At 39.8% G+C, this 132630-nt stretch overlaps 2 protein-coding genes across 2 annotated transcripts; one reads left to right on the top strand and one right to left on the bottom strand.

Moving 5' to 3' along the window:
• Window positions 1-5919: 5919 nt before the first annotated feature.
• Window positions 5920-38979, top strand: LOC128888498 (uncharacterized). The gene is made up of 9 exons (XM_054145394.1): window positions 5920-6281; window positions 33159-33395; window positions 33918-34030; window positions 34138-34247; window positions 34382-34460; window positions 34954-35093; window positions 35408-35554; window positions 36106-36328; window positions 37688-38979. Exons 1-9 carry the CDS (start codon window positions 6192-6194, stop codon window positions 37884-37886), a joined length of 1338 nt encoding a protein of 445 aa, XP_054001369.1. The 5' UTR covers window positions 5920-6191; the 3' UTR covers window positions 37887-38979.
• Window positions 38980-39129: 150 nt separating this feature from the next.
• LOC128888495 (uncharacterized) lies at window positions 39130-91188 on the bottom strand. Its single transcript, XM_054145388.1, has 10 exons — window positions 90812-91188; window positions 48496-48853; window positions 48079-48363; window positions 47643-47916; window positions 46595-46799; window positions 46288-46472; window positions 45805-46000; window positions 45399-45611; window positions 44939-45169; window positions 39130-43539 (listed from the first exon to the last, which is right to left on the bottom strand). The coding sequence occupies exons 1-10, from the start codon at window positions 90912-90914 to the stop codon at window positions 43367-43369; spliced, it is 2223 nt and encodes a 740-aa protein (XP_054001363.1). The 5' UTR covers window positions 90915-91188; the 3' UTR covers window positions 39130-43366.
• Window positions 91189-132630: the final 41442 nt, after the last annotated feature.

Below are 132630 nucleotides of genomic sequence, written 5' to 3' on the forward strand. Positions count from 1 at the left end.
ATTGTTCCACCTCTGATAAAACCATCTATCATAAAGTTGCGATTTCGAGACAATTTTCTTGGTATTTCTCGCAGTCTCCAGAAAATTCCTTAGCAGACGTTTTCGCTAGGAGAATATCATAGTTGCCACCGTCAGCCTCAGGTGCTCCTGGGAGGTTCCGGTTGAAACTGTAGCTACTGAAGCGTGGAGGGATGCGATCAGGAACGGTACCCGGACATACTATTTCTGTAATTCCTGCCAGAGGCTTCCTATTTCCCGATATCGTATTAATTATAAAGCGTCGGTGTTGATTTCGCGGTCCCGAGGCGGTGTGGCCACTCGACCGCGGCGTGTGCCGGCGGGGCGCATGAAAGAATTAATGCAGCGACCCAGATATTCGCGCTCGCACTTACCCGGGGCTTTTGTGCCCATGGAAATCGGGCTTTGAAATCTTTCGGGAGACAGAGTCCCCTATTGTCTAGAACGAAGTCGGTCTGTGCGAGCGCCGTGCGGGTTGGGAACCGCCGCGCAAAACGCTGAACGAGCCGAGTCGAGGAATCAGAGATGGCGCGTTCGAATAACTCCAGACTAGTTATTTATTCATCTGGTATATATGTGTATTGGCATTTACAAATTTATTGATTTTTACGGCGAGAAGTTCCGGGGAGATTCAATTGCTTCGTTGGCTTACTTTATTCTTGTAACATTTTTGAGAAATTTCTTGTTATTATTTCTCAAAATCTTTTATTATATTTTGATTTGTTTCAATTTTAGATTATGGCTCTTGTGTCGTTTCACGAAGGGATTTCAGATACTTTAAAATGAGTTATTTCTTGTACGAGAATCCCCTGGAGCCCACGTGTGGCTTCCATTTTCCAGTGCAGATCTCCTGTCGTATAGTCGCCCAATCTTTTAAATATTTCAGGTACAATTTGTCGGATTCGCTGGCAGACTTCTCGTATGTGTTGCTGAAGTATTTCATCACTGGAAATGCATGTTGAATTTACAAATGCTTTTAAGTTGTCGCGGAAAATAAAAATCCAGCAGATTCAAATCTGGAGAGCGAGCATAGCAGTTAATCCTTCGTTTTAACTCTATACATAGAGTTTCGTAACATCCTGCTCATTTCATTTGTAACTCTGAAACTACATACGACCAATACATAGATATTTATAAACACTAGAATATGAATATTTAAAATTAAAGGGTGGAAGGGCTCAAGGAACTTATCAATGCAATTAGTTCTCTATCTCAATGATTGTAATATAAAAACAAAAATTAAAATTAAAAACTTAAAAGTCCTTCTTCGCGAAATTTAATTACATTTTAATATATATTTCATTTTCACCGTTAAAAAGAATCGAGGGAAGTTCGCGTTCGAAACATGTTCTAGTAAGACAATTGGTCCTTTGCCTCCGAATCATTTAAACATTTCTAATCTATATAGTACTAGTTAATATTCCCTTAAATGTTAATAACAATTACGGTTCAGAGTAAGTATCCATTCGAGACATTAATCGTGAGAAATCCGTCAATATTTTAATATCTATTGATTAGACCAACTAAATGGTAATTTCTGACAATAGTTATATTAATTATTAACAAGGCTTATAACTTAAACAACGATAGGGAATATGATTTTGCTATGATATTAATGTAGGAGTCTAACCGAAAAATAAGGCACGGGGATTCGAACCCACGATCCTCGGATCCACAGTCGACCGCTTTACCTACACGACCAATCCCGTACCCTACGTTTCGTGTTCTTATTTGACTCCTTATTGTTGGGTATGGGAGGCGCGGACACTACATTAATGTTTCACGAATTATTTTCTCGATATATTCAACGAGCTTTCGAAGCGACCGACATGTCACACGGTTGTTGTTTGCCCTTCCCCTTCTCTACTTCGAAACGCACAAGCGAGCCGCGACCCTCGACCGACACAGGTATACGAGGGGCGAAAGCTCATTCTTTGACGATCCTTTGGTCAATATGGATCTCGCGATCGCGCGTCCGCGTCTCGCGTCCCTCCTAGTTTTGCGTAGCGTAGTTTCCTACTTGCTTGTGGTATTACTTGTGGGTACCTTAGTTTGGTTTGGTTAGTTTTAAGGCATGCGTGTACGAATGTCTGTCCTCTATCAAATAATTATTAATTATTTGTTCAATTCTTTTGTTTGTTCGTAGGTCAAACAAGGAATTTTGTTTTCCTTTGGTTTTCATCGTTTCATACTTAGTATTAAGCTCGTCGACTCTATGTAGAGTATGCATTTATCTATGTATACTCTATGTAGTGGGAGATCGAAGGAACTTTGATTCCTTCTATTTCCGAGTCTCCAGTCGCAGCAACCTCCACGTGCTGAGACCTGGACAGATTGTTCGTCGCGAGTAATAGCGAGCTAATGGCTGTGAAATAGAAATGAGATAATAGCAAGATAAAGTACATCATTTTTGAAATTTCGAAAAAACCTTTGAGATATGTTTAAGCATCACTAAGTATTGAAACAGTTTCGTTGTTTTCTAAAAATATCTTCAATCTTACACGAACGAAACTTTATACACGGAATACCGAGTACAATCTTCTTTTCTTTATGAAATAATTTATGTGCATTACGACCGTCATTAATATTTTTTTAGTATACGTTCGCTCATCCCTGTCTGGAATAAAGTCACTTACAATTAGTCTCGCGAGCGAGCGCTCCGTTTGCCGTCCGCCCCAACACAATGGTTTAGATATTCATAACAATTTCTGCCTTTGTGAGTTATTTTAAAGTGGCGATGGAATATTCAACGAGAAAGTGGTTTTTTTAACTGGGTACAATACCTCGGGGAACGGTTTTTTTTTATGGGGAAGTGGGTCGCAAATATTTTTCCTGGATGGAAACTCTCTGGTGAAGTACGGACGGCTGGATTTTCATTAGGACTGCGTTTCTCGAGTCTCGCGCTGGCCGTCTCGTCTCGTTACGTAAGAAAATGTGAGTCACGAGTGACTATTCTTCTTCACGAGTAAGTTTTATTTTCTCTGTGGCCTGTCGCACTCACTAGAGACCTATTAATTGACCGCGTTGCTTGAACATCTGAAACCGTGTTGACGAGAAACATGGTTCGAAAGAAACTTCAAATCGCGCCAGGATTTAAAAAATCGACAAAACGAATTGGTTTTAACAATAATTCGTTTACCTCTAGTTTGTTTCATATAGAGAAAGTTAGTAGTGAAACTCACTAAGTGAGTAGTTAATTATATATTTTAAAATGTAATTGTATTTTAGGAAAAAGAACTTTTAACGTTTCAAGCTTCATTACGGGGATCTAATCATTAAAGTGTAAATTATTCCTATGCAAAGATACGTCAGAGTTTCGAACGGCTTTCGTGTCATGCATGACTGATCTTGTAAGCTTCCTATTGTCTTCAGTTTTCGCCTTTATCCCCATTGTGACAATTTAAGAGGAAGTACAACAATACCTTTCCAAGTATCGGAGCTATCGACAGTCGACAGTCTCGTAATTCCGCAATCTTCGTTCAATCAATATCTGCTCAATCGTTGTCTACTGAAACTTTGTAAGTGTTATGGATGGGAGCAAACTTCCTCGGAGTTTTAAGTGGCAATCTTCCTTAGAAAATTGATCACTATATCCACGAAATACAAAATAAACCTCATCAGAGAAATGAGACACAAACGCTATGTACAAAATGTATCAAGAAATTAAAAAAATATATGAAAATACTTCCTCTGTCTAAATTTTTCTTAATTCTCAATAACTTGATAACAAAAATTTCCAAATAAACGTTTATCTAGTGATTAGTTAATTACAGCGGTGGCCTTGTTATTTCCGAAATTTTTATAACCAAGTTCAAGTATTTACAAATTGATGTACGTATCTCATTAATTGTTTGAGTTCTGGGAATTTAAAGCGTAAAGCGGATGAACCATCTACGCCATCAATATCTACACCAGTCTACCTAAAGCATCCCTCAAAGGATACATTATTCAGTTCAGAACTGAAATTACACTTTTCTCTTGAATCTCACGCCAGTATCGATTCTACTCAACGTACTTCGCCCGAATATTTATCAAAAATGTCTTCAAACGTGGTAAACCATGGTGGATTTTAATCACAAAGTGAAAAATAAACATAATTATCAAATTTTTATACGATGACTTCTACTTCCATCGTAAATAACACGTGTAAACTCAATTCTCTGTCTGCTCCCCTGAATGCAAGGCAGATCTTTAATGTGCGCTTCCTACAATAGTCTTCAGGATTAGTAAATTGGGGCAGGAAGTTCAAGAGAGCATCCCTCATTCAATTAGTTTTAGCTTAAACTGGTTAAACTTTGTTTTCCATTCAGTATATGTCTCCAATGTTTTATATCAACAAAGAAATTTTTCATGCGAGAATCATTGTTCCGTAAATCCGTTGCAGTCTGCGTCAATTTTTATATCTCGTTCTGGCAGGTCCACGCGTCATTCAATCGCCTTTTATAATTCGCAGTTTATTCGTATTGTACTTCCACAGGTGCTTTGATAAAGATATCCCAATACACAGAATATTTTCGATTAAAATATAGCAATAAACATTCTTAAGTTTTTAGTTATTTTTTGATTCTCAAATCCAACAAAGTGCACCGATGAGAATAATGTAGGCATAAGAATTAGTTGCATCAAAGTGCACATTTGACATCGTGACTTAACTCGTTGGCTATCTAGCTAAAACTCGTGAAAATTTCTATAAAGTTAAAATTTTGCTTCGAGAATATTAAAGATTCGATTATTTAACATCTGTGTTAGTATGTAATTTTTTAACGTCGTCAGATTTACCAACCTTGTCCAGATTTAATTTCATTATTGTCTCACCTTTGAAATTAATTTTTCTAGTTCCTTAAGGGGGTATCCTGAATTAGGAGGTCTAAAAAAAGCTGTTTTTCGTGAATTTTTTTAGGATGGAAAAAAAATAATTTATTCTATCGAACTTTTTATCCTATTTTCATACATATTTGAGTAGTCTGTACAAATTTTTTCAACAAGAAATATTCAAATTGAATCGACTGTGACGCACATTTGTAGAACAACTCACAATTAAAACCTCCTACTGGCGGGAAAGATGCAGGTCTAAAGAAATTTTCATTTTCATACATTTTTCTTCTATGTGAACTAAGAAAGTCATACAAAAAAAATGTTAAACAACTTTTTGATCAAGTTAAAGTGATTTTTTTCACCCAAAGAACTCGTTCTTTTTTTCAAACTTGCAGTAATTTCACATTTCACCATTTTTGCGGGCTTTTCTTAATTCACATAGAAGAAAAATGTATGAAGATGAAAATTTCTTTTGGTTTTTTTGTGTCAAACCAAAATTACGACCTGCATCTTTCCCGGCGATAGGAGGTTTTAATTATGAGATGCTCTACAAATGTGTGTCGTACTCGACTCAATTTGAATATTTCTTGTTGAAAAAATTTGTACAGACTACTCAAATATGTATGAAAATAGGATAAAAAGTTCGATAGAATGAATTATTTTTTCCCTTCCTAAAACAATTCACGAAAAACTGCTTTTTCTAGACCTCCTAATTCTGGATACCTCCTTAATGGGAACTCCTGTCACTCATTTCCGGGTGACGTGACGACCAACGTGTTAAATAATAAAGTCACAATGATCCAGATAAAACGTTGAATCCTTGTATCCATCGGTAAGGCGATTCCCTACATCGACGGCGAACGGTGTGCACGGTGCTGACCCCAGCCAGCAGCCGCCTGAAACCGAGGAGGCTCATCGTCGGATCCGGAGACTTGAATGCGTGGATCGCATACACATCGGATGAAAAGGGAATGGCCGCCGCGGCACGATCTATCCCCACCAAAAAGCTGAACACCTGAGCGTCCCTGGGGGCAGCTCAGGAGGAACAGTCATTATTGCGCCAGTATAACATTCGCTTCCAGTTCTCTTTCAACGAGCACGTCGTGTTTTTCGGAGCCACCGTCCACGAGGATCGACTAAACGAACGGGGTCTCCTTAGTTGCTCGCTGAACGTCGACCAAAGAAACCGCGTGGTAGCCTTACTCGTATACGCTGGCTTGCTTGTGGCTACGATACGATGCGACACATCTCGGGAAATAACGAAAATGTGACGTGAGACTGACCGTGAGACAGCCTTGGCAAGAACGTGACACGTTTCCCAGTCGACCGTTCGGTGTGACAACTCACTCGCGCCCAAAATGCCAGTGAGAAGGACCAATTTCCACGCGTTCTCCGGTGCGCTTGTGTCGGTACTGTGCTGGATCCTGGTGGCGCTTCGTGTCGGCGAGGTAAGTTTGCCAGTGAAATTCCGCCTTTCCGAGCACCGCTACGCCGCGGTTTTACGCGTAGATGAGTTCCGTAAGGATCCCACTCACACCAGCCAACGTGCTCGATTCACGAACGTTCCACGGGTTTTTCCGTATCGGGCACGTCGTTTGCACGTTGCTCGTCGACGGAATTATTCTGTCATTTAGCACGGAGGATACGTTACGTTAATCATTTGGCAATCTCAAGCGGAAGACTTCGGTATTTATCTTTACGTTAACGGTTAAATCGGTGCTTCAATGGGCAAGGTAAAAATTACTCGGGAGGTAGACGAGGAACGTATACCTGTCTGGAGTGCGTGATCTTCCGTTATTAAATATTGTTTAATGTTGAGGATTTCTTGCTTGGGGTTTCCAAAAGATTGGCAGCACGAATTTAATTATCTTTGATACGTACAGAGGCAACAAAAGGGAAGCTATCCGAGTATTTGAAATACTATTCTAGAAATAGGAGATGTTTATAGGTCTGATTTTAATATATATAATGCTGCTGATGCTCCACGAAGATATAGGAAAATTCTTATCCAAATAAAAATGTTTCATAACGAACAAAAGATTACCACCCATTACTCTTTCACTGAAAATTAAAATATGAGCCACAAAGAGAAGTATTTCAAATTGAACAATTGAACATGTATTATATTTAGCGGCTACTCGATCAATCACATTATACATATATAATATAAATTGCTGAATAAATTATACCTATTACATGAGTAAATTACCGAGATTATTGATTAGATTTAATTGTCAGTGGAGTGAATCGGTGCTGGCCTCATTCGACGTCTATTATTAGAATCAAATTTTTCCCATCGCTGCACCGGGGCAAGTAAGACGTTAATGCTCGATGACGTTGATCCAACGTATCGAAGTATTAATTAGATGCCCGGTGGTGTTCGACGTGCCCGCATCGCGGAGTAAGTAGATCATAGATACCACGCGATGGTATGCATCCTCGATGCGGTCTTACGGTTACTCGCGTTGCCGTTTATTCGTCACCGTATCGTTCGTCACGAGTTAAGGATCTGCGCTCATAAATACGTCGCTAAGCTGGTGAACAGCGAGCCCCGTGAAAGAAATCAAACAAAACCGCGACGAGTGTTTTCTGTCTGCCAGGAGATTACACGGGACTCGCGTAGACGCGCGTTCGCCAATAATAAATCGCCGAGATCGGGCCGTGCGTCTCCAGCTGACTCATTCATCTAGCGTGTAAATACACGCTCGTCGTTTCTAAAACGGTGCCCCCCCCCCCCCTGCCCGCGACTAGCTCCCTAGCTGGAAAATCCTGGCACGATATTACATAACAGTACAAGTTTCGATCGTATTTAATTTTGATGCTTTTAACACATTCACTGCCCGGCAAACTTTAATCGTTTTGCCTTGATCACCAAGATTTAATACAGGTATGTAATCTAGATTATTTTGATAATAAATAGTGATATTAAATTTGTTGTTTTAAAAAGGAAATTGACGATCTCGTTTTGGTATAATTCATGACTCAAGAGGCTGTAAACTTATCCCTTGAATAATTGGAAGTAATTTGAACTTCGAGATATCTCGTAGTTGACAGTGAATGGGTTAATAAAAGAATTAGTGAACGATCATTTTTATGGCGCGAGAGAAGAAGATAGCCTACTTCCTGACTCGGAAATGTATGAATGTGTGTATTCTCCGCTTTGTGCTTCGGTTTATGTGGATATCTCACTGCTCAGTCAATTTTGTTTCAAAAATTTGAAAGCGCGGATAAAAGCAGAATTTTGTAATAGAACATTTTTGTATTTGTAGATTCAGAGCAGGTTATATGGCCGATGGCAGTACTTCCTCTTTGTTTCATTGAACAACGGTTGAGAAAGTAGGAACGAAATGCGTGGGTCGCGGGGTAAATCGCTTCGCCTCAGTGTGGAAATTTTGTTGAGAACGCGTTATTACGTAAATTACGAGACTCGAGAAAGAAGATCGGCACCGAACGGTACACGAACGGTCGTGGTTTTACGAAATTACCTCTGGAAAAGAACGAATCGACGTGGAATGCACCTGATCCGTACGATATTACGGAGTAATTGTCCCAGTAATCGAACGTTCAAAATATAATATTACGTCCCTTCAGAAATGAACTAAAACAACTCTTTCTATCTCTGGCATAAAAAGTACCGATATCCATTTATCTGGAAATAAATTAGTTTTTAGGAAATAGCAAGATTAAATTTCTGAAAATCTTATATACTTTGTACTATATAATCCTACACACTCTATACCAGATACTTCAGAATCATTATCTATATCCTCAAACTAAGCATAGTAAATGGACATACAACGACACAGCTAATAGGTACCCGTATATATCGCAATTAAAATCCTGTAAATAGGCTCCCGTTAGATAAAAGTGTTAAAATGACTGCATTGTGCTTCCATCTCCGCTCGAGGCTTGGCATGTGGAAAATCTTATCTTCCCGATTTGGTCCAATGGCGAAAAGCGTTGCGCGCCAATATTATACAGTAATATCTGGAATGAGTTACGGTAACGGGTCGTAAACTCGCCTTTCCACATTGTTCGCGGTTCGCTAAAAGTGTTGGCTGGTTCGCAATAAAAATTCAGATAGACCAGCCGTTCCCGTGGCGAGCTGAGGCAGGAATGTCTCGCGTTCAGCGGGAGGACTGCGTTCAGCTCTGTCGTCTGAGCCAAATTGTATTGAGCGACGAAAAGCGGCAGGCCCTTGGGTCCGCTTATTACCACGAGGAATGCAGAGAGCCACAAAGGCGTGCACGCATATGCACGCCGCGAGCTTGTACGTGCTGCGAATGCGTGAATTGCACAACCACACGCTGACTCACGGATTTCGTCGGTGTAGTAACTAATTATACGAGCCACTGCGTCATCTCCGTTTTATTCCGACGCGGGATACCAAGGATTTGTCCTAACGCATTTGCGTATACTGGGCACTCCACTAGAAGAGGACTCTGAGAACATATAGTAGCTCTGAGAACACATTTAACGTCCAGCAGTAATAAAAATGAATGTACGCAGTGTTTCTCATATTCAAGTTGACCGAGGCTGCTCGAAAATATTTTTTTGGACTCCCTGGAGTGAAGGTACATTTCATTGGACTTGACTCAAACTTTTGAGGAACGGTTATTTAACTTAGCATGATCCTTTTTTCTCCAGGGAGCTGGTCGATCCTCACCAACAAGTAGAGTATTGACCTGAGATTCTGAGCGAAGCAGGTCAAGCAAACCTCACGTTGAACCTAGAAATAAAGGATTCCAGGTAACATTTCGTTGATGAACTCGTTTCGGTCCTCTGACACAAATTCGTGAGGGAATTTCTTGATGCCTTGGGTATAGAATATCGATCCTCTTGTTTTACATTTTCTTAGAGTTTCGGAAGTACACCGCTGTGAGGTAAAGCTACCTCGCTGGAAGCTATAAAATTGTCACCAACGGGTATTGTTGACTCGACGACAGTGGGCTGAAATGACTCACGCAATAGTATAATAACTATTTACAAATTGTTGACGAAGCCGTATGACACACATTCAACGATCAGTGTAAATGTTTGCATGGAATTATTTGCAATAGCTCAGTCTGCAACGAACATTGTTGAAACTTTTATCGCGCCTGCACGATAGTAACAAAGTCTGATACGACAAGTGTTTTAATAAGCGCTTTTTTTATTTTTCTGTACTGAATTTACATCTAAAATTATAGCTTTGCTTTGTGAATCACCATGAAGATTAGTCACATTTTTAAATTAAGCGAATTGTTAATTTCAAGAAAAATAGTTGAAACATACTCAGCTTGCTTTCAAAGAATTGTTAACGCATAAGCATATTTCAGGCTTAGAAACTTATTTTTCATAATTACATGCACAGTACAGCTAATGTGCATAAGTTCTTAAAACATCCTCAGAGTTTTTTATAAAATCAATTAGCTTCTAGTAGCATTTGATCTTTTAATGCCCAACCATAAGTTCTATTAATAACACGAGAGAATAGAATTACACAACTTGGATACCTGAGTAAATGCTTCAGCATTATTTGCACGAATCTGCCAGTCATTATACGCATTAACCAGGGAAGAAATGCAGGAAGATATAAAGAGCATTTTCAAGTACAACGTAAATATGGGCTAACATTGTTTGCAAAGAATGAAACTATGACGGAATACATGCATAAATAGCAAACGGGGGAACGCGAAGGCGTAGATGGGCGTGTATGATTCGAAGAAACGTACAGGGAATATGTAAATAACTCAACTAGGTACATGCGTCGCCTGAACAAGTAAGCTAAGAAATTGGCACATCCGTGCTGGTGAACCGAGAAAGAATATGCAGAAAAGAATTTACGCAAATAAAAATTACATTCCATACATTTTTCCATTAAACTCTACTTTATATATCAGGGCATCTCATGAGTTCGAGCTCCATATCGAGCCAATATTTAATAAAAAAATTTCAGAAAGGTGGAAAAATATTGTAAAACGGGAGGAATTACTTTCTTGAGTAGCAGAAGAATATGCGGCATGAATTCATGGAACGACCAATACTTCGTTTTTTATTACAGAGACGTTTCTTAGAAGTGTCTGCTTTAATCTAGTTCAGACATAACATGCCACAGCGTTTTTCCATTCTTCACAGTGAGATTGATAGAATTTTTAATTACGAGCGATCTAATGACAATGGATTGATCGCATCAAATTTAATTCCGAGTAATTTCGACCGAGTAGTGCATGAGCACCCGGTATGCAATAGTCGAATGCGAACCATTTACGTGGTCAACGAAACAATGATACTCACACAAGCGCGCAGGGCGCATGGTGTACCACTCCCCGCGGACCGAACTTTTACTTAATTAAAAAATCTATTTAACAGGAAGCTGGCCTTGCCTCATACGAGGCTATCGGGGACGTAAATCGTAGATACACCGATTCATTCGTATCCCCGCATTATAAATAGACTTGTGTGTCCTCTCCGCGGACCGATGGTAATTTTTCTGTAATTACGCGCGTCTGAGGCTGCAAAAGCGGCCTTTGCGTATACGGTACAGTTATCGAAACCGTCGATATGCTCTGGAAAGCCACGGTTTATATTTGAAAGCAGCTTGCGCAAGCTTGCCGAGAATTTTAATGGCATGCACAGAGGCGAGCTCCCTGGCGAATTAATTGCAAATACTTGTAGAGACTTGTCGAGAATTTTAAGTGTCTTCTTTCGCCCGATACCTATAATTGAGGGCATTACGGTGATCTCTAATAGTAGGTGGCCTTATTAAGTGCACGGCCTCGCGCCGATCTATTTAACCAACGTAACTTTATTAATATTTATGAGCCTCACCGCGTGTCACCGCTGGCAAACCCGCCTTGACACGCGAGAACGATAAGTTGGGGTCATTACATGATTATGCGAGGGGTCGTGGCACGGTTGGACGCTCAAAACTTAGGCGTCCCAAATATTTGGTCAGTCCAGTTACAACGTTTTTTTAAATTCTTTTAGGAAAGTAAATGCTATTAATAAGTATCGATAATTATTTAGTTACAGTCAGCAGTGCCTGGGGCAAGAAATTAAATAAATTTACGAAGAACGTATAACTAGCAAATGATGAAGTCTTTAATATCAAGAAAAATATACGCACAAAACCTTATTGATTTGTTTTTTCTAACTGTATCGCTGATCAATATCCTAACCACATTATTGACACCAATATCTGCATCCTTCTTTCTCAATATTTTCTTTTAAATCTTCTTTCCCAACCTAACCTGATTATATACTGTACTTTCCACTGGTGCAAAAAGACCTCACAAGAAAAGGAATCGTTCGACTTAAAGAAAATTGTGTAGTCAAGCCTACTTTTTTAAGTGCGTAACTGTTCATAGCCGTACAATTTCCATGCGAGAGAATGGATCCTTGAGAAGCAGAATGCTCGTAAAGACCGGTGAATGAGATTCGTTGGAATACGAACAGCGATTCTGCGTGCAGTTATTTAGTAACAGCTTCTTCGGCCGTGACGATTATTAGCTGAAATTATAATCCAAGAATTGTATACTGAAATTAATTGCCAGGCAGTTTCCAAGCGTCGTATACAACTTCGAGTAGCTTGGACGTTAAAGTCGATGAAGTTATTAGGCTTCTGGGGAATATTTATTTATTTATTAACTTAACGAGGAGAAGGAACGCTGTTTAGCACAACGTACAAAAAGATATACTTGAGAACATTATGGCTACTGGATAATTCGTACTAAAGAAACCTCTGGTAATTAAGAACAAAAAGAGCCTTTTTGGATACCACGTGTTTCCATTAAAAGAACGTCTCTTAAACCTTCTTACAAGACGTTTATGCAGTAAGTTAAATACCTGTTCTTTGGCAAATGAAAAGAAGAAGTATTTAATCTCAGAAGGTTCTCCTGAGGTGACAAGAGTACCATTAGTGTGTTTCTCGAATAAACTCATCCGACAAGATAGTACCTGACGTGAAAATATACGATTAAATAAAGAGGATCTGGTTATTCACGTATTCAGTTATGTTGAATCGATGCAAGCACGGGTGCTGAAGAAAAATCCGCTCCATCATACTTGCACGCATCTACGTGTACGACATACCATTCGGTATCCTCGAGAATGCCAGTCTTGCGCAGAAAATCCCGTGCTTTTCATATATCTCATTTCTCAACAAAACGGAGGAATTCACATTTTCCACGAGCATTCCAACGAATGCTCACTAAATATAATGGCGCATCCAAGAGGCAGAGGCCCCCAGGGAGCAATTTCATCCCTCTGCTACGAATCTTTCAATCTCTAGAGTTTAAAAAGAAATGTGTAAGTGTAAAAGCACGCTGATATTATCAAATCTGTCATATATGTCAGTTTTTAGATGTAACTTGAATTGGAGAGGGTGAATAAATTTCTTTGAAACTTTGTATTTAAGATTTTCACTTCCATATGAATATCATCTTACATTTCTAACGCAATTGGTTCATGCATAATGGTGGTCACTTCTTGTAGTCCGTTCAGTTTTCCAAGTATATGTTCGTTATTTGCAAAATTTTGAAAAATGTTTCAAACAAATCTCAGAGAAAATGAAATTCTCCGTAAAAAAGTTCCAAAAACTTTTACTCGATTTCGTCAAGTTTTAGTCGCCAGCCGTCCCAAAGTCCTTGGGTGCGCCGCTGGCGAGATCCAGGGCCGCGTCTACCCGCGAAGAAATCGACGGAATGTAAAACGTGAAGCATTCCTCGCGTACGCGTATTTATTCCATCTTTGTAATCCTCTTACATCGAATATTTTTCAAGGCCGACCCACCACAGGGCACCACGAACAGGTTACGAGCCCACGGACAGTGATCGAACGCCGCCGCGAAAAGCACCGCTTCTGCGCTTTAATGAAACTATTTCCAACGCAATCAATTTCGCGAATCTCGACCAACACGAATGTTTATATCCAGCACCATCGATTACAGCCCCGGTACGGCACTCCGAGCGAGCCGCAATATTTATTCCCTTGGCCCAGCGAAAGCGTAATGCGACGCGTAATTAATTCCTACACAGAATCTTACTTACGGTCGATCGCGAAGAATTTCGACTTTGGATCCCGTGGCGCAGGCTCGTCGTTCCAGAAATTCACTGGCAAAGTAATTGCATCACTTGCCGGTGCACCATAGAAAAATCCAAAAATTGCGATTACAGTGGAGCTTCACTTAGCATGGAGTTCATGAAGCTTGACCTTCGGTGCAGAAAGTGTCCTCAAGAATTTTATCTTTAGTTCCTATTTGAACTAGCATAAATTGTTCCACTGATCATAATAATTCAGTATTAAAGATTAACATCATTAAACGACAAATATTATTACGTATTATTATTATTATTATTATTATTATTATTATTATTATTATTTGTACATTATTTCATCGCAAACCTAAACTTTTTGTTTTATGGAGTTAATCGATTTGTGCAATGAACGGCTCAATCGGCACATAGCAATTTTATTTTCAAAGTAACCAAAATAATCGAGACTTTAGTTTTCGCAGATCGTTGTAACAAGATCCGTATTACAAAGACAGGCTGCGAAGAATTCAGTGCCAAATAAGGAAGTGGTACGAAGGCGCCTAGAGCAAGCATCAAGTTTAATTAGTTCGAGGACAGCTGGACAATTTATTTGTCCGACCCCTGGCCTAGCTTAACGGGGCGTAGAGGATGTCGAGAGAGCTTCACCGATCTCTCTGTCGCAAGTATTCGGCCGTATAAAGCGCCTCGGCGAGAAAGGTCGTACCCGTTGCATACTTTTCCTCTCATCGACGTGTCCATTTCGGGAGAACGACCACGGACCAGATAGTTCTGCCTACGCCACGGCGACTACCTACGTTCAGCCGCGATAATGCGTCTTTTCCTCGAGATTGCGAAACTCGCCGTCGAGGCTGCACGCTCGTGGAATATCGGCGATCCACCCTACACACTGCCATAAGCAATTGCGTCTGGTATGTCATACGTTGTGTTTGCGTCGCGAGAGTCAACAGCACCGCGTGCAAACCGCGACACGGAAGCATAACGCACCACGGTATTGTCCGATTTCAGTCCAACGTTAGTTGAATCGCGTCCCGCCGCGTCGTATAAAATCATTGGTTTATTATGATAAGAACAAGATACTCTACGCCTTGGATGGTTCGCGACGAGAGTATTTCCTGATGCATTCCATCGTGCCTTATCGAATTAGGATGTGGCAGTGGCGTCGCTAGGTCTTGTGTCGTCCAATGTGAACAGTCGCTTGGAGGATAAACTGATAAAATGTGCGAAATAAATTAGATAGTGATCTTGGGAGGATGAGAGTACACTCATAAAGTGGATTACCCTTGAGAATTGAGAATTATTCAGAAAGTGGAGTTAATGTAGTTCCCGAGAGACTCATCTACAACATTTTTCCAATTTTCTACTCTCTGAGGTATAAGTGATCAGTCTGGTGTCACTCCTCTAACGATGTCACCCAGTCCAATCGCTCTAGTGACGCCACTGGATGAGGCGATTCCTCAGTTGCGCTCGGAGTTGACGCTCGTTCGAATATCGTTGAACGAGTGGTCGAGAAGCAAGATTACGACAGGATTCATTTGTTTCTTGTCCTGTGTAGCGACGATTAACGAATTACTATTTTCGCTTTTTGTGTCGAAGAGGGAGAAGGAAATTAGAAGTGCTTCGTTCCGAGTCTAATGGGAGTCATCAGCAGGATTTATTCAGCTGACCTTGCCTTAGACATAGTATTACTGGATATTTTTATTTTCACGTAGGGAATGTACAATGGCATGTGTGGTCCACATTGTGCATTATGGGACGCAAAGGCGATGGAAACGATTCATATTAGCTCGGTTTCTGCAGATGTCTCTCGTCGATCGACATTTTCAATCCACTCTCCCATCAAGGAAAACAGGTTCGATTACATTGTAGCCAATTATCCCTGCCCATATATTTACACTGAATTGTTGGTAACCTGTTCGAAGAATAGCGCGTAGATTCTCTTCGGCCCCAATGATGAGAATTATGAAAATCGTCTATTCCATATCTGGTAAACACCAGCAGGCTACCATTTACTCGAAACACAGACATTTGGAGCAATTTCTATAAAGGTGGACAACTGCACTTTGCTGGAGAACTAAAATGGCTATATCATCAAAACAGAATCAAATGGGATGTATCATTATATTACATTAGAATGCACTGAAATTTTGTTGACTTGATCGAAATAATCAATTCAGATGAAGTATATAAACCTGTTTGTCAGGGAAGGTCAGGAGACAGGACTGGTCGAATTATTTATTAATTTTTTATTGGTTGATTCGATTCGTCTTTCCTCTTATCCTTGACTAGGTGACATTATAGGTGACATATACAACCTTCTTTGGCCAGGGATATTAATAATGAATGACCATGAAAGCAACTATGACGTTAATGTTGGCAGACTTTCTTTCCATCTACATATTTAAAAAAAATTTTTTAGATGAATTTTTAGAATGACAATTTAAATGTCATGAAAGATAATAAAATACATGTAGCTAATAATGAAGTATTTTACAGGAAGAACACCCCTATAAATTCATAGCTTTAATTTTTAAGGCCCAATTATAGCTATTATTTCATGACCATTCTTGTGGAATTTTAAATGGTACTAAAGATAATTAGCACTATGGCTAATGATCAAGTATTTCATAAGAATGACACCCTTGTAAATTCATAGTTTGAATTTTTAATGCCCAATTATAGCTATTATTTTATGACCATTTTTGTCGGATTTTAAATGATACATTCTCGAACGATCTGACTGCTGGGAATCACGCATCGTTTCAGCGTTACGTGTTGGCTGTGTATCAGAGCGAGCGGAAACGGCGCTAATGATGACGCGCTCCAATAGCGTGCATACTACGCACCGTACTACGTACAATACACGATTTCACCGCTATTCCCGCTTTCATTATTTCCCGGTTATCAAGATGTTACTAAACGTCAATGAAAGTGAATATATTTGAACAATATCAACGCGCCGCGAGAAATGCACCGCGGCCACGTGATACGCGTACCGAAATGAGCTCCCGTATCAGCGACTGCACTCGCTGGCTACGACGCTTTCTAATTTGGAAGATCGACGCATGGATCCCTCGTGATAACGTAATGTGCATCCGTCCTTTTGTAAATGATGAGATTTTCCAACGCCGCGTTCAGCACTAATCGATTAACTTCAGTTGAAATTGAAGAGACAAATCCCAGTTGCAATTAACTTCAAGTGTAATTAAAAAATTGTAAGACTTTGGTTGCATGAAGTGATGAATTCTTTGCAGCTGCAATAGTTAACTTAATTACAGTTTGCACAATACCAAATTAAAATCATTCTTCTTAGATCATGTAAATGTCGACCACTGGAGGAGATAAGGAGATTTAAGATAATATAAAGGGTTTTGTGTTCATTTTAAAACTGATAATTAAATGTAGATAGTGTAACGGGGGGCATGATTGGTATGGTGCGATGGAAAATACTTGTATAAAATCTATCTTCAATTATAAAAATCCACCCAGCGTTGGTGTTTAGTCCCACGTTCACAGATATTCCCTTCTGCAATTCTAATCCAGCAAGCTCCGGCTGAGACGCGATCGAATGCTAAGTCGTTTCCTATACGTGGAATCTTATTATATTATTACACGCAGATCCTTCCTACATTATTCATACGGGGCAATAGTTCAAATTGATCGAGATCGTATCTTGATTTATTGGGTACGATTCCCATCTATTATCCATTCCTCGTTAATTTTAAATATATCGTCAGCCCTGAGAATTCCACGATTGTCTTCTGAAACCAGTCGAACATTATGATGGGAAACAGTTGTTGAAATGCATTGTTTTCTTCGCGAGGTATACTTTACTAAAAAATATTGGTACAGAGGGTTGTGCAACACGTTTCTGGATAAGAATGTATTCAAATAGAAGAAAAAAGAGGAATGAAATTTTGATTTTTGAAAAGTCTTCCGGCTGGTGCCCTCCATCGATATCTCAACTGTCATCGAGTTATCGTGTTCCCGTTGGAGAACGCTTCTTCTTCCTTCCTGGCATGAACAACGCAGTCGCCGTTGCTCGAACCTCTTCCTCTGCGGTTCTACCAGCGCCTCGACTTCCAGATAGGATTCACGGACGCTTACATCTTTACGACAATGCCATTTCGTACGAATCGAGGTGTGCGCTGCGTGCAGACCAACGTACACGCTGGAACACAAAGGGGGCCCAGGTACTGCACACGAAGCGTGAAGAACGTACCTCTTCGCCGATTTCGTCCCGACGTCGCCTTCGGGAGAACCGCGGATATAAATCACGATCTCCACTGACACGGCTGATTTGCCAGCTGCCGTGGGCAAACCTATATGAGTTCTGCCATGGATCGACGCATCCTGAGTGTTCGAAACTTTCTGCCCCGATGGACGACCAAGATGGTTTGAAACAATTATTGCAAATTTCAGAGACACCGAGTTATGAGGCAGCATATGAACAACTGCCCCTACACCAAAGAGGAATGAAATAACTAGTTGCCTTGAAGGGGCTTCGGGATTATGCTTTTTCAAAAAAGGCAGGAGGAATATATTTACATAATTTATTTACGTATTAAATTCACATGTATTCATTATTCTCAAAGCAACACCTTACACTAAGATATTCTACATTAATATATTAGGAGCTTGTTTAGCATAGGTATTATAATATTCACCAGAAATACACTGACGAGTCATATTTTTGTTAATAAATGTCCTCAAGCCCTTTTCACCAATCCTTTTGTATCTATCACAACGATTTATGAATTTTATAGCATTGGACCACAGTTATCTGAAAATGCTGTTGGTTGTGGGAGATTGAAGGCATTCCAAGGAAAAGGACAATCCTGGAACCTTCGTAAGAAAGTCGTAAAATCAATTTTTAATTTGGCAGCAGACGTCTTGCGTGACGCTGTCTCATTGCAGTGGAGGTTTCAATGCGTAAATTTCGAATGGCTACTGTCCCATTCTGACTTCTCGACAGGTTCGTCGGTGGAGGTCTAACGAATTATCGATGGGTGTACCGCTACTCTTAAAGTACGTCTTTTGCATAACGGTACCCTATTATGCTCATTTCACGTTGGCCAACAATGCTCAAACAATACCTTTGACAGAAAATTGACTCATTATCTATTGGAGTCTTTGATAAATAATGAGACTTGTTACCCTAGATACTCGCGATTTAGTGCAACTTTGCAGGTTTGTAAGGTAATTACAAATTAAGGATATGTATCGTTTTAAGTAGAGTAATGTAAATATAAAAGGTGGAATTAACCTTTAGAGGTAACCTTTTTAGAAAATTATCCATTTTACTAGGACCTTCCTTGAATACAATTATTCACAACGCGTTAGCCTGATATCGAGCCTTCTTCGTGAATAATCAAGAAGCTTCTGCTACAATACATAAGGAAACAAAGATTAAGAACCCAACAATAACCTCCAAGGAGAAGTAAAATGCAGAAATTTGCACAGGGCTGTCAGGAAATAGAGAAATGTTCTCCATTTCATGTCGAACATTGCTTTCCTACCTTTGTCTGTAGAATTGCGTTCGCTTGTTCGCATCGGTTCTTGTCTTCCCCCCTTTACAAGCATTCCAGTAATCGAATCGTTGCCCGGTTACCGTAAAATATAACCCTGCGATGCGTACGGAATCGTCGCGATGCCGGAACAATAAACGTGCGCCATGTGTCGCTACTTGGGAGCGTAATGATGCCGTTTTAGAGGAGACAAACGGCACAGTTAAGAAAATGGCATCGGCCGGGATTTCGTTGCGTCGTCGTACATACTCATTATCCATCTGATGGGAACGTCCGTACGAAATTATTGAAATGTCCTTCCGTGGCTCTCGCTTCGCCACGTATGGCCAGGGGCCGTTATTGTACTTCCAGGTGTCAAACGTTACGTTCGCGTGGCATCAGTTGTTATTGCAAAGGTTCGGACTCGCACGAATTAGAAACGCTACCAGCGGTTAGCGGCGAGTTGGATACATGGATAATATCGTCAAGATACGCGTAGAAATAAAATATAACGCACGATGAACGTTTGACGACGCCACATTAATTTTCGATTACGCGCTATGCCGCGAGCGTATTAACACATTAACATACTTCGATTGCACTCGTGTTCGGCCAATGAAAAAAAAGCTCTGAGCTGATTTCGAAAAAGGACGTTCAGCGGTGTCACCAGTACCAGGTATACTGGATGATACATCGTGTCTAATTTCGTGTTAATTCATTTTAAATGTCCGCGCGATAAAATCTCAATTATTCCTGTCCTAAGAAAGTAAATTTATGAGGCACTGCCTTCATTAAGTATGTCGCGAGTTTAATGATATACTCTGGGATCATTTGCCTTCTGGTTTGTACACTTCTTAAAATAATGGATACGATTTTTGTTCTTCCTTCCAGTTTCAACTCGTATATGAACTGTTATCACCAGAATTTTATTTTATACTTAGTTAGTTAAAAGGATTTCCTTACCTAGAAAGATAAGTAAAATTCATAATTCAGCACCATTTTGGTTCCAACAATAAAATAGAAAAGCAAATGAATTACATTTCGATTTTCCCGCCGACCCGCTTCAAAGAATGTTAATTTAACCGTACAAGACACAACAAAGAGCTACCCATCACCAGCATGCTAGTCTACACACTCTTTCTTTACACCTTTCAACACGCATTTATAGATTCTATTTAAGCGTTCGTCATGCCAGAATCGAAACTTTCACTCGCAACTTTGCGGTATTAATTTGAAATTCTCAAAGAGGATCGACGAACTTGAAATATAATTATCATTTCCTTTCTTTTGCTTTCGTTGCGTCGCGTCGGAATAACATTTTATTTTAACTGCAATTTATCAAACTGGTTCCAGCAAATAAACGAACATGATCGATTCGCGCTATTTGTGGGGTAATTTATCTTGATGACATATTTCATGGGGACACTGTAGCAAAGAACGTACACGTACGCGCTGAACTTTTTTTTTACGTTTTTGGATGCAAGGCAGATCTTGGACGTGCGCTTTCTGTAACAGAACCTCGGTTTGGGTAACTGGCGCAGAAAATTCTGAAGGCATCTGTCATCGGCGTTGCCGCAGCCTAAACTGGTTCGAGTCTTCCTTCGGTCGGCAGATGCCTACAATGTTTTGCTTTATACTATGTAGACTTAATTGGTGGCAGGACAGGTGTGACATCTGAGCAAAGAACTCTCAGTCGAGTTGACTTATGTCCTCTCGCAGGCTTACATCGTGAATAACATCGAGCGTGTATACTCACTGATACATCGTTGCAAATGAACATCAATTGAGAATGATGAATGTACAAGTGTAATAAATCCCATAGAAAATCAAATTAGCAGCAATGAATTCAACAAGCAATGTATAAATATTCATGGAGCGAGTCGGTAATTTTCCCTTAAAATACCTAAACTTTCTCGATCGTGTGCAAATCAACACCGGACGCGGAGAGTATATTTTACCTATAATTGAATATGTCGTATGGTAACTAGTGATATTTTATTTCTACATAGAAATTGTCCAACTGGAAACGTTGCTGGAACAATTACCCTTAAATACAACCGAGTTGCAGCAGTCGTTGACGCTTCTTTGGTTTCAAGGAATTGCTCAACTATAGTCCAACTAGGCCATGACATGTCAGGCCAGTAGCCCATTGGGCAACGTAAAAAAGTTGGGAAACACTGGTGTAAGTCAAGGCTCACCGCTGAGACCACAGAAAGGTGGAGGATCTCGCCACGAGGACCACTGACCTCAGCCAGCAATAAAACCGAATGCAATTTCGCCTTTTTGCTTTTTAATTTCGCACTTTCACTTTTCGCCGCACTTTTCTCGTCTGGCCGCAGCCGACGTTCCACACGAGGAGCACTTTCTGATGTCTCTCCGTTCCCTCCCTCTGTTAAAACCAGAAACACTCGTCGCCCGATTATTAAGCCAAGATCTTATCTACTATATTTTTAAGCACAGAAATTCACATTTCGCATTTAAGTTCGACGCTATGTAATTGTTCTCAGGGAGCTCGAATCGTCAGAAGATGGATCTGGTAATTGTATCGATTGTACAATGTTCTAATGATTTAATTGACGAAAGATTAACGATGATAGGGCTTGCGTTCTCTATTTTCTCGTACCGATAGAGGAACTTGAACTGATGGAGATACGTACTAATTGCGGCTCTATTATTGCGCTTTGGAGTCTTCTATCAGTTCTAGGAGTAGTGAGCAACGGTGAATGGATGTTGTATATTATTTGCAATCATGTTATTTCATTAGAGTAATTTAACTAACCCTGACGAGTAATTAGTGTATCCGCTCCTGGGTTTCAATGGAAACCTAGATTAAATGATGAATATATTAATTGAACATTCGATAGTTTGATAGCAAAGTTGACTATATTTTATTCAAATAAGATATTACGAAAAGGATTTTCATTTTTGAAACTTAAATTGCGTTTTTTATTGAAGAAGCGATTAGAAAGTTGTCTATTTTCCATTGGATGGATAGAAATGCACTTTCCTCATATTCGGATTGCGACAAACGAGCTTCAGCTGGATGCACAAAAAAAAAGACCTGTTAATTATTACGATTTAATTACATAAATTCCAAGAAAGCGATGGCGGTGAAGAGTAAACCACACTTTCTTTTTCGTGGTTTGACAGAAGAATAACTCTAGTAATGAACCACTGTCGATACAACAAGTAATTAATAAGCACATCGTGCGAATATAAATGTGCGAATTTGCAACAGTTTCAGGAATTAATTAATACCATGCATAACAGGCTGCAAGGAAGCCTAAAAAAAAACCAGGAAGAGAAGCAACAAGTTCTGACGCTATACCATTTAGTATGTAATTTACTGATTTCTGATAACAGGATTTATTAAACAGTATTATCAATTTTTGCGCAATTAACTATGCGAACAGTCCTTCCAGATCAAACTATACCATGTTTTTCATATTTCAAATTTGATACAATATGAAATAATTTCGACAATTTGGTCGAAAGCGTTTGCATTATAAAGAATTCCCAATTTTTATTAAAATGCCACATCGCAGCAAGCAACTCCTATCCCTTTGTCTTTTTCGCGAGTGTTCGAACCCAGCCGATAGAATCGCGATAATTCCGCGGAGATAGTAACACCGTAGGAGATCTTGCATGGCAAACCATAATATCCATCTGTTCAAACAGTATGGCATTATTGAAACTTATCGCTCATCTATTTCCACGCAGGTGGTGAAGGTAATGAGTATCGGTATTTTCGCGCCACGCGCGTTTCGTATAATCGTAATAATTTAACGCAATTCACTTTCGCTATTCAATAACGTGCACGCAGAAGTGCTCGCCGCCCAATGGCGTACGCGAACCTACGCCCACGGTTATCAAGGGTATACTATACGGTGTGCGATCGTACGGGCGAAACGTATTCGCCGGGAAGCGCGTGTTTCTATTGGTCTGCAATTTATGCGACAGGCGAGAAACAAACTCGTTATGAAAATCATCGTCCCTTTCGCTTTGTTTGCTCAATGCGTCGACTGATAAATTTCTTAAGACGCGATGAGATCTTTTCGCTCGGATACGAGTCTCATTTTTAATGAATTGCGAGAGATAAAGTAGCGTGTGCAATTACGAGCAGATCAGTTTAGATACGAGAAGTTAATAAATACCATTCGCTGTCTTTTCGTTGAGGGCAGGTTCTATAATGACAAGTGGAAGGGTAGCTAGTGTAAAGTTATCCAGACTCATTTCGGCCTCAGGACGAGCTTTATTTTTTTCAATAAAGTAGATGCATGAAATAATGAGTAACAGGATTAAAGAGCATACAATGTTAAGTAATATAAGAACCGATTTAAAAATGTTTTTAAACGACGAAATTCCTCGTCGTCAGTAATTCACTTTAGGAGGTGCTGTAATCGTAAAGTATTTGAAGCTTCGCCAATTTCCCCTTTTTCATCGCGAAAGAACAGCGAAACTGCTAGCTTGTTCAACAGAACAAAAGTACATTGATTATAGCCTCCGTCCTACTGTACCGATGGAGGTCTTCGCGCAGAGAATTTATAGCGAAGGCTTGGAAAAATACTAAACGCGTGGAACAACACATGGTGCAGCAGAGTAATTGAAAAATACGAGGAAGTCACGTCTCCGTAGAACAATGCTGCTGTGTCACACTCGCGAGCTGCGCTATACTATAGGTATTTACATTGCCACTGGCCTTTCCGACGAAGCGAGTTTCGCGAAACAGCTTGTAGTAATTGTTTACGTGCTTTAGATCTTCTTTCGTGTCCAACGTTCCATTGTGTTCTTCAGAAAGTATTTCTCCTTTTACGCAACGCCCATCTAACCAACCGAGTCCGCACTCGAAAATATTAATAAATCCCAAACTCGACAAACAATTTTTATTTCCTCTTTACAATCACAATCCATTAACATTTGTATGTAATTTCGATTGTCAAGAACATATGAAGAAAAGTAGGAAAGTGACACCTTTCAAGTTCATAGTCTCACCAAAGCAAGTTTTAAAACACAATCCTCGATGGTAATCATATCATTCCAACTCCCCAAATCATGGATTCAATCCTCCTCATCGTCTTCCCACCAATCTCTTCAACATCTAAATGCACCGTATTTCCCAACACGTCAAGAATAAACCGACTCAAAAAATTTCTTGTGCACAGAAAGCCATCACTGAATGAATACTACGCCCCGTGAATTTCTAAATTCGCGCCACGTAAGTCGACGACCGCAGTAAATACAGAAGAGGACGCGCAGCTGGACACAAAGCGTACTGCATCGCGCACCTCTATCAAGACGACACTGGACACATGCATCGCGATACAGACGACACCGAACACGTACGTTACGATACAGACGACACGGCGATCATGGGAATCGATACTTGAGTCCCCAGACTTGTCGAACACAGAGCAACCAGTACCTGGACACGTGCGACACGATACAGGGACACTGGCTTGGTACACAGAGCCACGGATACACGGAGTCCAATACTGACAATCTTGTATACAGATGACACGTCATAGATAGCTATACTCTACACAAGCAAGATTACAGATTCGTAGGGCACTACTCAGACAACGATTGACTCGATACGTTCTGCGAGGAACCCTGGAGTAGAATATAGACGACCCTAGAGACTCGTCAGACAACAGACATAGGAACGTAGAACCGTGAAACTCGATATCGGACACGTGCGAGGCTATACGGATAAACCCAGATGCAAAATGTCGGACTGTGCAGCCGTGAAACCCGATACGGCCATCCTGGACACCTGGAGACATGGTACAGACAACCCCTGGCACGATACACGGGACCACAACCCAGGGGAACTGGATACAGACGTTACCCAGCACTGTACATGAAACCACGAACATGCCAGACCCGACTTGGCCGATCCTGGGATCCTACGACATCCGTTTCAGGTGTAGTGAAGCCTCAAGGTTGTCAAGGACTTCGCAAGTTACAGATAGTCCGGGGATCTTGGACTCTATACGCTGGGGAACTGGAGGTGGTGGCTCTGGATGGAAGTTGTAGAGGAAGCTGCTTCACTCTCAGAATATGAAGTGATGGTGGTACTTACATCCCAAAAATATCCGTATCATCTATGTCTATAAAAGAGGTTTGACTAAATTAAATAATAGTTTTGGTATTAACAAATGAATTTTTCATTCGTTAACAGACACTTGAAAACACCAGACCTATCATTTAATTTCAACAAATTTCTTCAATAGACATAGAGGGTACGAATATTTATGAGACTGAATATATATTAAATTGAAGAGTGCCTACATCATCCCTTGCATACCAGAAGTCATCAACCCTACTATCCACCAGTCTCCACCTCAATGTACCGATCTCGAGATTGTCTATATCTAATTTTATAAATGGATTGCTTCATATATCATCTAGGAGGATGTAAATAGCGACTCGTACCGATCCAAGCCTCTATCACTGGCTTTGTCGACTCCACGATTCAAATATAACCCGATCGTATCCATTATTGGATTTTAAATACTCGCGGTTCAGCATCTATCGTGTTAGAGGATGTCTATATCACGTTAGGTTACTTCAAATGTCTTCCACAAGTTTATACACTCAAGATTTACATGTCCACCGCGTCGTCTGATCTAGTTTCATAAATCCGTGTCCTCATCGATCGAGTTAGAGGTTATCTTTATCGAATCTTTATCAACCGGAGCCAGCTGTATCCTGGCATATTTTTACGGACGAGTTTTATAGATCCGTGGTCCTATTTAGCGAACCTATCTTTGCTTCGCACTGCGTCCTACGAGCTTCGTGTCATCCGTATCCTGTTTCATGGGTCTATATACGCAGTCGGAGGTTGTCTGTATTGAGTTTCATGACTCTGTGGCCATATAGATCGAGGCTGGAGGATGCGCGTAACGAGTATCATGGATTGCAAGGCTATGTAGCGATACCATTTTTGCTTGTACCGTGTCCTGCGAGCCTGACGTCACCTATATCCTCTCTCAGGGATCGGTAGTCCTATATGGCGACTCCATTTCGCCATTTTCTTTTGGATTCGTTTTGCAACTTAACAAGTCAAGTACCAGATTTATATTCGTTCCTCATACTTAGATTTATATCTATCGTGTCTCGTCATGTTATCATTTCAGTATAGTGCCTATGGGATTCCACAATGATAAGTGGATCTACATGGAGTTCCACAAGTTCCTCTCGTGGACTGTAGAGGTCAGTCTACAGCAAAGGGTGGGCACGAGGTGACTCGTTAAGCGTCTGATAGGGGTATTATAATTCAGAGCCGCGAAACCAATTGTTTCTACGAATGAAAACGCTCTGTTTTATTATCCGTGTTACGCCCCTGGCTTTAGGCATCACTGTTCAATGCTAAGTAGGTTTAGCAGACTCCGTTCGGCCCTGCTCGGGCATTTGTCAATGCGAAGTCCTCGCACGGACACAATACAGCCAACCGAAAGTGCATTCTTTGGCCAGAGGGCTCGAACCGGCTCTTGAATTATCTTGCAAGGAAAAAGAACGAAAGGGAGGAACCAAAACCTATGTTATTGACCCTGCCTTCTTCGGGCTCTTTCGTCTAACTTCTCCCGTCGTCGTCGGTTTACTTCTGTTCTTTTTTCTCCGATTCTTCTTCTTTTTTTTTTGCTCGCCAACAAATACCGAAGCCAGAGGCATTTTCGCCGAAAGAGGTTGTAGCGCACAGACCCTGGCGCAATTTGCGGTTCGATCGCTTCGTTGATTTTACGGTACGAAATTTAACGGGCCAACAACGTTGCTAAAAAAAAAAAAAAAAATGGCTGTTTACACGGAAGCCAGGGGAACGTTTACGTTGAACGGCGTGCGAGCTAATGTTCGTGCTTTTTCCAGGAAAGAAGGTCCTTGGAGAAATTTCCGAGTCGAGCGCCGCGGCTGGACTTCAATTTGTTCCTCGTCGTTGAGGAAGCAGCCACCGTACGCGCTCGTCGCACGCTGGAGAAGACACTTTCGCTTTTTCCTGTCGCTGGCCAATTTAACATTATATGACGAGGGCTGGACACCGGCTGTCTGGCCTGTGCAATTATTGTTCAATTACTTATACGCGAAAGGGACCGCGCAGAATTTCGTGCAGGTCCAACTCGCGTGACCAGTCGCTTCCGTTTACGTGATTGGTAGGCCTGAAGAGGCGCGTTCCAAACATTTTCGGGGGCTTCGTGGAAGGTGAGAATTTCTACACCAGGGATGTGCAGGCAGAGAATTGTTTATTGGTTTTGATTGGTGGTTATTTTTGGTGGGTGGTTGGGGAAAATTATATATAAATATATTTATTCACTGTCGCATCAGCTTGTTGATTGGTTTCGTATTTCTCGTATACTACATATTATGCATTAGACATTCTTCTAGCATATGTTTTACTGTGATTTTTTTTTTTACGTTTTGTGCAATATAAGAAAATTGTTTTATTATTGGTACTGAATATAGAAAGAGCAGGACAAATTTAGTCAATTTTCATATATGAAAAATTCTTACATTTTAAGAATATATTTCATTTATTACAGTAGAAATACAAACCAATTAGATTTCCACCGAGTCAAACAAACAGCTGACTTTCAGAAGATTGTATCGAGGGGAAATTTCATTGAAGAAACCTATCTTCCAATTTCATCCACAGTGTTTCACTGAGAACGTTCGGATAATTGTTATTAACGTTGACAGAGAGGGAGGGGCAGGGTGAAAGGTACATCTATCTAATAATTCGACGACGCTCTATCCGATCAGCTTGCGTCAGAAGTAATTATAAATTAGATTAGCGTTATCTGATCGGATGGTTCATCGTCTCCTCCCACTTTTATGCCAGTTACCTCTCGAAACCCGAAAGCGTGCAAGTGAAAGCAGACTGCACCGGTTCTGGCGGCCGCTCTGAAATTTGCGCACGGTTCGAAAGAAAAATTGAGACGTGAAAGTGTACGTTTCAAAAAGATCCATCGTGGAACTTCGCAGACGGCCCTCGCATTCAGTTCTATTATGTTTCAAGTCGTACACGGCATAATGTGCTCGAGTGGAGATAGCGTTTCTCCTACGCAACTCGAGATTTACTGCATGAAACGGCTAAGGAATCTCTGATTAAGGAAGACGTCGTAATACACGACTACTTTTACTGAATCATTTATCTATGTGGCACATCGCAGGTTTTCATCGTACTGTCTTTGTGTATCCCTTGAGAATCCTTCTTCTGCGCCTTGATCGTTACTTTATAATGTAAACCATAACGTGGTCCTTTTCGGATGCATTAAAAATAAAATTTTACAATTGGACACAGTTTTAGTAAAAAAAATAGTGAACCAGTGGCACAACTAAACATAAGAATCTGACTACCATTTTACTTTAAAAAATATTTTTTCCTTTTACATTTATCAAACGTAGACTAGTCCCATCACGATAGAAATAATAACAAATGGACGTCGGTAGGGTTAGCATAAAAAAAAAACTCATTGATAAATACATAAAAATACGAATTTTTTCCAACCCTTGAAATTTCCGCATGCATCGTGGGGTATCATTCGAATGCATCCGATAAAACAGACACGTAGTATTGGAATACGTCGAGCGTCACGATAGGTTTATATATTTCATATATAAACTATATGAAAATCGAGTATATTTATTATACATTTATATTTCATCGAGTCCCCAAAAATGTGAGCCGCTTCACAGTCGATACTGTTCCGCCCTCGTTCCTGCGGTTCGTATACTCTCCCGATGGGTGTGTACTATCGGAATGTGTTGAAACATTGCGGCCACGAGACGGTCGGATTAAATCTTGATACATTGCCGCTATCCACGCGTAAAATTCGCGCGCTCGCGCGTGCACTCGCCGTGCACGTACACGCTCACTCTCGCGGACGGTTTCGTCGCGAAAAATCGTGATTTATCGCCCGCCCCGCCGATTGCCGATAATGTACATTCTATCGTAGCGAATTACTAAGTGGCCACTTGTCCGCCACGGTCCCTTGTACATGAATTATTCTATTCCGTGACCGGGCGTGCGTCCGCGACCGCTAATTGTTGCTTTCTCCGTCGACGAGCAAAGTCACTCGTTAGTCGGTTACATCGCGAGCGATCCACTCCAGGGTTGCCTTCAAAGTCATCTAAGAGAACTCGTTGAATTTTCTGGGGTTTGAATATCTGACAGCTAGTTTCAATGTTTAGCGAATTTTGTTAGAGATGTGTGAGTAGCCCGGTATGTGTTTCTATTCTCAGAGCGTGTAAGTAGCCTGAGACCGCATAGAAGTGATGATATCCTGATCGTAATATCTAGGTACTTGTGGTATCCTGATAGTATCCTGATAGATGTTTGAGTATCTAAATCTTCAAAGTGTGATTTATAGCATAGATATCTACTATATACTTGAATATTGAATAACGTGAATAATCCTATCTCTAGTATCGATCCCACGCGAAATTCGTCGTCGAGGCTTCGAGTTATACAACCATGGTCCACGCTAACTTTCGTTTATATAAGCGCCGGTTCCGTGATGTCACCGTGCGCCTTATTTCCACTGTCGTCTATGTTCCTACATGCCTGGACGAGAATGATCATTACGTCACGCCGTTAATGTCGGGAGGGTGTGTTCCAGAGCCTCCTTTTACGTCTCGTCGAAGAAAGTCTACGTTAACGAAAGACCGCACCGGAACCGCGCTTCATTTAAGTCTCATTTGCATAGACCAGGATGCAGATTATTCCGTAGATTCAGATTTTCTTGTAAGCTGCTTTGAAAATCATTTGAAAGGACGTATGTACTTCGTCTTTTATAGAAAAATGATATATTCTGAAAGTTATAGATTCTGTATCATATGAAAATGTAAATTTAAGTGGATATACTAAACAATTATTGTTCAGATTAAAAAACCTGTTTATAAAGTTGCTATTCCATTCATGGCATGTTATTCGATAGGAATCTTGACTATCCCTGATTACCAGCACGCGAACGTCAAACAATTTCCCATCAATGGCAAGGAGTAACAGATTTCGTGAAGTATCAAATGTTGCGTGCCCGAGCAGCTCAGCGATTGTGAATCATACTAATTATACATCCTTGCCGTGACTCTCGTTCCAGTCGGAAATTAGAGACCGCGGTTATGGATACGATTATTGCGTTTCTTGCGATTCGTTCGGATTCCGGGACCTTCTTGCATAGAAACGGAAGGCCTCTGATTGGTTTCTTCATGTTTCATTTAACTATTTGTTAATCGAAACCGAGAGCATTGATTACGCAAAACCACCAGTCATGAGCCCGCGCTCTCAACGATGCTGTGAGAAATTCCAATTGACGCAGTCACGAGTCGTAAATGAATAAATAGCGATCACTGCGTCGTAATTACTGGGATTTATTTCGAAGCCGATTGTGAAATTAATACAAATTCACGACAGACTGCTAGTAAGATAACAGTCATAAGTGATCACGTAAACTAGAACATACTTTTAAATTATTTTAACACAAATAGTAATACAATAATAAATACACGCAATAATGATACGATAATCTTTAAAGTAGAAAAGTGTTTGAACTCCTCCAGTTGAAACTAGACGAAAATCAATGATCTACTCCAGATGCAGAGTTTTGTTAAAAAGAGCAACTCAAAACATTCAAACGATTATGTTTATTAAAACAGCCTTTCACGCTTGATATACCAAGGCATTATAGTTTAACGATCTACATCAGCGAAGGTCTTCCGACAAACGGTACGAAGCAATTCCAAAGAATCGCTAAGTACATATCGTCGTCCGCCATGTCACGGTGACAAAGAAAGTCAGCGTGTCCCGCGGATAGCAGAATAGACGGGACAAGGCATAGGGACTGCACGGAGAGCATTGAGACCAAAAAAGGAGCAGCTGGCAAAACGCAAGGACGCGCGTATACGTTACCATGTCGTGTTCTCATAATCGATTAGCCATCCACGAGAGAAGGAATCCTTTTCTGTAACCCAACACGATCGTTCTCTTCGCGGAGAGGCCACCGAAGCATTTAGGACTGGTGGCCTTGCGAACGCCTACGTCCAGACCTTTGTCTCGAGAGTGGCCATTGCTCGTCGCAGCATCTCCGCGAGAGCCAGGGCCGATTTTATTGTTGGCGTATCCGTCGGGGCTCCGCTGGACATTCCTCGTGCACACGTATATACCTTATCCGCGCCGCGAAGTGGTCCAGCCACATGAAATTGAAAGTTAGCGTGGGTCGATAGCTACCGCCCAGACCGGTCCCAAGTTTACTTGGGCATTAAGTTGCCGATTGGACCGAGGAAATATCGCCAGCTTTCGTTCCCCCGGGGTCCTCGACACCCTGGATCGCCGATAGGCACGCACGCTGACGCGAAAAGTGGAATTTTTGCGGTTATCTATCGCGATCTTCGCTTGAGAACCCTGCCCTAGGGTCTCGTGTCTATATGGTTAGGGTTTACGACTACCCTGACCACCGAGAACAAGGAAACTTTTGAGAATTTTTACCTCGGTCGACGACCGTCTGGGTCTACAATACCTGGAAATTAATTTGCTCCTATAGCAAACGTGATCTTCCTTCTGAAATTGAAATTTTTTAAAAATACATCGAAACTTAGAGTCTCGCAGTGGGTACCGGTTGCAAGTAATTAATTGAATAACTTGTAGTTGATCGAAGGATGAAGGCGCTTGGAATGCGCGTTTTTTTCGGGAACGCTGCAATTAACCGTGTACAATTAAACCTGGCAGACTAGTTAGCCCGAGTATGTTTAATATTAATTGCCACGCGATACATTCTTCTCCTTCGATCGAGATTCCCATGATCTCCTCGATGATGCATCGAACGTGCACCCGCTGGAAGTCGTTATGGAAAAAATATAGAGCGCAAGAAATTAATGTATCATCTTCATATTGATTGCCTCGCGGTAGGGATATTTCCTGTTCTCGGTTTTTTATCAAATTTCACTTAGCTATATTGGGTTCGTAACGTATGGAAAGTGCGCTTATATAAAGAGAAATGCGCAGAGTGGGGCTTGTATCTGCAACCTCTTCGGGGGCTTCATAAATATTGATTTTATCAAGAAACACTCTCGACGTCTATTGGATAGTTCAAAGTGGCCAGATTTTTAATGGAATAAAATTTTTGTTTATTGTTAGACTGTACTGGACAACATTCAATTTTATCTAGTATAATATTTTTGTAAGTGAACTTCCATATATGGACTTTCATTCCAATTTAGCGTGTATATAGGCACAGTCTCATGAGTTGTTGTAAAAATATTGGCTTCAATCAATTTAAGCCTCTTTGGACCAAATTGTTTTCTTCTGCAAACGATTTGTAAGGCATTTAGTTTAATATTTTAGGTTTTTCCATTAATATTGTTATTGGTTATCAGTATACAATTAAGACGTATACTTCATCTTGTGAAACATTTAAAAATATTTGGTACAATGTCGATATATTAGCATGTGACCTGAAGATACACGAGTCCATAGAGGGTTAATTTACAACAATTGCAATAAGTCACATAAAATGAAACAAACATGAAGGAAAAGTGTTTACTGTATGAAACATGTTCTACCTATTTTATCAAACACAATTTGCTTCAGAAAGTAATAATTGCGCCTGTTTAACGTTGAATAACTCAAATTTTTCATTAAGTTCAGCATCGAATATATCTGTTTAATCGTTATTCGCCACACATCCGATGTCATTACGAAATGATGCTCCCAGCATCCTTTGAATGACGACATCTCCTCGAAACGTGGTTATCGTTGAATTCCGTGGCATTCAATCTCGTTCTTGTTCGATCACAGGTCAGCGGGCAATTATTGGACACGGAGTTCCAGCCGACGGTCACAGCGACATGCAAAGGCGGCCACATGACGATACGGGTGAATCTAAATCAGAGTTTTGTAGGAGCTATACACGCCAGAGATTTTCGGACGCCGCAGTGCATGGCGCCCGGAAATGGCTCCACACACGCGACTCTCGCCATTAATCTCCTGGCGGCCAAAGGATCTCCGGATTACTGCGGCGTCTTGGTAAATAACGTAAGTGCATGATCTACGTTCACGATAAATATTCAAACGTCAGCATGTTTGTAACTTACTCCGCGCACTTACTACACGTTTAGGTGAAACATTACACAACTGTCCAAGTCACAGATCTTTTAATTTTGTCGAGGGGCTGCAAGGCATTCGAAAGGTGAAGACCAATACTTAATCATGTTTAGAGAACAATAAACTTGTAATAGAAATGTTCAAGAATGTTGAGTGGCTGTTAAGATTGTGACATAATAAAGGCAGGAAATTTAAGCTAGATGTACATGTACAATGAAAATTATATTTTATGATACTAATATTCAGCTAGTTTAGCAGTGGTATATATATAGTTATCTAAAAGGACGTGGATCTTGATAAGAGAATTGAAATAAATTATTTTTGCGTTTCGTTCACCACCCGCAACGTTGAAATTTGCATTTCGGATTATTAGCCATTCGAGTTCAATCACACATACATACGAAGACACGCGTTGGCAACAAATTCCCCTTAATCCCGTTGTAATTTTTGCAGGACAACGAGGAACGTTCCATCTCCATCGTGGTGCGGATACACAAGACCCTGGAGCTAGCTGACGATAAATTTTACGTTATTACGTGCGGAAAAGCCGGATTCAAAAATGCGAAGTACATATAACGTTTATTAATATTAGCTCGTATCTCTTAAAATCACGGGCGCTACGGCCTGGCAAGCGAGGGTATAATTTCGCACGGTGCGATAATTTTCTGCGCAGGAATGAAACTTCGTTAGTATCGTTGCGCCTTTTCGACGGAGGCCACAAAGTGCAAGAGGCTATTTATGGTCACAACTATACTTTGCGTGCGGAGATCTCGCGACCAGATGGTTCGTACCGCATCTCTCACTCCATTTTCACCCCTTACGTTTAATTGGAATTAACGAGCAAGCGCGTAAACGCGTTCGCCCGTGAACGTCCGGGCATGCCGGTGATGCACTTTCATCAATCTTTTCCTTTGCAGGAATGTACGGAATTAAAGTGAAATCGTGCTTCGCTTTCAACAAACGAAACAGCAGCGTCCAGCTGATCGACGACAAAGGGTACGTTTAACGTTCGTCTCATTTTAATCGGCGTCCTTTCAAATGCAATGCCACTATTATCTGAAATTCAGCTAGATGAGACTCAAACTCTACATACTACTCAGTTTGCAACAAAGACTATTTTAATTTATACTGGACCTCGGTCAATCCTATAAATATTCGGACCCTCTATGTCTATTGAGGAAATTTGATTAAATTTGGTTTGATGTTATCAAATAAATTTTCTATAATAAATATGTACACAAATAAATTTTATATGTGTCTATAATGAAAAGTTTATTTAGAGACATCAAACCTGCCATTTCATTTAAACAAACTTCTTTGATAAACACAGAGAGTACGAGTTCATTCTCTTCTCTCCTTCACTCTATATTGGTCGATGACCAATAAAATCAGCACTCACTGGTATTTTCCATCACAACTTCCACGACACCGAATCGATTCGTATCCACGATCATAACCAATTGCGTAACATTCCTGTTCCATGACAAAGGTGTCCCGTAAAGGCTTGGGTCGTGACGAAATTCATGTACGATCGGAACACGGGACTGGCGGATGCGACATTGTTCTCGATGTTCCGGTTTCCTGACAGCCCGCAAGTGCATTTTCAATGCGACATCGCTGTGTGCAGAGGTATGTAAACTGATTCGCCGAGTGATTCCCGATTACAGCTGCGTGCCGACATCTGGGTCACAGTGTGCCGTTCAACTCGACCTAGGAATTAACATATTCCCCTTCGGAAGTATCCCCTACCGATATCAGATACGTTCGACGTTCGAGCGAGCCCGCGTCACCTGAGGTTCGCTTGTGGAAGACTTTTCATTCTTTTTTTTTCTTCAAGACGATGGATTTTAATGTTTCGCCACGCTCGATCGAGTGTCGAACGGTAAATTACGGCACGCAGATAACAGGTGGAATACGCGAAACGTTAATCTTCTATCCTCCAGGAAGCTGCGGTATCCCTATTTGCGAAGGCGATAACGAGGAAGAAATAAAGGGAGCGTCTTTAATTAATGGCCAAAGCGTGAGCGGCGAGGAAGGAGTGCTTCTTGCCAGCACGAGCGTGTTCGTTCTTGACCCTGGTCAAACGCCATGTAAATATTCCATCCGTACTTTTCATACGCCGCTTCCTACGATAAACCGATACCGTAACGAAAATTGCGCTCGCATTTTTCCGCTTCATCGATTTATGCTGGAACTATCGTGGATGCGTAACTGTTATGGATGCTTCTGTATCTTTGAATTTATTGGAGGTAGAGCCGTATAATTTTATGGGTATAATTCATTCTGTGTTTTGATCATCATTATCAAATATCGTCAAATATCGTGGCAACAGCACTGTATTAATAATTGGGTGATTTTTAAAAGAATTTTGAAATGTGTTCGTTCTATTGACTGCCACGATAGTTCTAGTATAGTTTGAAAGGTGTCATTTGTTTTACAGGATTTTGCCACATATTTTGCATGATTTTGTTATACGATATATATATTTTTGCTATCACATATATTATTTTATGCATTTGTACGTTTTATTTCGAGCCTTCCATGTAAACGCAACCCCATTAATTAGCTCGTTCCTCGACGTGCCTCAATCTTCGACCAGGACGATTAATAGGTCTCAATATCGATGCTTCTTGTTTAATAGCCGCGCAAAATTTGTACGAGGACGGCACCATTCACCCATTATGGCTGCTGTGGCTGGCCGTGGCTCTTGGTATTCTGTTCCTCATCATGCTCATTATCAACATATTCCTCTGCTCCGCGATGACCTGCAGTTGCACCAGGACCGATATCATCGAGAAGGAACCATCGATCATCGAAGATTACGATCCGTATCGTAGCTGGCATGGTTCTCAATATGGCTCGAGGTTTGATTTTCATTCTTTCTGGGTTTCGTTTTACTTCTGCTGCACCTGCGGTTGAAATGTTTAAAAATGTGTACGTAAAAGAAATTTTCGAGTGATAAATGCAAATCATTGTCAGATAGACAAGGAATAAATATTGCCCCCTTGTTGCACGAATTTTACTTTATCTTTTGAAAAAGAAACTGTTTCTTGGATTTTTATTTATTCTATAATTTCTAAATGACTAAGCTTGCAAAGCTATTAGATTATTTACGATTCCTGTAGAAGTTTCATAATTAACTGGACAAAGTTTGAACGAATGATACCGAGTACGTTGATGCACAAACGAAACAAATAGTGGAATAATTTATTGAGCTATCCCTGGAGGATCGACATTTATTCATTATTCCATCAGAAAACATACAAAAGCAAACATCATTATCTTATTGTAACAGAGACTGTTTTTATTGCATCTTCAGTCGAGCACATTATGCAGAGGATTAATTAGGCTGTCAATCAGTATTACATGGATTACTGAAAAGATTACCACGTTTTACTCCCAGCATGAGACTTGCATCTCTGATGAGGTTATTTGTAAAACGAATGCAGTTGTCATAATAGTATCGGTTCTGCTTTCTCTCTTTATGCGTATTGAATTAATATTCACATTTTATCAAGATCTTTTTAATACGAGTCATGTTCTGGGATTTGAGGACATGGTTTCTTGTTCTCAGTTCTTCTTTCACGTATCTGATGCATAAAACCGACTCTGATAATTGGGGACTGTTTTATGAACGGGGAATCGACTGACACACATCAGTAGTACATAAAATATTTTTCATACAGAACAAAAAAATAGTAAATGCTACTTTAGTGCTACTTAGATGCTTATCTAATTTAAGATAGAGGTTATTTAACCTTTAGCTGCTAGAGTTAACCCTCTGCTGCATAATGCGCCCGATCAGAAACCCAATAAAGACGATCGCAGTAAAGTTCAGTAAGGCCATTTTACGGGATTAGCGGCACGATGCTTTCTTGTGGGGATATCTAATAGGCTAGCTGGCTCAGCCACTTACTGCTCGGATACAGTATTAATTAATTCACAGGCTCATAACTAATCAAGAAATAATTTCTTTCTTCGAACATTAAGTGCAATTCACTCAACAAAGGCCTCAGTGCCGCCCATTAGACTTGAAAGGATTAAGAGAATAATAAAATACAATAAAAGGGAGACGAAATACATTTCTCTATACAGGGTGATTTTAGCAACTGCGCGTGGCTATAATTATTACTAATATCATGAAATAGAAGGCTTAAAAGAAAGATTCAGATGAGATTTGAAAATTTTAATTAGATCCTGACCGTTTCGCTGTCTGTAACCAGGTACTCCTTAAACGGGAAGCAAGGATACGCTTCCGGAGGATCGACGATGAACTCCACGAGGTCGATATCGACGAACAGCGATCACTACGCCATAGTTCACTCCAGACCAGGAAGCAGATACTCTGGACCCGGCCAGAAGCACCACCATCATCACAGAGGGCCACCGTCGAACATCGGTTCCCATTATTCTGGAAAATAATACACCCCGGATTAGCTACTTAACGAAATGATAGAACGAACAATTACTTCCGTTTTAATGTCCTGATATTCGCGTTTCAAGCTCTGTTTTAACAATGCAATCACTTGCAACGAGTACATTCGGATTCGTCGGAATCGCCGCTCACACTGTTCGAAAACAAACTGTCGATCAATAACGAAATAACGTACGATACGAGTCGACCCTCGACTCGAAAACGCGCAACACGAGTAAGCTGCTATGATTGATAGGGTGACACGGTAAATGATGGATGTGCAACGAAAATGGAAAAGAATTTTAGCAGGACAGGATGTAAATGGAATTTATAATGAAAATGGATGCTCGTATCGTTTACTAATTCAATTGTTCAACTTGCGCTTCGAACGATGTTGAGAATCGATCTTCGTGACTTGATGTGTCCCTAATAGTTACTACTAATATATTACGTACACAGAAAGGTTAAACAATTCCTGCCTTACAGAGTATTTTTGTACTAATGTTCAAGCATCAATATAGTTGTCTTCTCCTTCTCTCAATGAGACGGGACGCCTGTACCAGGGATTTTGAAGAGCATTGACGATTATAATCGATCGCAAATTTTCTTGACACGCTGTCGATCGTGTTTCATACGCTGAAATATCGCAATCGTTGAGCTCGTTTTTAGCGTCTTAGTCCAGGAGAAGGTTCTTCCGCTAGATCGTATATGTATCATATTTTAGTCATAAATTTAGGTACTTAGCATTTATAACGTTGCGCAACATCGTACATAATTAAGAAGAATCAAACGGTAACGCTTTTGTACATAAATTCATTTGATCGGGAATCATCCTTCGTGACCAGCGACACGCGCATGCTCACGCGCTTGTATCGTCAAAATTAGCATAGTTTTATACCGTCCAGTTAGGTGTGTTATCGTCACGAGCGAAATTTATTGTACAAAAATTTGCGAAGCAGAGCGACAGTGACAGAGAATTAATCGGACATTGACATCGCTCGGTCGTTGATAGGATTAGTTACTCTAATGGCTCAATCAAACATTCCATGTCCAATGAGTTACGATTACATGATCCATAAATATATTACAAATTTTGGAAAATGTTGGGAACTGTTCATTGTACCTTCTACCTGACTGGAAAAATCACATTCTGCTCTCACTAGTTGTTAAAAGTACGTATTAAGGGGACCAGAAAGTAATGTCGTTTCTTTTACATTAAATTCAAACAAATAAATTAGTAACAAGTAATTACTTTTAATCAATTCTGTAATCGCCCTCGTTACCAACAACCTTTTGCTGTTTAGTGCACAAGTTTTTAATGCCAGATCGATAAAAATTAATTGCTAGAGAGTGAGCTGATAAATGATAAACTAGTATTGACATTCGCAAAGACGACATTACGTTCTGTTTGCTCTAATAGAAAAATTAGTTGGACTGTTATTGAATAATTAAATCTCCACTTGTTAGTGGGATCAAATTGTGAGTAAAAGTATGCGGCCCTGACGGTACGCAACATTCATGAATACGTTGTATCACGTAAGGAGACACGCGTATCGTTCGTCTCGTTGTGCTGAATACTTTACCAAGGCTGACTTATGTATGCAAGGCTGCAACGCGGCAAACTATAATTAAAAACACGAACTACGTTTCAAGATAACTCGTTCCAAGACGCTAAAACTTGACAATATTAAGAAGTAAATTTGTTTAAAAATTTTAAGATTCCTTCTCTGTTATTGAAATATAAATCAACTTATTAAATTTTTGGGATTCACTTCTGATACTAGTAGGATAAATGATGTGTGAAATAAATTAATAAATGTGATAATTTTTTATATATGTGGGATACATATAAATAATTTTACTAAGATACCGGGAAAGGCAGATCATTTTAATCAGAACTGAAAAGATAGTCGAGCTTCTAAAAACAAATTTATTATTAAATGTACATTTTTATCTGATAACGGAGTATACGCGAATTACTCGCTTAAATACTACCTGTACAAAAACACGAAAACTCATCCTCATGTGCACATAATAACTGTTGAAACTCTTAAGCGTTTCGTTACATAAATAAGTATACAAAAGATGTTCGAATTCCAACAACGAACAGTCGGATCGTGTACGAGCAAGTTTTCTCGTTGTACCGACGATAAAAACGTTCAAGAAACGGAACCAGTAGACGAATATCCGATAAAGTTCGACGAACGATCGCTCGTACAATGAATTTCTCGCGGTACGGGTATACTAAAAGGCACGTCTGTACATCTTTATCAAAGATAATTAAATAAATTAAGAAAAAACGAACGTAGATTTACAACCATGTTATGCATAATGAAGGGATGTTAAAGGACATCGGTTAAATCGAACGTTGGCGCAGTTGACGATTTAATGTTCGTCGTTCGAGCGAGCAAATTCTTAAAAATTAAATATCGATCGATTTTAGAGGAACGTCTGACTAACGACAGGTACGTTCTACTGCGACAGCTACTCCCAACGAGAACGTACCTCAACGTTCCAGATAACCCACCCTTCGAGCCTGTCCAATTAACATGCAGACTCTCAACAATCCTCGAAATCATCCACCAAAATCTCGCCTAACCGACAATTAAAGGTTCATCTTCGACGGCATAGGGGAGAACGTTCCTGGCTGTCGAACGGATTCCTGTCTCGCCTCGCAGGTTACGCGAAATAAATTGCGGAGCGGGTTTCGAAGCGAACCGTGCAACAATAGAAACGTTTCATTCCACGTGACGAATAGTGATGGAACTGAGACGTGTTCAAATCCGAGATGGGCAAAATTCTGATACGAATTAAACGTTTTGTATGTTGGCTTGATGACGGAGCTGATACACTCTGTGAAATTTAATTTAGTGTAAATTGTTTGATTTTTTAAAGTGATTACTATTAAAGTATGTACAAGAGTTAGTCAGGTGAGATTCTGGGGCGTTCATTCGTTCTGTAGTAGATTGAATCTGAATTAGAATGTTTTAGTCGCTATTGACTGAATAGAACCCAAAGATTCAATTATGGAAATGGTGTCTCACATTGAACGAACGAAAGCTTATCGTAGTACTTGATCGAATGAAATTTTGCCCAACTTCGGTGACAATTAAATGGTGAAACGTTTGCTCGTTAGTTCTTGTGCTCGATGGCTGCGCGGGTCGTCGCGATCGAGTATTTCGTGTTTTAATGGTTCCGTCGTGTGTATTCAGCGAAACGAACCAGAGGGCTTTATCTACAAAGTGCGGTTCGTGACGAGGCGCACGTGCACCCGTGCAATTGCACCTGCGCAGCGCCACGATCGACGAGCGGACGAGCACTAAAGCGTTAATTGTGAGTTGCGAGTAACTGTAAGATGTATTCTCTATCCGCGATAAAGGAAACGGAGGCACCATGAATAAACGTACAACTATACACGGCGCGACGCGACGCTCGACGACGCGACGCCCGCCCTTCGATTGGAAAAGGTTGCGCACGTAAGACGCGCGGAATGATCGTTCCAGCATCAATTCGACGCCTAGTTCGAGCAAATTATGATGATTAGGCTCATGTACGGTGTTAGAGGGTGAAGGACTTTTTTTGAATATTTTCCCAGCTTGGCGTATGGTAGAAAGTATTGGTTTGTCTGGAAAGTCCATGCCGATTTTAGGTAGGTCGTACAGGTCTGAATATATCGAAATGGTTGAAAACAAATAACAAGTGTACAAACTTGAAGCACGCAAAGAAATAATTCTGAAAGTTGAGCAACAAAGGAATTTAAATAAAATTCATGAATTTTGATGAAGTTACAAAAATAAATACCACGATAAATGTTTGATTATGTAGTCTCCAATAATCTAAATAATATTCAATTCTTGCAGAAATTGTCAAGAATATTTGTTTGGCAATCAAGGTGTTAAAAGGTGGAAAGGTTGTGTAATACAATAAATTTATATCAAAATTCAAACGTCTTTGAATTTTTCTTAAAAATTGGCACGAACTTTCTAGACAACCCAATATTTCGACAAATGAGAAGGTTAGTAGGGTGTGTGTTTCTAGATTGTTCATAGACTGTGTGGGTACTTTAAGACGTGTTAACGCGAGCCTAACATCATGACTTCGAACTCAAGGGGGTAAATAGCGAATGGATCGACAAACTGATTGTACAGCCTCGGTAAGAGCTCAGAATCGGAACATTTTTTACAGGCTGTAGCAATCTTTTTGACGCCTCGCAGTGACGCGATCAGAAATTTCAAATAGAGAAGACAGGGAGACACTTTTCCATGAATGTTAGATAACTATTACACAATAATTTTTAAATTCTGTAAGGAGCTCCTTTCCGGTCGCGCCACTGAGGCTTCTCCTGTCTTCCTTGACGCTAAATTCTACGGATATTTTTTGCATTTTTCCTCATTTTTTTATTCCACTTTACACTTATTAGGCAATGGCTACGGTTACCCTAATTGAACTACTTGAAAAAGGCTGACAAGGACAAGAACGAAAGCCGCGTGCACCAGTTACGGGCACGAATTTCCTCCCTAACTACGGCCACTTTAGGAACCTGGACGCGATCCAGCGAAGCTTCTTGCTTATATCGCGCTGTCTCGTTTCAGGGACCAGCCGCGATCATCTGGATCGAACGGATCGAGTTTCCTTAAACAGCGTTTCCCTAATGATCGCCGATCGACCAACTCACCAGTGAAAGGTCTCTTGGCGTGTATTGTCTCGCAGATTCCTCCTTGAGCGCTACTTTTACCCAGAGATGGACAGAATTCTCGTCTAGGTACATTGTTTCGGATAAAAATAAACAACTCGTGACTCGTTCACGTTACAATCTCGATTATACGATCAAACTGTACCCCACGCGTTAGACTTTAAAAACAACTTAATATTTATTTTGCGGGATCAAACAACCCCTAACAGCGATCGATTGCAATTCTTAAAAACAAATAGAAGGAATAAAATTCAAATGATTTTTGGATAACTAGTAGACTCAATGAATGAAATTTCCATGCTAGTCCCTGTTCGTCTATTAATCGAAGAAAATTCAGCCCATCTCTGCCTACACCCCAACAATGCTTCCACGTTATTGTCTCATTAAACGACTATTTCTACATTATGTACAGAGTTACAATGGTTAGTAACATTCGCGCGTCCAAACCCTCGTCAAGTCTCGCGGAGACTAGTCGAAGTCTTCTGATCGGAATAGAGTTGATCCAGGACATAATAAATATCGACTCTTGGCAATACGTGGTCGTCGCCGTCTGCGGAACGACCGTCGTTGCTACGCCAAAAAACGGCGTCTACTCTCCCAACTTCTTTTCGCCTGACTTGTTTACCTTTTCGTTTGCGCATTGCACATTTTGGGGACCACGGCTAGGTCTCATTTTCGTGTAAACGCTCTACGACGATTCGCTACACAGCATACTGACTAATTTACAGGAATACGCTAAAAACATCGTGTATGCTTTGGACTGCCTTCGATCGCTGAGCATCCATCTAGGAACGATCAGTGAAACGAGTCCAACGACAGCGACGGCGGCGTGATGGGGGGCAAGTGGTCCCCGCATCTGGGGAAGTTTGGTGGCACTGGTGGCAGATCCGCGTGCGTACCCACGTGCAGGATCAAGTTCATACCGACGAGTATGTGGAAGAGGAAGTGACAGTGGAACAGCCAGTATCCTGGAAAGAAAGAAATGATAATGATCAATATTTCTTGTTCGTGCAGCTCCAGTCTTGGATTTCACTTAATCTTAGATAATCTGCTGAACCTAATTAGGCAGTAATACAATATCGAGTTTTCGTGAACTGATTAACAAACGAGTAATAGCATCACGTCCGAGGCAGGATCCGTTAGATAAGCTATATCTGTGAGTTCGACTAAGGAGTCCTAGACATAACGCTGTAATATTCTTTATAAAATAAAAATTACATATCGTACAGAACGGAATATTTTTTTAATAAAAAAAGAAGGAAAGCATTTACAAAAATATGTTTATACTCTTTTTGAATAATACTGTTAGTAGAAAAAAGCTTAATATCATTCTTCTTTTTATCGATTCTGAACAAAATTCCTATAATGTGTGCTATTTTGCTAACGTCGCACCAGAAATATCCCTTATCGTTGAACCAACCAACGTTCGCGCAAAGATTATCAAAACCAGCTCTAACAATTCCTAACGCCCCCTTGTAAACTTTTCCTATAAATCAATTCATAAACATGAGAAATTTGCTACGTTTGAAATACACGGATAACGTAGACATGGGATATTAGTGAATGTGGTAAAGAAAAGCAACAATTGGTTTGCACTCGATTCGCCATACGTAGTCTCTGTTAGGCAACTAAGCAGGAAGCGGAGGACGAAAATGGACAACAGGATGGAGACACCACACTGGGAACATATTCATTTGGGAATGAGAATAGTACTTATGTAACAGCTTATTCTTCTGAAGAGGGCATCATTAAATTGAAAGGTTGAGAAAGTGAATTATTGTATTACATACTGTTTCTTCTTCGTTCCAGTAGTAATAGAATCTATTTCATTATTTCATTTTACTCATTTGTAAACAAAAAGTATACTTCAAAATTGTAGGAGTGGGAATGTGTGCATGTGCGTGAGAGAGCGTTAGTTATAGGATAGGTATAAGGATATTGTAACGTAGCTTTAGTTTAGTTTAATTTACGACCTGGCCACTTGGGCTGATGTTGTCCAGGCGCGCCTCGGCGAGGCTGCCTAGAACAATGTTCCCCTGCCTGGGAAAAACCCTGGCAGTGCTTGACTTTAAGGGGAGGTAAAGAAAGAAGCGTCGAGGGACAGATTCAGTTGAGCGGTCGAAGGGAAAAGACGGTGCGAATTAACGTAGAGCGGATAGTTGAGCGGACTCTATTCATTTTAGTTTTAGTTAATAGTTAAGTCAGTATTTTATAAATATACTAACATATAATAAATCCTACAAAATGAATTTTAATATAATTTTTTCAGTATATGGTACTCTGACCTCTGAGAATTTCAATTAAAGCTTTCCATGGACACTCTCGAAAGAAAGAGGGAAAACGTTTTTCTATGGGTTTTTCGCTTACCTGGATTGTCTGCGCGGAATCGGAAAATTACGTAGCCGTTGTTCGGAACGGCGATGGTGTCCTTGCCGGGTGGCAAATTGAACTGTCGATTGAGGAGACCCCTCTTATCCAGATCCAGCGCGTGCTTTAGATTAATCTTCTTCACGTTCTTGTCGGGCGAGCGACCGATACCGATCACGTTGAACGCGTAGCCGTGCAAATGGAAGGGATGTGACAAATTCGGTTGTTGTACTGCGGAAATTAAATGACAGAGTTGAATCATGTGAAAAACCGAGTGTCGAATTTTGTTTCTTCGAATTTTATTTAATTATAATGAGAAATTCATCTCATCTCAAAATCCGATTAAATTAATTATATACTCTGATAAAAATGCATTGTGAAAGCAATGCGTTGGAAAACACGATGACACTTGTGTTATTCATTTATAGAGATGCAGACTATTACAGAAGATGAGTCGTACCTTCGTCGACGAGGACCACTTCGACGACCGCGTTGTGCGGGATATCAACCTGGTGGGTGCACATGCAATTGGCACCGCAGTCGGCAGGCCTGTTGTCCCCGTTGCAGAACTGTTCAGGCGGGATGTCGTCGATTTGCGAAAGCGGAGGCGCCGGCGGAAACGTGAACGAGATTTCATCGACGAGAGAAATTACGTGATCTCCGGTCGGTGCCACTGGAATCACACGCGAAATGACAGACGTTTTCATAGGACTCCGTGGACCGTTGAATTCCGGATTTAGCAGATTCAACGGCGATCAACGGGACCTGGGTTGCGCCAGACGTTAGAAAAAGATGCTGCGCTCTGACAAAGCCGAGCGACGATTTCCGAGCGAAGTTGGCGAAATTTTGAAATCACCGTTTCTTACCCAAGAATCGATTATACGTCTGCGGCTGGAAGACTTCTTCTGGCCTGTAGAACAGGAAACGGAATGGCAGGAATATTTTCACGTCTGGACGCTGCTGGAGAAGTCCTTGGTCGACCTGGCGGGCATTCTTCAACTGGTTCACGCAAACGGCGTCCTCTCGAGGACGGCCGCATATGGCGTCCAGAGGATTCAAGACCTAAACGTGAAATTTTTGTGTTGAAAAAGTGTCATCGTTGGATTAGGTAAGGAAAAGTGTCGATAGGCTTCCGTGTTAGCTATTGCTGGCACTTAAAACCTGTAGATGGTGTTCAAGAAGGTAAAAAATTGTTCAGATACAAGGAATTTCTTTTCAGAGATACAATTTCTATAAATCATAAGAATTAGAAAACTCCACAACATCTCCGTCAACTCATACCAACTTTCATCTACTCGACTCAAAGCCTGCAAAGATCTCAAAACACTTCGCATGGCGTTAATACTCACGACGCCCTGGGGAAGTCCGAAGTCGTAAGTTGGCGGCGTGGTAGCCGGTTGGTACGGGCCGCGGGCGTAACGCACTATGGCTAACTGTTGCGCACGGGGAATACCGCACTCGCCGAGCGCGCGGACTTGAATCCAATACGCTCCGACCTGTTGATCCGCGTTTATAACGAAGTCGTATCGTTCGCCTGTAAATCACGGTGTTAGCGTTTCACTTTTACGACGAATAATTAAGTTCGCTTTTTATTTCGCGCTTTCCCTTCTGCTGAATGAGCAATAAAAATCACTAGGCGAGGAGGCGAAGATTTACCGGAGAACGAGATGATGGTGTCCACGTTGACTGGCTGCACCACCTCGCCGTCCGTGGCGATCAGGGTTAGAGTGTGACTTTCGATTGTAATCTGAGCTGGACAGACCGATCCGAAAGAATTGATCATTCGAAAACGATAACGACGACCGGGAGTTATGGTGAAGACCTCCAGAGGTGTGTTCGTCATGAAACCGGTGTTGGGATCCTACGGGCAACAGAAACACGATATTTGTCAACTCGTATTGTTTATTGGCGTTGCAATTCGAGAATAATTACTGGGGAAATTGGAACCTGAGGTATCGGAGGTAATTGGAAGTTAAGATGAGGCGCAGACTCTGGTTTATGATTGCTGAGGTAAAAGACAGAAATTGTAAATCATTAGGTGTAGGCACTCGAGAGTTAAGAAAGTAAGGGAAATTTTGTGACAGCTATATTGTCTTGAGCACGTATTCTAAAATAGGTATCTAAGATAGATACCCTTCTTCATCCTAACTAGGAAGTTATCGATCATTCTCTGATAGAACTTTGTCAACGTGAATATATACTCTATCACAAAATTATATGTTATGAAAGAAGTGCGCTACTCCAGGAAGAATTAAAATACAAGAAAATTGTTTAGATATTACACGAAAACAGTCAGGCGGTGCCTGTTGTTTGCTAATTATACTGACATGAATAGCAGCACTCGTGCTACGCACATGCTACATTGAAATTCTCGTGTGTTTTCTTTTTCATTCGGGAATGTACAATTTTCTCTTGCAACCAGAGGAGTACCATGCAGCGCACCGAATAATTACTAGGTTCTGCATCTGCATCTCTGGAATCTCGCTGGTGAGTTTTAACATCCACAACACGCGTATGCATGCATCTTGTAATTGCTAATGTCCCCAGAATTGTCGAGTACCTACATCTAATGTTCCACGTATTCCAACATATGACTCATCATTGTGTAAACAAAAAAAAAGAAACTTTCATGCGAGTGGGCTACAGAAATCCTCCTTATTAGAGAACTAAAAACAAACTAGAGGAACATCGTCGTATTTCATACCCTAAATTGTCCTTTTCCGTTGATCAAGACACTTTCAGGTGCCTGTCCGGTGTTAACAGCGAGACGACCAGGGAAACGTTCGGCCGCAACCTCGTGGAACCAATCGCTGAGCAGAACGACGTGAGTAGTCAAGTCGTAGTCGTAAAGATGGCTGTTAGGGTCCTTGCTAGGCGGTTGACGTACTACGATGCTACCATAAAGACCGTCTATTTTCTGCAGACCGGTGTGAGCGTGCCAGAAATGTGTGCCTTCGTTTGAAGCCATCCATTGATACCTGCACGACGAACGATTAACGATGAGTCTAGAATAATCTCGACGACGTCGTAAAGTATTCGTGCTCAGACCAAACGAGATCGCAGGTATGGAAAAACGATCGATCGATTTATTTCTATTATTTCAATTTGAATTTTAGGAGAATGTTATTGCGATTTATTACCTGAACGTGCTACCCTCTTGAATGGGACACTGCGTGACAAATGGCACACCGTCGTAGTACTGGCTTCCTCTTTGCCAGATACCGTGCCAGTGGAGGGTTACTTCCATTCCCTCGATGTGGTTCTCGACATCGATCACGACCTTGTCACCCTGGCAGACTTGAATGCTAGGTCCTGGAACCATTCTGTTCACTGTCAGGATACCTCTTTCCACACCGTCAGCCAAGACACACTGACAGTCGCTCCAGACGACGTTCGTTGCATTGGGGGTGCAGATTTGGCAGGCTCTGTGGGTCGAAGGAAACGATGGTCATGAATGTTGTCGAAAAGAACTGTAAGGACTGCGTTAATTGAGCCGTATGTTGCACGAATTAGATTTTGAGAATTAATAGATTGAAATGGTAAAAGGAAGTACTTACGCTCCGAGCACGGTGTAATATTCAAGAGTGAAGTGATAGTAGCATATCCTTGGAGGTTCGTTCTCGCGACAGGCCCTGGCGCACTCGTCTGGCGACGAAAGCGCAGGATTTCGTCGCAATTCGGCGGTGGCACGTTCGCTGTAATCCAGAGGTCTCATTCTCGGTGGTCTGACAGTCGCTCCTCTGCTGCCTAGGTTATCAATCCCACCGAAACCGCTTCGGAATACATTAGCATTCGGATGGGTTTGAACCAGGCCGTGGCTCGAGGGGAAAAAGTTCGTGTCGTCGGTGAACACGTTCCCCGTCTTGAGAGTGGGAGTCCAGAAAGAAGACGCTGGTGTCTGGTCGACTACTGCATCTGTAAACAACAACAGCAAACTGTTAAGCTGATATGAAATTTTCTATTTTAAGCAGTAATAAGTACTAAGTAGTAAGTTTTAAGTAGTAAGTAGTAGTAGTAGTCACTTGTAATAACGGTAATAATAAACAATAAGAACTGTAAATAAATATTTGGAAACGGTCATTTGACTGGTCGTGGTAGGTTTACTGTTAAAAGAGTAAAAAAAGTTAAAAAAGTACTACTGTCGTGTGGTACTTTTACGAGATCACACAGAAATGTCATAACTCCTGACAAAGCGCGCAACGTGAAAAGGAAATCATACATAACGGAGATGTTTATACACGTTCCTAGCACCATCGTAAACCAACAGACAAGAAGTAGCACGTCGGAGTGACTATAAAATATAGTGCAGCAAAATTGGGCAATTACATGCAGACAGAAGATATACTGCGCTTGTTTACCCCGCGAAAATGCATGATCTAGTATTGAAGAACTCGATGATCATAAATTATGCAACTACGATCATTCATCGAATGTTACACATACGATAGAAACGTTACGCATACAATGGAAGATTGATCGCCGCGGGTACGAGTGCTTCAACGCGTTGAAACGAGTATCCAAAGAAAGTAGAAACGAGCAAGAAATTCGAAATGTTTTCGACCGTTTTTCATAGGACGCATAAAACCCGCGATCCGTGTTTACTTCTCGGTTTAATAGGAAAAGTGTCCACGGTTGGAACGCGCTACCGAGTCGCGTAGCACGTTTGCCGAACTAAAAACGCTCACTTATCTCGAGCATGCTCGCCCGTTTTGCCATGAAAGTATGCGAAAGAATGCGATTCACCGACTGGAAGAAATTGGTCGAATTCACGTGATGCGATTGCTCGGATCAAGGTGGTAGTGCCGAGCAAAATATTACTCGATTTTTCATAACTTTTTATTTGGTATCGAATTATTTGCAGTACAGAGGGTTGTAGGAGTTCAGTGCAAGGGTCGAAAAATAATAATAAATAAAATTATTTATTGCAGTTTCATGGGAAGATGACAAAATGTGAGGTATTTGTCGTGCTGGAAATTGAGTTTTGTCTCTGTTATTACTCGCTGTAATTATTGGTATCATAAACACCGTTTAATTCATTAATTATCACGGCAGCCAGTTGCGTTTATAAATGTGCAGGGTAATGGAACTAACGCGCGAACAAAGTAATTTGATGGTCGTACCAGCACTCCGTACATTTCCTCCTGCAGTATTTTCCCCTTAATTACTGCGACGCTCGAGTTATTTCTGCGAGCAGTTTTCACTACGCGTCGATGCTTCGAAACCGTGGCCAGTTAAGCCAATTATGGAACTGGTCCGTATCGTTATTTATATATTTTTGTATTCCATCTTTTTTCGACGGATTTTCGAATTCGAGAAACTTTCTTCTTCATTTTACCTGTATTTAATACTAACAGTTATTTAAATTTCAATTTAATTTATCGTTTCCTAGATCGCTCTCGAAGTTCCAAATATTTTTTTGTTGTATCCCTGACTCTAGCATCTTCTAAAATCTTCGCTAACTTTGTTCGTGTACCTTTGAAAATCGTGTCCCGTTGCGGAGCCTTACGGTAGACCAGTGAAAAATGATTTCCTCTGATGCAAATAAACGAGCATGTGTCGATGAATTTTCCGCGCACGAATCGGTCACGAACCGGTTCTCGACGCGCAAAAATCGCAAGAGTACGGGTTCAGTAAAAAAATCAAGCACCCTGGAATTTCGGATTGCATAGCGTTCCGAACCAGAAATACGCTCGCGACTGCGCATACGACCGCTGAACGAGAATGTTGATCTGTGGTAACGTTCTCCCGATGAATTTCAGAAATCTTGTGGCACCTGTCTTGCCATATTCGTCGACTAAAACGTTGCAACGGTTACTTTTAATATTGATGAAAACTTCTTCGGATGCTGAGGCTCGATGACCTCGTTTGAGGAAAACGATACAAGGTTGGCAAGAAAGTGTAGGGATTCGTGCATTTTCTGAGGTGACATATTCATTTATTTGTAATAAAAATTAATTACAAATTATTTTATAATTATAGTGTGCTTGAAAGATATTTAATTATTGAGCAAATTCAAAGCACTGTGAGAGGGGAGATTTTTGGTTTAATTACGTAGAATATTTCTTCCTAATTCTTTGTTTTTTTTGTAGATTCGAAAGCATTTGAATGTTAAATGATAGCGTGAGAAAGGAAGGAGATACGGTCGTTCTTGGTCAGACGTTTTGGTCAGCCTTCACAGGTCCACTTTTCCTGCTTTACCAATTTGGTTGTCCTTTAGAATATTAGATAACGATGTGATTTTAAGAGACAATGGTCTCCTTTGGTCCACCCTGTACATTCTACAGTAAGTCTATCGCGTTTTCAATTACGCTGATTTTTGTGCCTAGGTGTGGGTGTCGGATGCCAGCAGGCTGATGCAAGAATTGCTTTTCAATATTTAACTACCCTGCACAACTATGGACAGTGTACATAAAGGGTTATAGTATTGTAATTCACCATTCTATCCGGTCGCACGCCAGGCGGTCGGCCTCGTCTGAGACTGGCATAGGCGTGCATTATTTACGATCCTGCACCGAACGTACATCGTGACGTAAAAATTTTCCTCGGATGAATTATGCCGCACGCTCGGTATGCGAATTCTTTTTCTATACAACCATACTTAGAGAGCTTTCCTGCCGCGAACATGCTTGAGAAGCTTTTACACTTTTCAATCATAACGTAACTTTTGTAACGAGCCTCCGACTCCGTGAGAGCGCGAGTAGCATGGATCGTTTTATCCACTGTTTATGTTTGTTTTAATACATAGGGGAAACAGTGGAACTAATATTTTCGCTGCTACGTAGAGTGGAAGATCAAACGTGAATAATACAACCAATTGATTCGTAGTGGCTGTAGCAATTTTATTTTTACATTGCAAATGGATCGTAGAGTATGCAACAGGTCCTTGATAAACCCTTATTAAGGGTGACATATTTGTCAAGATAACAGGCTTGGCAAGCTAGAATTAATTTTATTAAGCGATACCATCTGCTCCAAGAAAGTGCCACTAATATCCATAAGAAAATTAATTACAGGAGATTTCTCGATTCGATACATTGTTACAGATATTACTATTAAAACAGTGTGTAGCTATAATCAATAATCATATTCATATATTCTATTCATTCTGAAGAGAATATGTCACAAAAAAAATTTAATACTACCTTCAATACTAATTTACACAATACAGACTGATGTGCATCCAAAAATAGCATTCAAAGAATCAATATGCGGGCACGAAAAGGTTAAGCTCCACTAAGAAGAGTAATTTACACGCTCATTAACGTCACGCAATATCATGTGTATTAATAGAATAGAGACTAGTGAATGCGAATAAACTACAACTTACGAATCGGGGAGACAGTATATGGCTGGGGATCAGTTCCAAGACGTTGTAGTATTTTACAAATGTTATACTGCATCGTTCGTTACCCCTCTTGACGTAAAATTCGTTGGAATGACTAAAATTTCTCGAAAGTATATGCAAATGACGCCTGGAGACGAGGCGTTTTGCAACATTTCCGCGAAAAATACTAGCTGATCGTTGGATCGTTAAAGAAGTTTCTCTCGCGGATCGTGGGCTCTTCGATACGATCGGAACAGGCGATTCCAATGGCGGCGTGATTGTCCGCTCGGTTTCGCTGATTTTAAAGCCGCCTAAGGAAATCGAGCGGTTCTGGATCGCGAGAAACGCAGGCCATGGCTAACAAAGAACGTAACATTCAATGATTATCCTATATCGTGCGGTTTTCCACGATGTGTCTGCCCTGTTTGGAGCTAAAATAAAATAGATTTCTTCCACTTCAATAAAACAGTATCCATTTGAATTATTATTTAAAAAAGCTGGAATAAAAAGTGATCGTAGAAATCCTAAGTACTTAAATAACCATCTGTCTTTTTTTCTTTGTATCGCAATGTGATTTATTATTACAATTATTATATACCTGGGACGCCTTTCCGAGATAGACCTGCCAAAATGCTTGAAAAGTCCATTAGAGAATCGATCTAAGGATATTAATCATACACTTTCGCCTTCTACTCTCTGATATTATATTTCATTGCAACAAGTGTTGCTACTATTATCTAATAAGATAAAGAAAATGATACGAGCGCTTGTATCTCTATGTTCGCCGGTAGTTCCCAGAAACGTCAACCGCAGACAGAAAGTGTGTGTGACTAGAAGAAGGAAACGTTTTCAGACACACGATCTTGCGACCTTTTCCCACGGATTTTTGTTCCTTCAAAACTAACATTTATTACTGCTTGGTAAAAATTAGTTTTGGCGGTTGAATCTGTTATTTATTTTCAACAGAAATTTATTTAAACCTCAATTGGTATTTTCATTTACATATAGGAAGGGTAAAAGTAGAAAGAGTGAACAATCCGTGTAAAAAATATATGATCCTTGGATCCGGATTGGGACAGAGACAGGAATGCCAGAAGAAGTTGGCAAAATAGTCGGATAGGGCGTGAAGGAAACGTCGGATCGCGTGGTGCTCTTCCAGTTCTGCGTTTAATAACGCGCAGTTAGAAACGGTCGAACGACTTGTCACGGGAACGACGACTTTCACTGTATTTTTGCGCTTTACTTCCAACGACAGATCTCCAGTCGATGTGTCATCATCCGTCGTCCTATCGTATCGCGTTCCATTATGTAATTTTTCATAGTTTTACGTAACCCGCGACCACGGGGAAAATCTAGCTTTACATAACCCAAAGTCGAACCGACGTGGGCCAAGCTAGAGAGTCCACCTACGTCGCGAATGAAGACCGTCACGCGGATGCTCTTTATGATGACAGTACGGTGAGGCAATGTCGTGCCAACCCAGTTCTACGACATGGCCCGTGCAAACAATGCGGCCTGTGTAAGGAGACGAGCAATTTCATCGACCTGGTAGGGGGAGACGTCACCTTCGTTGACGCGAAGATATGATTTCATACGGGGTGACGGATGAACACACGGAAAGACGGAACTGTGTCCTGTCTTCGATGAGCTACGATTTGGATTCACGAAGAATTGTCAACAAGACTAACTATAGTTCTTACTAGCTAGATTTTCTTAGATCTTCTATTACATCGACTGTCATCTCTTCAAGAATGTCTGAAATGGGATGTAGACTGAGCACTTATGCGTTGCGTAGGACTTGAAGTAACCGAGAGAACTAATGATGGGTTACTTTACCGTCATTTCCCTGCTGTATAATTCTATAATAATTGCATGAGTTAGTAACAATCGTCTAACAAATGTCTTCACTTAGCGGACGATCCTCATTGTCACGAGTTGGCCTTGGAACACATTCCTACTTTTATAAAGAATTTTGTTGAGGTGTCGCAAAAACACGCCGAATCTTGAGCGAACACATTATTTAGTCTAGTAAATGTATCGAGTGTTTATTCGTCACTTTTTACTCGAATAAAATGCTGTCCCTTCTCATTTGCCAAACATGCCACTTACAACTTGCCGTTGTTAACCAATCTAAAGTGCCTTGCGCAAGAAGCAATTATGATGTCGGTAAAAAATCAGGCTTTCTTTTCATCCGTGAAAGGGGAAATATTTTATGTCCCAGGACGTATCGCTGACACAGAAAGCAAATAATTGCACGTTGATGTCTACTCAAAGTACTCGGACCACGAGAATGACGAATTATGGGATATTAATCAAGGAGGTGTGACGCTTTCTTTAACCTTCCGCTCTCATCTCTCTGCACGTCAGTCGTCCAATGTCACGCATAATGATGTGTACTTCGCTGAATGCAGCACGTCATTAAGTTTCCGGCAGGCGATTCAGCGAACATCAAACGCCTCGCACGCCACCTTGACGTCTCACTCTGTCAGCTTTTTGTCGCCTTTCGAGTCGCTTCCAGTCAATTCGAGGCAATTTCTCACACTGACGAGGATACCTTCTCGCCCATTCGTCACCTGTGGTTTGGGAGCACAATGTGTTATTCTGACTATTTCCTTAAATTTTATACTCAGTCAAAGCACTTGGTATAGTCACAACTTTTTATATTTCATGGCATTTCTCACCGTTTGTTTTACGGAGCTTTTAAAAAATGTTAAATTTAAGTGTCTCATATATTGTATCGCATATAATACTGCGAAGGAATCAAATTTTTTCTTCAAATTCAACGTAGAAGCCATATATGAATTTTTCTGTGTGAAATAAAACGAAGCTACATCGTGAAAATGGCACACCTTGCGCCAATCGAATCCTTCGAGCCTCGATTATTCGCGTTCGTCGTACTTGAACCATAGCCACATACGATTTGCTCTTTTGCTTTATTCGGTACGTTACCTCTGATCGATCAGTTTCGCACGCTGAGCGGAGGAGGATCCTTTGAAACGACAGAGACCGAACATCCGAACTGGGACGAAGAAAACGGGACCACTAAATGTCAGGCCTTCGACGTTGCTCGTGTCACGAGTCGAAGTTTGTCCTTTCATCGGAATGCAATTGAACTTTCGATTGCCACTTGAATGGAGACGAGAATACGGACGTGTGGAAAATGGTTGTTGCAACGCTGGAAATGGAAATCTATTTACCCTCAGAGAACTTGCATGCAAACTTTAGAGGAACGTCGCTTGACTGTCAATCTTTGATTTCGATTTAACTTGGCACACAGGTGAAACCCTAAGGAATATTAGAGACATATTTTTTTTCCATTGATGTTCGTGTTCAAGGGGTAGAAAATATTATCAATGTCATAGGTGGGAGTACATATGTATTTAATTAAATATTTCAAAAGGTAACGAAGATAAACGAAATGTTAAGCATAAAAACAGTTTCGTTTTGTTTTCCCTTAAATATTTCGTGCAATTTGTCTTCACGAAGCATTCCTGCACTCTATTACCAGGTGTTCATAGAAAGTGGAAGGCACAATTAAAATCCTACAAATCTTGCTCAAGGACTAACGATAATTCTTTCGACACCGAGTTGAGTTCTGTTATTTCAAATGTAGATGATTAATGCCCCCGATCACGCGATAGCACGTTTCGTAGTACGAAATCAATTACTTATCTACATCACAGTAATGATTCACTCGAAAATAGAAATATTAATTACCGACTTATCTGCATCGGTAGGTAAATAAAGGAATGATTGGCTGAAAACTGTTTTATAATTAAGACGATAATTCCACGCGTTGCAATGGCTTGGTCAACGATACATTTTTTCTGACTGTAATCACGAGTATACGAGGAAGTGAGAGCGGAATCCGACGTGTTGCGTGATAATATTACGATTTCGTTTCAATTTTACGCGGATAACGATCGCGAAAATTATTTCCCGCACAATTAGACGGTTAAATTAATTTATCCCGTGACGTAACTCGTTACGTTTTCGTTTCGTTCGTAAACGAGCGATCATGGAAGACACCGTCGAACAAAACACTGTTTACAGAATGCTTTTATAACGAGCGACGTGCAAGAACGATAATTGAAGAAGTCCCGGGCTAACGAAGCGCGGATCGGATTCGTTCTGCAGACACGTCGTTAAAGGTATTTGCGCCGTGGGAGTCGTGAGATTACGGATCGGGATTCGTCTTTCTAAAGTTCAAACAAAAGGTAAAGTTCAAATAAAAGTCCACTCGTAACAGGATGATGGCATCGGCTTCAGTCACGTTACTATGTTTGCGTCTTGATCGTGAGCCCGCGTCCTCGTTCATTCTGTCGGCAAACGAGGAATCGAAATGCCAAAGTGATTAAGAAGACGAGAAGTTATGATATTATATAAATTATGCAAATTAGCGTGGTAGCTGTTGTGCTGGGATTAACGAGGAATTTAAATACCCACTCGTGATGAGGAAATTAATAAGAAAGAGAAATGGTTATTTATGAAATTATTTTGTGATCTATTTCAGGAGAAAATAAAGATTGTATTCATAAAAAAAAGTCATTGGACTATTAATTCGATTAACAATAGCAATGATCATCCTACGCGCGGGTATGCTTGCAAGAACGATGATGCTGCGTGTTGCAGACAGTGCACGAGATAGAAAGTCCGATGATCCGCGAATGAACTTGGCCTTGTCCTTGTCCTCGTCTCATCTTACGGAACGCTCGAGCGTTTCTCGCTTGTGCAGAGGCAAGTATTGTGCAAACAGCGAGAAGAGCGTCTGATGCCAGAAGGTGAAGGGAAGGTGCAACGGGTGTTCGAGGCTTCACGGATAATGATGCCACATAACGCCGCTTCGATTGCGCTAATGAATGTAATAACGGTCCAGTCAAACGGGAGCTTTCTGGTCACTGAATTACGTTTAAATTACTATGCACGTTATTTCATAAAATTTGAATCTCAACTAAATTCTACTAAACTGCTAAGCTCTTCGTTTCTCTCTATTCGCATGAAACGATTCGCGTGATTTATACGCCGACATTCATCACGGCGTAGATCTGTTGGTTTAACCAATGGTGCCATTCGTCACCTTCGTTCAGTGTGCTTTAGTTTTTAGCGGTAAACGAGAAGTGATATTCATTTATCATCCACTATCCTACTTTCGTTTTTTCCATGGCACGATAATACCTCCCTTGCGTAGGCAGGTGCTCATAAAACTCTCTACAGCATGAGTTTTTATTTTATCCCCAGGAATAGAAATTATTTCATGAATATTTATGCGTAATTAATGTTCTGGTAAGTGGAAAATCTGTGGCTGAGTTTCCAGGTTTCCAGGGCTATTACAAGTTCATGCACGGAAACATTATCCACAAATCTCTAAAAATGTAATTAGCAGACTTCGCAGAAACTGCTTTTATTAGGGTTCCCTATAGCACTTTCAATTCCTTATTACATGCTAGGCCCTAACTTTGCCTAGAGTTGGTTACATTCCTCCAACTCTCGCGAATCCCATAAATTTTATTTTATCATACAGAAATGAAATTATATGGTGAATATTTATACCTTCGTGACTTAATTAGTACTCGAACTGAAAAATGTATAGTTGAACCTGCAGGGCTATTAGACTACGTCCATATAGGAAACCATCATTTGTGAAAAATCAAAATGAATAATGTACGAATATTTTACTTATCAAGAATTCCGAAAGGACAACCGTGCCACCAACATAATTCATTGTCTTGTTTCTTTTTTAACTGACTTTGAAGAATCCTCTGCCAGATTGTCTTCGGAGAAGACATTCTTTTCCAGCATTTCCACGCGACGTTTCGTTCCGTTAATGGGGCATCCTTCGCGGAACGGTACACGAGCCTAAACGGCCGACGTCCTCGTAATAAATCCAAGACTTAAATGAGGCAATCACACGCCGCTTAAATTAACGTCTCGCTGCGGCGGCTGATACAAGTGAAAGGCTTGTATTGGCCGATGCGACGCCGGAAATGCGCGCGTGCCCGTTTGCGGTGAATTTCACGGCCGATTATGTCGTTATAATCGTGCCACTAACGTTTGAGACCGCGCTTCCTTTGACCTATTAACTCCTTAAAGGTTCAAATCTGTATTTCAGTTTTGTAATTCTCATGCATGAAATAAAATGACAGCGTTGCAAGTCAGACAAATGAACGAAGGGGAATGCTTTTGTTAGCAATATCTCCATGAAATTACGACTCCACCTACGACTGGTTATCTTCTTTCTTTTATTTTCTCTTGCAATGCCCAGCATCGTTCCACCGACTACAAAGCGGTAAAAAAGTTTTCGACTTTCTCCGCGGCCTGAAATCGCTCTACACCCCGACAACACGTTTCGCTCGTTGAAATTAATTGACGAACATCCGACGGTGTCTCGCGTTTAGGCTAGACGAAACTGGTTCCTCTTGGAGAATATTGCTGCTGCTCGAAGCTATAAATGTTGTTATTAAATCTCCCAGCGTGGTCCAACGATTTCCCTTGTCGTCGTTCGGAGTACAGTGAAACTTAACGAATCCTGATGTAACCAACAAAATTCGATGGTTCTATGCCGGTAGTCTCGCTACGTGTGTTTATGCGTGTTCTCGAATATTTTATTTATCACCCGTGGCATGCTTCAAGTCAGTTTCACTCGATATTGTAATGTGTTAATGCTTACGAGTTCAGATTTAGAATTAGCAACCGCAAAAACCCCTGGATACCAAATTTCATCAAAATTGCTCGATAGGTACAATAAGTGCATCTCTTGTAAAAATCTTAGAGGGGTTTTCCTTCCAGGAATTACTACTACAGTGTTTACTATTATTTCTTGGAATTTACATATGGCTACTTGTAAGTCTTATATACTCTTATTTAAGTGTCTATTAACTAGGAAACATTGAAGTGACATAACTCGGCGTGGAATGGTGCAATTCGATTCTAATAAAAAGCAAATTGAATGGCGGAATTTCCATTATTTATTTGATAGCTATAATAATTGTTAAATATTCTTAAACATGTGTTTCATTTGTTTATTATTAATTATTCTAAATATCTCTAGGTTGATCCTTCATTTGTTTTATTATTGCAGTCAAGAGCGATTAATTTCAACTGTCGGTTGTAGATCGAAGTTAGAGATACTCTCGACTCTTTCGTTGAGAAAGCGTCAATTAAATTTTCATTCATGCGTAATTAAACTCTATCGTCACGCGTTATCTCTGGCACTCGTCTTTTTAAGTGCACGACCGATGTAATAAATATTTGTCATAATTTCACGCACGATTACTGCGATTAATTTGCCATCGTTTCGAGTAAACTTTTACATAGTACGTTTGAAAGTTGCGAGACACGGTTATAAATTTTAAAATAACACAGGATGCTGTTGTGGATTACATAGCAGTCTAATTTTACCACTTAATATATGTAGTAACAAGACACGGTAGAAAACGTCTTATTAACGCTACCAATGCAGTAAAGTGGCTAGATTTTCGGACACTATATTTTGCAGCAATGTACTTTTACAGCAACCTAACTTATTTGCAATATAATTACTTAATAGTGGACACTCACTATCAGTGATAGAAAATTTTCGAAAAAGTAGAAAGATGGTGAAACATGAAAATGATTCTTGTTATCCTAGCAGAATCCACGTTTGGCCAATAAAAAAATATTTGTCACGGAATGTTTCTATGTTTTAAGCACCTGATACGTTTGCGTGTCTGCTATCACAAAAATCATCCTATAATTTTATCAACGTTATTCGATCAAAAGATAAAAATACTTGCTCCGATTTCATAACAAACAGCCCATACAGGAATCATAAAGTGAACCAGAAATGATACAACTTTTACTCTTACAAACATCGATTGAACTTATGACATTTTCATTTCCATATCACCAAACAGTGCAATGTGTAACGTTACAGCCTACTCAAAATGTTTCTAAAGTTTACCCTAACCTTTTTACCAAATACCAATGGTTCAAGGACTGTCTAAAACTCGACTTAGACTATTCATGCGTTCGAACGTTCACTGCATTTAGATTTCCTGCAACAGCAACGTCTTAATGCGGAATCGCTTAAAACCCATTTATCTTTATCGAATAGAAAGTCAGGAATCCAGCGGAGAGAGTGTTGCGCGAGTAAATAATCATCCACCGAGATAAATGAAAAATCAGGGGAATTTAAAAAATACATATCACGCCCACGTAACGTTCCCTATTATTTCCACAGGAAAAGTGGTCGACGAGTGGACAAAGCTTTCTCAGTTATAATTGTGTGTCTGGTTTCCGTTTAGACGCGATTTCTCACGCGTCGCGGACCTTGATAATACACTGAAAAACGCAGGCATCGCCTACTACCGTTTGCTAAAGTGAAACTGGAAGGTAGAAGAAAGACACCGTTACATCACGGCCGCTGTTCCTTTTTATTAACTTTCAATTTGCTGGAAATTGTGCGCCAGTTGTACAATTCCATGTAGTACAGAAACTAGCGGAGTCACTGTTCAAATAATGTAATATTTATTATTGCCATTCGAACGTCATTATTCGGGTAGCAATATTATGTTAAGCAAGAATTTTAAAGGAACTACTATAAAAATAAATCCATCATTTTTTCTAAATTTATTTATAGTCACTTTTAGATTATTTTATGGAACTTCTTCTTCATACTTAGTTTCATTATTTTTAGAAGAGTTTTAGAGTTTTGGATGTAAAAATTAGGATTCAGACTTCACTTTTACATTATTTTGTGGAACATCTTCTTCATATATAATTTCATTTATTTTAGAAGAGGAAAATTAGAAAACCGAAGGTTTTGGATGTAAAAATTACATCTTTTGATAAGAGTTGAACCACCTTTGATTCCATACTCAATAGATAATAATTAAAATTATAATTGTAAAACTTGCTTGAAGTTTGACCACATTTAGGGGCAGCCTGTGCCTCGGCGCTCTGCATCGAACTCTCTCAATAGAAGCGGAAGGCCTGTACCATTATCACGATCGGTTTGCACGAGCAACGAATCAGGCTGGAATCGGTTTCGTTCGCGTCTGATTGGTTGCGTGCTGAACAAGTAGTGATGCAGAAAGCGTGACACAGTTTTAGACCACTGATCATGGAACAGCCTCGCTCTACGGAAATAGAGAGTGATCCAGTGTTGCTAAGATCGTGATGGATGCGATCCACCACAATGTACATGCGCCCACAATGTTTTCACCGTTACAATGACCTCCCACGTTCACTGGACGCATTAGGTTACCGAGGCGAGCAGACGGTATCCTGTTGATCCTGTCCAAGGATTCCAACGGAGTTCCTGTTACGATCTTACGTGTAATGATTTTTCCAAACTCTCCATTGTTTCTTACATATTACCTTCCTTATTATATGCAGATCTTAAAATTGCATGTAATTTATGACCTCGGAAGTTTCAAGTACTCATGTTATCCTTGTTTCAGTGTCATAGGTCCTTCCTTTATTATATTTCTATTTAAAAGAAACACATTGCATATGTTTTACGTTTTCTGTTTATTTGGGGATGATTTATGTTGAAACTAGAAGAATTTTTTTAATCCTGTATGGGCCTGTATAACTTTTAGGTCACATGCTAATTCATCAACATATTACTAAATAATTTTAGTTTTTCCACAAGATGATGTAAAAATCTTAATTATATAATATATCTGATAACAGCAGTACCTAAGATATCAAAGTAAATGACTTGCAAGCTATCTGCAGAAACAAAATTCGGCTCATAGAGGATTAATGACGCGTCGTTGCTTCTGCAGCACTTGTTTTACCACTATATACCTCAATTTACTCGGTGGTGTAGCACACAACATCGTGTTATGTCACACTTTCGAAACACGCGAAGAACGCGATTAATTCCCGAGGAGCCTCGATCTTCACGGTTGGCCTTGGGGAAACACGCCAGCGGACATTTGCCGATAAAAGATGGCATTCGACAGTCAACGACCGGCAGGAAAGCAGTCGAACTAGTTTCGTGCGTGCACGAACGATGGCCTACTGGTTTTACCAATGTCAAGTGCACAAGGACCACGACCGAAGACCAGCTGGCCTGTTGCTTAACACCCATTTAAAGAGATACCCTCGTACGCAACCGTCGAGAATCGATTTTCCCGTCGTACAGTTGAAATTAGCACATTTCGCATTATCGCATCAATGCATTAATTTGAACTTATAATGTAAACAAATACATTATTACGTCATTTACTTTACTACTTTCTCATTCTAACTACATATTTCCCTTCTGTCCTGTTTTTCAGGTAGTGTATCATGGGTAACAGAGCTTTCTGTTGTCGTTCGCTCGCTAAATTTCCATCGAACTATGCGAGAACGTTTCATGTGAACGCTGCCAGTTTAAGATATCCGAGAACAACGGAGAGTGGGCGATGGGAAGTAAATAATAAAAATAAATAAACAATGTAAATAGGACCACGCGGACCATTCCACGCGGTTTCCGCCGTGTCTGAACTAGGACAAAGAAATCAGGGGTCGGTAACCTTTTTATGGGGACACGTCCGAATACAGCGAATCTTTCAGCCACGGCAATTAAGCTAATTAAGCCCCATGTTTTGTATAGCTAATGAAACACCAAGGAGATTTAATTAAAATCCGGTCTAATCAGTCATTGGCCGAGCCCAAACTTTCGATGCTTTTGCTCCATTGGTGCTCCTCGATTTCCACAGGAATCTAAACTCTGCAATTAATGCAGGAAGCACATGCCACTAATGGGACAGTTGACATCGGCGATTTTGGTAATTTCCGCGCGAAGGAATACGAATAATTCAAGTGGAATTAATTGGACCTCCGCGGGGATTGCAAGTACCCATGAATTATTTATTTATCACATGCCAATAGCCCCGTTAGATGGTTCAGCAATCCTAGCCGCTGGACAAAGGGCGAGTCAGATGGTTTACCAATGAATTGGTAACCAATACACTATTAGGATTTTCTTTCTTTTACTTTTTCCATACTAAAGAAAAAATTCAGATCTGAAAGCCTAATAGTTCTCTGTTAGTAAAGAGTGATTTTAATAAATACCTGTGGGAAGAAATTTCTTTGGAAATTAGCTGTCGATTCGTCTATGATAGGTTTTCGTAACTTACCTGAAACAAAAAGAAAAATTAAGTTAGTGACAAGGGCTAACAGTAATAGTTTAATTTTTGATCATCGAAAGAGTCAGATACCAAGATTCCACAAACCATAGTTTCAGAACGACTGGTACAATTTATCTTAACATTAGAATAAATGACGAAGTTGCAAAATTAAAAAAAAACTGAATCTCGTAATAAATGGCTACTAGCTATCCTGAATAAATCCATTATGGATCACCTGCGGCGCTCAATGTATTAATCGATGCTAATGCGAAGACTTATAGCCAATGAAACCTTGTATCCGTCGATAGATAAATTTCATGGCCAGTAGCGGCGCCAGGAAAGCGCATACGCGCGATTTCATCTCTCATGGAACGCGTTTCGTGCGATCAAGGTGAGATAATCGTTCGCAAAAACAGAAGGAAGATACGCCGGACGTTTTGATCACCGAAAGGAACTTGTTTTCACTGGATGTTCTTCCTGGCGTGCAAAGATCGAGGCCACGTGAAAGGCGTCCGTGGGTTTTCAAAAGACAATTCACGATACAACGCACCACACGTACCGTTTAGATGGGCAAAAATCTTATCTACAATTTCGAACAACGAGGAAAGTATGACAAGAAATTTTCACGAAATTATTATTTAATAATTCTAATAGTTCGCACGGTTGAATTTGATAAAAATCCTTGAATATTCATGATCTATAGTTTAGCGATACAAATTTAAGGTACTTGGAACATCACATGAATGAACAATTTTTTTATAGAAAATACAGAGTCGATAAAATAAAAATTTGAAAATAGCAGGTCAACCTACAGCTGAGAGAATGTTCCTTATATGAACATAAAGCAATGTTCCCTGGTCCCCTTAACCTTTATAATCCAGTTGCAGTGGGTCCCCTTCATCTGGCAATGCTCAACCTTTAACGGTACCCTTATTATTAATAAATGCAGAAAATAGCTGCAGCAATTTGAAACGAACGCCGCATTCGTTCAGAGGAATTAATCATAGATAACCCACTCCTTCGAGCACTCTTTAGATGAAAGTGCAATGCATCACAATTTCAGAAATTGCAATCAATTTGCAACACTTCATCAAACTCTGGTCTGTCAGTTCGTAGGCTGGAGTTTGCTGGTCATTGGAGAAATTGGTAATCGCGAAGACTTCAATTTTTGTATAAAAATTAAATCTCTTTGAATAAAATAAAATAAAATAAATTATATATAACGATATAATTTTTCATATACTCTTTTAACTCTTTTACACTGATTGTACTTTTAGCGTTAGTTCATAGTATTGTCTGTTTTGATCTATTTTATAATAAAAATCCATCATTCTAAAAGAGTGCAAAGTTACATTCGTACAACACAATATAATGATTTTCAAAGACCAAGTAAATTTTGTCTCAGCACAACGCAACCTACCTAACTTTAAAGAGTCAAGGAACGTTGTGCATTCAGTATATTTCGAATACTCAAGATGTCCATATTAGCTTACGAACAATGACCAATAAAAATTCACCGCCCAAAATTCAAGCCGTTAATTTGATTTATACCTCGACTTCATACCCGGTTCATGCCTATCGTCCTCCACAAATTCGAACCGGTTTCGATCTGTACATCGAGGTCCTTCCGCTCACGTGGTCGGCGGTGATTCCGCTTAAAATATGGCACCGGTCACGCGAGTTCACGCGAATCTTTACGTACATCAGGGACGCGTGACCGAAAAGAAAATAAGACTTCCAACGGGCCTCGGTACTTTCCTCGCAAGAAGATGGCCACGCGCCCGGGAAGTTCACGCACGCTGCCCACGTAACGTCATTGACCAAAATATTCGTGCTGGCCGGTCATCAACGGAGCGTGCTGCTCGTCAAGCCTACCCTGAAAGGCATACTAATTCCCCGCTGAGCCAACGCTGTTCCGTTGACTCGTTACACGTCGGCATACAAAGAGAATCATGTTCCACGTCGTGTCGGAAACTTGACATTCAATCTGCGAGCGAAAGGCTAATCGCTTCAGGATCAAACGCGAGCACTAGTATCCTGCGAACCGACGCTCCTGGCTACGCTTTCGCATAACTTTCCTTTGTACCAAAAGGATGTGGTCGTGATACTTCTTTTTTTTTTTGTATATTCGAATGCGTAAATTAAAAATGTCGTGCCTCGATTGTCTTCTGCGGTTGCTCGAATATATCACGAGAAATTGGGTCTCTTCGAGTCTCTTCGAGTCCTACAGGACAACTCAGATCCTAGAAAAATTCAATCGAAAAGGATCAAACTTGAACTAATACACTTCTCTGTTCCATTCACCAGCAGCCGAGAAAGTAATGAGCCCGATAGGTGAATCTCAATATTGATCAAACAAACGGATGCAATTAACGAACAGGAAACTGTATATCGGTGCATCGAGAGGGCAATTACCTCGTACCGTACGCGCATACATCTGCATCGATGATCATTATCATCCAAACCTAGCATTATCACCTGGCATTCCATCCGCGGATGGTGATTTCCCTCTTGTTTCGTCTCAGCTTGTGAACGCGGAGCGTGGAATGTTCTTGTTCGGTGTATTCACGCGCAAGAGAAGAAAGTGGTGAGCCATGCACCGCGTAGCGATAAAAAAAAAAACACGAACGCGATATGCCTAGAGGGACTAGACGCGTAGTTGCGATAAAAGAAGTTTCACTCGTTGTCCTCCCACTCTGGTTAATCTTTTACGTTGTGGAAACCATCGTCGACGGGCTGTGATTGCCAAGTAAGAATTACCATGAGACTCATTGTTCACATTTATTAAATTTGTTTAAATTAAAGAAAAATTTCCTTCATTTTTTTCAAGTAAAAAGGACTGCTTTCATTCTTCTGTTCTTTAATTACAGAGGAATTTTTAAACTAAAGAAGTTTTGATAATTTTTTTTTTTGAAATAAAATATAAATTCTAAGCATCTGTATATTTCTCAGACCAGAAATACTTAGTTCTCCATGAAAAGAACCATAAAGTTGCTAATCAATCGTGTTAATAATATCCTCGGAACGTAAAGAGCTAGTATCAATCGTAATAAGACATACTTAGTTCCACCAGTTATTTCTAGAACGCATTCAATTCGAATCTTCGTCGAAGGTCTCGGCTTCGAGGCATAATTGACCAATCCCGTTTCGATTGCCACGCGACAGCTATTATCATTACTAGAGGAGCAATCCGCGGGAGTTGTTCGAGCATTCCATGAATAGCAAGAACGTGGCTACCGTCTTGCGCAATCCATCCATCCCATTGTCGGCTTATTACCCTGCCGCTTTCTTTTCGCGAGCGATATTGCCTCCGAGCCCCACTAGTCGTCCAGTTTCGTTGTTTAATCGACGGTAAAATTCTCCGCTCTATTGCCGACAGAATCGTAAAGCTGGATCACTCTATGAAGATTGGAAACATTATTAATCCTATAAAGACTCTGTCACTAGCCGTCAGATTCAAAACTTAGAAGGACTCCTGGAATCCAACTACGATATCCATAATTATCATTGGAAAATCATCTATTTAAAAACAAGTATCTTAAGAAGAAGAATTATTTCACATTTAAGAAAGAAATATTATTGAAAGATATTGTGTTAATTTTTTTTACGCAACTCGATCCAATCAAGGCATTACGCTTCATAGACAATGTGATAATGATGGTCCTTTATATTATTAAATGTAATTTAACGTTTCACTTCTTAATTATGCATTAAAAGAGAAATGGTCTCTAATATGGAATTATTTTTACTAAATTATGAGTCATCAGATTAATTTGGTCTTTAATCATATTTCTATGGTATTGTAACTAGTGGATTCAACGACACTCTCTTCTAGGTTTTACTGAGGTAAGAAGCTTTCAATATACAGAAGATTAACACGATTTGTATAGAGGACAAATGGGATAGTGTGGCTGAGACTTTGACTAATGATGGAAATTCTGAAGTTCACTGTACGCAAACTTTCGCCTCAAGAGCTTTTCACTTTTAACCTATTGGGTATCCCGCTACGCGATAGCCAAACGGAAATCTGTGGGATTAAATGACACCGGACGTGCGATTACAGATTAGCCTCAGTATCCCGTTCGCAATAGAAAATATCCCTCGATTTTAATTAAATTACATCGTGGTTTCAGTTTCACATCCTTGTTGGAGTTAAGCCCTTCTCATGCATATTGCATTATACATAGAAAAGTAAAACTCCTTGATGTCGTAATGTGTTAATGCTTAAAATGTCACATTTGATATCTAAAACGTGTTATGAATGTATTGTCTAGTGAATTTTAAACACTAGTCGTATAATTTATGCTTCACAATTATAATAAAGTGAAATTTTTATCACTTGAATCCAGTCACTTTTTGCATTTTGTGTTGCTATATTGCAGCCGCCATTTTGAATTTCTAAGTTCTGAATTCAGATTTGGAATTAGCGCCCCCAAAAACCCCTAGATACCAAGTGTCATCCAAATCGAATCACTTTTTGCATTTTGTGTCCCTGTATTGCGGCCGGCATTTTGAATTCGTAAATTGTGAGTTCAGATTTGGAATGAGCGCCCCAAAAAACCCTGGATATCAAATTTCATCAACATCGCTCGAAAGGAACAATAGATAAATTTGCATCTGTTTTAAGGCCTTAGAGGGGTTTTCCATTCGGGAAATATTTACTACTATGTTTACTACCATTTCTCGGAATTTGAGGGGGTGTTCCTTTCAGGAAATACTACCACAATGCTTACTACGATTTCTTGCAATGCATCGGCCTTGCAAGATCGCTGGTCAATATATATTACTACGTATTATATAGGCCTATTAAATGGGAAACTTTGAAGTCCTGTAACTCGGTGTAGAATTGTCCGATTTGATTCTACCAAAATGCAAATTAAAGGACGAAATTTCTACTATCTAATAGATAGCTATTATCATTACTAGGTATTCTAAAACAATTTATTTTTAATTACTTTCAATATTTCTTCAATACTTATTACTGATATATACAAATTTACAATCTGTGTTTGCTTGAAAAGGCCAAGTTGTCATTAGCCGATATTTTGTTATCGAAATACTACTATAAAAGCTAACCTCAGATCCAATCTGATCAATATCCATTAACTTATGTCACGGTATGGTAACGAATCGAAGAACTAGAAACAGCGACCAGTAATTTCACCCGTCAGCGTAACGATACGCAAATTATGAACTTGTTGCTAGGTCTTTGTACAAATTGCCTCCGATAGGAAAAGGACTGCACCGTTGCTGGACATTCCACTTCGTGAAAGCCTTTCAATTTGTTTCAGATTTGCGGTCTCCTCGAACGGCATGGCGTTATCGTGTTCAGAGCATGTCACGTTCCGGTGTATCGCGTCGAATCGAGGATAGGGCACATTAACCAGCATTGTCAAGTATCTAGTCACGAGTAGAACCATGAATGTAATTCAAGTCGCTGCGAAACTGAAAGTGCTTCCTTGAATTTCCGGTGATACCTTCTACCAACTACTTCCCAATGCTATGAAAAAATTCTTGGCACTCGAACTGTTGCTATGTCGTTTTCAAAAAATTAAATTAAAAAGGCAAGTATACATTGTCCACTAAAAATACTGAAATAACAGATAGATCAAGATTATCAAATTAATAGTAAGACTATCGCGTGTTAAAGTAACCACGGAGATACATACTGATAAAAATACAATTATGATACATATAAAACATGTGATACATGTTGATTAATACACCATGAAGATAATGAGTACGCGACTACAAAGTCATACCCAGCAGAGGGTTGTAACGATACCGAAACAACCGACTTCCTCCGAAGTCTCTCATTCGTGTAATCTTTACGCCGTTGCCTAAGATGATCATTGCCGTAATTACGATCGCATTCGTATCGTTGGAATAATTATGAAAAATTACACAAATGTAGTTAGAGTCCGTGTCGCAACCGATGGAGATGACTGCGTTAAGAGTAAAATCGTGCGAACGAAACAGCACGTGACGGAAGCACTCCTAATGAAGAAACTGCCGCTATATCGTTCCCACGTGTAAACGTTCGCCAGAAGTGCATCGTTTCTAATCTGAATAAACGAGAACAGCTGCTACTGGCAAACACGAAACGACACACGTTTTTGTCTCAGACAAATTTGTCTTCGTCTCCCGCGGAGTGTATTAATTAACGCGCTTAATTAATATGCGATTGTATCACACGAACAAGCTGCGCTGGTCTGCTTGTGGATGCAATAAAAATTCCCGCAATATCCGCAAAAACGGAATAAATATGTAATGTCGTTGGCATGAAGCTTGATTCACTTTCAGCCGATTTCATTATGGAGGCTGTCGAAACGATTGGGAAAGATGAAATAGGTTACAAAGTGTATGCAACTGCACGTCTCGGATGGAACCGTGTACTAGTTGTTATAGAGGTTCTCAAACTGGTCCCTTGGGATTCAGTGAGGTATTAGGAGAAAAAAGTATTGCACCATAGTGCGTAGAGCAATAATGACCATCATTCACGGAGTATTTTATTCAAGAAGAACATTAAAAAGTAATTTCAAGAAGTCCGAAAAAATCAACTACACAACTAAAAATTCAATTGAAAGTTTCAAAGGATAAACAAATTTTCTTTCGAAAGTAGTTTAGACCAGAATCACATTTTAATTTCAAGTTTAAACTACTATCTCTCGATTAGAGAGTAATGATAGAAAATCTGAAAACTAGTCTCTGAGTATACAACGTTGATAAAGTGCAGGTAATATTGTATATATCAACCTTAATGCCAAGTACGTCGACAAATCTATAAAGGAATTGCGATTGCACTCCGCGAGCAGATACACGTATGCTCATCCATGCATACTGGTGAGATTTAAATACAACACTGGAAACCATTAGGCGCTGCTCTAACACGTTCTCTCGAACCTCTAATTTACGGCTCCGTATTAACAAGAGCATGTATTTTACACAGTGCTCGATAGAGATTTTAATAAACCGCGGGAGTAAAGAGCATTAAATCGAGAAAGTTAAAAATCTTCTTACATTCTAGGAGAAAGTTAAAGCACGTGTACCTACATCTCCGTGACATCGAAGATTTTACACCTCCTCTGGGAATAAGAAGACGTAAAACAGAATATCTATGACAAAATCACTTTTCCTCCGTGGACACTCATTCCAGTGTTATAATAAAATTAAATCACAGCCTGAATCTTTCTTTGATACTATGTCATTCTTGGCGCTTTCCTTTCACCAGTAGCAAGGTTTACGAAATTAATAGTTACCTCCATTAATTAGTATTCCTCGATCAAGATCGCCTGTCCCTTTCTCGCGATGAATAATTTTATTGTAAACATCAGCTTAATCGGACGATCGAATTGACATCGAGTAATTCCGATTAGGATTTGCGGGGCATCGATCACGTTCGTGTCGGAATTTAGCTAGATACAGCGACAGGATAAGATGTAGTACTGCACGTTCTAAGAACTGTACCTTGAAACACACAATCCTACTATTCGAGCTGCTGTCATGCTTTTTCAAGTCATTAAATTAATCAAGATAAACGAATCGCGCAACCTGATACAAATACGAAGGCGAGTGCATTAATGTGTGCTATTGGCGCGTTAGGTTCACTTGCAAACTTTTCGCCGCCAAATAATCGATCCTTGTTATGCTGAACTATTTGAAAAATAAAATTCGTTCATTTCGGATTGTGTATAAGGAGGTTCAAAGGTTAGTTTACTCGAGTGTGAAAGATTTGTTTAAGTAATAAAATAGTATTGTGAATTTATTCTCACTATAAGATAATTGTTTACTATTTGAATCTATGAAGATTAAATGTCTACGAAACGATTCATTTTGGATCTTGAGCATGGAACCAGTGATGTTTAAATCTGTAATACTGAAATATTCAGTAAATTCTTTACGATCAAACATAATCTCTCCTTAAATCAGACATTCTCGCAGAGCAATAACGTTTTTAACGTTTCAATATCGTGAAACGTTCTACTTCGAGCTTATTGGACTCCGCAGCGCGCCCGAATACGCAATTTTCTCCTTTCGCAGTTGCAACAAAACTTAAACCACATTTCAAACAGTTCATTACACGTGTCAGTCATTAACGCTCTATTTACTGGCGCCATTAGGGAGTCAGGCATGCTCTTAACACACTTCACGTGTTGGTTATGCAAAAATATAGTTGTACATCAACGTGGAACAAAAGCCGCCATTCAAATTCTTCGTGTTTTCTGTCCAAAATTTATATATGAATATTTTGTAAAATCCTAGTAAAAAGGATCAGAACTAAGTACTTGCTCTGTCACAGTTGCTGGGTGCAGATATTAAAATGAAATCAAGATAAAATGAAATATGGCAGTAAGACGAGTGAAATGGCGGTTCTAATTTTGTTTTCAATGGTATCGAGTAATTTGGAAATGGAAAGGCGATTGGCCCTATAGCACTTTGACATATCGACGCGGGAACGTTTTCGTTGAAGGAATCGAAGGGTGTGGTGGAGGCCGCATAGGCCACAACAGGGATCGAGGACGTCAGGTCGCCACTTTCCCGACCTCGTCATGCAGTCTCTGCGGCTTACACGCTCTCGTGTACCGCCCATCATAGCCGTAAAGTTGGCTTCCCACTACGTCAGGTACGTGGGTGCTGCTGCGGACAATAGGCTCACCTGGTTCGCTCCTTTTCGCCTTTTTTTCCCTTCCGTTCCGTATAAGTTAAAGAAATGAAACAGGACGTGTGTCGAAAGCTGCACCCACCGACGTTGCATTTTTCACAATTCATCCAACTTTCGCGATTAATCGCGAGCGGTCGCAGGCATCGATCATTAATTGGTCGTAGGTTTCATCGTGTCAGTTGCAATTGGCGTTCTCGAGGAAATGTTATAATATCTTCACATTCCCATTTTTCATTTTCCATTTCTTGTTTCTCGGAGAGATTCAGTTCTGAAAAAATAGTGATGTAACCCTCTGTGCTTATGGTATCGAGATTTATCTGTCCAGAGGAATAACAAGGTATCCTAGTCTATTGTACAGTTTGAGCATGCTAGTCCAAGTCGCCAGTCGATCATACAAAAATTGCAGATCTGGTAAAGTATCTAACGTTAATTCACAATTATAGCGATGCATAACCAGATGTACCAATGCAGATAGTAAAGAGACAAATGAACCGTACCCGAAAATTGTGAAACCAGATGAATAAGAAGAAAATTAGATAAAAATGGATAAGATCTGAGAAATGGCTTCATGGAAGCAGAGTAATAATTTCGTCACTGTTATTTCAATTTCTGCAACAGTCAAACGGCAGAAAGTGAAGTCGATCTGTTTGGCTTCCAAGAAAGTTTCAAATATCTATCTCTACGTATGTGTATCGTCCAATACTTCCTCGTTTTTCAAGAATTAAGATTCCACCAACACAGGTAGCTTACGCACAAGCTCCGCGATATGGACACGATTGTAACGCGATAGTGTCAAGTAAAATTGCACCTAAGAGTTTCTATCTGCGGTCAACGATCGAGTGTAGGGTGGGCAATTGTAAGATTAGCCAGCAATGAAAGCAGCTAGCGAGCCGCTATTTGAATTCCACGACGCGTGGTTTTCCAATAGTGGTCGCAGCAGTGTCTCGAATGCTTCGTGTTCAGTTTCGGTTATTAAAATATTACCGAAGCATATCAAAGCAACGACTGAGACCTCGTGATTCCGCGACGTGTTTATGTAACAGCTGCGACTGCACAGACACGGGCGAGAGCGATCCGCGAAACGTGAAATTGCGGGTCTCGCTGCGTCCAGACGTTGTCTTTGTTCGCTGGCAATTAGTCAGAGTACTGGCTCTTTTTGTCAACGAAACGTTATCTAATATCGTCGCCGTAAAACGGCCGCGAAATGGCGTAATATTTCACTGTGACACGAAGCAACAGAACAAACAAAGGGAACACTTCATGGCCTCGGGAGGTTTTAATTCTCTACTGCCTGGGTTTCCTCCTTCTGGGAATTAGAGGGACCTTCTGCATTCGCATACTGTCTTAATTTTTTTCCAGAAAATTGCTAGTTAATAAACCGCTGCGATTTTTATGGTTTTTATTTCAGAGGATGATGGGACAGAGCAATTTAACCACTTGTTGACTTTGGTCACTAATTGGATCAAAGGAAGGAATACTTTTTTAATTTGCTTTTGGTCATATGCTTTCGAAAATTTGTTTGCTACTATAAAGATGTCCTGAAGGGTTGATAAATTGTTGCTGAACTCAATACCAACAACACTCGAAGAGCAAGAAAATCAGAGTCTGAACAAGTGTTCCGCCCATCTCTGTTTACGGTTAAACGTTACTATTCGCAGCGAGTCGCGTGGAGCGTAGTAAAATGACGCAACTAGGCGAAGCTAGGATGTGGGTTGTAAGTAAACTGAAGGCATGTCGCGACGCGTGACCCAGTGCACCACAACGGTCGTACGAACACGCACGAATTGCATGGTTATTTTATATTGTGGCTTAGTGGGGCAACTGACAATTGGTATCCCATTAAGTGCAGGAAGTGAAGCAAGTACCGAGGCTTATGGCAACGGATCATAGTATTCCCAGAGTTTTACCGCGGCCTGGTTGACTGCTAATTAACAGACGGACGGAATACCAACGAATCCGAGCGTTTCAGAAGGTACACCCCCAGGCGATGCAGGTGACGATGATGAAGCAGTCGAGCTAGGATTTGATCAATGAAACGGAAACTCGAAAGTACAATTGTGCTTTGGAGTGAACTTCGTAGATCTCTATTTTCGTTATCGCTCTCCAAGCCTGCATCCTTCCTCGATTTGCGCGAAATTGAATCTGGAGTCTACTAATGCTGGTAATGCGAACAATTACATTCCTGTGCTGGTTGGAACAGTGACTGTTACGTTCGTTCGTGAATGGTGATGGGGAATGGCCCAGATACACCGACGAGTATTAATTAAAATTCGAGATCAAAGTGAACTTGCCTAAAAAAAACCTTACACTGAACTTCGTCGATCCTTTTTCACCGACTAGTTCGTTAACGACGCATTTCGCTTTCGCGAGAGAATTATGTGCAACCTAATCCATAAACGGCCGAATGGAATCGGTATTTAGCACTTCCGACGTGCCATAAAAGCGAGTCTCTCGTGAACAATTATCGTCGAGCAACGCCAAATATGCCGGTATACAGAAAAACCGTAAAGTCAATTAATCTGAAAAAAGACTTAAAAAAAACTAAAGAGTTGAATCATTGGATACTCCTTAAAGGGATGCTTTGGAAGACCGCCTGAAAGACGAGTTCTCACGGTGAAGTTAATGGCAGTATAACTTTGTCGTGTTACGCGATACGAGGGTCAACAGTGACTTTCTTTACTGCTGATAGTGCACGATGCACCTTTCGCTTTTATTGGAACAGTGGTTCTTAACCTACCACAAATAAGAAAGAGTTGAAATAAGGCATTAAATATAAATTCGATATAACAATAATCTTAATATCTACTTTAATAAAAAATATGGAAGATACTATTATAACTTTATACTTCAAGTTACTTGTTCCCAAAAAGAAAATCATAAGAGAAATCTGATGCTCCAGAATAGCAGGAGTAACTTATTAAAAACTTCTAAAATATCCTTTAACTGTTTCTACATAGATAACATTTTTTCTCGAGACTGCTGAAAATTAGATAATTTAATATTTGTCGTAGTATTTAATATTTTCACGTCGTCAAATTCACGAATCCTATCCAGCTTTATTTTCATTATTACCCCTTCGGTAGAATTAAGTTTTTTAGTTCCTTAATGAAAAGTCCTGTCACCCATTTCTGGGTGACGTGACCAACGTGACCAGACCAACGTGTTAATAATGTAAACATTTTTTAAAACGAGAATTGGACGAATGGTTGCATCTGTTACCAAGTTTTTGCGACACAATTGGATGGATTTCTAGTTGGGGTGGTACAGTAGTTGGGAATCACTGTACTGGAGTCTAGCTGGCTTGAAGCTGAAACAAGGCGATCCTTTTCCGCCTCTGGCGGTGTGTCGCGGGTCAGCCCCGTCTGACTCAATACAGATTTATCAAGAAACGTTGACCGAAGTGTCTATGAGGACAGGACGATTCATACGGCACGATGTCTAGCGAGATAACCATATGGGGTTGCGTCCATCGATGATAAACCGAAGGCCGTGTTGCCCCCTACCGCGTGAAATACGTCGATTTTCCGTTTGAGGACTGACGAATATGGCGACCGGACGGTTTTGATATTTATGAAGGCGGAATCGATTCGAGATATGATCCTTTAAAAGCCTCTTAAGGTTCTTACAAGTTGCGGAAATACTATAATTAATTGGAACGATTGTGATGTCTGATTACCGCCTAAAGACTTCTTTAATTGTCTTCAAGTTTGATCATTTGAAGCTGAATGCGTTTCGAATACTTCTTCGTTATCCTTTTGAGTACTAGAGAAAATGTTCATACATATCCGAGAAATGCCAGATAATTTTAAGTAAAGATGGATGATTTTAAACAGAAATGTACATTTCGATCACTTTTATTTTAAGTTTCGTGAAATTTGTACGCAATAATAATTAATTATTCATACAGAACAAACATAAAGTTATTCCATCGCTCTAGAAACTGATATCGACCACTATTTCCCAGTAAACATCAAACGCAACCTTTCTCGGCTGATCAAGACATTCATATTCCACTTAAACGATAACCAAGCGTGACAACTAATTTATGAAAGTATTCCTATTGCGAAACCAGAAGTTACCACAATACGTGCCTGCAGAAGTTTTCACTTCATTCCACAAATCAAACTCTGCTTCAGCTATTATTCAAGCTTGACGCTATAAATTTCATCTGTATCCTTATGCAAATAAGCGTGAGCGTTCGAGTTCCAGATCTACGTCGTCGATTCTTCATCCACCTGTTGTGCCCGTCGACGGGAGCAACGCGAAGCGTTATAGCTCTGTTTCTCATGCTTCAATGTCGCATCTGCGCGAACACATATCCTTAAAAAAAAAGAGGGTCGATGGAAAGTGGAGAATCTTTCCGTATTTCGTGGCGCCGTGTACAGCGACGGAGTTATTTTGTTTACGCTTTGTCAGCAGTCATGCCTGTTTGGTAGACGCTCAGGAGTCACGTTTCGTTCTGCTCCACTTTTACATGGCGTCGTCTACGTTTCGTTCCTGTCTCGAACGGTTCTAATGTACCCTTTCGTTACGCTGCTTACGATAATCGACAGCTTTACGCTATACTCGAGAAGCCGGATGCATTAATGCAACGGGATACGTCCATTATCATCGGGCGCAGCAGACATTTTCTCTCGACACTCTCTTCTCATCCGAGAGAAACTTCAATTATTAATAAAATTAAATTACTATTGATGCTTGCGAGCCGGAGAACGAGATTGAATAGGCAGGTGGTCGGCTCCACCACTATCATTTAAAATAATGTAGGCTGGGACCCCCACTTCCGGTCTTCTTTAACACAGAAAATTATAATATGGAGCAGCACTTCATTTAACTAAACAATTATACGTACAAGAACATATTTTCTTCTGAAGAGATAGGAAAGTGTCTTAAACTATTAAATGACAAATGAAATACTTCACTGACTCACCATTGCCATACTCAGAAAGAAAGTTCTCATCAACATACTTTTACGAAAAGTAATAGACCTCTGATCCCATAGAAAATATAACTTTTTCCTGTACCAAACCATTGATTAATGATTCTCTTTGATATTCCAGACACTCTCTTGTGAAAATCGATTACCACAAGAGACTGAACCAAGTTTGATTTGACAATTCAATTGGACTCGGCAACATTGCAAAAATTTAGACACGATATTTGCGCAAAAACGCTTTCACGGATGTCTGTTGAAATGTCATAAGAGTTTAGAAGGAAAACTGCACGATTTTGTCACAAACGGAGATGATTGATGACTGTTGGATTCTCGAGTGCGAAGTTTGACGGTCTAGTTAAAGTCGTCGCAGCGAAAACACTCGTTAGACCGGATATGTGGTCATAGCGTGCACCTTAGCTGCCCATTGCATCGAATTCAGGCGGGAAGTGCCTTTTTCCTGCGTTTTTCCCCGAGGATACGAGTCATGTTAATGGAATTCGATACCGGTTTCGTATCCAGGTCCAAGAATTCAACGAGCGAGGCGTAACAAGTGCACAATTACTATAGCCGTTTCCCAAGTTTCATTCCGTTGATCGTGTTAATGAAACTGGCGATCGAAGAGTATTAAGTAAATAAGTGACTAGTGTTTACCTGTAACACTTCTTGACTTAACTTTCTACTGCGGTGGACCATCTTTAAAAAATTCCTCTACAGAATTAGAATTAGGATTGCGAAGTTTCCTTTGGTAATGAACGTTTTACGAGCCTCGCACATTCTTTTTGAAGTAGAAGCAAAGGTAAACCGTGGCTCGAAGTGTTCCTAACAATTTTCGCATATTTGCGTTTGCACTTGTTTCGATAGATAGGTAAACACTACTTGGAAACATGGAAACGGCCAGTACGTAAACGAGCAGTTACGAGACACGGAAGAGGAAAGTGAAGAAATGAAATGGCGTCGTTCGCAAATCGAACGATAACTCGAAAACGCGAGACAAGCAGACGCAAGAACCCCTGGATGGTTTATCGTGATCGGAGATTTCTCCTAGCCTCTAACGACAAGAAAGTGCGTGGTAGTAAGGTTTACGCATTATTACTCAGACCGTGACCAAAGGACGAAATATCAAAGACGAATCGAAGATCATACGATCCAGAAATTCATGCTTCCACCAGATACTTCAAAAGACCAGCTACATAACAATTAAAATTATGAATGAATACTTACGTTAGGTGTCACGTTCCGATATGAACATTTCTTATTTTTCTAATATTTAATTTAATGGAATTTGCATGATTGTAAAACAGTTACGACTAACTGAAACAAGAGTTACCAACTAAAGAAAGCTCAAGTAATTCAGTACTTATTTTAGTACTGTTTGAGTTAATTATAATTTAATTGATCCTATGCTTAGTAATAAACATATTGCTAATAACTCCGTGGGGAGTAAACTACAGAAGGATTCCTAAAGTTAGTCGTCTTGTATTTGTCAATTCCCTTCCGACCATAACAATAAGTCGAAACACCTAAGACAAATGATGAAATGATCGTTCGATCCACAGTAATTAGACCTGGTGGCAAACCAGTACCGTTGCTTCGATTTCTTATGAATAGATTGTCGAGCCTCTTGCGTCACCCTTATGAACGAGATACCACCACGCGCGCAATTAGCTAGCGGCGATTGAGAAAACGGGAGAAATTAGCGGTAAAAGTAGCAATTAACGAAAGACCGTGTTCAACGGAAGCGATCAACGTCCGTCAGTCGCGGGCTATTAATACAATTAATTAACTACGTACAAGGAATCGAAATCGCCACTGGGAGGAGAACTTTATACACTCCGACGGATCTGAAGTTCCGTAAAAATGAAGCACTTCTAATCACATTTCCTATTTCGTATTGGTTGTAAAAATGTTTGATGGTGAAACCACCGCTTCGAATAAATACTGAAATAAGATGATCTCGTACGAGATGTTAAAGTATATTAGAGTTTTTGGTGCTTGTTGTACTAAATAGTATACTGTATAAATATTATTGATTCGTTTGTTAAAAATCTTAGAATTCAAAGAAATGTCCATACACATTAATACTATGGACACAACCCTTAATATAAAATTATCGAACTCCTATACGCAAATCCAGCACTTGAATTTTCTTGTGCATTTTTATAGGTATACTTGGAATTTTGCTCGACGCTCGTGCGTCGACTGGCGTAAACGTGCCGCGTAGCATCCTGCCAACGGGGTGAAAACAACCATTCGCGCGGAACATCGGTCGCTGTGACGCTTCTCGTTGTGTAAGAAATTTTAGATCGATGCGAAACAGACGTCAGCCGTCCGTGACTTTCTCCCAAAAACCGTTACCTTATTCTTACCGACGGCAGAAAGCGGTCCACACAGTTTTTTTCCCCGGAATGGTCAATTTCTAGCAGCTCAATTGTTGCCCCTTCACTTTCGTGATCGGGGAACCGAAAACTGGGCCACGACTATACTGAATTTCCCGTTTCGGTGTCAATTAACCAAGACGAACAAACCGGAGACACAGATTTCCCTCTTGGGGTTTATGGAAGGACGTAAAGGATGATTTTATTTCCAGCTACATCGAGGAATTGGGTTTAATGTCTTCTTGGCGATTTATCGCGCCCATAATAGCTTAAGAATGCTGGGAAATTAAAGAAATTGCCTTCGTGTATTCTATTTCAGGCGGTTCTACTATGTTGATCGCTATCACAACATACTTCGTCCGAAATGAGACAAAATTAACATATATACAAAAATACTTTCTAAAAATCTGGAACCAGGAATTGATGAACATATACCGCCAACGAATCTACACTGTTACGAAATAATTAAATCAAAGCCACCATTATGCAACTTTTGTGACGAGCTCCTTACCGTAAAACATTCAATTGAAGAATGTCAGGGAATACAACACGGTCGACGAGAGTTTAAACTTTCAAATAGTACGCAGATCATCTTTAACAGGAACGAATTCCCCAAATTAGTCAAGATATTAATGACATACAACATTTTAAATAAATTATAATTGAATTGTAATCATTGACGTGGTCATTAATAACCTCGTAGTTGATGTGACCTTAAATAAAGTAATTAAAAAAAAATACTTTCTTTCCTCTATTTAGTTAAAACTGGTCACGTACCACCATCGATAAAATCGAAGTACCTCACTTTATAATTATCATATATGCATGAAAAACGTCAGTACGTTCAATCGTCGATCACATCCCTTCACTTTAACGATCGGGGAGTCGAAAACTAGGTCACGATTGTGAAGAATTTCCCGTTTCGGCGCTAATTAATTGGAACGAATCGACGAGAGCCTCGGATTTCCTTCTTCACGTGCGCTGCCGTGTTTTACGATTTCGTGAACGGTTTATGGAAGACAGGCGGTGGTTTTGCCTCCGGTTATCTTGCGGTAAATTCGAAAGAGCGTCGATCACGTGCGAACACGTACGTATTTTTGGCGCCGAGTGTGAACATATGTTGGATGAGGTTAATCAATTTACTGTTACCGTTACAAATAAGAGGAATCGGTGGAGGGGAACGTGGCTTCGAGGTGAGCAATGGCCGCGTAACCGAGGCAAGGTCGATGAAAAGGAAACGGCGATTTAATGATGCACGGGTAAAGATAATTCAAGTAGACGGTGAAACGGTGTTTTTACTTTGCCAGAAGTTGATCGTTATTGGCGATTGTTCGCGATGAAATTCTTTCAATGGAACCGACCGGACGACTCGAAGTATAATTTCTTGATTCGCGTGCCGCGGGACGCGGATCGAGGAATGAATGGATCCCCGGGGGAATCATAAAAATAAATTGCGGTGCCCGCGATGCGAATTGCTCGGTGGTAAACGGCCTATTGTTCCGTTGTCGTGGAAGTGATCGTTGATAGGACTTGACATGGTTTCGACATAGGAGTCATTAAAGAATTAGAGATGTGTCGCGATCGGCAGCTGCTAAGATTTGTTGAGAAAGTGGACAGAATGTTGACATTTAATGAGAAACAAAACTTTATTTTTTGCAACACATAATATTTACCTGTAAAAATACGGAACCACTTCGTATATAACACAAATTATCCACTGGTTTAAACGAAGTATGGCGCACAGAAGAAAACTTATACAAAATAATCCAGCTACTTAAAGATGCACATATTTGGACCAATATCTAACAATAAGAATAACCACATAAAAGACAGTCGTTAAATATGTAAGGAAACAAAAAAACTTTATTTTTATAAATTATTTTAAAACCCAGAAGAGTATCAACTTCAAACTATGATATCGATTGGCCATCTAGGCTTATATCAGAAACTGATTTCCAACGATTTTTAACCATCCCTTGACACCGTTCAATGAATACTCATTGTAATACTCAGAAGGAAAGACCTCGTCAATGTCCTGGATAGCTGAGCTAACACAGTCGTCCCGCAATACACTCAACCGATTCCTCTTCATCCTGCCTGTGCAACGAGCCAGTCCAATTAACAAGGAACAAATACTTAGCATAAATTATCCTGTCCATCGAACGATCAGTCGAAGACACCGCGATCAACCATAAAATCAATTGACCGCACAGGAAATAGGCGCAATTTCGAATCCATTAGAATCAATTTTCTTAGCGGAGCGGATAGTTGGAACGTCGCACGAAAACCACGCGTGACGTACCCGCGGCAGTTGATAGTTTCGCCGTGATTGCGATCCTAGACAAGCACGTGTCACGCAGACCGAGTCAAATCGTTCGCCAGCGCTGAGAACGGCGAGTTTAACCCAGATAAGCGGGATCGAGGAGGAAGAAACGATCGATGCCACGACAAACGTCGTTCTGTTCGACTAGCCGCGATTTCTACCTTTTTTCCTGTCCGTTGGCTTTTTCTGATTCGTTATTTCCGCTACGAGGGACAGAAACAAGGGGACCTCAAGTTCATCGATTCTCTTCGTGGTCCAGTGGACAATAATTTATACATATCGAGATAAAAATGAAGATAAAATTAGATTCAATCCTTTCGACCCTAAGCGACAATTCGATCTCAGCTTAATTTCAGAGCAACCTTCTGAACGCTATGATAGTCACTATAATAATTGTACTTGACTATCAGCTCAATTATGGTCCAAGGCCATCAAGTTTATGTAACTACTATCCAATCATGTGTGACATCGTTCGTTTCTGGTAGCTTCGAACAATTCCTGTAGTTCCAGATATTCTCATGTGTTCAGATTCCGAGGAAAGTTCGAGAACGCAATTCAGCGAATGGACCCGTCCGATTGTAGAAGGCTTATTAGTCGGTTACAACTTGGTTACAAGTAGAAAAGGAAACCTTAGTTATTGATATACTCGCGTCGAATGAGGTCGAAACATTTGTTCACTTTCAGTCTCATTTGAATATTCCTAACACGTTCGTGTTTGCCTGGTCACGAGTGATATTAATATGCGTTTCTGACAGAGTGTAATATTTTCTTCTATAATTTATTCACTTAGGAGTTGCTGGAAACTCGTGTGTTCTAGCAGTATTCAATTATTAGTGTTTATGTCATCGATATGTAATCTGGAATCGATATAATTCTGTTTACAGGCCATCTTCTTGAAGAAACTAATTCCTCCCATGAAGAGAACTGATGGAGGAATTTTATAAGTATCATAAATGTAAATTTCATATACAGTTTTTATGATATTTTTCTGAATTCAATAATAATTCATGTATCATATTAATCTCTGTTCTGTTTTGGGAACTGAATTGTTTATTAGACCAACAAACCACTTATCCCGAGAATTAATGATATGATAGGATCGCTCGTTAAAGCCACTCATTCATTAGACCAGTTAACAATGAACCTTCAACTCATCTACTCCCCTTGCACGCGCGATTCAAACTTTTTTTCACGTAAATGTGTTCGCATACCAAACCACCGGACGTGTTTCATTCAAGAGCACGTTTCTCGTTGAACCGTTAAGGACGCGGGACCCCAAGGAGATGGAAACAGAGAGGCGAGGAACGGGACAAAGATGGAAGGAGAAAGGCTGGTTCCTGATGGGTCCGATCAGACGGCAATCAACGTGATTCCTGTGCCCCGTAGGCCAATTTGCCAGCATCAGTTTCGAGAATGTTAACTGGGCATGTTCCACCAATTTTGATCTTCCTTGGGAGAATCGTATTTTACTGTTTTTTTTTTCATTTTTTTTTTTATTGGACTATTAAATTCCAAACGGAAGTATTAGCAACATGCTCATTATTGAGATACGGTATTACTTGAGTTTTTATTAATTAGTAACTCTTGCTTCAATTAAGTGTAACTGTTTTATAATCACGCAAATTTTGTTAAATTAAATATTAGAGAAATAAGAAATATGCATATTGAAACGTAGCACCTAATGTAAATATTCATTCGTAATTTTAATTGTCATTTAGTTGGTAACCATGAGATTTTAGAAACCTTAATATAATTAGCAACATTTGGATCATTGGTTTGCTGAGGAATACATCTACTGTATGATGCTGTATGTTGCTACATAAACAATAATGGGTATAAAAAATCAACAACTTCTTTTTATATATCAATAATATAAGACCACTAAATAATTATAACCGATTACTACAATATATATTCTAAAAAATGAAACTGCATGTATCTATAAATAAAAAATTATCAAGTTATTACACTGTCTTCGTATCAATAGCAGTAGCTTAACCTGTCATCCAGCAGAAATTAATTAAAATTGGAAGGGTGCGCTTCCTCCGCGAGCGGAAAACGATCGCCACCGTGCACAGAAGAGGCAGCGAACGTTGTTACATGTAGGTGAGCAATTTGCTCAACTAGTCCACGATGAACTGTTATATGCATTGGCAGCATGCCATCCGCTGGTTGAAAACCCATTTCAAGTGGCAATGCCGACTCATATGCCAGGGCTTCGGACAACTGGAAAAAAAACTAGCCACTGGTAACCTACCGTTCCTCAAACGCGATCTGGAAGCACCAGTATTCGCGGAAACGTTGTCGTGACAATTTGTCCGGTCGGCGTTCTAATGATTCGTCGAGCTCGTTACCTTAGTCACGATTTACATTAATTACGCGTACACGTATGGGTTAATTGCGCAAATTAATCAACGTTCAGCCTGTTTCGGACAATCATTTGAAATGGAAAACAGTGGGGCACTGGCGCCGATGTTTCCTAGGATTCTACATATACTAGCGTCCATCAAGTATCGATGCTTGTAAAATGTAAATTGGGATGGAGACCATTTTTTTCAGATGCTTCGTTCGATGCTTCATTTTGTTGTGTTCAGTTATTTTAATGTAAATGGAGTTATTCCTTATGGCGAGATAAAGCTTTCTTGGTAAGATAAACGAGTATTTGTTTCTTAAATGACCAAAATATTACGTATATATGTCATTCATAAGGATTTTAATATAAATAAATATTTCATCTATTAATAAAATTAATAAAATTTTTAAATCAATAAAATATACGTATACATGTCATTTACGAGGATTTTAATGTAATTATTTTATCTTCCTGTATACCTCGTTTTGTGGGTGTTTGAAATTACATAATTCCAGTTCAACGAAATATTTCCTAATACTCGTAATCGATTAAAGAGATAAAAGGATTAAGCATTTGGATCTTACGTAAATTGTGTAGTGTTCATACGCGTGAAACAAGTTGTACATCGTCAAGTAGAAAATGTAAAATAGAATAAAGTACAAATTCTTAATACAGTATAAGAATTTAAAGTACGTACATCGATGCTGATTTACTTCGTAATTTCAAGCATTTCAAATTTTCTACTTCGTTTTGTACAAGTATCTCAATTTTCTTCTTATAAATCATTTATAAGTACTTAATTTCTGTTTATTCACCTTTTGTAAAACATCTAGTGACTTAAGAGTACTGTAAAACACAATCGACCAGGGGATCGATGGTTTGTCGAAACACCTTCGCGTCGATTTATATTTTCAGGATTCGGTAACGATTCGTGTCGAATACGTGGGCGCATACTTGGGGAGAAAATCTCAGATCCAATTAACGAATTCGGGCGGAAAGTTTATCGAGAACAATTGCTTGTTGTATGCAAATATCGAACACGCCGCGAAAAGGGAAGATATCCTGAGGGGAATCGTAAAATCGTAACTTCCTCTGCTGAGTTAAGCAACGACACACGTATAAATTTTCAACGTACACGTATTGGTATAAAAGGTACTCGTACATTTCAGGAAAAAAGGAAGGCACATATAGGGACATTGAAAATCTGAGAGGGTGAATTGGTCATTTACGACCGCTTGAATTTTTGGCCGTTATTTTCTAGGATCTAATCAGAATACAAACTTTATGTTGTAATCAGTAGAGTTAAACTTATCGAACCTTGCTCCTTTCCTGATAAAATAAGGAAGTAAAAGTTTATTTCGTAAATGAAGCTACTTTTTCGCATTCCATGTTCCTTTACTTTACCTTTCACATGGGATGATGAAATTAACTGATCGTTGAGAAAGGTGTCCAGATTACTTAATTTCTTCAAATAAAAATCTCTTCTTCGATATTTGCGAAGATGACACACTACGCGCGCAAATGTACTCTACAGCGAAGGATCTCTAATATCCAGTGTAATTTCTCTCACTCTCAGAATAAATATCTGCTAAGTGAGATGAAGAGCACGTGTGCATTAACTCATAATTTTAAAGTTTCCTTTTTCTATTCTACGCACAGTGTAAACGTACGAGTTGATCGAATGGCTCGTGCTACTCGTAACTCGGCCATAAAATGTGGCCTGTGCACGTATTCTCGCACTTCATGATCGATAATCGCGTCTCATTAAGAGACTAACCTAATTTTCTCTCTTGAAACTCTTAGAAGAAGAAACGTAATTCTAATACAAATTAGAAACCGAATGTGTATTTTCAATTACCCCGCGAGATTTTCAATGAAATGGCTGAAAACGAATATGGATACGCGGTAGCGTTTCGCGGTTGGAAATCGCGACTAAAGACTATAATATTTTAACACAAACCCAACGATAACCATCTGGGTTAAATACTTTCATCTTTTATCCCGTAACTAGACGGCTAAGATTAAGATTAGACGGTTTGATTTATGTTCTGCTCCATCTATGAATTTTTCATAAACACACTAGCGAGTCGGCATCCAATTAATAGCCCTTGGTTCTGCGATTATGCAACGGTGTCGTCACGCTTTTCCAATCAGCTGGAAGTCGAAAAAGTTTCGATGAATTACGCCAAAAATGGTCGAAGTATTATTCGAACAAATCCAACGTGCAGCAATTCATAAAAGGCTGTTCTATTAAATGAAATTAATAGGTCACGCTAAACATTTTCTACTGAAATTTTAGTTTCAAACTGAACATTTTCAGGATTGCATTTTCCAGTGAATCCTTTAAGGAGAGTTAAAATGAAAGTAATGAGTAACATCATGTTAGGGAAATTAGTTTATCATTTAAAAATATAACACTGTTAGGGATAGAATAGATTCTATGTTTAATCACTCAAAAATTGTTACGTGTTCTCTCGAATTTGAGTTTCTTCGAACGACTTAATGGAGGTCGGCCGCCAGAGATCCTCGGTAAATTAGAGAAATAAGAGATATAATCGCTACGTGTACAACGATTAATCGCGCTTGCTATTACTACAGCAATTACTCCCATAGGCGGTGATCGTCTAACGTTTGCTGGGTTTTGCGATCGTGCTCACGTCTCCTCTGGGATGGATTAAGGAACTGGTCAACTTTTTAAACCTACTATACAGTTTTACAACGGTGATGGCTGTTGAAAGACTCGCAGCGCAAAGAAATCTCGCGGATATAGAAATCTGTCGCAGAGTTGTAAATCCCGATAGGCCGAGACTTGTTGTGTAAGTCGGTGTCTGCTTATTTAGTATTAGACACCTATCCTGCTAGTTGAGTGACGGAGACCGTCTTAATCGGAACTAACTTTGTCTGTTGGGGTGACAACCGAAGACAGTTCGTAGTGCCACTCCTCACCTCAGTTGCCATCCCTGTTAAATGGAACGCAGCTCAAGAGGCACGACGATGGGCATTGGTTTTGGAAATAAAGCCCAATCAGGGTGCCTCGGTCCCACACTCACCCTCGGCGCTATGCCTTCGCCAGCGGTCTTGGAACCTAGTAGTCGCCTAGTGTCTTACGAAAGGCCAGTGTCACTCGTGGCTTTTTATAAGTTTAGGACATATTCGACCGCCGAGGATCAGAAGCACGCGAAATTTTAAAGATCTCATAAACAGTCACGTCTAAATTAATATCGACGGCAATATCAGTTATAGACTCAAAAGCAGCCTAGATTCGCGAGCATGTCATAAATTATTGTTAACCTTTCGATTGGTTCTATGCGTCACTCGAGGAAACATTAAAGTCTCAAATGTATATAATTACAAAACAGCGACGCAACAATTGGAAATAAATTGCACGAATAAATACCAATTATCGCAAGCGATACAATTTCACTGGCACGCTAAACATTTTCTACTGAAATTTTAGTTTCAAACTAAACATTTTCAAGATTGCATTTTCCAGTGAATCTTCTAAGGAGAGTTAAAATTGAAATTATATTTGTGACCTGTTTGTGAAACCGCAAGAATTTATTGCATTCTTTTTAATATAAGAATACTTTCCGTTTTCTTAATTAGTGAAGTCAAATTAATTTCTTTGAGAGCTCCAACACCTTGGAGTGCTTCGAACTGTCTTTTCCAGAGATAGAATCGATATTAAATCGCAATCTACAGAAAATTAGTCGGAGTTCAGGATCAATCGACCTATCTTGGTGCAAGTTTCACGTATCGGAGCATATTGGTTTCTATTTAATAGTCACGACTGGGTAAATCTCGCGTGTGACGCAGGTGTTCGCGTAGAATAGTATGCAATCGAAAGTTTCCCCAGTTGACAGCGAATAGAGCGCGAGAAATTCCGGACTGGTGAAACGCTGCGCGGGAAAAGACGTTTCGTCTCGAATCGATCGAATCAACGGAAAACAGTAATGACTTAATTCCTCCGATGACCCAGATACCATACGAGGATATGTTTGCGACTGTATTCAAACGTAACGGTGCTATGTCGCACGGTATGCACACTCTCTTCCTGCCACGAGCACTGTCTTCCGTCTCGACCAAAAATGGTTAAATTAAAAATTATTTGTCTCACATAGACACCATACATTCTTTTCTTCCACGGAACAGTTACGTTTTTATTGAACTACTTTGGAATATTTAACTGTACAAATCAAATTTTAATTTGATATGTACAAAGTTCCTTATTTTTTACTTGCTATGTGAGATTTTCATTTATAGAAAAATGTTACTCGTTTCTGACGTGGAGCATTGCTGATCGTTAAGCGAATTTCTACGCGCATTTTGCGCAGGCCGTCACTTTCCACGAGACGGTCACTCGTGGCACCGAACGTCCTCGATAGCATAGCGCCATAGGAAACATCTTAATTCATCTCGGAGAAGATCGAGGGAATTAATTTACTTCTCTCCAGACTATCTTCAAATAGTGATGATACTTTAATGACTCGGTTCTGTCTAAATCTTTTTATATCTTGGTACTACTTTTCAAACATTCTTTTCCTATCTACCTGCTCTCTATTATATTTCACTTTCAGTTAGTGTATTTATGAAATAAATTATTTCAGAAACGCCATACAGTCGGTCCCATAAGTATTCGTACTCTCTATGTCTATTGAAGACATTTGTCTAAATTAAATGACAGATTTGGTATAGTATATATTTACAATGAAAAATTCATTTGAATTTCGACAAATTTCTTCAATAGAGGGTAGGAATACTGAATTGAATTGGCCGTGCGTGACCTTTTTCAAAATCTACACTTTCAATTCAATATTTCCACATTATCATCACAAGTCTCACAAATCAATGTTCGACGCCACCTATCGTTTCTAAAAAAAAAGCCACTTCGATTTATCTGTACATATTGTTTTCGAGAATACAATGGCGAGTAAAGTCGTTAAGCAAAAATGAATAAATATAGGCTCGTTTCGAGGCAGCACACCTGCTAGGGAGAATGGATGCACGGAGGACACTTGGGTGCGTGAGAAACGGAACTCCGGTAGGGCAACATCGGGTAGCAAGTGAAACCGATTCTGTGGCAGCGAGAGACAACAACCTCGTTTGACATTTACTTTGACATTTATCAGGTTAGAGTCGTCCTCGTAAGTTTCAGAAGACTCGACGCTCGTGGGAAAAACACGTCTCTATGTATCGCGGCTGTACGCAGCCTGGTCACGTTCTATCCAGAATCTATCTGTGGCGACCTCCCCGGCGAAGGATAAAGCATTCGCGTGGCCAAGAAGAATAAAGGCTGGTTGTTATTTCCCGCGAGTTGGTGATCTGATATTTATATTAGAATTGATATATTTGCAAGATTTTATTGCACTCCTTTTAATAATGGAACTTTCTGTTTTTCGTAATAAGTTAAGTGAAACTATTTTTTTAGAAGCCCTAACACCATGGAGTGCTTCAAACTATCTTCTTAATTAGAAGGTCTTTAAATGGAAGATCTAAGGCAGAGTTTAATAGAAAGTCTCAGTAATGAGATTAGCAAACTCGTATCACTTGAATGTTTGACTTAGCTAGTTCATGTTAGCTAAGAGATATTGCATCAGCCATAAGTCTAGTAGGAAAAATCAAACAGGATAAAAGTAGACATGTAAGTGACTTTACAACTCTGCCAAGTGAACGATTAATAATAATAATTTTCTTGATGATGTATGGGTAGCAAGTCCCAATCATTACCTATACGAACATTTTGCACTCAAAATATTTCACTTTGAATACATGGAAGTCGTGCCACATGGTGTAATTAGTATTACGAACTCCTGTCATGTCGATATCATATTTTAATTACCTATACAGAGCCTGATTAAGGCATTAGCCTTAGTCTAAGAGCCTACGCTAGTTACAGAGCCTCCAGAGATTAATAACCTACCCACAATTAAATTACTACTTGCACACGCATTTCACAGAAAGTTTTAGATCAGATTTTCACATTGCATTCACGTTCTTATTTTTTCACACTATTTAGAGAAAACGATCCTTTCGCAAATTATTTTGAACCAAAAATGCAACAATACAAGTGAACAAATGTCTAGAAGGAAACTTAGCCTTTCCTGAAATGTTTATAAAATATTACTGAGAGCTTGACACTATCTATAGCCCATCTACTCAATCTCAAAATCAGCCTGACGTTGTCAGTATGAACTATAGACGTACGTAAAGCATTCAAATCACCTAATACCAACAAGACATGTTCCCTTTGTGAACATCAAACTAACCCTTCGGTTCCCATCATAGTTAAATTTGACCAGGAAACATCGAGCACCAAAAAATAAATTCCCTCACTCGCACGTGCGTCCCTGCTTCCGCCAGGTGATTCTACGACTACCTGCCTACTTCCAACAGATTACTTTCGACAACTGCTTATCTACGCCACAAATCTATCCGCTGATCGAACGCACACACCGTGTTTCACTGTTCGTCGATACGTTTAGCACACATAAGGCACACTTCACTCGCGAGATCCACGGTAGCGCGTAGCTAGCTACCATCGAGAGAAACCATGTGGATAGACAGAGTCTCGATACACGGCAGGCTTGAGAAAGGAGAAGACGCAAAGAAGAGAAGACAGCAGAACCGGGGCACGAGAACCAGGAAGAAGAGAAGGTCGAGGACCGTGAAACGAGGAAGGATACGAAGCCGCTACCAACTGACGCGGAAAGGGAAACGCGAAGATGGGAAAGAAGAAGATCCGGGCAAGGATGCATCGGACAGAAAGGGACAGAAGTAAAGAGCAAGAAGATGACTCACCGTTCCTCCTGCCGGCGGTCTGCGTGACGCGTATGGCTTCGATGCCCGTGGACACGATGATGGTCGCGAGGACGATCAACGCGCGTCCTCCGTGGAGTTCCATGGTCGAACACGGGGCTCAACTCTCGGAACTAGATCTCCAACTTGTTGGTGAGACTTGCTGAGGCAATGGCTCAGCGCCGACTGAGACGTTCTTTGTGCCCGCCGCTCTATCTGGACTGTCACTTCTCTCTCGTTGGGTTTCACACCGTCGCCAGTATCCCCTGGGAGAGAACTACCACCACCGATCAGTGACCACGACGAGGAAAACGTGTGCCCGTCGCGAGGTCACTGTTCCAATCCCGAAAATCCGTCGAAGGCACGCGTGTTCGGTCTTAACCCGGCTAGGCCGTAATCCGCGGTGTGCTCTTGTACACCTATTTAAAACCTATCGCTCCACCTCGCGCTCCTTACTATTGGCTCCTGCCCCAATTCCTTGTCCAATGATACACTCTCGCGCGCGTTCACCTCCTTTTCAGAACGAGACGCACGGGACCAGCTGGAGTGGTGGCAGAAAGTGTCGGGTAGTAGGTGGTAGGTGGTAGCAACGCTCGGGTAGGTGGTATTATCTCCGGATGTTTGGAAGGCGCCGCGCTAATAATGAGCTCCGAGGCTTGGAAAAGTGACGTTCAAGTTCCCCACCGGCACGCTACCGCTGACTCCGCTCGATGAAGGTGAAGGGGGTTTTAGGTGGGGTTCCTGTAACTGAACCAAGATCGCTCCACTAACTCTTGGCTTTCTTGCGCCCGACTTCGTGCCCGTTTTACTGTCTATCGGTTCGTCTGACTCTGATAGCGGTTGCACGTGGTGGGGCCCCCGGATGCCTCGTCCACGCTCGAGGTACGTTCCACCGATTGCTCGGACGCTTCCTCGCGCAGACACATGTTCTATGGTCGGTGACGATCGTTTCTTAACTGGCCTTACCATTTTTTCTATTTTCCTCGTCAATTATACAAAGGTGACTTTGGTCTTCCTCTTTGAGTGACGAGCACTACTTTATTTTCAAGCATAGCGTTTTGTACGTGGCCACTTTGCGAGTACAATTGTAAATATTTGTTGGGAGTTGGAGATATGGAAGAGGGTACGTTTCATGGATTTTTTTGGAAGAACTTCCTTCTTTCCAGAACTTAAACCTTCATTGCTCCTTAAATATTTCTGACTCTGTCCCCATTTCTGCCTCTCACTGTATTGAAGTTTGAGAGCTTTCTTCAACTCTAACACATGGTAATAAAATCTCAACTTTTATCTGTAATGACTACTACAAATGAATCAACAACTATAAATGGAACTACACGAGGAACCATAAGAATTACTTAAATGTAGGGACAAATTGTGAGGAACATTACTAAACTTCCATTAAATGTTCATATCTTGAGTTTCAACGCCTGTTTTCTCGCAAAGGAAATGCGAAAGAAATTACGCGCAAAGAAATTATTCCACGTTTTTCGATTTGCTTTCCCTCTCGTTCTGTTAACAGTGGACACACCCAACCATACCTTGGCAATGAGCTGCGCTTAGTCGAATTTAAAATCGACCGTTGCTCGCCATTTTCCTTTCTAACGGTGGTCCAGCATTGCTGAAACTTTGTCCTGAAGCTGTTTTAGACGCACAACGTTGAAACGCCCGATTATCGGGTTCTGCTCGATATCCCTATAAATATCAACGGACAGGTACCATTTATTGACCGACGAAAAATCATTTGATTAATAAACGTACGTAATGCGTGCGTCTAGGAGTTTCGAAAGCGAACGAATAAAGCGACGACTAACGAGATTTATTCAAGCAGTTCGCATATTTATCGAGTAAATATTTGCTACGCTGTCCGATCTGTACATCGATTTCTCCTTTCCACCTTTTTCCACGATATATTTCGACCGGCTATAACTGCTGGACGTTTTAATGTTTAGGTACGAAATTTGAAAATACGTCGTCTCAATCGTCGAGTCATGATGTGCTAGTCCCGAGGAACATGTTTGTTGACTCGTTTAAAGAGAGATCTAGAGAATGCTAGCCCGTTACTATATTAATTATCTTCGATTTGGGCAGACCCTCGCGGTGGCTTCTCTAATTAACCGCATTTCGACGGTCGGCTACAATTTACGATCAATTATACTTGTCGGTTAGCTGCGAAAACGTAATCGTTTCGTGAATTAATCACCATTGACTTGGGGGGATTAAAATGTTACCAGGAGATTAAGGCGACACTATATCCGACGTGTATATCTGCTAGATCAGATTAACACCGTCGTTAGATAATTATACCGTTGTTCGAAGATATTGACACGTGTGCGAACAAGGAAGATGTTTGTGAAATTGGTAGCCTAGACTTAAAACGAAAGCGACGTAGAAGATAAACAAAATTTTATTCGAATATTAGTTAACGAACGAGTGAAAGTATGACGACGATTCGTGACGTTTACTTGAATGAATTCAATTTTTATGTGTCCTCTGTGAAATGCTTGACTCTGTAATCAAAATTCTAATCGTTACGTTAATAAGAATTTTTACGTAGATAAGAAACACTCTTTCACAGCTGTAGAAATTACATACGACAAGAATTTACCAGAAGAAACATGACATCGAAGTGGTACTCATGTGATTAGATTTTGCAAGAGCACTCAAGTTACACTTCGCCTCTTATGCACTTCTTGTTTTGCTTTTTTTACTACTGCGTGCATACTTTGCTTTCCCTATATTTTTATCTTTTCTACATTGCCTAATTACGACCAAATTATGTGCATGAAAGAAGTAGAATGATTAATGCATCGAAGAGTAAGAATTACATAATATCGAGACAGCTAGAATTATTATAGTAATACTAAAATACTTACGAGACTTAGCAGGCCAAAAGATGTTAGATTCAGGCACATTTAACAAATTCTCTTTCTGTTATTTTGAACTGTACTCTGTTATCTAGAAATTTCTTCAAGCGACCACCCGTACATGACTCCCTATTAATTTGGATAATGGAGATTCCACTGTGCAAGATGTTCATCAGTGTCCACATCTTTTTTTCTTAATTATGCACCAGACGTAGCGAGTGAATCATAGCTTTAATATCCTCATCTTCGCGTAACTTTCCAATCTGACGTGTTTCATTCATCCAGAGGTGCATTCTTCCATTTATTCCCTAGCAACTATCACGAGTATCATTATGATTTTAATCGGGAATGAAATTGCTTAAATTAGGATTTTGGCTAACAAGGAACTCTGAGACTGCGGAAACTCAATTTCCAGTAGTTACTTCCGAGAGAAATCGTTTCCGATCCGGATCTTGGAATAAATTTTTCGGCGAATTCATCGATAACTCTGAGAACGGTGCGAGAGAGATCAAGTTTGATAGCTTTGCTATAACTTACTAGAATTTCTAATATAATCCTTCAGTGAAAATCTGCCTTTTTATTCATGCCATGGTATAAGTATAGAATTTTCCACGCGGTAAACAATTCATTTCAATCGAACACAAGTATTCCCAGTAAAAAATTCACTAAATATCGTTCTTGTTGAGTAAGTCAAGGGGTTGTACCATTTTAAACGCGACACCTGTTATAAGACGATCATCGAGGCGAAAGCACCTGACGATCAATGGGGTTCGATCGAATCAACAGGATTCGAACGTAAGACAAGTTCAATGGGGTTGTAAGTACGATCCCAATGAATATGCGCTCGAAATGTTTTTGATGCAGCGTGCGCAAGAGAGAGCATGATCGATACTGGTCGTAATTACTGAACGATGCGTGCAGGAAGTGACATTTCATACCTCCTGACGAAATCTTATTGGCTGAAACCTGTTTCGACTTATCGAGAATCGATTACAGATCGTAGCGTTCCGTGAAATTACCTGCCAGTAACTATAAATGAAACCGCAATTGTACGTGTACTGAAAAACAGTTCTATTTTAACGTTACACATGCTTCGGGATTTTCTATATTGGAATGCTCGACGAATATGGTCCAGGAGCTGTTTTGCGAATTCCATTATGTCCACGATGAAATATTTCGCGAAGAAATGCTGGGAAATTAGTATGCTAATTTCAGCTAATTAACAAAATATGAGAAATTTTCTTACTTAGACAAAACTTTCGAGAGAAATCAACTTTCGATCAGTTATGCGTTTAATAATACTTTAGATAGGTACGTTATTCTAGTAAAATAAAAAATAGAATAAAAGAAAGCCGTCGAGATAATATTGAAATAACGAAGCAATAATAATTTGATCACCCACTGTAATGTAATTCTGAGTTTCATTGAATGAAATTCTATTCCACGTCCAACGCTTATCTCGATAGCTGTTCAATGGGATAAACGTACAGATTAAATCATTATACTTTCATTCACCTTTGTTCCAATAAAATTCTGCCAATCATCGCATCAATCATCAGCACCAAACAAAATATTTACCACAGGAAATTTTCTTATCGAAAAGATTGATAATCAATAGGCACGGAACAAACCACTTTAGCTCAGAATAAACATGTTGACCGCCAAGAGGATTTTCCATATACTTATAACTCATCTATTACCCTCTTTATCATCAATGAACTTTGAAACTGATAATCAAGCTATTTATGTAAATTTACTTCACACCAGTAACGACATATTCAAATGTTAAATTTCTTCTAGTTACCATATACACATTCCTAATTGTCCGAATATTTATATAACCTTCTCTCTCTCTAGAATTTAGTAAAAACAACAGACTAACATTCACCCTCAATTTTGCGGGAATTCATACAAACTTCGATGCAAGGTACGAAAATTCGTTTTCCTCGATGGAAAGGAAAATAGAAAATTGTGGAAGAGAGAAGGTCATAGAGTGGATTGTAAATTACAAACGAAGCAAACAAGCAGACGATAATTAGAGAGGTAAGAAGAACGCCGGAAGCGAGGAAAATGGCGAGTGCGTCGCCAGGAATCCGGAGCGCTTTTCTCTCTGAAATGGAAAGCAACGGAGGAAAGCACCCTGACGCGTAGACTAGGCGAAGCGTGCCAGTGAAAAGTGATTTAGATCGGACACGCGACGCATTGTAACAACCGCCTGATCCCGCCTTCTGAAGATCACGATGGTCTTGGATTAGTGCAGTAGCCTGACGTTAGTGATGGGACTGAGACGTACTCTTTAACACTCTGGTTGCGTTGAGATTTGGATTTTATGAAAATTCAACCCAGACCATTTGAAATACAGAATGCAATGTATTTATAAAAACTGGAAATGTTGACAGGCGACGTATACTTATTATATCTATTTAAAATTAGAGGTGTGAGGGATTGATCAATTTAATAACATCGTTAGTTAAAATTTTTATTGAATTTAATTTCAAAAACTTTTTCTTCTAGTTTCTTGGAGGATTTTACCGAAGAGACTATTCGACCATTAAAAACTTGTTTATGTTCTGTTCTATTTTTTACTTATTACTTTCTAACAGTTACGCAAGGAATATAATTTTCCCCGCTGTTTTATCAACAAGTCCGCGTAATTTCTTATCAATAACGATAACAACTTCAACGCGTTCACTGTGTAAGCTTTTTTCGTGAACTTTCATATTTGCCACGGGTTAGCTACACTTCGTATTACACTTTCATATCTGGCGCTACGGGGAAAATAAGAAAGTAGACATTGCAGTTACCCTCCGTAAATTTCGATGAAAACTGAGAGCAAAATTAGCTATGTTACTAGCATGTGAAGAAGATCCAATGAAGTATGACCATGGCACATTATTCGAATGATTTATGCTCTTGCCTGGCATGGCATAGTTAACGGAAGTTCGACAGAGCTTACCTGAGAGTCAAGTGAACAAGGTATTTAGACCAGAGAATGTAGACCTGGTAGAGTTGAGGCACTTTGAAGAAGAACTTAGCTAATTACTTAAACCGCGAAACTCTAGCTACAATTAGTAATGAAACTGAAATATGCTTCGATACACTTTAAACGATTATTGTGTTGATTTCGATACCTTGACTCACCCATACAATGCGTGGGAATTATTAACAATTTAATGTTAATGAGTGTTCCATTGGATTGTTCCCATCGCTACCTGGCGCGTTCGATCGCCATTTACACGGAAAACGAAAGGGAATTCGTGAACGCGATAGATGCAGATCGCTGACGCTTTCCATCGTCGCCGAACAGCTCTGAAATTCAGCTTCGAGCGCACGGAGCAGAACGGGGCGACTTGCTAATGTCGAGCGAACACGTTACACTTTTCGTTACGTTTTATTCGTTTCCATTTTCCACGAGACACGCGTGCCATCTGACACCCTGCATGCTGATTGTCGAACAAGTTTTCATAATTAGGCCAGTAAAATTCATAGAAAGTGTGACATTCAGGTATCTGCGCATACTGGTCGCGGAGCTAAGCACGATTTGTGGGTGGATTGGTCCGCATTTTCAAATTCTTTTCGCAGGATTTCGAGCAACTTGAGCTTGTCGATAACCGGATCAATTTTTCGTGGAATTCCCTTTCGATGGGACAGTCGAAATAGTGATAAAAATAGACGTACAGTATTCAATGGTGACTATTTGTATAATTCACCAAATTTATAAAATAGTACTCGTCACCCAAAGAAGAACACCTAATTATGTTTTATTTTTGGCTTTTTCGAAAGTGACATTTTGCTTTAACAAAAAGAATTAAAAAGTGCAGATTATAAAGCTGATTGATGTGAAGAAGACGTTTTCATTTATCATATTTCGTTGGTAAAAACTGGACAACAGCCTGAAAGGATATGGACCTCCTCAAGGAGCAGGACTTGAAGGGAAAATATGTATAGTCATCTTCCTGCAGTGAAAGGTGAAGCAAGAAAGGCTACGGAATGCTGGAAGCTTGCTCTTTTCGGTCGAAATGCTAAATATAATTGTCGAATGCGCTAACAAGTACATTAACAGTGTTGTGCAAATTATACTCCTGAGAGATCTCCGAGATTAACAGGCAGGATAAAGATCGATGCTCTTTTCGGTGTGGAAAGTAAGAGACTCAACACCTTAGGATCATGAGGCAGGCAAGGTCTTGGAGGTGGAACCTTTTAGAGCTCTGTATTGAATATCTTTTGCTGTGTTATTTACCTCTAGATGATTTAACACATTCGCGAGGGGGAGATGTTTTACGTTTCTGAAGCTGAACATCGCAAATTTATATTGTCAGGACGAAGATAAAAATGACAAAATATGTTTTGAAATATCAATGTTGTAAATATGTAGTTTATAAAATAACAAGATTTTCATTATTTGTATACTTGCTTGTAAGGCAGACAATAGACAACCACGAATGTGTAATAGCTAACGAGAGGGTTGTGAACACATACAACGAATGTTCATGAATATAGTAACAACTAGAACTTAGAATGCAGGAAATCGTAGAAATTGTTTGTAATACAAATCCAGATATTGGAAGGAATATCCCAGGGGACAATGATTTTACATTCTTCCCCCTAATTAAAATCTTACTGACAGTCCGTTAATTAACTTACGTTGCGCGGAAACATATGTGTCCATTGAATTTGCGAGTAGAAAAAGTAGACCTCTGACATGCACCTTGTTTGGTTTTGTGAAAAGGAAAACATTATGGCTAGCTTCCTACGTACCAAAGAAGTATAAGAAAGTCTACTGGGTATACACCTAAACCAGAGGTCATAACATTTTACAACGTGATCAAAGGTGGAGTTGATTCGGTAGATAAACTGGCCGGTCGCCACAACGTAGGCTGAAAAGTTGTTAGATAATGGTGATTTTATAATTCTACGTGGCATGAAATTGTTGCAGCAGTAAACTCACGAAAAGTGTCAGTGATTAAAGGGAAGATTTCATTTCCGAAATTCGGAAGTGAGATTTCTTTTTTTCTCGATCATATTCGGCCCTGATACACGCGTGACGTATGCGTTTGTTCGACCATTCGGCTTGGATTAATTTGCACTTTCTCCGCGAAATGAATTTAACAGAAAAACCGAATAACTTGGTCTCAAGTTTATTTAGTCCGTGACGGGTTTTTGTCACCGTGAAAGTCAAGCCCATTATGAAATAATGTTTCTTCGACGGATTCGACTAATTGACGAATCGGCGTGGCTGTTGCAAATGAGCGGAGCATCGTCCCGTTAAATACAAATGAGTTTGCTTGTGCAGGAATAACGCGGAACTTGCGTAATACAATTGTATAATTAAGATAAAAGCAAACATTAGAGATTTTAACTTCAAATAAATATCTTATCTTAAATATAATTCTTAGATAGTACACTGTAATATAAAATGAACGAGTGTTCAGTATACCTGTAACATTGAACAAATTGCAAATTATCACCGATGTCGAGTATGGTCGTGTTCGATTTTCTACAAGTACAGATCCTTTTTTAGACTTACGGTAAAATTTCTACCTACCTACCACAAACGTTTCCTGCATTAAAGAATGGCAAACCATGTTAAATCGCTCTCTATCTAAACATTTACATTGAACATAGGAACAAGCGACAACCATCAATGTTGCAATTCTCTGTAAACTGATGATTGACAGCTATATCGACCGAAGAATGTACCATTTTTTTTTATCGCGACGCATACAACCGCTATTAGTTTCATCACAGAATTGTTCCACGTGTAAAGAACTTCTTGTCGCGGTTTCCTTTTCGATTATTCAGCAAACGGTGGGACGATTAACTCGCGTTTCCGTCGAAAGGAAGTGCTTAAATAACCCGTACCGAGAATTTTGTAACGTTGCCTGCACCTGATATTTTCAACAATCTCTATGACTCATACCCCAGAGGCAAACTATGTTAAATGCGTGCAGTGGAAATTCAGGATAAATGTGTCGATTCACTTGGTCGATGTTAAATACATCACTGGTATTTAAAATATTGAATTTCACTATCGTGACTCAATATGATTTGCTTTTGAAGGACAGACATTTAAATTTTTGACGATTTCAATGGTTGAGATCTTCAAATTTTATTAGACATAATATTCCTGTTCCACAGGAAGTTCACTGAGATTGAAGAGGCTGATTAATATCTCTATTCCATTCATGAATTTTCGTTTATTTTACATTCCAATATTCCTTTAAACTCGAAGCTCACCAAGTAGTTTCTGGAAGACCCTCCTTTAAATAAAACAATTCATATCCAAGTGGGTTAATATTAATCTTCAGCACTCAGTACGAATCCAACCATTTTAGTCCCTGATTTATGCGCCTAGTCATAGGACCACCCCACCCCTAACTTGACCAGTGCCAAACAAAAGTGCGCGTTCCATCGAGTCCCATACGAAGCATATCACTCGCGTGCCTTTCACGGATTAGATAACACGGTGGGAATACATCGGGATTTTAAGTCCCTTTTCAATGTTACGGATTGCTGGCTAGCCAAGTAAAAGCGTTCGAAGTCCACGCGTACGAGTCGATCTGTTCCTGGTACACCATTGTGAATGTGGAGATCGTGACTGTGTACTATCGATCCCTAGGATCGTGGCTGAATAGAAGGTGCACGGACAATGACGTAACGACCGAGCGATTGCAGAATAACGAGACCAGATTCTCGATCAAATGTAGCGCAACCGGATGAATGTTCCTGGTCGACCACCTCTTCCGAGTATTGGGTCGAAACAAAAAACTCGTTCCCTTGCCGTCGATTGTTTTCAAATCGAACGCATTCCACGGAGTTGTAACCGAATTCCTCCTTGAGCATGGTTCGGTAGTCCGGAATTACGCAAATCCTCTCGCGCGGACGTCGTGGATCGTTCCTTCCGGATGGAGGATAAGCTGAAGTTGTCGACCGGTTCGTTGATGACTTTCGGTGGATCGAACTCTGACACACTTCCTTGATCGAACTTTCCAGCGAATCGCGATTAATCATGGTTTTTATGATTGTCTGGAACTGCAGAGGCGGGCTAGTCCGCGTAATATGGACAACAGGATGCTGGACACTTTGCGTAATTGGATGTTTGAAGAGCTTGTCATACGTGAAAGTGACGAAGAAAATAGATTTTTACTTGGAACCTTCAATACATACTCACTCATACCTTAAAGGTAATTTTTATTTAATTCGATAAACACTAAACTTTTTGTCAATCTCCATTAGTTTCTGACACGTTCAACGAAGGACGCACTTCATCCACATCTTTAAAGGCAGTTTTTATTCCCGATTGTAACGACAGTAAAAAGGGATCGAGGAATGTCAATTGGATGATGTTCCTTGTTAGGAAAAATCAGTTTAACGACGATTAGGCTCAGCAATTTCTACACTGACCTGTTCTTTAATAGAGGGTAAATGCCTGTTTCTTAAAAGAACGAGGAAAACGGAATCAGCGATATAAGTCGAGTCCAATTAAGGCTCTATTGACGGTACAACGAGACAAAGCGAGCTTATGTAAATTACCGGAAGATAAAGAATGTTATTGGTAGCGAACCAAGATCGTGTCTGCTTCTGGCAACAGAAATTATTCAATAAATATCCAAGGAACGCGATGGTGAAATGTTCTACTGTTCCTCGACTAAGGGAAACCAATTACGGCTGGTTGAATACTAGCAATTTAAAAATGTTTAATACTAAATACTAATAAATACTATATAAAATGTGGCAGTACATAATTCGAAACTTAACCATTTGCAGTCCAGACTTTCTGATTTCAGTACAGTTCTGTGGAATCTCACTCGACATAGGACAGCGAAGGGTTAATTAACCCTTTGAACTCGAGTGGTGACTCTTAGCCACTTTCTCGTTCAAATCACTTTCACGTAGATTTCACGCAGCAATTCTACCAGCAATAATGTTTGTTAAGGATTAGTTTCTTTGGGATTCGAAGTGTCAATAAAGTAACAATCAGGCTACATCTTCGAAGTCAATCTAACAAGCTTGTAAGCTTAACATTCGTGGTAATAGAATGCTAAGTAGATACCAGAAAAAAAGACCTCGAGTGCAAAGAGTCAACATAAACTTGTTGAGTTCGACAAACTCAGATTCCTGAGTTTCGAATGACCCTGCATTCGTCGTCGAAGGATTCCAAGTAATCAGGAAGCAAAGGTCCAGGAAGTGAAGTGCACAATACATAATTTATGGGGAACCCTGATCCCTCCTGCTAAAAATTGCGAAAAAAGTGCCAGTTGCTAGTAGAAATTTGTGAGTAGTTTTGCTTTTAATTTTGAATCCAGCTCGTGCACGCTACGTGACCAAACGTTTCACGTTTCACGCACTGGGGAAGCTCCATGCGTGTATTTACCCGCGCGAAAAACACTTTCTTCGTGGATTTCTCCACCCACTCTATGCACAGGCGTGCGACTATCGAGTTTGACTATATAGTCGCGTGTAGGATCAGGTGGCAAACTCGTACGCATTGGGACAAAGCTTGTTCGAGGGAAAGGTTGCTCGCGCCTTTTTACGGTGAAAACAGAAGTGTAACAGATGTTTTTACCTTAAGAGAGTGAATGAAGCATTGTTGGGACACGATCCATGGGAATATGTGTTTATAAGGGGATGCAACTTCTATCGCGCCGACTGCCATGTTGTACATGCACAGCATGTCACGCGAGAGCGTCGCGACGATGTCTTTTAGAGTAGTTCCTCAATCGTTGATCTAAGGATACTTTCAGAAAGAAGGACATTTAAGAGGCTCCCATTAAATTTAATTATTAATTCGATAACATGTCAGTAGAATTTGTATTTCTTTAATATATATTTTACGGTTATAATATTCACTTGAATGAAATTAGAAGATTGAAAGGGCTATTAGGACCCAGCGGAGGAGATCAAGGCGTCCTTTAACGGCAGCCTCGAGGATCTTCCCGTCGTTGACAGAAGCGTCTGATGCTAATTATTTATTCATTTATTTATGCAAGAGCATGCCTCGGGATGACATTGCAAGCAAAGGCCGCATCCATTAAAATGTCCTTACATAAATTAAATTCACAAGCGTGAATGCGGCTACTTGAAATATACCAGAGAATCGATCAAACAGACTTTGCTATAGTCTCGATCTCTTGTCTCGTTATCATATTTCAACGTCAGATGGGAAGGAAATTGCATGCTCTGATGAGACGGTTCATTTCGGGTGAACACAGTAGATCACCGCTGGTGGAATTGAATTGGTGAAGAAATCCTTTGATCGATCGTGGAAATTGTAAACTAAGGCTTGCCCGATGGAGGACAGAATCACCGAGTTCCACGATGCTTTTCACATTGGCTTGGACAGCGTTCCGATGGATTCGCGATGAAAAGTTGATTTACAGAGATCACTCGATCATTGTTAGCGCGTCATCGCGAGTCGTTTACCGATGGCTTAACACGGTGGAACATGAACGAGCCTTCACAATGACAAATTCACTATTCGGTGAACCGAATGACCCGCGTCGAGAACGTATTTCTCTAGTCATCGTTGGCATAATATGCGAACGATCTACTTCGTATCGATGGCACTGCGTTGATCAATGCGCGGCACAGCTTGGGGCACTTTCGATCATATAAAATAGATTTCCCGCAGTCGACAATAGCGTTCGACTCATTCACTAGTCGAAGACAGGTAAGGTTATAGGTCAGTAAAACTGGCTCATGATTTCGTAATACCCTTGTTAGTGGATTGGCAAACTTGTGCTTATCCGTACTTACTATTTAAATAATTTGTTTCGTTAGTCATCTAAGAATTGTTCTAATAAAATACTTCTACAGTAATAGTTTTAAAAATATCAGTAGTATTTCAGTATTCCAAGTTACAATTGAATTTTTATAGGCGTAGGCAACATTTACGATACAAGAGTTCGTAGGAATATTACGTAGACTCCATCCTTGTCTAAACATCAATTGAACAAACTAATAAACGACGATAAAACCGATAATGATCGTGAAACGTTAAACAGTGTGTGTTTTACGTCTTCATTAAACTATCATCGTAACAGAAATTATCATTCGTAACAGGAAATTGGCCACAATTACAACGATTAGGAAGCGCGAAATGGTAATTGCAATTAGACGGATTGTGCAAAGCTAATTGATCAGCGTTCTATCTTAAAGATCAGACATGATTCAGCAGCAAATGAGTATTCGTTTGTTCCATTGGCTGATTTTTCAAGTCAAGTCAGTTCGTTTCGGTGGATGAAGCAACGTACAGTATCGCATGCTATCAAATTGTTACGTGAACAGATTAATAAACCAATACTGCTTGTAATTGCATTAGTACATTACGCGAGAATATTTACACAAATTTATTTTTTTTGCATCTTTTTGACCTTCTACCCTATCATTGGATCGATATTCTACATTTTCACGAATTATTTACTTAAGAAGGCCAAAAAGCCACGGTCAACTCGTCCAATAACACAAGTTATTATATCTAATCTACCTGCCACCGTCTTATCTATCGGCTGTACCATTTGACAAGCGGTACAGCCAGCTTTCTTATTTCAAATTAACAAACTATTTTCACGTCGAATTGCATCATCGATCCTTAGAATTAGGAAAGCCGTTGTACACGTGCGACTAAATCGCAGATTATTCCTTCGAGTGCGTGACGATTATTCGCCATTGCGTAAGATCGCCGCGGATCGTAACCTAATTAGAACGAGATCTAAAATGACTAGCAGTCCACTGACAAGATGTCGCATCATTAAGGTCGCTAGAAATTTCATCGTAACTTCCGCATCGCGAGTTGCCTCGTTACGCCTGCTTCTAAATTTTAATTGAATACCGAGGGACGTCGCATTAATCACGTTCCACGCCGTTATCGAACATTCGCGCTATCTTCGACAACATCTGTTCCAATGTTTAAGAAAAACATCAAACAACGTCCAGTCCGTAAATCCCGTAAGAAACACTTTCTAACGAAACGGTAACATGTTACGTTCTAGAGGTAACAGGGTTCCCAGACGCCCTACAATCAGTAATCGATATCGCTAATTAACGACGCTGCTGCGTCGAGCTCGCTGGAGATGGGATTAATCCCCAGGAAGTTGTAGTCCTTATCAATTATCGATTGCAGAGGATGCACACGATTGCTCTAAAAATTAAAGTAGGGAGAATTTCGTTACAGTTGTAATTATTACCATTGGATTTATGTTTTTAATATTCACTGATGGAATTTTATTTTTATAATTTTTTACTCCTTATAAAGTTATTGGCGAATAAAACTATTTAGTTAATTCAAATACAGTTCTTTGACACCTATCTTCAAATATTTCTATCAAGACTACCCAAAAGTTATGACTGAAACCTTCCGAAAGAGAAGGATAAAAAAACCAAAGGATGAACTACGAGCAAGATCGACTTTTCAATTAAAACGTCCATCATCGAAACGAGCATGAAGTCTCACGATTGATTTAAAGGAGTTGAAATTTCGTTCACGAAATATGATTTCTCATTTCACTTTTCTTCGGCCCGTGGCTCTGTTTCTTTTCGACCGGTGCTCCCGTGGGAAATTAATTGTGATGGACGAGCGTGTCCGATCGAAGCCGACGCCGATTCTCGCAGGGCAGTTCGCCGATTTATAAATTCGTCTCGCGTTCGCGGAAAGACTCCCGCGGTTTTTGATTTCCTTCTTTCGCAGAGGTCCGCGAGTCGCTAATAATCGGATAATCAACGAGGAATATTTCATAACGCCGGGACAGTTACGTCAGGCGTCCATTTGAATCGGCAAACGGAACAGACATCCGTCTAAGGAGAAATCCGTAAAAAGGTCATAACTCGCGGAATGCGCCGAGCCGCAGCATACATTTTCTACAACATGAATTTTTCTATTCCGTTTCGCCCGCGTTTCTTTCCCCTTTGCGCGCTCGTGAGAAACTCTCGGGGCCTAGCTGACGGTCACGTTTCATATTCTTGCTCGTACGAAGTTCTCAACTTTTTATTGTCAGGCGTGAATAAAGGACCAGACGGTACTCTCGATGCCGTTGATCCATTTCTCAGCGAGGAGAAAAATTTCAAGTCGTTAGGTATCGAACTTAACTGTTGAACGCGAAGTCCGATAAAACTCTGCACGAGTGCTCGTACGTCCAATACATATTTTGGGGAGTTCATAATTTTTCTAGATATTTGTGAATTGGTAAGGAAAGAGTTTATTCCTGGAAACCTGAATTTCTCTTCCATTAATGTGCAGACCTTCGATATATGTGTGAAACTTTCATGAAGTAATCGAGGCAATCCGTAAGAATTGGATAATAAAGCGTTGCTAGTTACTTAATACTTTCATTTTCAGGCAATCTACATGTGAGACAGTAAATAGGTAAAGGCAAACTTGTTTATCTAATTGCGATCGAACAGGTTTAATAAAAACCACCGGTGGAAGTTTATCACGCATGGATGCTTGCACGGAGACCGAAAGTAGCTTTTTCATCGAACGGGAACTGTTTGAGAACGTTTATCAGTTGACATTTCAGGCAATCTTTCGTAACTAACAATAATATGGCACCGCAACACAATCTCTGTAAAATGACGATTGCTGTTGACACTTGTTTTTTCATAACGAATTTTTCGCTATGCGATAGCAATACAAATGCAGTGGCCGAAATAATGATAGGTTCGCTAGTCGCGTCGGCTGGTTTACTAATTCTATTCTTGTTTACAGTATCGAAAGTGCTATTCCGCAAAAATGTGCCCTACACAGTGTATGAGCAGTGAATACATACTGTAAGCTCTATTACTTGTACGACAAAGACCTGATGTACCATTCATGATCAGTATTCAGTCAAATGTAATATCTTGAGTTATACTGTCAACCCTGAGAAATGATATGCTGTTGAACTCACGAGCACGATATCGAAGACTTTAGACTTGTAAAACTGGTATAAGTTGATATCACATTTATAGATCCATTAATATAATCCGTAACAGATAACCTGAAACTAGTGAAAATAAAAATATGCAATATTATAAAACTAGAACACGACATAGCCAATCTAAAACTGAAGTGACCTAGGTACATTAGCTCGTCTGAATCGATTGAGCTCACAGACGATATGAAAGGACCTTGAAATACCATTTCCTTCCTCCACTAAAAATTTTCCCATACATAGGATTAAGGACTAGTTACACATGAGACCATAGATTTGTCATGTTTTATTTAAGAAGCACAAGGGACGATAAAAAAGACAGGACTCATAGGATTCAACCCTGATTGCTTTTTTTAAGTTCAGGAGTGTGAATCTTCCTCGAGTAAGATTGCTGGAGCTTCTTGGGATACTTGATGCCCCAAGACTTTGGTTTCTTAGAATACTTTTACCTAGTGAGTACCTTTGGGATTCATGTGTCATCTGCACTAGGTCCCTCGAGTCCAGAGTTGCTTATACCATATCCTACTTCTCCACCCCACCGTGTGCACCAAGTTTCCACTCGAGTCTCCGAGTTTCTTCGCAGTCAAAGGCTCAAGATCTGTTTTATCCTCTACAACTACCAAACATGTCAAAGACTCTGTTAGATTATCCTCATCGATACTTTTAACAATAGGCCCAGGATGGAATGCCACGGTGATTTTTAATCACGAATTAAATGCACGTTCTAGACACAGTGCTCAACAGCCCCGTTACATTTGTACATGGAGAAATGAAATTCTTTTCATAAGGACTAGACCACCGCGCCCACTTGGCGATAACGTATAATTAATTTTTTCCTTCCGTAAATACAGGTACGCACATTATAACGTTCACACTTTTTGCATTTGACGTTCCAGGGAACGCACATCAACTCTTTCCGACGAAAACTTTCGAGAGCAGGCAAGGCAATTGGGCAACGAACCGCCTCCAATTAGGGCTGCCACACGCCGTAAAAAGAAGAAGCAAGGTGTGCCATGTGCAAATGATTCGCGTCCTAATTCCCTTCACCCTGCCGTCGAGCACTTCTCAGCCAAATTAGTTCCTCTCAAGCGTTCTGCCAACAGAACGCGCAAGATTGTTAACAAATGTACAATATAAGTTGTATCATAACTCATTTAGCACTTTGATTGGACGTATTTGGTTCGTGAGATTTTCTAGGGATTGGTACTTCAATCTTTTGCTTTTAGGGTCATAGGAAATTTATTCTGAGTGGTTTATGTAGATCTTCAGATATTGAGGGATGTATTTATCACAATATACTAAACTTGAATTTGTTTTTTTTTTAAAGTGATGGTGCTGAAGGTTTCTTGCTTTTAAAATACAGTCTTGGGCTTGTTCGCTTTTTTCCATCGATTTACTTTGAATGACCCCTCAGAGAGGATATCCCAGTGCAAAGGGTGAAATCAACGGTTAAATATCATTCTACATTTCACATCCATCGCGTACGTCCCAACAAACGTGATACAGTCTATCACAATTTGTTCTTTCTTTCCAGAACAAATTCTGCTTCCTGATTCCATTGCGACGCGATGAATTGCATTCTCCATTGATTTGTATCTCATCTCCATTGATAGCGTTAATCCAAAAGGCGCACATTGATACGCGCGACTCGCCAGTCCTTTTGTCTCCCTCCCACGCATACTAGTTTTCCAACGAATGCCGATTAAGCTTTATCCTCGCGATTGAATAACAGACGAAGGAATACGTTCTCATCCGGGATAACGTCGATACCGTGACATTTTAATTACACGGTTGTTAGCATTACTGGTCCGTCCGCTTGGTACAAGAATTCCTCCTGGCTTCGACGAATAACAAGCCCGTGGTAAATAACATGTATCGTCAATAGAGAAATGCATTACGAAACCCTGTCGGAATAGAAAAGTTGTCGTTCGGATAAGTAACTGTGTCCAATCGGCAAATAAACTCCACGTGCCAAGTGATACACGACACTCGCCCTGTCGCGATTATCCCCAACATTCTTCTCTTCGAAAAAAAGCAATCTGGTTTTTCTTCGAACGCAGCAGGACGGTGGTATCAAAAGAATCGAAATATGCGATTTCTTTGGCCGTTTAAAAAGTTCATGTCAATCGTGAGAACTAGCCATTGATTGATTTCAGTGAATTAAAATCTAAACCAACCTGTAGACGTGTTCCTAAACTATGCGTTGAAGAGGACACGCGACTAGAATGTTTCCTTACGCATTGCTTAATTTTATTATGCTCTTACGAGACTCGTTTCAATTACTGATAGCCCTATTACAAATTCATCACCGACTTCCACAGCGCGTTCTAACGCAAGACCTCTCATTAATAAACAAAAGGTAATAAAAGATTGCAGCAGGTGAACACAAACGTGTTCTACCCCAGTTCCATTCGATGAATTTCCAGTTCTTAATTTATGCCTGCTTCCTTGACGTTTCCAACGATCGAAGTTGTGTTTCCTGCAGCCTCGCCGAAAACAATAAATTTCGAAATTAATCGCCTTTCAGAATTTGACGTTTCGCTATTCAGAATATCTTCCGGAAGCTAATGTTTCAAAGCTTTCATTTTTGTGCTGAATTTTCTCCAGGATTAAATAATGTAGAATTTCTACTTGCAACCTCGTTGGAATTTTATTTATGACGTGCTACAATGTACGTTTATTGCCTATTGAATACTGAAATAAAGATCGGAATAACTTAACGCAGGCTCATTAGTACACGAAACGCTCGGTCGGATTAATTCCGCGCGTTTAAGTAGCGACGGGAATAAGATGCTAAGGGGTAATAAATGAATTCATCACCCGGTCTCGTTACCGTTGATTAATTGTTATTGGATTGGATGTTACATGCAGGGAGAATGACAAACAACTCGATTGAAACTGGCATTTTTTTTTGTAAAAGTGTGTTCGATCCTGTAGGCTTGATTGACACTGGCTTTAAAGTCTCAAAAATGATGAAAAGTTTTGTTTAACTCTTTGAGTGCCAAAGGAAATTTTCATGCATATTCGACAAATGCCAGATAATTTTAAGCGAAGGTGCATGATTGTAAACAAAAATGTATATTCTAGTTAATTTTATTTTTAGGATCACGAGATTTTTACAGAATACTAAAATCATTTCCTTCGCTCTTTGGCACTCTAAGGATTCAACTAGAATACAGTTTATTAGGCCAATAAACTGAAGAAAATGTTCATAGCAGTTCAATAAATTATGCAATATCCTCCTATGGTATGTAATCAAAATGTAAGCATTGCCTACTGAAGAGTGTGTACGTATATTTAGGACAACAAATAAAGTAACGAGTGTGTTACGAGTAATAACTGGGTGTATCGATGTCGTAACAGCTCGTGTAATGGAAACAAAATGCCGAGAAGTGAATTATGATAGCTTCGAGGAGCTACCGATGTATCGAAGCGCCGCGTTAATCACAACATGGCCGCGAATTTCTCGATACGACGAAAGTGCGCGTTGGCATGCAACCGCGCGAACCCTTAATTGGTATCCATGTAAATCTGATCGTCCAACAGTAATCGAACACGTGCCGCAGGGAAAGATATGGGAGTTAAAAATCTCATCCGTGGTTGAGTTGTAATCGTAAAGATACGCTCGTGCCCCCATACGTCTTTGATTTTATTGGTCCCGGTTTCGGTATCGCGAGGAGGCGAAAAGATCGAAGAAAGGCGCCAAGTCGTTCGTTTAATACCTAGTTTCGTTTAGGATTAATCGCGATATCTTGTCGAGTCATTAGTAAAACGAAGCGTGTAATTTTTAATGGTCGCGTGGAAAATTGAGCGAGGTGTTGCCTTGATTTAGAATGCGATTTAAAGATGCGTGCTACTATTAATTATGTAGAAATCTTTTCTGTTTAAAAGGTTGCTTGATATTCTGATGATAAGTCTTCCGATGTATCCTCATCATGTACTTTTAATTCAATTGTTAGTCTTTCGAGGATGATCTATTGTTTTCTAAGTTTTCATTCTTAATTTCAAATATTCCTAAATGACCAAGTTTCCTAATGAAACTTCATATTCCTATTATAATTTCAATGACAATTCAATTTCTAACCCATTTCATAACAATAATTTAACTTTGAAGCGTCTGGAATAAACCAACTCTTGTTACCCTCCACTCTTATACGTTGGTCATTTCATGCACCATCAGTTTTTCTATTTAATACCAGCACATTAACTACTAACAGGTTGCATAATAAAAATAAAACTTCAAGACACAATCATAGAAAATTCATAAACGTTTGACACAAATTTATATAATCTTTAGACTTCACACATATGTTGTCCAATATTCAATATCGACGATAGATTGACTTTCACCCGTTTCTATACTATGATAATAATTTAGGACGTAGCCATGGAAAATAGAAAGCATAAAATTCAGCGAATTGAAAATGCCTCCCATTCTCACCTGGACAATGTACATACGTCATCGTTTCCCATTTCCGGAGAGACGTCAGCCAATACCCCGAGTACCTTTCACGCGAGAAGTACCGCGTGATCGGAATACCTCGACGCATTTCCTCTGGAATCGATTTTAAACGCATCTCTACCGTCGATTCTGGAAACGTCACCCACGGCTGCGAGGTGTACTTCGTAAATAAGTATTGCATCCTGAACACGGCGTTTCTCCGCGGATGTAATAGGCGCTGCGTGATGTAAGCACGTACACGCGGCTATCCCTCGTGTCCTTAGAAGGCAGCGAACATTTCACGTGGCTGTGCATCAGGAATACTGAAACGCTGACAGAGAGGCCGACAAGCGGATATTTACGAGATATCGTTTACCCCCGGCTTGTCGGTGGCGAGGAAAGATTGCAGGGAAAGATCAGACGAATGAGCAGCTTTTCCCTGATGGTGGAACAAAGGGACACTCTGATATTAAATGGGCGAAGATAAAGGGGGCACTTGAATGTAAGGAAGGTCTTAGAATTTCTTAGGACATCCAATGTCTCGTTATTATTATAGCATAAAGTTATTGCAAATTAACGGCCGACATGTTTCGTTCATTTTCAACTTTTTCCCGTTATTTTTGCGATAACAATTTTTCTTTGCAAACTTAGGTTTATTAGGTTTAGGTTTCGGAAGTTTTCCAAGGACTCCAGGTATCTCTCAGTTTTGACCAAATCCTTCGGTCGCCACTATTATATTTTAAAATGATATGCATTGGAAAAAACCTTGGCTGGACCAGACTCCCCCCCAATGAACTAGACTTGCACATGCTACTCAGACTCTTCATTTTTCGCTCTCTCTATCGAGCATTGTGCTCAGCCAGAGCAGCCTAACTCTAAAGACCACCGTGTCGAAATATCGTAATTTTTACTCTTATGAAACGCTGACTGATATGCAGTCGAATATTTCCGAGATATCGTTCGCTCCAGCTAGTTTATAGTGGTGAAAGATTGCAACGAGCGATCAAGTAAAATTGCAACGTTGAACCAGGTGAAAATGGTAGGTTTGAGGTCACAGAGACACCTAAATATTGCGTGATGGAGATAGCGTGGCGCGATAAGATACTTTTTACCGCTCCCTCGCGTGAAAGAATTTTTCCGCCTCCAGGAGAAGGCTTGTTATTGCTCGTTATTGACGTCGAGCTTTCTTTTGTTGCGCGAGGATTCGCTTCGCGAATAAACGTACTGCGTGGGCTGTTATGGATCTCGAAGCTCGTCGATCGTTATATTTACTTTTGCAGCCTATTTCCTGCTTTGTATGTAAATTGGAGAATTAACAAATTCGCGTGTATTATAGAGATATTTTTACTTTAGAACTATTTGATATGCATCGTGGATCAGTTAATTGCTTGTATAATAATGTATAGTGATGATTGAAAGCACGCGACTTCGTGATTTATGGTTATAATATTTCCTGTAGGGAGCTAGTGTAATCTGGACTTAAAATTAATATTACTGATTTTAATCTGAAAGAATGTGTATATTGAATATATTTATTACAATACGTAATCCTAACAATCAAGAGTGAAACACGATCGGATTGTACACTTTGGAAAGTTTCACAAGATTAACAGCATCAACTTATTTACAACCATATTTATCGTGTGATTTGTCAAAATAATCCAACAAAATATTGCCTCGAGTGAATCATGTACATTGGTGATAACGAGACACATAGGAATGAATTTTATCTTTAATGTATTTGTAGGTGTACGTGCTGTACTGCTTGAATAATTCAAAGATGACCGAAATATGTACGAATAATTATTTTGTATATATTCTTCATCAGTTTATGAATGCAACCAAAATAATAGTGAGTTTCTCAACGACACTACGCTTCAGAGTTTTTTTATATGGACATGTTTAACGAACCACACGAAACATTAAATAAATGAGTATAAGTCGTCAAACACCACGACTCCTAGAAAGCTAATCCAACACATTATAAATTCGCTATTAAAGCGAAATCCTATAACTGATTAGTATTTCTGCAACCATGTATTTATATCATCAACGAATGAAACTCTATTTAAGATTAAAGAACATTAGTTGTCGAAAGCAGGCTCTTTGCTACAAAGTGAGTTTACGTAATTTCCATAATGCGTTGCTGGCGAAACGTATTTTCGCTGCATTTAACGCAATTACGATTAAATAAGCGACATTATAAATATCTATACTAGCTTCGTACGGTTTCTATCCATTAATATTCCCTTGTCACTTCTTTCTGTCCAATAACGGCACGATAATATCGCCATTATGCGATAATATCGTTCAATGTAGACGTTGAAAATTATTTTTGAAGCAACTAATTAAGGAAACGAATTGCTAGACTCTCGCAGGTTTCGCATGTGGAAATTTCGCTGCTAGTCAGCTTCGCAAAAGTGAATTATCCATGCGGTTGCAATTAACGCTTTGACAGAAACAAGCTACCCAATTTTTGTAATTGGGAATCCGCGTCAAAGTTTATTCGCCGGAAGACGAATGCAGCTGCGCCGTAATGCGTCGTATGGATTGGAAAAATGGTGATCGTAGGAAGCAATTAACCCGTTCGCGAATGACCATAGAAAGCTGACGTATTACCGGTTATACCATTAAAATTTTATGATTTCCTCCTCGAGTACCTGCGCACCGAATATCTACTTCTGAATATAGGAAATTTATGGCTTCGCGATTACAGCCCTCTTTACAAAGCATGTAATCTCGTGGCCGAGTATTTTTCGCATGCGGAAAGCTGATACCATAAATCAGGCTTTTATTTCGTTTTCCGTATTGTCTTGGTTGGAAAATAGCTTTCACTAGGATAAACAGATAAAATCCACAGTTAACGACAATAGTAATGGTCGAATTGAATCATTCGCCATTTTTTTAAATAGTAATCGTGCCTGTGTGGAACCCTTTTTTTAATTCAAAATGTAAACTGATTGACTTGAGTCTCATTCAAAATGAACTATTACTAATATCCTTTGGTGTTGTATGAATTCTGCCTATCCCATGTAATAATATGCATGAATTAATATCTAGTTACAATTGACAACCGTGTAACGTGTTTGCAAATCTTTCATTTTAATTTTCAATAGCGCTGCAGTACACTTTTTGTTCCGATTTTAATTATCTGAGTCGGTTCCGTTTGCTTCGTCGAGTGCTGCTTAACTTGGATATCAATCAAGAACGGCCGGCGGCCATCGTTGAGCGCAGAAGGAAAGCGTAATAAACTTTCCGTGGGTCACTTCGTTGATTTCCTTTCGCGATCGCAATAAATCAGTCATTTTCTCGAATTCCTCGTGCGTCCTAATGTTGATTGGACCACAATCCGTTCACGAAGGCATTCGTTTGCTCGACCGCGTCGCAAATGATAAACGGAGAGACTTGTGTATGCATTAGAAGATCGTTAAGTCGCCGATGCAATTGTTTTGGGTTCAGAAATTAAACATCTGATTTCTTTAAATTAAATCGTACTTGCATTCGATTTGTCGCGATATCTTTCTTACTCTAAAAGTAGATCAAGTGGGTGAATTTTTTAATTCATTTAGGAATAACATGAAAGAAGATGTTGAGGGTTATTTTTGAAGAGAGAGAGAGAGACTGATGGAGAATGGGAGTTCATTCATCGAGCTATTTTCCCTTCTAAGATTGTAAAAAAGTAATTAATGAAAACCAGGTTAATTGCAACATTGTTGCAAGGCTAAATAATTGGTTTTCCAAGTCGCAACTTCAAAGAGATTTTAATTACTCGCTTTCCTTGTCCCGAAGGTGTTAAAAGTAGCGTTCGCTAGTTGTTGCGCTCCCTTCAATTGATGTAACCTCCGTATTCAGCAGTGGCGCACAACCTTCTTCGCCAAATAAAATAATGGAACATATTCTCAAGTTAATAAAATCTTCATCAAACATAAAATCAAACTTACTTTCAGATATACATATAGACTCAAATATTTACCAATCGAAACACCTTCTATCGACTTCCCGAGATTAACAAAGCACGTCTAATCCAACACCAAAGGATTAATTCAACCTATTCAGCCATTTCATCAAACATCATTCATTATAATTGAAGATACTTAAACACTCTGGTCGGAACAAAATTTTTCCAGAGGTCTGTTGCAATTACCAGATGAGAAATCATTTAAAACGCAGACTTTCGAACTCGTCTTTAACTTAACATCGTGGATGGTATAAACATAACAAATGGTTAGAATTATGCACCACTGATCTACATTATAATGTAACGCGAGTTGTTACTCGAACACTTTGACTTCCCAGGATTCTATGCATAAACATCCCGCTGTGGGAAACACGCGAAACCGCCAGCTTTCCGACAGTTTTTTTTTTGCAGAAGCGTGTCGATTTGCAACAGCGTCACGTATCCGCACGCTACGAATAATTACCTCACGCGGAAATCGTTAAACAAGAGGACGTCGTCTTTCCGTTACATATTTACAGAAAGGAAAAGTTACGAGACGGTCGGCCGTCTGTCGGCTGCGTCGTTCCGCGTAAATGGAAGACAAAACGGTTGGAAACTGCGGAACAGGACCTGAACGATGCTGAATCTAATTAGTTGGAATCTCTCTTATTAAATATCTCGTTTCACCGCATCGAGATTTACAAATCTCTAACGCAACGCGTTCCCACGAATTAACTCTGAATTGTTCAATATTCAACGGAATCGTTCCAATTGTTACAACAGAATTTGCATTTTCCAGAATTGCGTTATGTTTCTACGTTTCACTTCATATTAATATTTATTACTTCATGTTTCTATTAAGTATGAGTTACTTAACTTTGCACTTTCTGTTCTTTAGTTTTCATGTAAATTTAGTTCTCTGCTCTTTCGTTATTCTATTATTACTTTTCTATTTCAAGCAGATTTTTTTTTATAATTATTTTGCTTGTCACTACTGGAAGAAAATTCAATTGCAAACCGGTTTAATTCATTACTTCACTTAAAAAATAGATAGACACAAAGTTGCTCTAGTTTAGAATATTTTAGTTTCAAGCTAATACTTTGAACTGAAACAGAAGCTATCAGAAGCTTATAAGAAGAAGACAGAAAGTTATCTTAACGTACGCAAATAAACACAAACACGCGAGCCTGAATGCGGAATATTCCCGTAATTACATTGATCAACCTGCTTCTTCTATTTGCAATTCTTCGCGATAGCTATGTCTTGTCCACTGACGGCTACGAAACCACCACTGGGGTTGCGCTCGATAGGAAACATGCGCGGCATCCGAGCGATGACAAGATGAAATGCATAGATGATATTTATTTCAACGCTATTGCCGCGTGATATATTCACACAGTGTCCCGGCAAACGTAGTACGATCAAAAAGAGGATGATTCTCCATGTAAAAATGAAGAAAACAATACAAAATATATTTCAATGCATTCTCATTATCGAGATACGGGTTTGGATACGAATACGTTGCTCCAGATAACCGTAAGGCTATATTATAAGATCTCTTTATTATCTAATGTAAGTATACCACTAACCCAGACCAGTAGATAGCAATTTATGTTGCAAAATGTATACTGAAACTGGTAGCAACCTCAACGAGAGATAAAAATATCTATACATACTCGTTCTAATAACAGCAAGCGGAGAAATGTGGTGTGTACCAGTCTGGAACTCGATTATGATTCACATAATGATCATTTGCAGTATCATTACTGATAATGCGTTCACATGTTTAAATGCTATATAGATTGTAAGACCAAAATCCTTTGATAAAAAAATCTTCGAATTAAACTATTGCAAGAAAAATGAATGGAAAAAATCAGCGGAGACTCAATTTCCTATAAAAAAAAGAGCAACCAACTAGATTTATCCTCCCGTCGACCGATAAATACGATCGCCCCATTATTGTCACTCAGCGCGTAGTCGTTATCGCGATCGCTCGTCGGATGAGGTAACATAAATTACGCTCTCATGCCAGGCTAATTTGAAAGCTTTTAATTATAATTCGAACTTTTACTTTCACCCTCCACCGCGTCCTGACCTTTTCATTTATCTTCCCGTGTCGGTGGTTCCGCTCCACATGTGTGCAGGTGTTCGCTCGCGAGACCACAATAATAAAAATCTCCACATAGTGGCGCGGCCATGGATGCCGATTCATTTCTGCGGCGCGTAAGACAAATTGCAGGTTGCGCTCTTGATCATATGCAACATAATTAACTGCAGATAAATGTCTCGGGATAATGAGCATACGTAAATTATTGGTGAATGCAAATTCGTCGCGGTTTTCTTGAAAGCGTCTGGATCGAAGCAACCTAACACTAGGCACAACGTTGCGCAACCGTTTAACGGTTTGCAGCGCGGTGGCTGGCTCGGTTCGTCGCCTAGAAAATAATGCGCATTCAAGCATTGTGACTTGTATCATTGGCCGTTCCAACTATTTTACAAGTGTAGCGCCACCGTGCGAAAGGCCACACTTTCAAGAAAGTTGTCTTTACTCCAAATATTAGTATTATATATTATTATTTTATTATACCCAATTTCCAATATTGAGTGAATAGAAGTGTCTTGTGTGCTTGGAAACGTATATGAATGTTGAGATTTGGGTCTATGCTATTTAAAATGAACGCTCTCCTGTGTGATATCAAATACATGTTTCATTTATTTTTGATGTATTGATCCTCATTTACATTCTGAAGTGATTTATGGTAAATATAGTAGATATAGTCACTAGAAAGGTTATAAAACGACAGGGATTCTCGCTGCTGCACGCAGATGTAAATTGCACGTTTATTTATGGCGACCACACAGGAGTAGCGGTTAATGCATGCAATTTCTATGCGTGGCGAATCCGTTCTTCCGCGCGGAATAAGAGGTGTGCTTCGAAAAACGACACTAGGGGAAAGACAGGGAGACACCTGTAGCACGTTCCTTTTACTTTCGAGCTGAAACGGTCGCGCGTTAATTGAAACGAAGCCAGCGAAGGAACCGAGTGCCTAGTATCGATGGCAGCCGAGGCCGAGCCGATCGAAGACAATAAAATCGAAAGGAGAGTCGAGTTTCCATTCCTCGAGGCTTCGACCGTTATTATCGCTGATGACCTGCGAAAATGCAATGGCCAATGGAACCAGAGCACCATGTTCTAGGTACCCAGCATTCCCCACATTGATCTAGGAATAGAAACTTTGTGGAACGGTCTATTCGCAATGTTTATTCGAATGGACCGTTTTTCGTTCGACGTGAAACCTAATTTGGTTATATAATTCAGGTTGTGATATTTATTGAAGAAACAACGAATCAATGATTGTTTATCTTTTCTTATTAGAAACTTCTTGTCCAGGTGAGAGTCCTGTCCACCTTTTTCACTTATCTATGATTTAACAATAACTTGAAGCACTGCAATTCAATGCAAGTTATCAATAAAACCAGGATTTTCAAGGAAAACATCCAAGGGTCGCTGTCCGCGTGCCGTGCACCCCTAACATACACCACACGGCTCGCGCCAACTTCTAATAGATCAGTGTTTCTCAATTATACCAACTCAGAATATGGTTCAAGGTTTAAATAGAAAGAAAGAACAGAATATATACATCGAACTCAAATAAAATCGATATATTAGCAACACAAAAATTAATGTACGCTCAGGTATCAGGGATGATTTGCTCTGAGAATTTGTTACAGTGGTATCCAGTAGGATTTGCACTTTGTAGAGATTGAGAATCTCTGTATTGGATAGTCGAAACGTTCTCTGAGAGCACTGTAATTCGTCTCGCACGAGCGCTCGCACGATTTTCGAGTGCCTCGAGAACGAGAGCCGAACGAGTCGTGTGCCAGACCGGACACGTCGCTCGGTTCTCCGCGCAGCCCTTTTTTTCGATGGCTATTCCACGACTTAGAGTATTAAATAATTCCTTTTGCCCCGACCGATCGGAAACTTTCACTGTTCGTGGGACACAGCCTCAGCGCGCCCACGATTATCTCAGCCTGCGCGAACTCAACAGCTGTTCGAGTGGGTCGCCTGCTGCGACGTGGAAACAGAAAGCAACGTAAACAAATTAGAATTGATAGCTTCGATCCTCCCAGTTACCGTTATTTTTACTTTTTTTTTTGGAGAAAAAAAGCGAAATGCATTCCGTTCCGCATCCTTAGAACACGATTCGAGTCTGACTAATAGGAACATTCCACTTAAAATCTACACGCCACGCTCGATGTGAGGCGTTTTGGTGAAATTGATGATGTTGTTTATGCAAAATTAAAAGGAATTTAAGTCGTCATTTCGCAAATTTCGAATTTATGCAAAAAATAGAGCACATCGTTTTCAGGATTTTTACCCGTTTAAGTGAAAACTAGCTGCACGATAAGTTGCTATTTTATGAGACTTTTAGACTGAACTTTCCTTTTGACTGCAAAGTAGTTTTTAAATAGAAAAAATCATAATCATTTTATTAGAAACGAACCTTTTTTTCATTCTAAAAACTTACGAATACCTTGAAACTTTCTCTACCGTATAAAATATTCTGAATAATCAAACTGTAAGCAAACAATAATATACTCGCCTTCTTGACGCTTGTATAATGCATCAGTCAAGAATAAAGTACCAACACGACCCAATAAACCACAAATTAAAATACGACAGTATCCTCATCGTTCATTGCACCTGCAAAGAATTTTGTCAATTTTTAGAAAGCGTCCAGCCCAAAATCCCTCCTATGCCCATAAGGAGCGATCGAGTAACGAGGCGCGGACAAGAAAGGTTCTACTGTAACTCAACGCGATCGAACTCGTTAGCGAATTCAGATTTCGACGGAGAAAGTTCCACGGGTCGCAACAATAAAAAGATCTTTCTCCGAGTGAGCAATTTAGTGCTGGCAATGGTCGACCTAATAATTAAATTGGCCGCAGAATGCGAGCGCCGGGAATTCCAGCGCGGATGTGTCCTTTCGGCTCGTAGCGTCCCACGGTTGGCCCGCGAAGCCGGCACCTTGATTCGCCCTCCACTTTTGTTCTGGACTTTAATTTATCTCCGCTGGTGGTATTTACGCTGGCTCGTGTAACACGTTGCCCATTGTATGTCCTTGTCGCGACAGGTACGATTTATCGTGCACTTTGCACGTTGACTGTGACGAAATACTTCTTGGTCAGTTCGCGCGTGACAGCGGCCTTAGTCGGTCACGTTTGTGCGCGTGCGAGCGCGATTCTAAGCCGCTACCCTCTCGAATCGCGATCTAGGCTGCTCTGTAACATTGGTGCTTTATTTCAAATCCTTAAATTCGATCGTGCTGAAAATGAGGTGCAAGAGGAAAAGGGGAATGGAAAATGTAGAAGGGTTTCACCTTCAAGGTGAGCAGTCTTGTAAGGGGTAATGCTATTTGGTCAACACGAAGGGAAAATCAAGAATGACGAAATTTAATTTAAGTATACATAACGTTTCATCGACATCACTAAAAGTAGAAGTTTGCACGCCTATAGTGAAGTACCCTGTACACGTAGCAGCAAGAAAAGCAAAACAGAAAGTGCATAGAACGCGAGGTGCAACCTAAAGCACCGATATAAAACCTGACCTCTGAATTATGTAGACTGGCTTTGTCGAGCACTTTTTCGAATTCAAATGCTAATACAGTGAAAAAATAGTAACTATGGAGGAAATGTATCGTGAAAGATTTTAGTTTTCCTTCTTTAGTTAGACTACAGAATAGGCCAAAGAAATTTCCAAAGAAATGTAACAAAAATTAACAAGTCACATCGACCTTCTAAAATGTTCTTATAATGTTAAAAAGTATTTATAATTATCGTTAGATGTAAGAATTAGTTATTATAAAAATAAGTCATTTCGTATTTATTTTAATTATATTATGACTCACACATGTATATAAATGTTGAACATGTAACTTACAGTGGTCGCTAATGGCTTACAAGCTGATGCGACAATAAATAAATAATAATAATTGTTATCCCAAAATATTTTTGATCATCTTTTTGTGGCCCTGTGTCATACACTTTCCTCACTCGAATCCAGCTATAGTTCCAGGTACAGTAACCTTTCACCCTTGTTATCCAGCCTCTACATGTGTGGCGAGCGTGAAAGTCCAGAATGCAGCGAAACACTTTTACGGGGATACTGCGTGTATTGGGATACTTCATGCACGAAATATCACGGTTTCTCCACACGTACGTACTTCGTGAACGGATTTCTATACAGAGTTGCAACTTAGAAGGACATGCAAGTAGTAGCTATTTTCAATCCCAGCCTTAAAAGAAAGGAGCTGATTAGTGGCATTTGCAACTATGTAAATTGACGGAACGTTGAAAGTCTGATAAGGGATTGAACAGAAGCCTCGATATAATATTATGATCGATCGTGCATATTATACTTTTATCTGCAGACAGAGGAATTTTACTTGATGTTGCCAGAGCGTTAAGTCGAAACGACTTTGTTCTTTATCATCGTGGATAAAGTGGACGGAAATGGAGAACATTCGTGAACGAAATTTATTTACTCGTCTCAAAACTTGGTCTTAAGCCTCTAAATCGAAAGCTCGAAGCGTGAAAGTTTGAAACGTACGTATCAACTGTCGCAGAAATCCTGCGTGGCAGATTATTTTCTTTGCGGCATCCTGTGAAAAAGACATCTAGAGAAGTAGACCGCACGATATACATCATTTTGCACTTTCACCAAAAATCTCGCTCTCGTTGCCCTGGACTTGACGGACGATGTGACGGTCACGCGTTTGTCAGGTCGAGGAATCCTACGAAGGCGGATGTCCTTTATTCTCACGCTTCGCGGAGCTTGCACGCTCGACACAGTTGCTCATCGAAGCGATCCCTCGAACAGAGACGCTACGGATGGCGTTGATAAGATCCCGTTAACTAATAGGCAAATTCCGATTCATTGTCCCCTTGACTGGCATTTGCACTTGCTATATGAAAATGAGCATTGTTTTTATGCTTTTAGAACAGTGTTCCTGGAACCCCAGCTTTCCATGGATTATCTCAGAGAAGGAAAACTTTTAGTCTCCTTGGAGTACAGGTAAATTTTCTTTGAATATATTCTGTTTATTTAGAACACAACGCTTTTCCCCACGCGTTTCTCATAAAAGCAAAATGAACACTCACTATACACAGAAATATGAAAATAATTATACAGAGAATGGCACCTCGTTAATTGACTGTGACAAACCACAGATAAATTGCAAATGTGCTTGTACTTACTAATTATTACAGGATTTATTGATTTTATTACAATTTCTTTATCTTGATGTGATGTAATCTGTTTCTATGTTCCTTTCAACATTGAATATATTAATACGAATGCGTATCATGCAATAAACTATAAATATTGGAGGAATAACTTGTAAAACAGACAATGCATAATGCTCGAGAAACACAACAGAACAATTTCACTCGATGATCGATGATCCTTTGTCTGTTGTGGAAATGTACATCGTGTACTTTCGTATTAAACAAAAAAAAAGTAGTTCCTGAAAGAGAAACGCACTGATCCTTGCAAGTAACGATTTAATTCTCGGTCTTGTTCACGCTTCATTTGAATTTTATGCTCTCACAATACGGGGTAATAGCGCATAAATTAACCCAGGAGTAAGGCATGCAACAATTGCGAATTAACGGTAACCAAAGATCCAGTCTGGACGATTCTGCACATGTACGGTAGGGATAAATCGATCGATTGGTTTCTTCTACACAGTGCGCGCCGAGCATGTGCAAATACAATTGAGTAATTGGTGTAATTATCGCGATCACTACTATCATAGATGTAACACGTGAGTACACAACACTGAGTTTTTACACGGGGTCGGTAGAAGGAAGTGCGCCGACCTGTTAATTCTATTTTCCTCTCTCGTCACGCCTTTTTCTCAGCTCGACACAGAATTGAGCGACATTTCTGAATTATTTTGCAATTTGCCTCTATGATATTAGAGGACAATAAAAGGTCCTCTACGACATTGTTTTCATACATCGTTTATGACACTATTCTCCGAACTTCATCTTTCCATGGATCATTTCAGAGAAGGAAAACTTTTAGTCTGCTTGGAGTACAGGTAAATTTTCTTTAAATATATTTTGACACTGTTTATTTAGAAGACAACGCTTTTCCCCTACGCATTTCTTATAAAAGCAAGCTTAACATACACTATACACATAAATATGAAAATAATTATACTGAGAGTTATTATACAATCTATTGTTAATTTTGGATGATGAAATTAAATACCTATTTACTTTGTGAGTATTCCGAATAATTTTGTTGGAGTACTTTGCAGAATCAGTGAAGTTTTTCAGATAGTATAGCAGTGACGTTCATCGTTCTATTCTTGCATACACCAACAATGGCCTTTTTATTTGACCTGTTGCCCATAGAGGTTCACGTGTCCTCGCGTGGGCTACAGTCACAGGAACATCGATTTCTTTCGGTGAAAGGTGTTTCCTGGAAAATACACGAAAGGAAAGGGGTGTTCTCGACATTACCGGACAACTGTCCTCGATGTCGGCTCGGGATACATTCGAAAAGAAAGTGAAATTCACAGGGCAATGAATAAAACGTCTTTTGGCATCCACGTCCGCATCCTGTTGAATATTTCTAGAAAGACGCACGTGTGAAAGGATGAGTCGTTTGGAAAAGGAAATAAATGTGGATATACTGAACATTTAATCTTTGAGGGGTTGTAACTATCCTAACCACTCAGAACCAGAATATTTAAGAATTTTTATACTGGAGACTATGAAATTTTAAAATTGTAATATTTAATACAAGAATGTGTATACATTGAAGTACATCCTGTAAAATTTAACAGAAATTAATCACCACTCGACGTAGTCTGTGTACTGGATAACCACGAAGTGCTGATATAATTCACTTCAAGTATTCACTTTTAGAATGTGAAGAATTTTAAGAACCAACACTTAATTAAGTCATCATGCAAAAAGGTGACACCTTGATTCACGTATAGTGCCACATCTTCCACATTCCTTTAAAGTGTCTTCATTCATTTTCAGCATACATTGAACCTCGTTTGATCCATTCAACATGTCCAACCAGACACTTGGTGCAGCAAGTGTTTTTGTCGCATTGCAAGACATGGTTCCTTTTCGAATGTGCCGCAGCCATGGCATTGGGGACAGTTATTCAGCAATGACGACAGTCCTTTCCTTTCATGTATCTTTCTGAAAACACCTTTCACTGAAAGATATATGCACCCTGACGTCTTACGGCCCACGTGGAGGCTTGCACATCCTTAACTGCCAATTCCGAAAATCCATCTCGAATTAACCAATATCTCGAATCACGTAAATATATTCGGATCCATCTACGGTATCTTGTCAAGTGGCTCCTGTTTCGACTCCACAATTCGACAGAATTGTGTTATGCAGATGAATTCCTGCAAGAAATAAATCCAATTAGGAGACACGGAAGTCAGATCCCGAGCATACCTTGAATGTAAATATTTGGACCATAAGTTATCCAATTTCCTCTTCAGTAAATACAGAAGTGGTGTTGAAATAAAAAAAGTATAAATTATTTCGATGATAAATAGTATAAGAGATTTTTATACTTGTATTTTTTTTTTGTCCTTTTGAGACACCCTATATATCCAATAATTATACGTTATCTGTTACCTGGGATTAACCTGTTAAAGGTGCACTGGCCAATTCGAATGAATGAAAAACTGTGAAAGCACATACCAGGTGCCCAATACGAAAAGTGAACTGGCAACTTTTCACCAACACTTTTTAATTCGCGCGAGCTGTCCTATCGTTTTGCCCAATGAACCGTGAATTTCTTTTCTACGTTGCCACACTACAAGTTCATTAATCGTTACAAAATGCAAAATAACACAAAATGAATTATATTTCAATTCTAATGTTTAATTCAAAAAATAGATTCAAGTTACATATATTTATCGATGTATAAAGTATGGTACAAAAACGTTTCCTTTTTTATATGTAATTATGGGATAGATACACGAATGTAATTTCCGATATAGATAGTACCAATATAGTACCTGTATAGTAGGCAACTGCCTACATTAATGGCAAAAGTGCATACATAGTAGCAAAGAAATAAGCGTTGGTTTTTATTCCTTTCACGACTCGTAAATCGTATTTATCGTTTGAATTCATGCATTACAGTCTGATTAATAGCGAGGTGTTACTGAGAATGTCATTATTACCCTGGTCTTGAGCAGTGGTGACATACGTCCCATACAATTCGATTATATTGTATCTTTCTACGACAGTGTCTCTCAAACTGGTCTTATACTCAATAGATCCAATTAATACTAGAAAATTACTTTATTACACAATCTCTCAAAAATGTGAAATTCGAGAAACGCTGGTTCAGGATATATCATATAGTTAAAACAAAAATGTTTAAAAATGCTGAGGCAATTCGACGAATGTACCTATTTCTCTTTTCTCCAAGCTAGTTCCTAGAATATACTAGAATTGTCACTTAATAACAGGATAACAGTCTTTACGGAAAATTTAAGCCTAGCCTCGCGCGCTCATTTCCGCTGAATTTCACCGTGTCGCAAGAACCGTCGATTTCGAGCAGGAATTTGAATGGTAATTATCCCGCCAAAGTATTACTATGCGAAGGTTACACGTATTACGTATCAGCGACTTATGCAACGCGTCATCATTAGGCGACAGTCGTCTGGACCGGTTGCAAACAGTGCATCAAGACTTTTCTAAATTTCTGACAAAAACAAATCATTTCTTGTTTCCTAGCGGGAACGACCAACGGTCCAGTAATTCCCTGGCAATGAGTTTCGAATAGTCAATTACGCAACAAATTACAGCATTGCACGTCAGGAGTAACAAGAACAAGGCGAAGACATACCTTAGCATTGGGTAGTTAGCGTTCCTTGTTAACAAAGTAATTCAATGCTAAAATCGAATTTATCGACAACTAATGTGCACTTTGCGTATGTTACAACTTTATCTGGCTTTTATATCCGTCGTTCGTATTACTTTTTCCTACGGGCATGGTTAAACCGACGTTTCCGTAATAATATTTTCCGTGAAGCATAACTCGAAGCGTTGTTTATCGCTGCGATTAACATTCTTTCCAAAATTCTGAGCAAATGATATTTCATTGACACCTGAAACATTTGAGGAACACTTGTCTTAACCTAAGATAAAAATTCAGCAGCCAGAAGGTTGGCGCGTACTTGAACTTCCTGTTGCGCTGCAAAGAACAAAAGTTTGCAAACGTACAGGCAACCGTGAAAGTCTACATAATCGAATATACGTGTCTATTATTTATCGGAGCTCTAATTACCATATGAAAGTCAGATTTTTTTATTGTCGATGACAGGGCTATAACGTTTTCATGCGTGTCGCGGCAACGCGTCGTCGGAATACGATAGTAGAAACGTCGCCGCGCTTCTACATTCCAAGTAGACACTCGTTCAGGTGTCTCCAAGTGCAATTCAGTGTGTGAATGAATGGCTCATGATGTAGCGAATCGGAATTATCCATCGCCAAGTAGTTCTATTTAACACGTGTTTAATTATAAAAATTACATAATTTAAGAACTGAATGTATAACTTTCTTTTGCTTGGTAGTAGCCTCATACCAATAACATACAAAATAAATAATATTATTTGATAGCATACATAACGACTCATTTGCGTCATATTTCTACTCACTAAATATATTTAATGCACGCCAAATATGTAAAATATTAGGTAAACTTGAAAGTAATGTCGTTTCTTTTACATTAAATTCAAATAAATTTCGATGCTTTCGTTATCAACAGCCTTTTGCCATTTAGCGTGCAAATTTTCAATGCCAGGTCGATCAAAATAAATCAGCCGATGAGTGATGAACAAATATTTAAAATTGCAAAAACGGCATTACTTTCCAGTCCACCTAATACATTAAAGGTGTCCAAATTAGGCAACTCCCCTCACGTGCAAAGCATCGATATTCTCACGAACACTTATCCGAACACGTTCTGCCCAAAGGCCTCCTTTTTACGAGCAAGTGTAAAAATGAAAATGAATCATGCATGACCCTTTATCTCTATCGTAAATTCGCCAAAAAAGAAGTTACCTAAAATCATCATCAATCACGACTTGACCTCTGCTTTGAGAATGTTTACGAGACTCTTGATGGTCAGCAATTGCACGTTACAGGATCAATTAGGCGATATTCCGCACGACAGGCTGGTAGTTTCTTCGACTGGTCGATATTACGGCTAACGACCTAATTGTTGTTAAATTTCTCAGACGAAAGAAAGGGAAAGTGGTGCACTGCCGAATAAAAAAGCGGGCTCACGTCCGTGCCTTAGTTTGTGTGGTATAATTTCAGTTTTCTTTCATTCAACGGTAGAATGTTCAATTTTACACTCAGTTCCAACAAGAATGTAAAACTCTGGATATTTCCTTAACAACAATTGCTTTTTTTTGCGTTACCAGTTGATTATCTTACGCAATTAATGGATAAGATGTCATCTGAATGTTAAATTAAGATTCGTTACGTTATCCTTCGTTATCCATGTTTATTCGTCCGTTACATTGCAAATCGTTGCTTAAAATATTCCAGTAAGAATGCTCGAATGAACAACTCTGAAAGTGTTCTAACGCATTGCTAAAGTATCCCAAACTTATCATGTACAAGATCAAGTTATGGTAATGTTCGGGATTTGGAAAATTTCTTATAGCTCCTAGGACAAAAGAATGTATGTACAATTCATGTATTAAGACGTTACGGTTCATAGAACATGGTATACATTCCGGTATTGATACGATAAATAGAACGCAGTTTCAGTAAGTGAACATTAAACAAAAATTCATCGCGTAACACAGTACTTGAAATATTTCAGTAAGAATGCAAGAGTGTACAATTTAAAAAATTCTCAGTTTTATGCACTCTCACACATTCCAAAATTTATTTACTTAAACATGAAGCTATAAAGATACGTAAAACTTGCCCAGTATTTCCTCAAACTGTCACGATGAATGAATACGCATTTTTGATTATGACGTTATGTTTTTTTTATGCATTTTTATCGCATCAGGTTGTAAGGCATTAACGACCACTGTAAGTTACATGTTCAACATTTATATACATACAGTCCCATAAATATTCGTACCCTCTATGTCTATTAAAGAAGTTTGCCTAAATTGAATAATAGGTTCGATGTTGTCAAATAAATGTTTCATTATAAATATATACATGGATCAACTCGACACTTAACATTAAACGTATATTTTAGAAAGTTGTAGTGTCTAGTTAATTCTTGTTTATATTTCTTTGGATATTTTCTATTAAGACGTTATTATTTCATAAGACTTTTGTATATTGGGTTCGAGCTTTTCACCAAGCTCTCTCTGACTCTCGTTTCCATAAGGATAACAACAAAAAAATGGACACCTCGTTAGACAATGGGTCGCACAAAGACTCGTTGTCGTATGCGGAAGTCGCACTACTTGGACGGAACGCCTAGATACTCGTCGAAACTGTTACACGCGAAGGATTCTTATCAGAGGCAGGTTCGCTTGCCAAACCAGTCGAGACAGTAGGACGGAATATCTTTATTCCGCGCAAACAGTAGTCAGAGGCTAAGAGGTAAACACGTAGTCTACGAAAGACAGTTTCAGTAACGGTATGGTTGCGAAGTGGTGCAACGTTCCGAAGGCGAAAGAATTATAGCATCGTTCGTTGAAAGAATAACAGCTCTTTTTCATCGCATTCCTGCAGAAAAACTAGCCATATAAGTCTCGAATGACTAGTGGAGCTATACATCGTGCTTGCTCTTATTCTTCTATCGATAACCACTTAAAACTTTCATTTTCCCCGCTTTGTTTGCTTTAGCTGAAGCCAAACAGCGCGGTTTTCCCCGTCGTGATTTACGTTCTGGAGGGAAATCTTCGCGACGCCCGTGGACTCGAGAAAAGCGCGCAGTGGTCAATCTGACATTTATACGCGGCGAACTTAAATGCGGTTTACGCGTACTTTGGAACGCGTTAAAGGAGTCGTAAAAATACGATGTCGTGTTCCGTGAAACACCAGTTTGTCTGCTTAAAGAGGAACACGCGGTGAAAGGTGGGAAATCAAGCGAGCGTGAATTAATTTACAAATTTCGACGATTAGCAACCGCGGAGACCTTAATCTGTGCATCAATGCACGACGAGCGAATTAACGTTCGAGAAATATTAGCGGAAAATTCTTGATGATCATTCCGTGGTTCTAATCATCTCGGAGCTTTAATTGCTCGCCAGAGATGGGGAAAACGCTCCTCGAATAATGGATGAAGGATAGAAATACCACGAAGTGATTTATCGCTACGTTTATTCCATCGAACAGATCAGATAAGCGTTAATTCATCGAAAGCTGTTTATCTTTACTCATTTCTTGATCTTTTTTTTTATAGTTTTGCTCAACTTGGGTGAACACTGGACTTCCAACAAACAGGAAAATCTTGCAAGGAAAGTGTTACATATTGCGCATAAATCTTTCTCTTCGTGAAAGTGTCTGCATAGAGGTGGGTCTGTGATGTAGATGGTAGATCCTGTTGTTGCTTGGAGACATTTCCTTATTACACATGGAACTCGTATTTGTCGCATATAGACCGCATGCAACGGGCCAAGAACTAAGGCTATCTACAGGGAAACGGAGATGTACAGCATTCTTATCTACATCAAAGTTTCGAACACCCAGTAACAGATAAAGAACTTTCGACGTGTTGCTTGTTCTATTAAAATCGCATTTGAATTATAAAACGAATTCAAATTTCACGATAAATGAACAGTAATTTCAGTGAATAAGTGATTATGTAGGGAATTATTTGTATTAAATTATGCCTATCTTTGTCAAGAAGCAAGTGCCATTGATAAGTAATGTCATTCCAAAGGACTGCATGAAAATTTGAATAACAAGTCACGAACAGAAACATTATGACAAAGAAAAAATATGATTTTTCAACAATTTAGAAATTTACTTCTGCTACATCGTGCCTTGGAAGACTTACAGTGGGTGTAGAATGTATTCGTACACCGATCAATTTTCCAAAAAACTTTTGTGTGAAATTGTACTTTCTTTCTTCTTTTCTTATAATTAATGATATTTTACATATTCTCAAAAGTCTCTAAGATAGATATAATCCAAACAACATTTACTAGTTAATATAATTTGTGATGTTAATAAAAAAAATGCGAAAAATGGATAAAAGTATAGAAGCAATAAGTATTTGCACGATTCTTATGACGAACCATTTACAGTAGAGTTTGTAACGTAAACACATTAGTTTATAGAATTAGAAAAAAAAAGAATTAGATATTAGAAAACATCAAATTTCCAGTAAAGTACTTTTAAACAGTTGTGCGAATACTTATTGCTTCAACATTTCTCTCGATTTATTGTTTTTTTCTTGTTAATTTCGCAACTTACATAAATAGCTATTTTTTTTTTTGTAATCTATCTATTCTAGAGATTTCCGAGAATATGTAGAATGTCATTGTTTATAAAAAAATAAGTTAATAAATTACAATTCTACACAGTTTTTTTGGAAATTGATCGGTGTACGAATACTTTCTACACCTACTGTACATAACGTTACGTAAGGATAAACTGTGTTTAGCCAAAACCATCCACCAACTACTCAAAGTAGAACATCCAGCCACGTGCTGGAAGCCATTCCGTGAAACTGTGGGTATGTTCCATTGTTCTCGATTTAGTATTAAATTGATGCTACAAATATTCATAGCCTATTCCCGTATCCATTATCGTCCTGGCCGTGCATACATTTGTCACTCCACCTACGGATTTCATCTAGATAGTCGCATTAGCATGGCGTGTACCCGGTTACATAACATCGTGCGTATTTCAGCGCTCGAACCAATAAAATGTAAATAGATCAGCACATTTTTAAAACTATTCAACGACTTTCACTAATATCCATTCCCAGTATGCAAGCCGTGCAAGACCGATACACGGATTCGAGCTCGGCCGTTTGTGAGCCGCATTTTCTATTTCGTTCCAAAGAGGCCGTTCTTTTTTTGTAATGCCTTTAGCATTGTAAAAGGAGTCATTATCGATGTTTTAAAAGGAACTCCAGGCACTAATTAGCACAATACAGAAAACTTCCGACAAACCGCATTAAAATGGCAACGGTCTTAATGAATGAAAGAAGTAGCCAGGAATCGTTGACGATTGTGGACCACTTTTTGCAAGAATCCGATCGCGTCGACGTCTGAATGTCGAAACAGCCTCGAAGAAACGTTGCAATCTCTGTGAACCATAATCGACACCAATAAACGACTGTTACTGGTACAATGGACTTTCCGAGTGCCTTGAAATCAACGTGAACGTGACCTCGGAGAAATGTGGGTTGTTGGTATGCATATTAAAGATATAAGATATTTAAAATATGCAGAATACAGTAGAATGAATTCTACACAAGAATGCTTTAAAATCATCAGAGATTATGCAAGTTTACCAAAGTACTTGAGTGATAGCGTGCCGTAGTCTTGGACTCCTGTGAACGAGTAGTCGATTCCCAATCGAAATAAATCCTTCTACGCTTTCTGAGTCGATAAAACTTGATACACATTTGCCTTAGATTTTACACCTGGACCTTTGAGTCCATTCACTATCAGTCCTCGCAATTCATAGAATTCTGCTTTCCTGTTTCCACTGACCTCACGTCTGCCCTCCCTGTCAGGCGAGACTTTGACGTCTACATAAAGCTACCCACGAATTCAATATTATCATTATTATAAATATCAAATCAGTCGTTTGCATCAGGTACCGCGATCTACTACGGAAACTTTCGCTTCTGATCAATTTTATAATTGACAACCTGTCCGTGGCCGTATCGCAGCCACGAGTGAAAAGTTCATTCATCACCGCGTCTCGACAGTGTTTACCTACCAGCACCAATCACCATCGATCTATTTACATGGACTGAACTTCAATAACATCGATCGTAGACAACTTTTCACAACCAACATTTCGTTCGACTTGATCTTTCTTTGAGTCCTGAATAATAATCGATGGTGCCTCTCACTGCCTCCACAAAGCAAGTGGCTCGATACCTCGAAGAGTCTTCTAAAATATTCGCCGAATCACAAGATGTCTGTGCAACGTAATGTGACAGGAATAATTCTATATTCATATCTGATGAGGCTGCCTACCCGACCACTCCCTGTTCTTAATCCAAAACGGAAAGGAAAGCGCAACTCTCGAAACGCGATATGCAGAGGATAAAGGATTCGGAACGTGGGTCATCATTGTCCCAACATTCGTCCTGAGTATAAATAATAGACTATAAAATAATTTAGAACAAACAAAATTTAACCGACTTCAAAAAAGGTACAGTGAAAAGTATGAAATAATTTCTAGTTAATCTATATGGATCTGCACTATCAACCGAGCACTCTACATTACCGACAGAGTAATCTGCATTACTGATCGAGCTCTCTACATTACCAACCAAACAATTTGCATTATCGTCCGGGCACTCTACATTACTGACAGAGTAATCTGCAATACCGACTGAGTAATCTGCATTGCCGGCCGATCAATCTACATTATCGGCCGAACGCCCAACATTGCCGACAGTGTAATCTGCATTATCGGCCGATCACTCTACATT

This window comes from Hylaeus anthracinus, unplaced genomic scaffold, assembly GCF_026225885.1.
Source record: "Hylaeus anthracinus isolate JK02 unplaced genomic scaffold, UHH_iyHylAnth1.0_haploid 11994, whole genome shotgun sequence".
Lineage (NCBI taxonomy): Eukaryota > Metazoa > Arthropoda > Insecta > Hymenoptera > Colletidae > Hylaeus > Hylaeus anthracinus.

Bases quoted from the DNA above. Each gene is read 5' to 3' on its own strand.
- LOC128888495 (XM_054145388.1), bottom strand. From the start codon at position 90,914: ATGGAACTCCACGGAGGACGCGCGTTGATCGTCCTCGCGACCATCATC. The intron at 48,364-48,495 runs GTAAGTACTTCC...TTCGACCCACAG, and splicing joins TATTACACCGTGCTCGGAGC to AGCCTGCCAAATCTGCACCC. The intron at 45,612-45,804 runs GTAAGAAACGGT...GTGTGATTCCAG, and splicing joins GACGTATAATCGATTCTTGG to TGGCACCGACCGGAGATCAC.
- LOC128888498 (XM_054145394.1), top strand. From the start codon at position 6,192: ATGCCAGTGAGAAGGACCAATTTCCACGCGTTCTCCGGTGCGCTTGTG. The intron at 34,031-34,137 runs GTACATATAACG...TTTTCTGCGCAG, and splicing joins GCCGGATTCAAAAATGCGAA to GAATGAAACTTCGTTAGTAT. The intron at 34,248-34,381 runs GTTCGTACCGCA...TTTCCTTTGCAG, and splicing joins GGAGATCTCGCGACCAGATG to GAATGTACGGAATTAAAGTG.